Source organism: Protopterus annectens, chromosome 5.part0 (assembly GCF_019279795.1).
Source record: "Protopterus annectens isolate FY-2018-M chromosome 5.part0, PAN1.0, whole genome shotgun sequence".
In the NCBI taxonomy this organism is placed as follows: Eukaryota; Metazoa; Chordata; order Ceratodontiformes; family Protopteridae; genus Protopterus; species Protopterus annectens.
In genome coordinates, this window is record NC_056735.1 from 863,094,141 (window position 1) to 863,238,319 (window position 144,179).

The following is a 144,179-nucleotide window of genomic DNA, read 5'->3' on the forward strand; positions in this document are numbered from 1 at the left end:
ACTACACTAATGAGTTTACAGGCTGCTTCCAGCTTCATAAGTTAGAGGATCAGCACAGCATACCTACCACTGGTGTATTTCTTCTGACCACGCTGATACCCCTTCCACACTGAAGTCAGTGCTGAATTAAGAAAAAAAGCTTCTTTTGCACAATAGGAAAAACCCTTATAACAACAGAGTTTCCTGTAATGTGGACAAATCTGCTACCACAACAATACATGGCCTTAACCCCACACACAGTGACACCCCGTCCCGGTTCCAGCTACTGGGAGCTGTCAGAGTACCAGATTCCTTAATTATTGTGTTTTTTTATCTCTACTTTGAGGACGTGCATTGGGGGTGTGCAATACTTCACCCCAACTCTGCTACAGCTCAACCATTCCCTCACCCTATTTCTCTTTATGGACATCCCCCCTGGCAATGACATCTCCATCCTCCAGCAGGGATGGCCATCAGAGATACCCACAGGACCACCATCCCATGCAGCTACACATCCCTTCATTATCATGTTATGGTAAAAGACATCATGCATAATGAATGTCAGTTCTTTATAATTTGCAGTCTGGCATGATGACAGAGCACAGTGCAGCATGGAACTGAGAGTATATAAGGTACCTGTCTGACACGCAGCTTAATAATTGTGTGTTTATTCTTATACTGTGATACGCTTAAATGCCATAAGTTCAACACAACAACCCAGAGTGCCTGTAGCATGGGAGGGCATAGTACAAATGGTGTAGCTTACATTCCTGTGTACAATTCATAAATTCAGACATTCCTTTGTGCAATGGCATTCAGTACTATGGTCCATGTCTATGAATCATGGTACTGAATGCAAGCATACTACATAAAGTGTGCGGAATGCTTGTACACACCTGTGCATTATGCTTATGAATTCCCCATCAGTGGATGGTAAAGGAGACCCATGCAGTGATGTGGGTACCCATGTCAGTCAATGGGAAGGATTAGGGCTTAGCCAAGATGCCCTGATTTCTCACATCCAACATATGCAAGCTGCAAATGAGATGCATGGCACATAGTTCCTAGTCTTGGAGACAGATTTTTAGATGCACCGTAAGACTGATATTGAGGGAGGAGGAAGGCAGACTTACAGTGACCAGGGGAAGAAGGTGCATATCCTCTACAGCTGCAGCGAAAGATGTGGTGTGAACAGGAGGCACAAATTATCCTCATGGCTTCCTGAATGATGGCCAGTCTGGACAACTCCATGACAAAAACAGGTAGAGCCCTGATTGTCCTGAATGCACTCCAAATAACCTGTGTTCAGTCAGTGGACTGAGTATCCTGATAGGAGGAAGTAATCATGAAAGCCTAGTATGGAACAACAGTGTACTGGGTCTCAAAGATGAGACTCATGCCAAAGAAAGCATGTACTTCAGCTGAGCATTGTGGGTGGACAGAAATGGGCACTTGGAATACCTCAGTGTAATCAGGCACTGCACTGCACCTACTGGCTGGCAGGAGAAATATTTTAATAAAGTATCAAAATCTCTTAACCTCCCACAAGATGCTGGCCACTGTCTCTGTCTCTTACCTCTCCTTCCGGCATCTTCCTTTGCAAAGAGTTATGAGAAACAAATGTGAAACTGGAGAAATAGCTTGGTGGTTGTGGGGGTAGAACTAAAAAGAATGGTATATAAAAGCCTATGCAGTGGTGTGGTTTACTCTGGCCATGGAAAAGTAAATGGGCTTGACTACTCAGGCCAGAGTCTAGGCAGGTCTTGGAAAATGGGTGGAAAGCAAAGTAGTAAAAGGGCTGTGGAAAATAATAATAGGTATTAACAAAAATATAGAAAAAAGAGATGGGAAATTTGCAAATGCAAAGAAAAGGAGGAAGCACACATAATCATGGCCACATTCACTGTACCCCTGTACATCACAGCTTACTCCTCAAAGGACCACACACACATTACCCCTACCTAATAATCATTACACCTGAAAGCAGCACATCCACAAAAACCTCCAGTTATTGCAATCACGTGGACTGATTCATACAAAACAACAAAAACATATGATCAAGCATGCCTGCAAAACTCCCTGTGGGAAGCTGTCCCCCCACACTCCCTACAACCTCTATATATATTGACATTAAAAGAGGGGAAAATAAGAAAGAGAGCAGAAACTATTACTGTATCTAAGTGGAGACAGGTCAGTTTGTTTGCATGTTTGTTTGCTTGCATAAAATGTGTTATTCATAGTTTCATAGGTATGCACTAGGCTAAAGACCACTAGGGTCTTTTTAAGCCTAGCCATGCATCCCAAATGTCTGACAAGTTCTGATACCCTTGATAAGTGTAAGCAGGGGCCTGGGAGATGAATCATTTACAAGCAGGGAACTGGAAGATGAATCATTTACAGGCTGCCTGTTTCCATTAGAAACATCGGTGCCAAACCAGGAATGAATTTCCTGTTCCCCATCCAGTTATCCAACTTACACTTGAATTTTGTTAGGGGGGAACTCTGCTTCACATGGATGGGGAGCACGTAACAGAAAAGGTTAGTCTCTGGGATACATACCTGTCTGTCCAGCAGGTCCTATTTATATCACAAAGTTTAACTCTTTAGAATTGGTAATTCTGATGCTGTTTGTTTTGTGGATATGCAGGAAGTCCATCAAGGTGGGGTCTGACAATGCCTTGCATGCCAGACATAGATCTCCCCTCAACAGGGATAGGGCTTTGAGGTCTCTGCACATGACATGTTACTTATGCCCTGTATTCTTTTAGTGAGGAATATCTGTGGATTTTCCAATTGTTGTATGTGCCTGGTTAGGTACATACCAAAGGGGCCATTGTACTCAGTGATAGATCTGATAAATGCTGAATACAGTGGACCAATGACCTCTTTGTACCTAGATGTCATACCTTTGTTTGTTAGTTGCACAACCTAGAATGATTTTCTCATTATTGTAGACATGTGGTGGTACAAGGATAGATTATATCTATGTGCGTCCCCAAGTCCCTGACTACTGAGTTGACTCTTAGTGGTATGTTGCTAATATGGTAATAGGGGTGAATGACTTTCCAAATTATACTATTGTACATTTCATGGCATTTAGTTTTAGTCCATGTCTCAGACACAAGTTATTAGTCTGTGTCAGCCCTTCCTGGAGAACATTAGTGCAGGTGAGGATTCTATTATTGTTCCTAATTTGCAATCATCTGCAAATTTGGTCTGGCAGGGGCCCTTCACATTGGCCTTGACTTCACAGAAGTAAATGACAAAAAGGAGCTGTCCCAGGACTGTTCCCTGAGGAACTCCGCTTGTGACTGGCTTTTTTGTAGAGGTGGACTTCCCAGTTCTAACTTCTTGGGTCCTGTCTGTGAGCCAGCTGGCTATCCACATGCTGACATAAAGGTTTATACTTAACCTCCTGAATCTGTCAACAACGCCAGAGTGGGGTATTGTGCCAAATGCCTTAGCCGGGTCAAGGTAGGAAGTGTGAACCATTTTGCCCTCACCATTGTTTTGGTAACCTCAAAGAAATCCACCAGAATTAATAGGCATGATCTGCCCTTGATGAAACTGAATTAGGTTTGGTCCAGTATCTGGAGGTTTTCTATGTTGTTATTGATCATTTCCATTATAATTATTTCCATGGCTTTGCATATGAGACTAATGAGTCTATAGTTTCCAGGGTCTGTAGATGGCTCACCTTTGTGCAGAGGGATGACAGTTGCTGTTCCCCATTCATTAGGCATAAAGCCTGTTTGGAGGCTACTGTTAAATAACAATTCCAGAGGGCCTGCTAGGTCATGTTTCATGCTATTTAGAAGGCATCATGGGATATTGTCTGGGCCTATTGAATCATTGTTCTTGGCCTTAAAGAGAGAATTGAGAACCTATTCTCTAGTGATAGTAGGGAGAGTTTTATTTGTTGGTATTTTGTGAGGGGAGATTGAGGGGGTGAGAGGGGGGGGTCTACTTTATTTACGCAAAAGCTTAAAACAGCAAATGCGTATACATCGAACCATATGCATCGAAAGTGCGAACCGCCGAAAACTGTAAACGGAAATCTCCATAGATGGAGATTTCTGTTTACTTCAATGTAGTGTGATCTCGGAGTTGGTATATTTAAGTAGCAGGAGATGTGGAGGATGCAGGGGTGCTTTCCCCCCTGCCAACAGCTGTTACATGTCATGTTTGTTGTGTAGTTCCGTTTTTATTGTGTTTTGATGGTTTCTCGGTTCGATGCATGTGCATTCGCTGTTTTAAGCTTTCAATTAAATAAAGTAGACCCGAGAGGGGTAAAGTTGGAGCTGAATTTGTCTGCCAGGAGGTTTGCTATATTTTCTGGCTCAGTATAGTGAGCTCTGCACACAACTCTGTATTGTCTTTGAAGTTGCAAACATAGCTAAAGAATGCCTTGTGGTTGTCCTTGGCCTGGGAAGCCAAAATTTACCAGACATTTGGCTTTTGTAGTCTTAATTTTGCCTCTGATTTGTTTGTTTAGTTTGAGTGTGCTTTTATCCTGCTGGGTGCTATACCTCTTAATGTTTGCCATGCTTTTCATCATTCTGTTATAGAGCATATTAATGTTTAGATTCCACCAGGGCGGCTTGGTTTTTGTGTTGATTCTCTACTTATTTCTGTGGGTACAGCTGCCTGCATGCATTTATTGACATAATTGTATAGGGCTTCTGTGAAAAGTTCCATGTAAGCTGTAGTGTTCTCAGGGTTTATGAGGGCTTGAAATTTTTCCAGGTTATCACATAGTAGTTTGAAGTCAGCCTTAGAGTAGTTCCTGAACATTCCAGGATTAGTTGGGGTTCCAGGTTTTATTTTTATTTCAAAAGAGACAATTTTGTGATCTGACCTTGCTAGAGGGGACATTACACTAGGGGGGTGTGCAGCGCTCTCCCATTTTAGTGAGTACCAGATCAGTATCTTTGCACCCCTGCTAAGTGTATTGACAATCTAGTTCAGGGAATCTTGGTGCCTGCACGTTCGGTATCATATATGATTTCCAGTCAACAGTGGGATAATTAAAGTTGCCCATGAATATGGTATTGGGTTAGATGGGGAGTGTTTCCAGTAAGCCTAAATACATGTTATGGCTTTTCTGGGTCATAGAGGGGGGAACTATACCTTGCAGGGAAGTGGTATGGGATTTTATCTGTGGTGATTTGAACATGGAGAATCTCAAGTGCATCATTTTGTTTGACCAGCCTTGAGGTATATTTATTTTTGGTGTAAGTCTCTGTCTGTGTAATAGCTGGTCTAAATGTGTGGAAGGCATTATAGCTGGGGTGCTCTCTGTGGATTTTATGCATGTCTCAGTGACTGCACAGGCACTGGCATTCTCTAGGGTGAGGAGATCTTGTAGGGAATGGAGTTTCTCGTTTAGATGCCTAATATTTAGCAGTAACACCTTTAGATTTTCTTAGTTTGATTTGTTATGTTGGAACTTCTTTCAGTTTGGTATTGGCTAAAAAATGCACAATGAGGAGGACAAAGTTTTAACAAATATTCGAAAGCCTAAGGGAGAAGTGCAGACCACGCCTGACAAAGCACCATGGTCTGTTAACCATCTCCTTCCAAGCTGAGAAATATTGCACCCCCTTAGAATGACACTAGAAACTAAGCCAATTATTAAAGTCAGTCGTCTTCTGTTCATACTGTGGTATCATCCTTAGAGAAGGTAAAATGCTGCTCAGTGCTAGGATCATACCAGCCTGGGACACATATTCTGAGAGCTCCAAGATGTTTTTGTTCATTTAGTCTAGTGAGGCACTCAGGTAATTTACACTCACATGGAGTATGACTGAGTCATACTGGTACTTGTCCAATGACCTGAGTGCATGCATAATGTGGTGGATCCCGTCCCCTGATAACCATCTGATGGTGACTTTCACCTTACTTAGCCTGGTGAGAGAGACATCAGTATGTCTCACAATGGAGTGTCCATTACTGGAATATTGATTTGTGTGGTGGTTTGCATTGTGGGCTTAAAAGCACAGGGTCCATGAGATGTAGCTGTATACAGAGCCGAATCCAGAACTGGGCGACCTAGGCAGTCACCTAGGGCCCGCTGGCTGGGATGGGTGCCACTAGTCTGTGGGGCTGTCACATTTACTTTTTCAATTAAAATTTTTTAAAGGTGTTCTTCTTTAAGAATACCCTCTGCATCTGGTCACACACACCTGTTGTGTCTGTGCATGCATCTCTGTCGCACATACCTGTTGCTTATTTCTTACTTTCTCTATGTAGAATTTAAATATTTATTTTATTTATTTTATTTTATATTTGTTGACCGGGCTAGTCTAACTGGATACATGTCCATTTTCAGTAGAGGCCCGGGGAGAAAAGCTCCAAGCATAGGCAATAACTTATTATACAATATTAATATAAAATATAGATTGTACTTAAGATAAATGTGGACGGTGTCATTTAGTTGGATTAAGCTGTGATCAAATACAGATAATAACAATATTTGAGAGAAATAAATGTGTACAGAGTCATTTAGTGGGGATAAACTAAGATGAAATACAGGAAATAAACAACATTTGAGAGGGAAAAAAAACATACAAAGATATATATATATATATATATATATTTTGTTTATTAATTTTTATTTTGTACTAGGACAGAGATCATATTACCTCTTGGTTTGAGGTTAGCTTAATTGTTAGGACAGGTAGGCAACATAGTACAGTAGAGAAGTGGAGTAAAGGGAGAGCAAGATGGGTAAAGGGGATAATTAGTCAGGGTTTGTGCAGGGACAAAGCCAATGAGTTTTAAGATATTCTTTAAGATGTTTTTTAAAAAGGTGTGTGGAAGAGAGAGTAGAAAGTTCACTTGGAAGCTGGTTCCAGGCTTTTCCCACTGTGTTAGTGAAAAGAGAGTCCCAGGCTTTGTTGTTAGATTTAATAGTGGAAACTAGAAGCTTATTAGCTGAGCGAAGAGTTGTAAGGTTTTTGTAAGGGGTAGTCAGATCAGTGAGGATTGAGGTATTATTAGGGTGGTAAAGTATCTTTTGGGTTATAGCAAGCTGATTACAGATTAGTTGGTGCTGCAGTTCTAATCATCCCAATTGTTTGAGGTTGAACAGTGGTGGGTTCTGAAAGGGTTGCCAGAGGCGAATCTGGCTATGTTGTTATAGCTAGTAACAAGTTTGTTAAGGTTGTTTTTAGAAAGAGTGGTATAAATGGCAGAAGCATAGAACAGGGTAGAGATCAGGTGGGTCTGGGCAATAGTGGTTCTGGATGTTGGTGTAAGGAAGGGTTTGATTCTATAAAGGGAACCTAGTTTTTTGTTGACAGACTTTATGGTAGTGTTAATATGGTTGTTCATAGGTTCATAGGTTCATAGGTTAGTACTAGGCTAACTGCCCTTGCGAGCCATTTTAAGCCTAGCCAATTATCCCCTGTGAGATTCAAACCCTGTACCTTGTGTTTGTAAGGCAAACACCTTAACCATTAGGCCACCCTCCCAACCCAAAAAGGTCATAGGTTAGTACTAGTCTAACTGCCCTTGTAAGCCTAGCCAATTATCCCTTGTAAGACTCAAACCCTGCACCTTGTGTTTGTAACACAAACACCTTAACCATTAGAAAACATCTTAAAGAATGTCATAGTTAAGGTTGTTGTCTATGGTTATCCCAAGGAGACGGGTTGTAGTATCAGGGGATATGGTAGTTCCATTGTTAGAGGTTATTGTGAAGTGAATTTGTGGTGATTTTTGAGTAGGAGCAAAGAGTAATAATTTCATTTTTTGGGGGGGTTCAGGAGGAGGCAGTGTTGCATGAACCAATTTTCCACAATATTAAATACAGTTTGGGTGAGGGTCTGGAGTGAGGTTGAGGACCTGGCTGAGCATATTAAAGTTGAATCATCAGCATACTGTATGCAGGTGGCTTGAGGAATTTTAGTATTTAGTTCATTAATAAACATTGAAAAGAGAAGAGGACCTAGGACTGAGCCTTGAGGTAATCCACTGTTTACAGGGAGGGGAGTTGAAAGCTTATTATCTCAAAGGACTGCTTGTTGTTGGTTGTCTAAATAAGATTTAAACCAGAGCAATGCCTGTGTGTCCAGTGAATGGGCTTTTAGTACCTCAATAAGCAGATTATGGTTGACCATATCGAAGGCTTTTGAAAGGTTGATAAATAGTGTGGAGGAAAGAGAGTTATTGTTATAATTTTTGTTTATACAGTCAGAAAAGGATAGCAGGGCAGTTGTTGTGCTATGGAATGGTCTGAAGCCATGCTGGCAGTTAGCAAGTAAATTGTTGTGGAGGAGGTGGTCAAGTAGTTCAATACAAGAAGACATTCACTGCTTCCGCGGAATGTAGACAACATGCTCCCTGGACCTTGATTCTTATATAGTATGGATGACACAGGTAAGAGATGAGAGTTTGTGTGTGTGTGTGTGTGTGTGTGTGTGTGTGTGTGTGTGTGTGTGTGTGTGTGTGTGTGTGTGTGTGTGTGTAAGTAAATTGTCCTAGTTAGGGATGGCAGGTGGTTAGTTAATTTTCTTAGGCTCAAACCCTGTGCTTTAGTTACAGGAAACAAGAGCCTGAATCCTCTACTCCAACTACCAAGCTGTTAAAAAAAATTTGAGTTTCAAAGAACTGAGTTTCAAGTGCATTTTTCAAGGAACTGACTTTCAAGTGCATTTTCAAGAAACTGTGTGCTTCAAGGAAAGAGAAGTTTACTGCAGCTCATGCCAAGTCTGTTGACAATGTGCGACTGTTTTGTTTAGTGAATGGTATCACTGTTGTGCTACGGAATTTAAAAGCATTCTTAGCATATTTGCTTTTGACACAAAAGGTTGTGGGTTCTTCTTCCACAGAAAGTAGATGGATTTCGGATACTTTGTTGTACTTTAATGGGGGGGGGGGGGCAGCTAAAACCTGAAACCAGCTCTCATTTGAACAGGATATTTATATGTTAATGGAATGATCACTTATTAGTTCTGATGAAGTCACAGTTATATACTAATTTGTTTGATTTTTTTTTACCCTGGTGTTGGACTGGGGATCACCCCAAGGTTGTTTTTGTTTTGAGTCTTTTATGTGGGCATTTGTCTGTGTTTTTGGTTCTCTGTGCTTGTGGAATGACCAACTACCAAAAATTGCCTTTATATTGGGAGAATTCAGCTAGACCCCTCAATAAAGTGGAATAGGTATACCTCCAAAGTTTGGTATACCCAGAGATTCCTAGATTTAATAAATAAAAAGTCTTTGGAACAGATAGTTAACAAACCAACTGGAGGGGATCATGTTCTTGACCTGGCCCTAACTAAAATAGTCACTGCATGTACCACTCCTCTTGTTTCACCATCCTATTTATGAAAATGAGTTATTTCCCAAATAGACAATTACATAGGCCTGGTTTTCCCCACTAGAGTCAAATACAATGGAATGAAGTAACCACCTTGGTGGTCTACCAGCTTAAGCAAACTCTAAACAAGACAGGAAAAAAATATGTTAAATTATACAGCAGATCTAAAATTCCTTATATTAAACATTGCATCAAGAATATCAGCTCTAGAATAAAAAAAATGATATCTCATACTCAGACCCAGCAGACATAGAAAATATACTAGTAGACATATTTAGTACAAACTTTACTCAAGAAACAGCTATCTTAATTCCACAGTTTCCCAAATCCCTTACACCTCTTAATATCGCAAAAGAACAATGAGAGTGGTCGCTAAAGCCAAAAAGTTTACCTCCGTGGTATTGGATAATTTACATGAAGTGCCAAGCATGCCCTTGTGGAGCCCCCCTTTAAATTGTTTAACCTTAGCTTAGTTACATAATTTGGCCTTGAAGTATGGAGAACTGCATGGTGGTGATGTCCCTACAGAAGGGCAGCCTTACAGATTACCCAGGAAACTATAGACCCATTAGCATGAGTAGTCTGATTTGCAAAGCCATATAACACATCATATCTGACCTCATAAACCCTATAAACCCTATGCAGAACTGTCCACAGAAACCCTGTACAAGCATGTTAATAGCTGCATAGAGGCAGATGTACACACCAGGAAGAAGTACAGAAGTAACTCAAAAAACAAGCCACCCTGGTGGAATCACAAAATCAATTGGCTATATAACAGGAGGAAAAAAATCATTAAACTAAACAAATAACTCAGATGACAAATGAAGTCTAACAAAGCCAAATTTGAGATGTTTGGCTTCCCAGGCCAAGGACAACCACAAAGCATTATTTAGCTATGTCCACAACCTCAAAGGCAATACGCAATTGTCTGCAGAGCTCATTGTAAATGGAGCCACCTATACTGAGCCAGAAGATGTAGTAAACTTCCTGGCTGATAATTTCAGCTCCAACTTTACTCCTATCTCTCCCCCTCAACCTTCCCTCAGGAAATATCATCAAATATAACTCCCCCTACTATCACTAGGGAACATGTCCTTAATGCTCTCTCTAAGAACAAGAACACTGCATCAGTGGACCCAGACAATATCCCAGGATGCCTTCTAAATAGCATGAAACATGACATGTCAGGGCCTCTGGAATTACTATTTAACTGTAGCCTCCAAACAAGCTTCATGCCTTATGAATGGAGAAAGGCAACAGTCATCCCTCTGCACAAAAGAGGGCCATCTACAGACCCTGGAATCTACAGATCCATAAGTCTCACTAGGCTTATATGTAAAGCCATGGAAAGAATTATCATGGATAATCCAATTCAAGTGCAACTTGGATAATTGGATGGGAAACCGGAAATTCTTCCCTGGTTTGGCACCTATGTCTCTGATGCAAACAGGTAACTTGTAAATGGTTCATCTCCCAAGCCCCTGCTTACACTTATCAGGGGTATCAGAACTAGTCAGAGATTTGGGATGCATGGCTAGGTATAAAAGGCCCTTGTGGTCATTAGCCTAGTAAACACGTATGAACTATGATATCAAAACCCTTACCAGGCTAGACCCACATCAGTTTGCCATTGTCAAAGGAAGATCCTTCCTACACAGTTTAGTTAACCTTTTCAAGAATGATTCAGTACTATAGATAAAAACATTTGACACAGTTCCATTCTTAAATTGTAAACAAGCTAAATGACTTAAACGTAGATCCATACATTGTGAGGTGGATAGCCAGCTGACTTGAATGATATAACTCACATAGTTAAGGTGTCAGGTTCCTCCTGAGAAAGTATAAAGGCAACTAGTGGTGTGTCCTAGGGCTGGATATTGGGACCTCTCCTTTTCAGCATTTTCTCTAACACTCTACAGAGTGGGTATCAGAACTCTTGGTTAACTAACTCTGCAGATGACTGGATACTGGACATTATTGTCAAGTCTCCCACTGATATCATTCATTACAAAAGGACCTAATCCTCATAAACAAACGGTGTATAGAAATAGGGCAAAATTAAATGCAAATAAAGTGCAGTATTGTCACATTTTGTAAACAACTGTCTCCCTCAATGTGCAGTATAGCCAGTACTCCACTCCAAAATGATAATGTAGTCAGGGATCTTGGAACCTGCACTGATAATTCCCTCTACTTCGACCACTATGTTGCAGCAGTAGTCACAAAATCATTTAATAATATATATAGGCATACCATCCAGAGGAAAATAATTCATCATTCATTTTTATACAGCCCTAATTAGACCAATTACTGAGTACAATGCTCCCCTTGAGATGCACTTTTCTAGACATATTAAGCCACTAGGATGACCCCGGAGGTTCTAAACCAAGAGAATTGGTGGCCTAAAGTCTCTAAGCCACCAGGAAAGGCTTAATGCTCCATCCCTTTACTTGCTTTCTTATAAGTTCTAGCATGGTGATCTATCTGTTGCACTCCATTAAAGACCCCATCCTCTTTGATCTCCTGCATCTTTGCAAATCAAATAGCTGCACTAATACCAGAACTAGGGTCTTAAACTGCCATCAGCTTGTAGATAAATTGCACCAGGGAGACATGTATATTACCCAATGCTTAATCCACCTCTTGAACAAACTTTCCCTGCAAGTTAAACAAAGTGACACCCAAACATCCTTCAGATTAAACCTGGATGATTGGACAGGTACCCATAAATTCAATGGGGTACTGACCTGCTTTGTTCTTCTTGACAAGGATGGTATAGCATGAGGTAGGTATTGGCAAGGTGTAAATGGTCTTGTAAATCAATTGCCTTGCATTTCCTATGATCTATGATCCTATGGTAAATGTGCAGGTAGAAGGCAATGAAGCTGGGGATATGTAAAATGACATCTTCTTCAGATAAAAATGGATGCTTAGTAAGGAAAGATTATGCCGGTAAATGAAACAGTGGGTTTTGACTTACTGGAGATTCAAAATTCAGTCTATTGTTTTGGAAAATTGCTTATTGAGATATTAAGTTTGTAATCTATGACTCCCTTGATTAGTCTTTGTTAAGAACAGGAAGCATAAGTGTAAGCCATGGTCTTGGAAAAGAGCACAATGGATAAGTGCTACTCAATAAAGGAAGCTTCTAATGAAGTATGGTACGTCCCACCTTCTATAGATACACACAGCTATTACATCCCTAGGCAAACATGTAAGCATTTTCTCTGAATCTTACCTAGCTTTGCCAGACCAATAAGACAAGATAATGGACTAATGAAAGAAAAATCATTGAAAACAAAATGGAATTACCTGATGTGCTACAGATGTTACTTCTAACACGACCAGGAAATCAGTGTTTGGGTTGAAACCATGGTAGTGAATCCATGTTTAAGGCATGGGTATGCAGTCAGGTATATAGGCTACATCACCTATTATATCATGCTGAGTAACATTTTTGTTACAACTACTGTGGTATGCACACAAGAAATACAATACTATGTTACACAGATTTTTCATTATACTGTTAACAGACTGTATGGAAAAATTATTTAAGAAATTTGTAAGGCGAACAAAAGATGATATGCAACTCATCCCCCACCCCTCCCCCACCCCATCCAATTAGAGCAGATTTTAGACCCTCAGGGACAAATGAACTAGCACATCTGCTTCCCTTAAGTCACAAAGAGAAAGGCTACAGTTTTACTGCTGCCTTCATCAACCTCCTTTAGTATAGAAAGAGACCATAGTAGAGATAGGAATGGATGGCCATTGAACTTCAACATTCTTCTGGGGAAAACAGCTTTAAAGATGACCATCCTCCAGTGCAGTATTGACACTAATCCCTAACAACTCTCTACCAGGTTTTATTGGTATCCTCTTACAGTTAAATAGCTACAGATATTAAGGAAAGACCACACCAAACAAGAAGTTACTGAGTTTATCAGCTTTTCTCCTGTTACCAAGCAAAGATCTTTAACCAGGGAGCACCTACCAAAGTTTCAGAATAAATGGGCAGTCATAGAATTTCTGCATTTAATGCTACAGAAACAGATCATCACACCAATTCCACCAGAAGAAAGGGGAAGGGGGCGTACTCCTAGTTGTTTTCCCTGGCCAGGAAGACAAAGGGGCTTCAGGATGGTGCTGACCCACAGATTTATCAAATATCATCTCAAGATGGAATTTGTGAAGATAATTTCCTCACAATTACACAGCTTAGAGACAACTAATTACACCCAACAGTCACTTAAGCACTTCATTTTAAATCCAGGAGCAATACAATTCAGCTACACTTTGTAAGAAAGGAAAACATATCCCCCTGTATGTAGGCATGTAACTGACATGAACCATCATCTTTCACATAGTCTACTTTATTCCTTCAGGGTGACATTATCCTGTGTCAGCAAGGGTGAGGTTATCAAACAAGAAAAGAACAGCTTCCAGCCAAGATCATAAAACATCTTGGCACCTCTACAAATACATAAAAGATGAGAGAGGATCAGGGTGAAGCAGTGGTGCAGCAGGTGGTTTTCCGGTTCAATTCTTGACTGGCGTGCCTTCGGTGTGAAGTCTGCATGTCCTCCCTGAATTCGCATGGGTTTTCTCCAGGTATTCCGGTTTCCTCCCACATTCCAAAGACATTCCAAAGGCATGTGTCTGGCGTGTTTCTCCCCGGGCCTCTGATGAAAATGGGCGTGTCCCAGTCTGACTTTCCCGGTAAACAAATGTTAAATAAAATAAATCAAATAAAATCAGCCCTGATAACCCTTGTTGAAAAATGTCTTAGTCAGGACAAACACTCCCAATGAAAGGAATAATGGTGTCAGTATTAGACGGTACCAAAGGCAAAACAGAGGTACTTACTGACTACAGAAGCAGGTAATATATACACTGAAGCCACCATTGCATTGCAGTTACCTTGAAAGTGCTGCACTAGTAAGCTACTTCAAAATCCATCTAAAGGAGTTACCTCCCCTGGTCTAAACAAATGGAGCCCTTTATGTAGAGGTCCACCCTGAAAAGAAGGAGAACAGTTCTTATCCAGAAACTAGTAAATGGCAAATGGTCACAGTAGAAAGTATATGTATCATTCAATGGGCTAAAAATAAAGGCAGTTTCTTACGGGTTGCTACCATTTCAGCAAGACTTTACAGGAAAGCATCTCCTAAAAGAGATCAGCCATTGTATCTGATATATTGTATATTTAAAACAAAAGAGTACAAAAACAAGTTACTCTGAAAGGTACTGCAAAATGTAACCTGGAGAAGATGACTAGACAGGTGAATTGCTTAAGAAAATGATATTGCTTAGAAGAGTACATTGCACATTCAAGTATTCTAGAAGATACAGCAGAGGTGGTACATACTTAACGAAAGCCTGAAAATCTTCATGCACAATGACAAGCGACCCTAGGACTATGACCCTGTCACAGGAAGGACAAATACTCTGCTCCACAGAGTGAGAGTTCAGACCTGTAGATGTATTTGTTTTCCTGTCTAGGTACTAAGAAACCATACCATTTGTAGCACCAGTATGATCAGAGCAAGCATGAGTCACTCGTTCAGGCAGTAAATTTACACAGCCCACAGAGGCTGGCTTTATTCCACATTTCCTTTACAGGAAAACCTACTGTTGACAAGTCTGCCAGCTGTAGACCTCTTAACCCAGATCTGAAAGGATTACCCTGCTATACAAAGCATATCACACAGTACCTGTATCCACAGGTACTAGGGTAGGAAAGTTCTATGAGAATGCCATGTGCAAGTAAAAGAGTATCTTCTAGAACTGGTGTACATTAATAGGAATCAGCAAAACGCGTATTCACCTTACTGTCCTTTAGCACCATTATGGACACAGCAATGGTATCTCTTCACATCTATTTTAGGAGTACAGACATCAGCAACAGGTGTAGCAGAAGGTCCCATTACAGGACATGCATCTGGCTCACACCCTAATGCTGTAAGTTTCCTAAAGGCAATGGTTTGAATTCATCCTCATATCAGACTTCTTCAGGCCTTTTGACACCTGAATCTGGTACTAAATGCTATGAAAATATCTTACTTAAATTCAAGAAGTACAAATTATTTCACCTAGATCTCTTGGAGAGGAGGGGGTGGGGGTACAGGTTGAAGCATAGGACTGCGCTGCTAGATTCAATTTCCTCAGTGAGGAACTGAAAAGCTAAAAGCAGTCATATGAGTTTTCTCCCAGGTATTTCATAATGACAGTATAACATCAGAAACCCTGATTCTTTCTTTCACAAAATTCACTTATTCACTCTTCCTTCCTTTGGGAGTAAACTGAAGAACTGCTACTGTTTGCCTTACCAAGCTCTCTTCTTAAGCTCTGGGTATCATTCCCTGGGACAAGATAAGAATCCTTTATACATTCCAACTACATAGTTACCATGACACAAGATCTGGGAGGAACACACCTTGCACAGCAAGCAAATGTAGTTTGTTTAACTAAAAGGACAGTTATACAAAGCTGCAGATCAGTCTCCCTACTATCAGAGTGTCTGGGAAGCCTTGACCTTGGCTTTATGCACATCATGAGCAAAATTCATGGGCCTTTCAGTTAAAGACATCGTTTAAACAACAGCCACTTCAGATACCTTCCCTTCAATTATACATTTGTAAAGCTCTGCAGTCTGCATGTGTCTAATACTTGGAAATCTCACTTTACTAGATAAACATTACAAAACATCTACCAGCCTGAATACTTTCCATTAGGAAGTCTCTGTATTTCTCTGTGTGTGGGATTCTAATACTTAGATGTTGGAAAGAGTCAGAAAAAGCTAAAAAGGGTACACTTTGGATCAGTTCACTTATTCAGCAAATGAAAAGCAAACTGAAAATAAACACCTGCTATGACTGAGTATGCAAAGTAACATTAACTAATCCAATAGAAGTATTTACATAAGAATTACTGTTTAATATCTGTGGCCCTCCTTACTAGACAAAATGTAATAACTCATGTAATTACTATGAATTTTTCTGTAGTAAAACTGTGGTTAATTTTAGTGTAGTTTCATAATGTGACAAAAAGATCATTTATTAGTCTGTTGTGAGGTTCGTTATTATTTAATGCTTATATACTAGGACCGTGAGAGAGACAGAGACAGAGTGTGTTTGTGTGTGTGTGTGTGTGTGTGTGTGTGTGTGTGTGTGTGTGTGTGTGTGTGTGTGAGAGAGAGAGAGAAACTTCCCGCCATTAACATTTCTATTTTAGGAATGAACTGTAGCCTTGGAATCTAGCCCAAACTGAGAATCAGGAAGTGCAAGGCACCTCGCCAAAGAGAAGTCTGAGTAAGCAGAGCTACATGCATCTCACCAATAGGAGTGGAGTCGAGACGCAGACATCCGCAAGAGGTGGAGGCTCTGTGAGATGATGATCATGCAGTCCTCTTTGCCAGATGAGTAACGTTTCCATTACTGCTGTGTGACACATTCATTTATGCAGGCCTCTTGTGTATTCATGGCTTTGTTTAGGTGAAGCTAATATGGATTATTAGTGATTTTGTTCAGCAAAACTGTCATTGCATATTACTAATTTGTGTTTTTTCAGAAGTGTCACAATATAATTTAAACAACTGACAGCTTGCTAAATGGCCTGTTTTGCTTGAGGGACTGCACGATTACTTATTAAATTATATTTAGCTCCTTGAAGAAAATAGTTTTGAAGAGTGGCACACAATGACTGATGCTAACACAGCTGCTAGCTCATTTGCCTGGAAGTACATGCCATGATTATTTCACCTATCAAATTCTGCTTTTTAAAGCAAAGTAGCTGTATTGCTTAATAAGTTCTGGGTTTCTTACTTACCAAAAGATGTATCTGGCTGTAATACATACAACATTAATTTTACCCTTTCTAGAAACTGGAGTCAGTATATACTTTTTCACTTTTATATGACCATATTAAAATTGTTTGTAAAATGTTAATGAAACATTTATTTTTAATCTTATAAATGACTGATTCTTTTGTAAAAAAATATTACAGTATTTTAAAACTCTGAAGTCATTATTTCCCAACAACTTGCTATATAATTCATGTGACCTTAAAGTCCTATTGCTGCTGCCTCGGCCATTATATACAATTCTGACAGCAGACCGACTGATGTGGTAAAGATTAAAATACCTTGTGTTTGTATTTTTCTAGTGTTTTTTTTTTATTCTGGAAATATTACAGTAACAAAAACTGATATGTACTTCTGATCCCAGGAGAAATATTAAAAACTCATATTCAGATAACTAAGAAGCTTTGTGTTAATATAACACAGTAATGTATAATCCTAACAAACTAACACTATTTCAGAAGGAATACCATCAGGAATTTCAGTTTTCTTGTAATGCGTTGCTACTCTTTCCTCTGCAGGAAGGAAAATCAAGAAATTACTCATAATTCGCATTGCCCAGTTGTAGACAATAGACATATGAATGCTGTCGGATAATTTTGTTACATAATGCACCTATCTACCGCTATAGTGAAGAGGGGTCTATATTAGATCTTTGAACGCTTAGGCTGTCGAACACCGAAACGTTGACACCTAAACGTCGAAATCTAATAAATGTGACAGGCCAATTATGTAAATTTTTTCCCAGGGAAATAATTTGCGTGGTCAACAAAAAAACAAACAAACTCTAAAACCCTAATCAAGTGGGGGGCTGTGCCCCCCACTCCCCCCTTAACTAAATATACCAATTATGAGATTGCTCTATATTGGGGAAAAGGGCAAATCCCCGATGACGGCTGTGTAATTGGCCTGTCACATTTATTAGACTTCATTTAGGTGTAGACGTTTCGGCATTCGACAACCTAAGCGTTCGAAGATCTAATATAAACCTAGCATATATCCTGTAGGCATTCTTTATCTGGTAAAATATATTAGAAGTTTTTCTGACCTTTGCTCCAACACTATTTTCCCAAACACTATTGTATATATCTTGTAGTCATCCTTTATCTGGTAAAATATCTTAGGAATGTTTCTGAGAATCATGACAACATATCTTAGGGGTGTTGCTGATAGTCATACTCTCTTTAAGGACAATAACTATTAGTGTCCTAGCTGTTATACTTATTTATTTGGAGGTCATGTCTTTTATCTGTAATTCCCATAACCAAGTATTGTGGTGGGTAGCACAGTTATGTAGCAGTTAGTGTTGATGTAACAAAAGACTTGTCTGGCTCCTAGCTGGGTTGCCCACTGTGTGGCCTCTGTATGTTCTCCCTGGGTTTGTGTGGTGTTTTGCCTAAGTCTCTGGTTTCTTTCTATATCTCAATGACATCTTGATAGGTGAACTGGTGATCTTTGTAATGGTGTGTGTGTGTGTGTGTGTGTGTGTGTGTGTGTGTGTGTGTGTGTGTGTGTGTATAAGTTTATCCATTGATGGACTGACATCCTATCCAGGACTGGTCCTCTACCTTGCACTCATTTCTTACTGGTACAGTGTATAGCTTCCCCATAACTCAAAATGCTATAAAGTGGGTACTGGAAAATAAAATAAAATACCGAACAGAAGAACTGTGGTAACTGTGGTATGAAGAGATGCATGTTACCAAACATAACTCCTGTGGCTGTCTTGAGCCCTTCCTAGTATGACTGGAGGTTATCACAGGTCCAAAAGACATGTAAAAAGTGAATCTGTTTCTTATCATATCTCTGCCAACTTGTGGTAGTTAGGACTCTAGTAAGGTATATCTACAGACATGTATAATAGGTTGATCACATGAAGTACCCACCTGTCATCAATGGTTATTCTGCTAAGGAGATGAAATCCCATCATTACAGAAGACTGTGGCATTATCTCATTCTTCCATTCTAAGCTGCACCTTTCAGCTACCATCTACTTAGGCACCTATGCTCACAACAGGCCTTGGGATTTTCTTTGATCACACCACACAGTCAAATAATTAACTAATTATGGTTTGAATACTCTTTAAGACTTAACAGAATGGAGAAGGGGCCTTCATTACTTCTTGCCATTTTGCAGGATCACTGGCATAGACCTCTCTAGATATCTTGCTTCTACCCATTTATTTAGTGGAAGGTACGAATGTCTTAGAATGTGCTGTTAAGGAATCCTCTTCATTAAAGAGCTGAAAAAGAGAGAGTTTCGATGAGCATAGCGCTCTTGTCAATGCTGAGAGTGAAGTACCTACACCATATGAAGCAAGAGAAAAGGAGCTACTTGCGTCCTGCCCTCACTTAGATACATTTAAACACGTGGACATGCTTCACCTATTTCCATTTCCATAAAACCTTTTCATTAACTTACAGATAACTAATTTTTTTTTTTTTGCCTTGTTGCTCTGTTACCATATCCTTGGGTCAGAACTCATTAACAGCATTTCCAGTGACAACAGATTTTCTGGAATAAAGGTATCCTTATTCATCCTGCTAAAGAATGCCATTTTAAGTTAAGGAATTGAAGACATCACCATTGCTTAGGATCTGCAACATTATCTGTGACTGGTCTTAAGGCCTTCTCACCACAAAGCAGCCTGGAAAAGAATGAGGCCCAAGTGGTAATACAGACTTACTCTGACTGAAGGGCCAGTATCTAGATATTCAAAAGGTACGTTCTCTTCCAGCACTCTTTAAAGACTGTTTTGCAATTTGTATGTGATACATCAGAAATATCAGGTTTCACTAAGTTTTCTTGTTGCTTTATTTTGTGAAGAAACTGCCATACAGGTAGCACTTTATTTTACCTTTAATTACTTTTTTTCTGCCATGGGAGTTAAGATTTCACTGAAGTCCTTGCTTAGAAGTGAAACTTCCAGATTAACTACATACAGAATTAGCCAGTGTTCCCAGGAAATTCTTGAGAGTCCACCAAAAGCGCTCTCACCAGTAGATGATTTGCTGAAAGTAATTATAAGACTAGCAGGGAAGCCATCACTTGGTGAATGATAACATGTCTGGGTCCATTAGTCCACTAAGCATGGTGTAATTTTGTTTATTTTTTTCAGGTAATGTTTTCGGTGTTTGCAGCTATTACTACTTTTCCCATGTTACCTGTAAACCATTATACAATGTCATTGGCACTAAACATAGTGGTTATTCCTTTTTTTCAGTCATTTAATTCAAAATTTTAAGAACAGATTTACAGAAAACACATAAACAAGTGAAGCAGTATCACATGATCACTAAAGCGTTCATGATATATGCTAACTAATGGGTTCACAGTAGCTAATATTCCTCTGGTGTTCCTCAAAACTACTAAGAAATACTGTTATCCAGCTTACCCCATTTACTTAGCTAAAACAAGCATCACTAAACTATTTATAATCATCAAAGCTGGATGGAGTATTAGTTAGATTCAATCCAAATATCAGGATATAGTCTCATAAAAAAAAAAAACTGAACCCCCCCCCCCCCTTTGCATTCCTGGTGTCCCTGACTATCCTCCTATCTAACATTTGCTCTTTCTCCCCCCTCTCTCTACTGCTGATGGATATATCAACCATTTATTTGCTATTTTCATACATTAAACTTTTTGCCATGTCTCTATCACCTCCATCTATAATGTCCTAATGTGTACACATGCCCATGTCATTAGTAGATTATTTGTCTATTTCTCTGCAGATCTCCATCATATATCCACTGTGATGAACCCTTTTTGTTTTAGCATCACTGGAGTTTCATTCCAACTATCTGGAGGTCACCATTGACCCCATCCTTCTCATGGCCTTAAAGCTGTCCCATGCTTCACCCCATACTATGTCCTCATTCCATATCTCTGTCTCTCCCTCAAGATATGCCCCAGTTTCCCTTTGCTCTTCACATTCTCCATCTCTTCTAAATCACTGTATATCCAACCTATTTCCTATTTTCCCTTTTAATCTGTCACCTTCCAAATTATTTTACTGTTTTCTCTTTTGCCATATCCCCACGTTCCAGAAATCTTCCATTCTATAAAACATTTAATCCCTCTGTATTCTAACAATGCCTCCCATACTATAAAATTATTGCACCGCCAAGAGCCTCTTAAATACTTTCTGACTTCCTTCCTCTAGTCATCATTTTCTAGTAAATCGTACTACTGAGAAACCCCCTTCTTGGCACACCTCCTTAAAACATCCTGCATTTGTCTTCCCCCATTTCTCATCATAACAAATGCTCCATCCTCAGAAAACAGGGAAGGCTGCCAGCTTTCTGTGCATATTTCTACCTCCCCCACTGTATTTTCCCATCTCATCTTATTCATTTCCATCTGCATCCATTTCACTTTCCCATGTTCTCATCTATTAAACCGTGAGCCACATTCCAACAAAGAAGACAGTCCATCAATAAACTCTCAGAACCACAGCTCAAATAAACTGCTATATCAAATAGAAGCTTTTAGAAAGTATAGGTCCTAGTGAAAGGCTTGGGTAGCAGTACTAAAGAATTACATGGTTCAAGCAGGCTCCAGTACTAGTTTCTTCAGATCACCAGTCCAGCTAGTCTACCATTAAGCCATTATAGCAGCTGAGACCTGATCAAGTATTTGATGCCTCATCTTTCAAATATGTGTGATTTCGGGAAACATTCAAAATGTCGAATGGCTGAAATGCTAAACAGTAAACGATTGACAATGAAACATCAAAAACAGTAATTCAGTGAGAATGCCCTTTCCCTGTTGTAGAGCGATCTTGGAGTTAGTATATATAGTTAACAGTGTGAGGGAGGTGCAGGGGACATTCTCCCATACATAGAATGTGTGTCTAGTTTTTTCAATGATGTTCTTCATCTCACATTGCTGCAGTCCTTACTTATGGGTAGTCCGCGGTCCTCGGTCGGCCCGAATACCAAAGTATTAGGCTGACGTCGGTCATGGGCGCCTAGAACTGACATCAGAGCGTCAGGGTATAAAGGCGCATGACCGACGTCATATCCTCAGTCTTTTTTGCCGCATGGTCCGATGCAGAAGCAGCGTTGCAAGTGCCGTTCTGAAATTTTTCGGTTTCGGAGTTTCAGACCGATACCAAGTTGGGCTAAGTACCCCATTGGGAAATATTTTTGTTTTTTCTTGCCTCAGTTACTTACCGGATGTCAGAAAAAGTGAATAATTGTATTTATTGTGGGAAACAGATACCGCATAGGGATTACCACTCGCTTTGTATTCCTTGTTTGGGACCGGAGCACGACGTAGTCGGGTGTCGGTTTTGTGCTAGGTTTAATAAGCGCACTATAAAACGGAGGTTAGATTGCGCTAGGTTAGTCTTTGGCAAGAGGTGTAATTATAACATGCCGTCGGATGTTCCGACGCCGGCTTCTACTAAGAAGCGCAAAGGCAAATCTTTCAAGCCTAGGCAGGATGATTCGTCTGTTACGGACGCCGGATCTTTAGAAGCTACAGCTGAACAGCTGGATCCGGCTGAAGTTTCTGTTGAGTCCCAGGGGGAAACTTTGATTTTACAAGATGTGGCCTCTCAGGAGGCAGGTCAGGCTGAAGGGGCCTCTCAGGTTACTATTCTCCCTTCTATGCCTAAGGTGGTTAGGCCTTCTGTTACTGTTCCTAAGGCTCCTTCTAAGGGCAGGTCTGTTTTGCCTTCCTCTGGTGTCAGTTCTGGTTCTTCAGGGTCTGTGCCTAAAAAGCACATGCTTAAAATGGCAGAGGATTTGATTACTTTAATTAGAGGTTCTATGCCCCCTCCTGATAAGAGGCCCAGGATGGAGCCAGAGTTGGAAAGTTTGGAGCAGGCCTCAGATGATTCTGAGTCTTCTGCTGAAGACATTCAAGATTTCCCTCCTTATTCTGATTCTGATGCAGAGGATTCCACTCCTTCTGCTTCTCCTCCGGAGGATTTTTCTTTTTCAGAAACTCTGCATTCCATGAGGGAGCATTTTAAGTGGGAAGGACAGGATTACTCTGATTCGCGGAAGAGACTCAGGGAGTTCTTGTTTTTGCCTCAGCATAGACCCTTAGCTATACCTCCAGTTTTGGATGTTGTTTCGGATGTTTTCTCGGAGGCTTCCCTTAATCCAGATTCTGTGCCTCCTGCTCCAGTTAAACCTGACAGGTATTATAGGGTGCCTGAGGCTCATAAATATCTGTATAAGAGTCCTAGGGCAGACCCAGAAACTATTAGTCAGGGTCCTAAGGGTGTTAGAGCCTCTGTTGTTAAGAATCCGGTTCCTCTGGATAAGGAAGCTAGAGCTTTGGATAGATGGGGTAAGAAAGTGTATACCTCTTCTGCTTTAGCGATGAGAGCTTTGAACTGCCAGTTTCATATGTTGAAGTATCAGAATTTCCTTCTTTCTCAGCTAAGATCTAAAGTGGATGCTTTAGCAGAGGGCATAGAGTGTAAAGAATCGCAGGATTTAGTGCATGTTTCTGAACAGGTGGGAAAGCACTCTTTGCAATGTGGTTTTGATGCTTTACAGGCTTCTTCTAGGGTGGCTGCAACTGGTTCAGTTATTCGTAGGCACGCCTGGCTTAAGGAACAGAATTTGTCTGAGCATGTTAAGTCTAGAATTCTGGATGCCCCTTTACAGTCTGAAGTTTTGTTTGGTCCTCCTGTGGAGTCAGTCTTAAAGAAAATGGAAGACAAGGCTAAGTCTATGCAGACTGTTAAAGATTTTTTGCAGGTACAACCTCCAAAGTTTAGTAGAAATTGGCCTACTAAGGGGTGGACGTACCCTTCTCTGATTCTCAGTCTAGGGGTAGATCTAGGCGTGGTAGGGGCAGAGCTCAGAGTACCTTCAGGCCGAGACAATGGAGTTCGCCTGCTCAATCTGCTGGTGAAGGCAGGGGCCAGTCCTTTTGTAAACAGGCCCAATGACCTGCGTTTTCAGCTGCCAGATTCTTCCTGCCTGGCAGCTCCTTTGGGAGGAAAGTTGGCTCTTTTCAAACAAAATTGGTATTTAGTTACCCAGGACAAATGGGTATTGGACATTATAAACCGAGGTTACAAGTTCTATTTCCATACCATGCCTCCTTTCAAGGGCATGCCAGACGTCCCTCCTCGGCAAAGGATAGAGGCTCACAAACAAATTTCTTTACTTCTTCAAATGGGAGCTATACAGTCAGTTCCTCTGTCAGAAGTGGGCCTAGGATTTTATTCTCGCCTGTTTCTAGTTCCAAAGAAAGGGAACACGTGGAGACCAATTTTGGATTTATCTATCCTCAACACTTATCTGGACATTCCAAAGTTCAAGATGCTGACTTTACAACAGCTTTTACCTCTGTTGGGAAAAGATCACTGGATGGTTACTCTGGATCTCAAAGAGGCTTACCTTCATGTTCCTATCAGGCCCAGTTGCAGGAGGTACCTGCGTTTTCGGGCTGGAAATTTACATTATCAGTTCTCTGCATTGCCCTTTGGCTTATCTACTGCGCCCAGAATGTTCACAAAGGTTCTGGCTCCAGTGATAGCCTTTTTCAGACTAAGAGGAATTCAAATTTATCCTTATTTGGATGATTGCCTGATTATTGCACAGGAAAAGGACGAACTTCTTCAACATCTACAGTATGTGATGGCAGTGTTAAGATGCCTAGGGTATTCTGTGAACGAAACAAAGTCCAGTCTAGTACCCTCTCAGGACATGTGCTTTCTGGGTGTGAGACTGAATACAGCTTCCCAGATGGCCTTTTTGACCCCGGACAAACAAAGAAGCCTTTCTCTTTATTTTCATCAAATGTCTCTACGGTCCAGGCTGACTGCAAGGACAGTCCTTCAAGCCTTGGGGTTCATGGCATCTTGTATTCTGGTGCTTCCCAATGCCAAATTGCATATGAGGAAGCTTCAATGGTATCTCAAAAATGTATGGACACAGCACTGCCAAGATCTAGACACTGTCATTCAGATAATACCTTGCATTCAGAAGGAGTTTTTGTGGTGGGCTCAGGAATGTCACCTAAACAAGGGACTCTCTGTGACCCGGCCAGAGGCGAGTCAGATTCTAACGACAGATGCCTCGGACAAGGCTTGGGGAACACACCTCAATGGAAAATGGGTGCAAGACACGTGGCCTGTCAAACTCCAACATTTGCATATCAACTTGAAGGAAATGTTAGCAGTCCAGTTTGCATTGATGGCTTTCAAAGACTTACTTCACCCAGGGCAGGTGTTGATTCAAACAGACAACACTACTGTCATGTGGTACATCAACAAGAAAGGGGGAACCCATTCTTACCCTCTTTGCAGACAAGCGATGATTTTGTGGGAAACTGCTCTCAATCTACACCTCAATCTTCAAGCAAGGTTTCTACCAGGAGCACAGAACTCCTTAGCAGATGTGTTGAGCAGACAAATAGTGGATCCTCACGAATGGAAATTGGATCCTCATGTATTTCAAAAATTGACAGTGTTATGGGGAACTCCAGACATAGATCTGTTCGCTTCTCCACTAAATTACCAGTTGCCAAAGTTTTGCACAAAAATGTTTCATCACACAGCTTGGAAGGTGGACGCTCTATCATTCAGTTGGAACACTCTGCATGTATATGCCTTTCCACCTCTGCCTCTTCTTCCCAAGGTACTTTTGAAGGCCAGACAAGACAAGCCAACCATGATTTTGATAGCACCGGATTGGCCTCGACAACACTGGTACCCACTACTGAGGAGTCTAGTACGAGAACCTCCATGGCCTCTGCCTTTGATTCCGCACCTTTTGTCACAAGAGGGCAATCACTTCCTCAATGTCAAGATTCAGTCTCTGCATCTAACAGCCTGGCATATTCTGTTTTAGACTCTGGAGGGTCTCAGCTTCCACAACAAGTTTTGAATGTTATTTTGGAGGCCAGGAGGCCTAGTACCAGGAAAGTTTACGCTGATAAATGGAGGAGATTTTTTATTTGGAGCAAAGGAAAGGACTTTGATGTCTCCAAACCTGATTTGAGTGTTGCTCTTCAATATCTTACTGAGTTATTGGTCAAGGGTGTGTCTTTCTCCTCGATAAAGGTCCATGCTGCAGCCATTTCTGCTCACTATGATTGTGACCCTCCTTTATTCTCTCACCCTTTGTTTAAGCAATTTCTTAGAGGGGCAAAGAATATAAGACCCCACGAGAGCTCCTACTCCTGCTTGGGATCTCAATTTTGTGTTGGAAAAGCTTACTCTACAACCTTTTGAGCCTGCAGCTTCGGCCGAGTTAAAGTATTTGTCATGGAAAACTGCTTTTTTGTTGGCCATTACCTCTGCAAGAAGGGTTTCTGAATTACAGGCCCTCATGGCAGTGGAGCCTTTCCTGATTTTTCATAAGGATAGGGTATCTTTGCATACTAATCCTTCCTTTATGCCTAAAGTGGTTTCTAGTGTGGCCTTAAACCAAACTATTCATTTGCCTACTTTTTATGCAAACCCCCAAAATAAAGGGGAGAAAATTTTGCATACTTTGGATATTCACAGGCAGTTGCGTTATTATTTGAGCAGAACCAAGGAGTTCAGACAGTCTCAGCAGTTGTTTGTTTCTTTTGCCTTGGGTTCACAGGGTAAACCTGTTTCAAAACAAACTATTTCTAAATGGATTGGGTTTTGTATTTCTTTCTGTTATTCCCATCATGGTAAGGAGATTCCGGCTGGAATCAGGCCTCATTCCACTAGGGCTACTGCTACTTCCACGGCCTTTCTAAGGGGGGTAGCTACAAAAGACATTTTGGAGGCAGCTACTTGGAGTTCAGTGCACACTTTTTCTAAACATTACCACCTTCCTCTCTATTCTAAGTCTAGGGCTGGATTTGCCACTGCAATTTTACAGGGCATTTTAGCAGCCCCTAATGCTTTATGATTTTACCAACCTCCCTTTCCCGTTGCTTTGGGATTCTACCCATAAGTAAGGACTGCAGCAATGTGAGATGAAGAACATAGTACAGTTTTGTACCTACCATAAATGTAGATATTCGAAGATCCACATTGCTGCAGTCCAATTTACCCTCCCTCCTTCCCCACTGTAGTTTAACAGGGTGCTATGCTTTAGGTGATGGTTGTTGTTGGGCATGTTTTTGGGAGGTATTCTGTTTTTGGCTGTGGCCTTTCTTGTTTGGCCTTCTGACATCTGGGGCAAGAAAAGACTGAGGATATGACGTCGGTCATGCGCCTTTATACCCTGACGCTCTGATGTCAGTTCTAGGCACCCATGACCGACGTCAGCCTAATACTTTGGTATTCGGGCCGACCGAGGACCGCGGACTACCCATAAGTAAGGACTGCAGCAATGTGGATCTTCGAACATCTACATTTATGGTAGGTACAAAACTGTACTTTTTGTATTTTGACATTTCATGCTTGATCTTTTGCTGTTCTGTATTTTAGCCATTCAGCATTTTGAATGTATTCCATGATTTCATAACAAAAGTTACAATTTTAAATATAGCACAGCTTTTACCTTCTGGTCCAGGTCACTGTCTTCAAACCCATTATGTCATTTTAAGTTTATTTTAAAGTTCACAGAAACAATTGGATGAGAACAATGCATTTCTTATTCAGGAAGTTCACACCATTAGAGGAGAGCTGAAGATCAACAGTATAGAAAAAGGCTGGAGTATTGTTACGGTATTGTGACTCTCACAGCACATAGCATACTGAATTCCTTGATTCAAACTCCATGGTCTTAAACAATAATAAAAAGCAGTATTTTTCCATTAGTAAGGCATCATACTTTGTCATGGTAGTATTTCACAGAGGAAATATATATACCTAAAGCAACAACAAGAAACAGCAAAATAGTCTTAAAAAAGACTAAAAAGTCACAAAAACAACATGGATTCCACGCTGAAAAATTTAATGAAAAATTCAAACTGTCTTAGCGCCTCGGCCACCATAGCCTTCAATGAGTACAAGAATAATAGTAAAAAAAAATTCCCTTTTATACACACAATCAATTAAATAGACTCCATCCCCCATCCAATTAGTAAACTAATTAACAAGTTCATAATACTGAATTAAAAATGAACAAAAATTATATAAATAATACTAAATTAGTTTCCTCGTATCCGTTGGTTCCTTCACATTGGAGCAGGGGTGCCTTCAAAGTCATGAGGAGAGTTATACCTCCCAAGACATCCTCAACTTCAGGTCTGACTTCTTCATCCCCTAAAGTGCTTGTTTCTGCTTCTGCTTTACAGATCCTAGCTAAGCACAGAGATCCAGAGCCTCAGGAAGCTCCATTGGGTGGCCCATGCTCTTCCGAGACCTCACCAGAAGCTCCCACTGATGAGGTTCCCAGGAAGAGATTGTGTAAGAGGAAACATTTAGACTCCCCTCAGGAGTCTCTTACATCTGATACTGACTTGGATGGATCAGAAGGGTCTCCACGGTCCCTCACTGAGGCTATCTCATTTGCAGAGATACTTCAAATCCTTAGGCAGAGGGGTGACTAGCAGTCCACCAACCCTACTGAAGACGAGTCAGTTCTCCTGAAGGCTTTCAGGTCTCAGCTCTCCACCTCTTGGGTGTTTCTGCCCTTCTATGAGCTTATGCAGCTGGTCACACAAAGGGCGTGGGAGTCTCTGGGCACCATGGAGCCTGTCCCTAGGAGGCCTAATAAGTTCATATCTGCCCCCAAAGATAAATCCTTCTTGACCAAAGGTGTGCCAGTTGATGCCATTGTAGTGGCAGCAGCCAGTAAAAAGGAAATGTCTGAAACTTCCTCATCTATCCATCCTCCTAACAGAGACTTCAGGATCATGGATAGATATGGGAAGCGCATGTTTAGTTCAGCGACTTTTGCACTGTGTTCGCTTAACTATTTAGCCCACTTTACAAGACTACAAAGAGATCTCCTTAAAGAGCTGGGAGATACTCTTCAGGGTACAGTAGCTGCAGGAGCTACAGACAAATTTGCCTCCTAGCTTGCTATCCTCAACTCCATAGTGAACTCATCCATGCACCTCATTTCATATGCAGCTGATGGAACGAGTAGGGTAGCAGGTACAGGAGATGCTCTTAGGAGACACTCCTTGATGCACTTGTATTCCTTTATGTCATTCTTTATGAATACCCCCTTTGATGGCTCATCCCTTTTCGGGCCCAAAATTAAGGAAACTTTAACCAGGTGTGAGCAGGAGGGAAAGACTCTGTCTGCTGTCGGAGTCCATTTTTCCACCCCTACCAGACCCTACCCCAAGGGTCAAAAGGGAGGGAAATGTGGTTCCGAAAATCCCAAGGAGTCTTTCAGGACACACATGGTGAACCCCCCTCCAGGGGCAGAGGAGGGGGCAATAATGGAAGATGCCACCCTCGCGGCAGAGGGGGTTCTGCAAAACCAGGGCAAAAGAGATCACTTCTTTGGGAAGCCCTATCAGTGCTCCTGAAAAGAGGCCCAACTGTCCTGCTCTGGAGGCAGTCAGGGGTCGCTTATCTTTGTTCCCAGATGCCTGGCTCAAAATAACAAATGACAACTGGGTACAAAGTATCATTTCCAGAGGATACTTCATTCCATTTGCCACACCCCCTCCACCGACAAGAAAAATCCCGGACGTTCCACCCAGTTACAGGGAACAAGCAACAGTAGAGGTCCAGGTGTTGCTAAGAAAAAGAGTCATCCAACCAGTCCCAGCAGACCAGACAGGATCCGGAACTTACTCAAGATTTTTTTAGTTCCAAAAAAGACAGGGGACTGGAGACCTATATTGGACCTCAGCAGATTAAACAAATCTGTAAAAAAAGAGAAGTTTCGGATGGTCATGCTTCACTCAATACTTCGCTTCTTAGGGAAAGACAATTGGATGTGCTCGATAGATCTCCAGGATGCGTACTACCACATAAAAATGGCCAGGCCATCCAGGGATCATCTGTGCTTCCAGATGGGAGCCAATTATTACCAATTTTGAGCCCTGCCCTTTGGTCTCACTACAGCCCCCCAGAGTGTTCACCAAATGCATGGCAGTGGTCACGGCTCACCTGAGACATTTAGGATTCCAGGTGTTTCTGTACCTAGACGATTGGCTCCAAACCACCACCACCAGGCATCAACTTATTCAAGCAAGGGAATCCACTCTGCCACTCTGCAACCAGCTGGGCATTACAATAAACTTAGAAAAATCTGCTTTGTCGCCATCGCAGCATATCGTCTTTATCATAGCAGAATTGGACACCACCACCACCACCATGCTAAGACTTACAGTAGAAAGAGTCTTACTTCTCCATCAGCATCTCTGCATTCTAATATCCAAAAACAAGGCACCAGCATCAGAAGTTCTGAAATTGTTAGGAATGATGGCAGCAGCAATTCTGGCCATACCACTGGGTCGTATGTACATGCGGATACTGCAATGGCTGTTGTTCACTCAATGGTCTTACCAAGAGCTCTCGATGTCTCACATGATAATGATCACAAATTCCTGCAAAAAGGATCTTCAGTGGTGGTTGACCTCACTTCATATTACGATAGAATGTCCATTTGTGTTACTCCCACCAGCAGCCACAGTGACCACGGATGCTTCCCTGATAGGGTGGGGGGGCATTTTCAGGGAAGAACAGCCCAAGGTATATGGACCGATCAAGAGACACATCTGCATATCAATGTCCTAGAGATGAGAGCAGTACTTTTGGCACTGCAGTACTTCCAGGACTCTCTTCCTCTGGCTAAGTTTGTGATTCAGATGGACAACATGTCAGTGGTCTGGTACTTGAACAAACAAGGAGGAACCAGGTTATACCCCCTTTGTCACAGAGCGCTAAGAGTATGGCAGTGGGCTATTTCCACCAAGCGCTTTCTGTTAGCAACACACATCTTGGGGAAATCCAAAGTGATAGCAGACAAGCTGAGCAGAACTATTTTGTTGCCGCATGAGTAGTCCCTCAAGATGGAAATTGCGGACAGGATATTCTGCAGGTGGGGCCAGCCTTGGTGCAACCTTTTTGCCAGTCACATGAGCAAGAAATGCAGAAGCTACTTTGCTCTGATTCCTCCTCCTCCGGGAGAAGCCCCAAGGGACGCACTCGTTCACGATTGGCCCCGGTCTCCTTTATGCATTCCCACCAATTCCATTGATACCCAAGGTATTACAGAAAGCAAAAGCCCTGGGAGGGACCATTATTCTAATAGCTCCTCATTGGCCTCATCAGATTTGGTTCCCCTTCCTTCGACTTCATCTTTTGGAGGACACCTTGGATTCTGGACCCAGTTCCAGACTTTCTGACGCACTCGTCAGGGGAACTTCATCCCTCTCTGCAGTCCTTGAAGCTGGCAGCTTGGCTGCTCCAATTCCCATCATAGCCAGGTTCCATAACCTTTCCAATGAGATGAAGCAAATTCTCCTATCCTCTCATAAATCTTCTACGAGGAAGCCATACCTCAGCAAATGGAAAACATTTTCTATATGGGCCTCTAAAAACAATATTGATCCTTACCAAGCCCCTATGGCCTCTATTCTAGAATTCTTAACCATGATATTCAGTAAAGGAGCTGCAGCAGTAACAGTCCATGTTCAACTTGCTGCCATTTCTAACTTTCATCTGGGATTTGAAGGATTTAATGTTATGTCACACAAATTATTCAAAGCTTTTCTCAAAGGGACCTTTCATATTAGACCACCTGTGAAATCTCCCTATTCTCCATGGAATCTAAGTTTTATGCTTTCCCATATAATTCTTCGGCTATTTGAACCAGCTTCCTCATGTGACCTTAAGTTTTTGACATGGAAAACCATCTTTTTATTGGCTATTACTTCTGCCCACAGAGTGTCAGAGCTTCAAGCCTTGTCCATCAAGCCTCCTTATTTGATTTTCCATGCTGACAGTCTCACTTCGAACAAACCCCTCTTTCTTGACCAAAGTTTGCACTGAAACTAATCTCAACCAAATTATTGATTTGCCAGTTTTCTTCCACAACCACTCCAACAATCTAGAGTACATGCTACACAAACTTGATGTTCACAGACAACTCAGATTTTATTTGGATAGAATAAAAGATTTCAGGAAATCAGAGCAGCTTTTTGTTTCATTTTCAGATTCCAGAAAAGGTATGCCAGTGGCTAAAACAACTCTGTCTAAATGGTTATCTGATTGTATCACCTTTGCTTATTCAGCTGCCAATATACCCTTACAGCACAAAATTAAAGCTCATTCAACCAGAGCAGTTTCTACATCCTCTGCTTTTTCTGCCAGACTTCCTATTGATAACATTTGTGCAGCAGCCACTTGGTCAAAACCTCATACCTTTATCACTCATTACAAAGTTGACAGGACTTCCAGGGACAGGGCATCCTTTGGATCCACGGTCCTGAAAAATATACTCCTGTGAGCCACCCGAGGTAGATGGTGCTTGGGACGCTACCCATCAGTAAGAATGAACGGCGAGATAGAACAACTTCACATAAAGAAGTTATGTACTTACCATAACATTCCATGTGAGTTGTTCATCTCGCCTTTATTCTTACTTCCCTCCCTCCTTCCCCCTCCTGGGCTCTCAAAAGACCGAGATGCTAGATCCTTCCTGGTCACTCAACCCTTCTATACTTCCTCTCTTATGGAGTTATAGAATGACATATGGTATTATTATACGCAGCAAACAAGATCTGAGGTAACTCAGGGTGCGTCATGGGATAGGGACTTGGCCTCGAGCTACTTGAAATCCTCGAGCTTTGTAGTAGGTGCCAACTCAGAGCCGAGGGATCGGCTCCGAACCCATCAGTAAGAATGAAGGCGAGATGAACAACTCACATGGAACGTTATGGTAAGTATATAACTTCTTTTTTTCAACAAATAAAACTGAATGGAAATGATACATTTCCATCATTCTATCCAACCAATCAGTACATCCACAGCTACAGCTGACTGAAACATCTGGAAAGAATGAATAACTAAATAAATAAATATCAAAGTTCAATCATTTTTAAATTGCACCTACCTGGCAAATTCAGCATCCATACAAAAACCAAGTTCTACAGAGTAATTCAGGATCCATCTTGTTGCTTAATTACTTATAAGAACCATGAATGACTCTGCCACAAAAACCTGTCTGCTTCCTCAAACACTATAATATGGCCACAGGACCTAAAACATGACAATTCATATTACAAACACTAAACTTTAATGATTCCACCGCACAACCTGTTCCATAAAAAACACTGAATTTCAATGCAACAATAAAACAAAAACATTTAAAAAAAATCTCCCAAAATAATAATTATAAAACACTATAATAATAATAAACTACCATAAATATAGCAACTCAATTGAACTCATGCTTTATTAATTCAGTGCTATCACTTGTAAAAACGGAATTTGTCTCTCCACTGTCCATACCTACATACTCAATAGGCAACCTAAACCCCTTTACAATAAAACCAATCCACACTAATACCATAAAAACCTGTCCAAACTAAAGCCATCATTACTTGCAGCTGACCAGCTCCCCAATGAATTCCTTAAACTAGCGTTAGTCATCTCCTACCCCATATCCATCCTAATAAATCGATCAATGAGCAGTATATCCCCAAACAGTGGAAAGTCTCTTACATCATTCTGCTGCACAAGGGCAGAGCATCCACAGATTTCACAAACTACCATCCAGTAGCTATTTATTTTATTTATTTATTTAACATTTTGTTTACTGGGAAAGTCTGACTTGGAATGAAGCCAATTTTCAGTGGAGGCCTGGGGAAAAACACTCCAGATGTATGTCTTTGTAATGTGGGAGGAAACCAGAGCACCCGGAGGAAATCCACATGAACAACATGCAGACTCCACACAGAAGGCACCCCAGCTGAGAATTGAACCAGAGACCCTCTTGCTGTGAGGCGACAACGCTACCGCTGCACCACTGTGCTGTCCAAACACATCCCTGCCAAGTCTCAAACCAAGGACCTGTGCACTCCAGTCAGAACAACTACCACTAGACCAAATGGCTACAAGGGCTATACTTCCCCCTTTAACAAAAATCCTTGAAAAATGTGTCCACTTGCAACTACTCGATTACCTAACTAAAAATAACCTTCTAGCCACATCCCAGCACAGTTTTAGATCCAAACACAGCACCACTACCGCACATGCTAGCTTTACTAACTCAATCAATCAAATCTGAAATTCTGGACAACTTGCATCTGCCATCTTTCTCGATATGTCTAAAGCGTTTGATATTGTTGCCCCTCAGAAACTGCTTAATGAGTTAGAACTCTTGCCTCTACTGCCTGTCTCTATCGGTGTACCACAAGTATCCATACTTGGACCAGTTCTGTTCATTATTTTAACCAATAAACTCCAATCAGCTTCCAAACATGCAAACATAGTCCAATATGCAGACGACTCCTCACTTATATGCTCAGCTCAATCTTTCCCAGAACTCCTACAAACTACCCAAAAAGCTTTCCTTGAAATTGAAAAATTCCTCCCCAACTGCCAACTTATCCTCAACCCGATCAAAACTAAACTCATGCTCTTCACTGACAAAAAAACACACTGTCTACATCCAAACTTCATCATCCGCTCCACTAATAACACTAAAATAGAACCTGTTGAATACACCAAACTCCTTGGTGTTACTATCGACAGCAATCTTAGATTTTATAAGCATCTAGCTGCTGCCATCAAAAAGGTACACATCAAACTAGGCTCACTGTATAGAGTCAAACCTTTCCTCACTAATACCACCAGAAAAGCCATAGCCAATGCATACTTACTCTCCTCCCTTCTTTATGCCTCATCTATCTTCACTCACAGCACCAAAATAAAATGGTTGGAACTACGAAACCTACTAACTTTCAACCAAATAAGTTTTACACAGAATGTCTTTCAGCATCCTAGCGAATGTCCAACCCAAAAAGACCTTATTCATCCTTATAATAGCAAAAAATCCCTAAGCACAACCAACAAATTTCTTTTAGAAGTAACCAAACCCAACAATTTCCACAGAGACTCCCTTATATCAAACAAGATATCCAAAATCTAGAACACCATACCCAAACAAACACTCTAAATTTAAAACACTGCTTAAAGAACACATCACCAACAATTGGCTCTGCTCCTGTACCAACCCTGGTTGATCTATCCCTCTTCTCTTATCTCCTTTTTTCACCCTCTTTCTCACACACTAGCCCTTATTCATTTCTCGAATAGGTTTTCACCCTCTCTGTCCTCTCACTATCCTACCCTCTGTTCCATTACTATACCCCACTCCCCTCTCACCATCTCCATTTTCCAACAAGCTTCTGCAGTTTTACTACACCTGTTCTACAGTACTTTTTTGTTTATCACTAGATTACACTACTGTATTTCTCTAAGCTCACAGGGTGCTGGCGGAAATTGGGCTACTGTTGGCCGAAGAAGAAGAGGAGGGGGAAGGCATGCCCGAAGGCAGGCAGAGAGGAGGAAGGTTAGGAGTATAGTACTGAGGGTAGGAACTTTGAATGTATAGGGAGAGAGCTAGCTGATATGATGGAAAGAAGGAAGGTTGATATATTGTGTGTGCAAGAGACCAGATGGAAGGGAAGTAAGGCCAAGTGTATAGGAGGTGGGTTCAAATTGTTCTATCATGGTGTGGATGGGAGAAGAAATGGGATAGGGGTTATCCTAACGGAACAGTATGCCAGGAGTGTTTTGGAGGTGAAGAGAGTGTCTGATAGAGTGATGTTTATGAAGCTTGAAATTGATAATGTAATGATGAATGTTGTTAGTGCATATGCTCCACAAGTTGGGTGTGCGATGGATGAGAAAGAAAAATTTTGGAGTGAGTTGGATGAAGTGGTGGTGAGTGTACCCAAGGGTGAGAGACTAGTGATTGGAGTGGACTTCAATGGGCATGTTGGTGAAGTGAACAGAGGGGATGAGGAAGTGATGGGTAGGTATGGTGTAAGGAGAGGAATGCAGAAGGTCAGATGATTGTGGATTTTGCGAAAAGGATGGACATGGCTGTGGTGAATACGTATTTTAGAAAGAGGGAGGAGCATAGGGCGATGTACAAGAGTGGAGGAAGATGCACACAGGTGGATTATATCCTATGTAGGAGGGCCAGTCTGAAGGAGATTGGAGACTGTAAAGTGGTGACTGGGGAAAGTGTAGGTAAGCAGCATAGAATGGTGGTCTGTAGGATGACGTTGGTGATCAAGAAGAGGAGGAGGAGTGTGAAAGCAGTGCCAAGGATTAAATGGTTGAAGTTAAAAAAGGGTGATTGTGAGGTGGAGTTCAGGGAAGAGTTAAGACAGGCACTGGGAGGCAGTGAAGAGTTACCGAATAGCTGGGTAACTACAGCAGAGCTAGTAAGGGAGACTGCTAGGAAGGTGTTTGGTGTGACATCTGGACAGAGGAAGGCGGAAAAGGAGACATGGTGGTGGAATGAGGAAGTACAGGAGAGTATACAGAGGAAGAGGCTGGTGAAGAAGAAGTGGGATTGTCAAAGAGATGAAGAAAGTAGACATGAGTATAAGGAGATGAGGCGCATGGCAAAGAGAGAGGTGGCGAAGGATAAGGCATATGGAGAGTTGTATGGGAGATTGGACACTAAAGAGGGAGAAAAGGACCTGTACTGATTGGCTAGACAGAGGGACAGAGCTGGGAAAGATGTGCAGCAGAACACCAAATCCAGTAACGAAGGAGATCAAGCAATGGGATGAAAAAGAATTTCTATTTAATAACACGTCCTGGTACCTCGGCAATTCGCCTTCAGTGGAACAATTAATCATACAGAAACATCCTATTTTTATATCCACATCTATTAAATCATTAAACCATTAGCCCTTAATTGGCCATTTGAAATTGAAATACAAACAATTAAAGTGAATGCAGTTTTTTACTAATACACTCAAGATCAAGTTATGATAAATACAAAATGTAAAATACTAAATGCTGAAATACTTAAGAGCATAAATATATGGCTTGAACTTTGTGTTTTTCGTTAAAGATGTGCAGCAGGTAAGGGTGATAAAGGACAGTGAGGGAAACGTACTCACAAGTGAGGAGAGTGTTTTGCGTAGATGGAAAGAGTATTTTGAAGGGCTGATGAATGAAGAGAATAAGAGAGAGAGAAGGTTGGATGATGTGGGGATAGTGAATCATGAAGTGAAGCAGATTAGTATGGAGGAAGTAAGGACGGCTGTGAAGAGGATGAAGAATGGAAAGGCTGTTGGCCCAGATGACATACCAGTGGAAGCATGGAGGTGCTTAGGAGAAATGGCAGTGGAATTTTTAGCCAGATTGTTTAATGAAATTTTGGAAAGTCAGAGGATGCCTGAGGAGTGGAGAAAAAGTGTTTTAGTACCTATCTTTAAGAATAAGGGTGATGTGCAGAGCTGCAGTAACTACAGAGGGATAAACCTGATCAGTCACAGCTTGAAGTTATGGGAAAGAGTAGTGGGAGCTAGGTTAAGAAGGGAGGTGATAATTAGTGATCAGCAGTATGGGAATGGTTTTGTGCCAGGAAAGAGCACTACAGATGCAATATTTGCTCTGACAGTGTTGTTGGAGAAATACAGAGAAGGTCAGAAGGAGTTGCATTGTGTCTTTATGGACTTAGAGAAAGCATATGACAGGGTGCGTAGAGAGGAGTTGTGGTATTGTATGAGGAAGTCGGGAGTGGCAGAGAAGTATGTAAGAGTGGTACAGGATATGTACAAGGGTAGTGTGACACTGGTGAGGACTGCGGTGGGAGTGACAGATACATTTAAGGTGGAGGTGGGATTACATCAAGGATCAGCGCTGAGCCCTTTCTTATTTGCAGTGGTGATGGACAGGTTGACAGATGAGATTAGACAGGAGGCCCCGTGGACTATGATGTTTGCAGATGACATTGTGATATGTAGTGAGAGTAGGGACCAGGTTGAGGAGACCCTGGAGAGGTGGAGATATGCTTTAGAGAGGAGAGGAATGAAGGTCAGCAGGACTAAAACAGAACATATGTGTGCAAATGAGAGGGAGGGTAGAGGAATGATGAGGATGCAGGGAGTAGAGTTGGTAAAGGTGAATGAGTTTAAGTACTTGGGATCAACAGTTCAGAGTAATGGTGAATGTGGAAGAGAGGTGAAGAAGAGAGTGCAGGCAGGGTGGAGTGGGTGAAGAAGAGTGTCAGGAGTGATTTGTGACAGATGGGTACCAGTAAGAGTGAAAGGGAAGGTCTACAAGAGGGTAGTGAGACCAGCTATGTTATATGGGTTGGAGACGGTAGCATTGACGAAAAGGCAGGAGTCAGAGCTGGATATGGCAGAGTTAAAGATGTTAAGATTTGCACTGGGTGTGACTAGGATGGACAGGATTAGGAATCAGTATATTAGAGGGTCAGCTCAGGTTGGACAGTTTGGAGACAAAGCAAGAGAGGCAAGATTGCGTTGGTTTGGACATGTGCTGAGGAGGGATGTTGGGTATATTGTGAAAAGGATGCTAAGGATGGAGCTGCCGGGTAAGAGGAAAAGAGGAAGGCCTAAGATGAGGTTTATGGATGTGGTGAGAGAGGACATGAAGGCGGTTGGTGTGAAAGAGCATGATGCAGAGGACAGGAAGAAATGGAAACAGATGATCCACTGTGGCGACCCCTAACGGGAACAGCTGAAAGAAGATGATGATTACTCTAAGCTCTCTATTTGCTAGTAATGCCTGGATAGTTTCACTACACCTGCTCTACAGCTCTACTTCTACTCTATCAATAAGACTCCACTGCTGTAAAACTCTAAGCTTATAATGTCTTACACTTAGTCTCACCCTACCATTTTTTCTTCCCTATCAGTTCATATTGCACACCTCCTCATACCTCTCAAGTGTACCTCATTACGAAGAACATACCTCATTTGGGGTCTTAAAAAGTTCATGTTCCTCGAAGTTACTCAAAGTTCAACATTGAAAGACATTGTCACACATTCAGTGTTAGGAATTTTTTAAGTGAAATCCATTGTAAATAGAAATTAATCATATTAATTAATTAATTAATTAAAAGATCTTCTTTATAAGTAAAACCAGCATATTTTAACCATCCTATGACCTTCCTAGTTGAAGCTGTTAGTAAACCATTAGTATGTGTTCCTCATTTTGACATGGAAGGTTGAGAGCTATGACCTCCTCTACTTTCTGTATTACTAATACTGTTTACTAGCTTTTACCTTGCCACCTATTTGCTAGACTCAAATGGAAGGGAAATGCTTCACTCCCTGTCTGGTGGAACCTTTTTTTAACCTACTCACCAACATTCTAAATATGCTTATTTAAGATATAAATTCTTCCACAAATTGTACATTGAAATGTTTGTTACTGACATACTACCAATGCAGTATCTACTTGTTACATTCCTGATTTAATGTTTTTGGGTATATGCAGCATGCCTCCATAAGTTGTAAATATACTTGACTCTCTTACTAGAACATTTATGTGTATATACATGTGTACCTATACTTTTTTATTGTAACTTTATTGTTTGTTCTTCTTAATGTGGAGCTTTTCTCCCTGGACCTCCACTGAAAAGGGGCTTTTATTAGCCCAGTGGACCATCCTGGTAAACAAATGTAAAATACAAATAAATAAAATAAGTAATAAAACAGTACTTTCTGCATTATAAAATATTCGAGCCTTACCTTTCCCCATCTTCAGTCACCAGCTGTAAGAACCAAATGAAAGTAAAACCAGAAAAAAGAAAAACACTTCTTCTCCCTAAAGCCATCACCAAAAAAGTCTTAAAATCTGAAAAAAAATAGTAAAAACAAAAAGAAAATAGTAACAGAAATGCAGTGATGCAGTGTTTTACCCTAAACAAGCCCAAAACCACAAGTCATAAAAAGCAATGGAACAATATACCCAAAGTACTATGTGAGTAGTTTAAAATGGATACAAATATATACCTGCCTGATTTTAGATGTGTTTAATGTTGAGTACTATTTTATGATTGCAAGACATACATACATACATATACATGTTTTACATCTCTCTCTCCCTCTCCCTCTCTCTCTCTATATATATATATATATAAATAAATATTTATATATCCTCTCTTTATATATATATATATATATGTGTGTGTGTGTGTGTGTGTATATATATATATATATATATATATATATATATATATATATATATACACACGTGTGTCTGTGTGTGTGTGTATGTGCATTCCATTCAAGCAGACTCTCACATATTCCATATGTCAATTTTTCTCTGCATTTTTTAGTTTAGATTACTGCTTCCCGTTCATTTCACTGGGATGAGGTAATCGAAAAGTCCTCTACTCAGTGGAACTTTACATAACTTTTATATTTTTTTTTATGAATCTGTTGCCTCGTGTGTGCTTTTATTTAGTTTTAAGGGTAATCAGAAGTGGACCTTGCATGTTTATAGGAAGGAAAGCTGTGCAACTGCAGTCATTCATATTGCTTTTGTATTTAACTTGTGTATAACTTGTGCTATTACTGATTCTGCTATACTGAACTTTAAAACTTTATACAGAATTACAAAAGTGTGATGCATAATATGCGTAGCTCTGCGCTAAGCAAAAAATGGTCACTAGATCTTTCCCATTAACAAATGCATTAACATGAATAAAAAGGAGCCTACCAGCTATTGAGTAATAGACAATAAAATTATTAAATAAAGCACAAGTTGTAGTACATCCTTAAAACAAATGAGGCAGAAAGGAGAGTTGAGAAGAATTGTTAGTTTAGATACAGAGTGCCTGAATGTTTGGGAGTAGAGAAATTTACAGCACCGTACATCTTGAGCAAGCAGAAAGATCAGATGAACAGGAGCACTGAAATCCACTGATTGGGATTTTTAATAGGACAATTTATAGAACAAGTTATATAGCAACCCTGCTGTTTTTAAGCTGTGCAAAACTAAAATGGAAGTGGAGCAGCAGACTGGGAACTTCTGCAATGTGAGAGCAAATGACTAAGGGCTGTATTTTTCTGTTTGCATGTTTACCAGCAGCAGCACCTGTTTGAGAAAAATGCCAAAGCAAAGCAAATGACAAATGTGTTTCTCATGCAAGGTTATTCAAAGCCTCTTCTATGTGTAGCTTATGACTACTTCCTCTATAAGTGTTGTCATGCAGAACAACTGCAGTGCCCTGCACAAATATGTTTGAGTACAACCATCTGATTGAAAAGAGCTTTCAAAACTTTCATTTACTTTGATGGGTCATTGATTTCAAATTGCTTATGCAAGGGAAGACCAACTGCAACCCCCTCTTTTTTATAACTAACTCTAAGGCTGCTAGAGTTCAGTGTTAATTGAAATTCATACAGTTGGTCCCAGTTAGACAGTCTTTGACCAATTTGCCATTGCTCAAATGACCACTTGCCTACATATATCCATTCTTTACATGAAATATAATTCTGGGTTATTCTTTACATTTTAGGGTCACACATTCCCTCCAGCACAGCTCTTTTGAGTGCGTACCTTTTCCTCCCAGTGGGTGTGGCTTGAGCCTTTAAAATGATGAAGTTATCACCTCACAGTTCTAACAAATACTCATTGACAGATGTCAAATATCAATACAATTATGTTTGCTATCATGTATGCTTCAAGATAAAATATTCTGATACCTTGCATGTAACATAGTTTTGGAATTACTAATGCAAATATGAACAAGCAACATTTGACACCTGGAGGCACAGTAGGAGGTAACTGCAGAAACACCTGGATGCACACTCGGCTGTAATGATTTATAATAAGCTGATATGACAGGCTTAATTTTTATTCTTTTTTCAGGGTGTTGATATTACTTCGGAGGGGTGTTTCTTGAAAGTAGGTATCTGTTAGGTCCAAGCTACACATCATCTCCAAATGATGTAATAAGTACAGGCTCTGTTTGGTGAAGCCCATAGGGTTAAACTGTGCACAAAATCAAATGTTTCAGGAAGCTTGGTTTCATTTCTTTCTGGCCCTGGGAAACATGATGAGTAATTTACTAATAAATCATCTTTAGATATTCAGAAATATAAGATGTAATTGAGTTGCTTCCGAATGACAGCACTTCTTCAACCATACTGTGTGTTTATTTCAAGCTTAAGCATCATAAATTATTGTTTAAATCCTATCTGTAGTCAGTATTTCTGACATAAGGGTCCTAGCTGTTTCTGTCTCTTTCTTTCTTTCTCCCCCTGATCTTCAAAGAGAAGTAGAAAACTTAATAATTACACACACACAATTACAGTGCTGAGTTGAATAGATGACTTCTGGTCTAGTTAGACATTGTATGCGGCACTTTCTTATATGATACAGTATTTGGACAAAGGCCATCTAAGATGACAGCCTATTTTGCATATTAATGTACACTATCATCAGCGGACAGGTAATCCGCTGTGGCAACCCCTAACCGGGAAAAGCCAAAAGAAGAAGAAGTGTACACTATCTAATCATTTACCTGATAATTATTGTGATACTTAACTGATATGGCACCAGGAAAATGTAGAATAGAGGATGAAGGGGAAGGCATAGCGTTCCCTAAACCCCTGGATAATATGCAGGGAATAGTAGCAAGACAGAGTTTGATGTATGTGCATGCTGAGACTGGGAAGTAGCTGTGACACTTCCAACAAGATTTAGAAAGCTAAGACTTTACTGTACTGAACCATTTCAACAACAGTATATTGGAAGGCATTCACTGCTTCATCCATCCTTGTGAAAGTTTTTTACACAGGCAATCTTTTATTTTATTTATCCATTACTGACTGGGTTTGTCCCATTAGGCTAGTAACCTGTTTTCAGTGGAGACCCAAGATGGTATAATACTACTATGGGGAAATTTGGCCAGGGCACTGGGGGAATTTCCCCTACTCTTTTTGATAAGTGCCGTTGGATCTTTTACATACATCTGAGTATGTGTGTGTACATGGGTTTATGGGTCTGTGTTGTCTCACTGAATTCACACTTGTGCAAATTGTACATTGCGGACTCCACTTCAGCAAAATGGCTTTAAACTGAAAGCAGAGACTACGGAAATTCTTTTCCAGAGAAATAAACCACTTGGCCACTATTGAAAACAACTCAACAGAAAGAAACTAAACCCACTCAAGTGGGGGACTTTGCCCATTAACTAAATATATGAACTCCAAATAACACTACATTGGGGAAATTGGCAAAGTTCATCCTGGTGGCCAAGTGGTTCATTATATATATATATATATATATATATATATATATATATATATATATATTGTAAGATTATGCTCAACAGGGTTTTAAAGTTGAAAGTAATTTTGTTACAAACATGTAACATAAATAAGGTATAAAATAAAGCTTGCTTAAATGCAGAAACAGAGTTTAGTAATATGTGATCAGCATCCATACTAAATGACCATGACTTGGAAAATAAGGAATCTGCTGAATGGACATTTTTCCCTTACAGACTTAAAAACAGGATGTATGCAAGTGCAAAAATGCGAAATCTGCTTTTAAAGAACACTGTGAAAAAAAATGGACAACAGGACATGTTTATGATACTGTTATCAGCATTGGCACAAGAACAAATGTTCTTATATAAAGATCCAAATAGAATACAGGATGTTCACACTGTCAGAAAAGCTGGCCTCATAAATTCAGCAAAAATGTGACAAGACATTGTTAAACAAGGAAGCTGAAAAATACTATCATTAAGTCAGCAGCTTGCATCAGCATCTGCAACAATTAGTATTGTTTCTACAGGATGAGCAATTCTCCAAAACAGAATACCAAGAGGAAATGTATATGCATGTGCATGACTAAAATTGTATATAAAGAGCTGTATGAATCCAGTTATGTTAGGGGTATTGGTAGAGACACATTTGTCTCGAGGAAAATGTTATATCTCTCACATCATCTGTACTATATGAGAAGTAAAGTGGAACAGTACTTTAAGCTGCAATGTTAGTCCATTTGGTTTATTATAAAACGTTATTTGTTACTGCTGTAAGTTGATGCTACAAAGTATATTCTCTCATCAGTGTATATTTTGCAAGTTTCTGTATGCAACAGACTGTGGTTGCAAATATAACCAGACTTTGATTTTAGCAGAATCCAGCCAGCAAGACTGAGTGTCTTGAGAAGACTTCAAATCCATCACAGTAAGCAGCTCCATATAATTTTTCAATGGCAGGCTAGCCTGCATTTGAACCTAAAATCTGCATTCAAACACAGGGGGAGTGATGGTAAGCCCTGCAGAGGGTCACTTCAGTCAAATTGCAGTAACTAACATTTGTACGTATGTGTAAATTCTAAACAGAAGTATTCCAGCTTATGCAGCTTGCAGTAGTAAAGTTTTTTAGACGTCTAAAATCCGGAGTGAGACTAGTTCAAGAAAGTCGCAGTGTCATTAATTCTTCAAGAAAAGGTGGATATCCACTTGTACAGCAGTCCGCTGCCTGTTGTACTTCACCAGCTTCTCAAGTGACTCTGAAAAATTCCAGCCATCAGCAACAAGAGCCTGATCACCTGTTTTCTTGCTAACTGGTAAGACTTTTTTTCTGGGTCATATTTTAGTGTGGATGCTATTAGACAGTTTGTATATTATTAGACAGTTTGGATGTTATTAGACAGTATGGATATTATTTATAATTCATGCAGGAGTAAACCAAACTTTACTAAATTGCAATGTTGGTGTACACAGCACATTAGTAAATGTAAAACCTTATTAGGGCAGGTTGATAGTAAGGCATTATGCAAATGTATTACAATATTTGACTGGTATCTCAAAGAAAACCATGTGGAATATGACAAATGTTTATTGTGTGCTTCAACAAAAACTGCATTTTGTGTATTATGCCATAAAAAAGTATTGCATCATATTGCTAAAAAAATAGATTGTAAAGACAGATATGTTCATGATAAAGAATTAACTAAGGGTAAAGTGTTTCTATTACGTTCAGATGTTGAACAGTTATGTCCTGTCACCACATGAGTCAAATCAGCTACTGATAGAACCTCTAGTACATTTTGTTAAAAAAGAATGTAATAAACTTCTAAAAGATAGACACAATGAGTTCAGGAAGCTTAGACAAGTTATACATACATTTTTTCAAAAGTGCTTAGGAATTTCAGATTCAACAGAACAGGCTCCTGAGACATATCAGGCAGACTATAAGGAAATTCTTCAACAGCAGTTGCAGGATAAAGGAAATTAATTAGCTGAACTGACAGAGACTGGGAACTTCCCGCATACACAGCTAATCTGTGCAAAAGAAATATATTTTATAATATGTTTATGTTTTGAAAATGGTTAAATATACGTGGTAAGATGGTAGGGACAAATCATTCTCAAATGTTTAAAACTTCCATTCAGTTAAAGCAAGAAATGTATCAGTACTACAGTAAAGTAGAGCATATGACTGCCATTCATAGCATAGTCAAAAGGTAGACAACAGTTTTAGCGTATAAAAATTACATAAAAATAGTTACACAAAACAGTTCTAGTGCATAAAATTAAATAAAAATAGTTAATAAGAGTAGTCACAGGACTGACATGCTTGTATAAAGATATACAGATACAAGACAGACATGTATGTATGTTCTTTTCATCCAGAGTAGATTTGTTTACAATGCACAAAAGCAAAAGGCAGATAACAGCAAATATAAATAATGTAAATATAAACATGTTAGTTAAGCTAATATCTATTTTGTTTTTTTACAATTTGTTTATAATTGTATAGTAACACCAAACAGTTAAAGTTCTGAATTTTAAAAAGAAAATCACAGATGGTATTAGTCAAACAGTTTGTGTAAAATTAATGGCAGGACAGTTAAATAGATAAATAAATAAAAAAAATACTGAAATCCATGTAAGCTAATTGTAATCTAGTATAAATGCATAGTTACGCAAATCAGAATCAAATTAAAGGAAAAATATAGTTTGTGAGCTCAGACCTTCCTAGACTGAATGAATGCTTACAGGAAATGTTGGAAAGATAAGATACGTATGCCTTTGGTGCCAGTTCCACTAGATATTTCTAAAGAGACAAACATTTTCCAAGATTTTGCTTAATATTAATATCATTAAATTTGTAAGATTAGACTAATTATACTTTATAGTCTTTGTATGTACAAATACAGAAGAATTCAGTACAAATGATAGTCTTTGTATGTACAAATGCAGAAGAATTCAGTACAAATAAAATTAATGTCTAGTAATGAATATGTGTGAAAAAACATATTTAAAGAAAAAAATGGGTCCAGGGTACCTACTAGATTGAAATGCATGAATAGCAAACAGTCTGTGTAAATACATACTGTACAGGATACATTGTAATAAGTTCAAAAGTAATTTGTCAAGTTGTAATATCACTGGCTTTACCCCAGTTAGAGGAAAATTGTATTACAATATTGTACTCATACAGCTAATGGACTAATATGTACATAACATTCTTTAGTGTAAATATACTAAAGTAATTGCTTTCAAATATTTATTATCTAAGCCCAATTCAGTATTTTACCAAGGTGTTAATGGGCAGTTCAGAGACATAAACACAATGTTATGGTTAAAATGACATTGAAACTGTATATTTCCAGCAGTGTATAAATGCTTGCAGTAGCAAATGGTTCTTGTCTCTTATAGTTAATTCAACAGTTGCAAAGAGTTAATGGAACAGTTCTAAGTCATAAATTAAATTCTGTATTTCCAAAAGAATAAATTAATCAAGTTAAACTAAAGCATACACAGCTCATAATTGATAAAATATTTTCACAGAATGGTCTGCAAAAGAAAAAGTTTTAAATACATTCAGGTTTGGTAGTAATACTTGATATCACTGTAAAATTGCATTTTGACTTGTATCAAAAGAACTCTAAAGGTTTTGTTTCTTAATGCTTTTTCTATATAATATAATCAAAATACATATCAGTATAAAGTGTTTTGAGTACATTAAAATAAAAAGAAGGAATTGTAAGATTATGCTCAGCATGGTTTTAAGGTTGAAAGAAAAAATGTTACAAATATGTAAAATAAATAAGGTATAAAATAAAGCTTGCTTAAATGCAGAAACAGAGTTTAGTAATATGTGATCAGCATCCATACTAAATGACCATGGCTTGGAAAATAAGGAATCTGCTGAATGGACATTTTTCCCTTACAGACTTAAAAACAGGATGTATGCAAGTGCAAAAATGCAAAATCTGATTTTAAAGAACACTGTGAAAAAGAATGGACAACAAGACATGTTTATGACACTGTTATCAGCATTGGCACAAGAACAGATGTTCTTATGCAAAGATCCAAATAGAATGCAGGATGTTGACACTGTCAGAAAAGCTGACCTCTTATAAATTCAGCAAAAATGTGACAAGACATTGTTAAACAAGGAAGCTGAAAAATAATATCATTAAGTCAGCAGTTTGCATCAGCATCTGCAACAATTAGTATTGTTTCTACAGGATGAGCAATTCTCCAAAATAGAATACCAAGAGGAAATGTATATGTATGTGCATGACTAAAATTGTATATAAAGAGCTGTATGAATCCAGTTATGTTAGGGGTATTGGTAGAGACACATTTGTCTCGAGGTAAATGTTAGATTTCTCACATCTGTACTATATGAGAAGTAAAGTGGAACAGTACTTTAAGGTGCAACATTAGACCGTTTGGTTTATTATAAAAAGTTATTTGTTACGGCTGTAAGTTGATGCTGCAAGTATATTCTCTCATCGGTGTATATTTTGTAAGTTTCTGTATGCAACAGACTGTGAATGCAAATATAACCAGACTTTGATTTTAGCAGAATCCAGCCAGCAAGACTGAGTGTCTTGAGAAGACTTCAAATCCATCATAGTAAGCAGCTCCATATAATTTTTCAATGGCAGGCTAGCCTGCATTTGAACCTAAAATCTGCATTCAAACACAGGGGGAGTGATGGTAAGCCCTGCAGATGGTCACTTCAGTCAAATTGCAGTAACTAACATTTGTACGTATGTGTAAATTCTAAACAGAAGTATTCCAGTTTATGCAGCTTGCAGTAGTAAAGTTTTTTAGATGTCTAAAATCCAGAGTGAGACTAGTTCAAGAAAGTCGCAGTGTCATTAATTCTTCAAGAAAAGGTGGATATCCACTTGTACAGCAGTCCGCTGCCTGTTGTACTTCACCAGCTTCTCAAGTGACTCTGAAAAATTTCCAGCCATTAGCAACAAGAGCCTGATCACCTGTTTTCTTGCTAACTGGTAAGACTTTTTTTCTGGGCCACATTTTAGTGTGCATGCTATTAGACAGTTTGTATATTATTAGACAGTTTGGATGTTATTAGACAGTGTGAATATTATTTATAATTCATGCAGGAGTAAACCAAACTTTAGTAAATTGCAATGTTGGTGTACACAGCACATTAGTAAATGTAAAACCTTATTAGGGCAGGTTGATAGTAAGGCATTATGCAAATGTATTACAATATTTGACTGGTATCTCAAAGAAAACCATGTGGAATATGACAAATGTTTATTATGTGCTTCAACAAAAACTGCATTTTGTGTATTATGCCATAAAAAAGTATTGCATCATATTGCTAAAAAAATAGACTATAAAGACAGATCTGTTCATGATAAAGAATTAACTAAGGGTAAAGTGTTTCTATTACATTCAGATGTTGAACAGTTATGTCCTGTCACCACATGTGAGTCAAATCAGTTACTGATAGAACCTCTAGTACATTTTGTTACAAAAGAATGTAATAAACTTCTAAAAGACAGACACAATGAGTTCAGGAAGCTTAGACAAGTTATACATACATTTTTTCAAAAGTGCTTAGGAGTTTCAGATTCAAAAGAAAAGGCTCCTGAGACATATCAGACAGACTATAAGGAAATTCTTCAACAGCAGTTGCAGGATAAAGGAAATAAATTAGCTGAACTGACAGAGACTGGGAACTTCCTGCATACACAGCTAATCTGTGAAAAATAAATATATTTTATAATATGTTTATGTTTTGAAAATGGTTAAATATACATGGTAAGATGGTAGGGACAAATCATTCTCAAATGTTTAAAACTTCCATTCAGTTAAAGCAAGAAATTTATCAGTACCACAGTAAAGTAGAGCATATGACTGCCATTCATAGCATAGTCAAAAGGTAGACAACAGTTTTAGCGTATAAAAATAGTTACACAAAACAGTTCTAGTGCATAAAATTAAATAAAAATAGTCAATAAGAGTAGTCACAAGACTGACATGCTTGTATAAAGATATACAGACACAAGTTTGTTTTTTTACAATTTTTTTATAATTGTATAGTAACACCAAACAGTTAAAGTTCTGAATTTTAAAAAGACAATCACATTTGGTATTAGTCAAACAGTTTTTGTAAAATTAATGGCAGGTCAGTTAAATAGTTAAATAGATAAATAAATAAAAAAATACTGAAATCCATGTAAGCTAATTGTAATGTAGTATAAATGCATAGTTATGCAAATCAGAATCAAATTAAAGGAAAAATGTCAAAAGAATTAACTATAGTTTATAGAGTATAGTTTGTGAGCTCAGTCCTTCCTACACTGAATGAATACTTACAGGAAATGTTGGAACGATAAGATACATATGCCTTTGGTGCCAGTTCCACTAGATATTTCTAGAGAGACAAACATTTTCCAAGATTTTGCTTAATATTAATATCATTAAATTTGTAAGATTAGACTAAATGTACTTTATAGTCTTTGTATGTACAAATACAGAAGAATTCAGTACAAATGATAGTCTTTGTATGTACAAATGCAGAAGAATTCAGTACAAGTTAAATTAATGTCTAGTAATGAATATGTGTGAAAAAAACATATTTAAAGAAAAAAATGGGTCCAGGGTACCTACTAGATTGATATGCATGAATAGCAAACAGTCTGTGTAAATACATACTGTACAGGAAACATTGTAATAAGTTCAAAAGTAATTTCTCAAGTTGTAATATCACTGACTTTACCCCAGTTAGAGGAAAATTGTATTACAATATTGTACTCATACAGCTAATGGACTAATATGTACATAACATTCTTTAGTGTAAATATACTAAAGTAATTGCTTTCAAATATTTATTATCTAAGCCCAATTCAGTATTTTACCAAGGTGTTAATGGGCAGTTCAGAGACATAAATACAATGTTATGGTTAAAATGACATTGAAACTGTATATTTTCAGCAGTGTATAAATGCTTGCAGTAGCACATGGTTCATGTCTCTTATAGTTAATTCAACAGTTGCAAAGAGTTAATGGAACAGTTCTAAGTCATAAATTAAATTCTGTAATTGCAAAAGAATTGGCTTAAGTATTGGTGTCATTCAAAGGGGATCCAATGCCTGTCAGCCTGGGATGACATGCTCGACAAGCCACGATGCTTCGCTAGGGATGGCTTGCACCTATCACCCCTGGGCTTTCGGATATTGGCAAAGGCTCTAGCTACCCCCATAGTGCCTTTTTTAGGCAAGGCTCAAAAGACAAACCCACCTCCATAGGTATCACAAAGGATAAGAAACTAAGAGTAGTGCTACTCAATGCCAGAAGTCTAAACCTCAAGATGCACGCACTCAAAACTCTCCTTAGCATGGAGAATATCGATATCTGTGCAGTAACAGAAACCTGGTTCAAGGCTCCCGAGAGCACCCCAGCACTACCAAGTTATACCTCATACCATGCTTTTCGGCCCCAAAACTTGGACCGAACCACAAAAGGAGGGGGAGTATCAACATTCGTCAAAGATACCCACACCTCCAGGTTGGTGGCACAGCACGAAGCATCAGAGACTATCCATGTGCAACTAACAGTGGGTAAAACTGCCTTCCAGTTTATAGCCTGCTACAGACCACCCTCCCAAACCCAGGAACCCCACTCGGCCTTCCTGAGAACACTGGAAAATATGAAGGTCTCTCCAAACACCATTATATTGGGTGACTTCAACTACCCAAACATAGACTGGGAGCATTACTCTAGCTCCAACACCCTAGCCCAAGGGTTCCTAAAATTTATAAACTCAAATGCTATGGAACAACTTGTTACCACTCCCACAAGAGGGGAAAACATACTGGACCTGATCATCACCAACATAGGGACTCTATGCTCCAGACCAGAAGTGTAACCTTCACTGGTAAGATCAGACCATAAACTAATCTCACTGGATATTCACATCCCGACCCCACTCCCTGCCCAGAAAACCACAGTGAAAAACTTCTCTAAAGCAAATTTCACACTCCTCAAAACCAAGGTGGAATCCTTCGAAGCCCCCGGGCCTGTGGAAAATATGGCCCAGACCGCATAATCCTTTATAAATGCATTCTATGAACACCTTCAGGAATGCATGGATCATGCAATCCCAAATAAAACCAGACCCAATCCTCCAAAGGCAGACGTCCTGTCTGGTGGACCCCAGCCATAAACAAACTATACAATAGAAGGAGAAAGCTACTACAAGATAGAGCAAAATCCCAAAAAGGGAAGGCATCTCTGATCAGTATTAGCAAAAACCTACGGGCACTCATAAAATCGTCTAAGGCCAGCTTCGAGAGAAAAATTGCACAGGACACTAAGGATAATCACAAGGCTTTATTTAGTTATGTTAGGAACCTGGGTGGGAATTCCCAGATATGCTCAGAGTTAGTCCAAATGACAAAAAATACACCGAACCCACAGACATTGCCAACTTCCTAGCTGACAGGTTCAGCGCAAACTTCTCCCCCCCCTCCCCACCAAAAGGGCAAATATCTATCCCAGCAGAGTGCTGCCCCCCTGACATCTCAGATGCTCAGGTAAGAGCCGCCCTCTCCAAAGCGAAAAACACAGCATCAATGGGACCAGACGGTGTCCCAGGCTGCATCCTACATGAACTCCAAGAAGAGCTATACCCAAACATAAAACTACTGTTCAATCTCAGCCTTACTACAGGTTATGTACCCAAAGAGTGGCGTACAGCAACAGTGGTCCCTCTCCACAAAGGTGGTGCCTCAACTGATCCTGGAAACTATCGCCCCATAAGCCTGACTAGCTTGGTCTGCAAAGCTATGGAAAGGATCATCATGGACCTCATAAATAAAGATATTGGGGACCTACAGACACTGGATCCTACCCAGTTCGGCTTTGTTAAGGGCAGATCCTGCCTCTTAAACCTGGTCGATTTCTTTGAAACAATGACCAAGGACATTGATGAGGGGAAGGTGGTCCACACAGCCTACCTGGACCTCGCAAAAGCCTTCGATACAATACCCCACTCGGGCATTATAGATAAGCTCACCAGCTTAAATATAAACCCCTATGTCACAAGATGGGTTGCAAACTGGCTCAAGGACAGAACCCACATGGTTAGAATTGCTGGAACAATGTCAGACTCCAAACCAGTTACAAGTGGTGTCCCACAAGGCTCAGTCCTGGGACCTCTCTTGTTCAGTATATATTTCTCGGAGGTACAGGCCAACAGGGAAGGACTGTGGCTGACCAAGTTTGCAGATGACTGCAAACTAGGCGCCATAATCGACTCTCCAGCCAACACAAGCATCCTCCAAAAGGGCCTCATAGAAACAGACAACTGGTGCCAGAGCCATGGCCTTAAGCTAAATGCCAAAAAGTGTATAGTCATCCCCTTTGGCAAAAACAAAGTGCCCACAAATTACCACATAGGTGGTAATCCATTAAGTATGGAAGAAGTAATTAGGGACCTGGGTACCCAAGTTGATAGCAATCTCTCATTTGACAACCACGTGGCCAAAGTGGTTAGAAAAACATTTTATATAGCCCACCTAATCATGAAGGGATTCACATCTAGATCAGGGGAGGTCATCATGCCTCTTTACTCATCCCTCATTAGGCCCATAATTGAGTACAATGCCCCTTTTGGGATGTACCTTACCAGACACCTGCAGCAACTGGAAAGACCCCAAAAGTACCTCACCAAGAGGATCAAAGGGCTCAAATAGATGCCATATGCTGCCCGGTTAAAGAAACTCCAGCTCTACTCAGTGGCATACCGCCTGCTCAGAGGCGATCTGTGCCTGACGTATAAAGCCATGTCCAACCCGGAATTAATGGACATGCTGCACCTCAGAAAATCCAAATCCCATTGAGCTACGTACTCAAAAGACGTGAGCCTCAGCACTGACATAAATAGGACATGCTGGAGGGACAGATTTATAACCCAGAGGCTCCCTTCACTCTGGAATAAAATCCCAGTCCAGGTTAGGCAGAGTCCCTCATTGACCCTCTTCAAGAGGAATCTTGATGAGTGGATGGGAGATCATAGGTTTACCCCAGGTATCACTTCTGTGTCACTGTTAGACAGAGGCACAGTATACTAACCTCGAAAAAGGGCATAGCAAAATTAATTTAAAATGGGTGGCGAAAGCCAAACACACTCTGGCTAGGCTTATAAATGCCCTAGGGCAGATAGCCTAGTATGAACCTATGAATCTATAAAACCAGACACGATTCACAGAAACTAAGTTGTAATGAGGTCTCATGAAAATACATAGTATAACTCCACTGTAAAATACAATAGAAATTATAGATATTTGCCATTTTTATCCATAGTGGTGAGTAGCAGGAAAAAGTCATATAACACAGCATACCCACTTGTTATATACAATTATTTATTGGTTGGAATTGCATTATTTCTTATCTGCAAAACCATTTTCATAAATTACTCTCTCTAGATCTGTCTGTTTTGCACTGTATAGTAAATCACAGCTCTGCACAGCAGATTAACCTCTGTTAAGGGACTGTATCACTAGTAAAAATAACAGAACAGTACATTTGTATTAAGAGTTACTGTATACAGCATAATGGGGATTTGTTACAGATGTATATCACTTTGTCCCCACAGTTCATTTTACTGCACGTTTGTATAAGATTTGCACTGTTGCCTGCTTTCTGTTTTATTTATTTATTTATTTTTTAATTGTTCATAGTTGCAGTTAGTACATTGTGTAACAAACTGCTGCTCTTGTTTGCTTTGTAGCTTGCACATAGAGTAGAATGGAATGCAGGCACACCTACACATCCAGATTAGTAGCATCTGCTCTGAGAAGTTGGAAAAGGCACACCTACCTCTTAAATTGTTGGCAGCATTGTGGAGTGGCAGCATGTGTATTATTGCAGAACAGAATAAACAAATGTATGCAGCTGCTTGTGGGAGTGGCAACAGACTTACTTATCCTGTATGGCGTAATGTATTAGAACAGCCTTGGAGTATTTACTCATACCACTACATTACAAGTAGCACTGTAACACATTTAGCTATTCAAATAGATGGAAATAAGCTTGCATACATTGTACAGAGTATAAGTATAGTATTAGGAACATTTTTGAGGGAAGGAATAAACATCTTTTAGGGAGCACAGTACAGTTTGTGCAACTGCTACAGAGGTGGGAGTGGGGGAAGGAAGAGGCTCACATCTCTTGTCTGGGATAATGCACTGTAGAAGAAACAACTTTGTGAGGGCATAGCATTTTGTAGCTCATAAAGCTGTGTGAAGAAAGTTATGCTATGTATATTCATGAGACCTTGTTACAGCTCACTTTATAAGAATCATGTCTACGTTTAAGGGCTTGCTACAGTTTTGAATGTGTTAGTCAGGGCACCTAAGTCAAAAGCATTATGGGAACATAACATAGTCATGAGACGTCTCTTAGCAACAGCATCCATACTTTTAGAGAAAATGTACTATGTCAGACACCCTTTGTACTTAAGAAAGCTAGTGATGCAAGTAATTTACTATGTGCATTGAGTAACATTTATTAATGTCAGCATTAGGTTGCATGGGACACATGATAAATTGCCCTCAGAGGGGACTACCTTTCTCCTGCAGGCTATTGGTCATGTCCACAAAGTGTGTAGCAAAGTTCTGCCTTACAGCTCCAGGGTTCTGGCTTCAGTCCTATGACGAATCTGTCTTGTCATTTACATGCTCTCTTTGTATCCACTTGGGTTTTCTCCTTGTATTCTAGTTTCTTCCCAGATAGTAAAATCAATCAGCATGTTTTGTACTAAATCAGTGCTTCACTTCAGTCTTTTTGAAGGAAGGTATAGGGAGAGTGCAAATTGACTAATACATGGATAAATGGTAGGACTTGGAGGGCTTTGGTGAAAAGAACGATAGAAAGAAAAAAAAGTGTCCAGTGGTGTACCACAGGGGATCAGTCCTGTGTCATGTACTCTGCACTATCTTCATTTCAGGCAAATATGAAGTAAGAGAGGACATGACTGGTTTCCTTACTAATGACACAAATTTAGGGGCAACAGTAGAAGATGGGAAGAGTTTAAGTAAGGATTTGAAAAGGCTGACAAAGTTGTCTGAAAGATGACAGTTGAGGTTCAATGTAGAAAAATGCAAAGTACTGTATCTGGGCCATAGCAGACCAGGTCTGAAGTACCTGCTGGGGAATGGAACTGTTGGCAAAAGAGCAGGAAAAGAATCTGAGCATGCTGCTCACATCAGGACTGGACCACCAGGTGCAGAGTGGGAGGACACAGCAACAGCCAACAGAATGCTGGAGCATAAAACCTTAGTGGAATGCACTCTGGAAAAATAGATAACATGTGCACTGTACTGAGCCTTAAGAATGCCAGACCATAAATATTTTGTGTAGCTCTGGAGGCTGTACAGAGATATGGGTATCAGGCTGATGGCAGGAATCCCGAGGAAAACAACCAAAAAGGTTCAAGGGATGAAGGGGAAATATATGACTAGCAACTTGAAGAACTAAAGCGCTTCTCACTTAACACCAAAAATGGTGGGTGAGCAAGGTCATTGTCCTGAGCATGAAGACCAGTACATGGAAAAGGACTAGCTACTCTCTGGATCTATAAGAACAGAGCATTTCTTCTCTGAAAGTTGTCATAGACTGAAGGAATGAACAACCATAACAGGTAATGGAGAAGGAATCCACAGAGGCATTAAAGAGAGTATGGGGCAGAAGGAGAGGAGATGAGGGAAAGACAGGAAAAGAGGGTATGTAAAGTGTTAAATGTAGTTAAAAGGCAGACTGTGTAAGATGATATCCTTTATCTGTTGTTAAGCAAATGTAATCCAAAATATGGAAAGGAAAGATCAGTATGTTCTTTAATGCATCTGCTGTAGAAAATGCTATGATATATAGAGAATTAAATATAGAATACTGGGCACCCTTCTTCAGATAGCAATTCTGTAAGGTCATTGATAGAGTGGAACTTTGTAGAAAGGGCAACAAAAATGGCACAGGGTACACTCAAGGCCAGTTTTAGACTAGGTAGGTCTCAGGGCAGAAACTGATGATGGACCCTCCTCCTGAGTCCAGAAAAAAGACCTGTCATACAGCCAGAAATATGGGGACCGGTGGGGTCCCAAAAGCTCTGATGGTCGAGATGTATTGTAATGCATTTTATGTTTTATTTTTGAAAGAAGATTACTTGTTAATTATTTTCCTTTTTTCTACTGCTAGCCAAAAATATTATGTTTGTACCCCAATTATTGCTACCTAGAAGATTTATGTACATGCTTCTATGTGTGTGTCCATAGATAAAATCATTAATTATTTTTCACACACTTATACCAAAGTACTGTCACTTCCCCTGAAAAGACGGGTCTTTCATTCGCATGCACAAACACACACACACACACACACACACACACACACACACACACACACACAGGCAAACATACACTCACTCACATGCCACATGCTTTCCTAAAGCCAAACTGCAGAAATGACAAATCATCTACATCAAGTCTTTGTGAGTGTTGAAGGAAACTAGTGCACATGGAAAAAAAACACATAGGCACAAAAAAGCCTGTACAAAAATTCAAAACATGGATTTTGTCTTCATTATTTCTGCAAAAATTCCCAGACATTAGTCATGCTCATTGTACCCAGAATCTATTAGAGCTAGATATGCTCATTCTGATGATGATAGGAAATGGTCACAAACAAAAGCCATGATGGTAGATTATTCCCACAAATCTAATATCCACCCCCTGCATGTAGGCACATATACACATAAACAAGCAAATGACACTACCAACACCAAGACAGATCATGGTTGTTTAATTGTGATCAAACAAAATCAGGGATCAGACACTTTTATCCACAGATTGCCTTCTTATCCATAAATTAAATACACTGTGTACAACTCAGATATTGGATTGCAATAAAAAAAATGTCCACAACAATGTATTCCAACTTGATTTATACAAAATTACACTAATTCTGAAAAGCCATATTAATGACTTTTAATTTTATTAAATGACAGGAGGGGTCAGGCACTTTCATCTGCAGACTGCCTCTATACCTGCTACCAGTTATAACTGCTTTATTGACTATGTATACCTCAGATGTCTGATTACGATCAAGTAAAAAAAATGGTCACCACAATAATGTCTTTCAACTTGTTTCACAAAAATGCACAATAGCCTTACTAAGCCTAGTACTATCAAAAAGCAGACAAACAATATGATTGCAGTTTCATGTTACAAAATATTTTATATTGCATTGTTTTATATAAAATATTTTGTAACATGAAACTGCAATCATATTGTTTGTCTGCTTTTTGATAGTACTAAAATGCTCCTTTCCTGAATATTTCTGCATTATACTACTTGCATGAATACATTCCATAAAATATAAGAAATCATTCCAAATCAGAATGACAAATTTCCTACAATTTTAAATGAAAAATGTTGTTTTTTTTCTCTGACAGACTGATAATACTGTGTTCTTTAAACTGTGGGTCAGCGAAGTGTATTTTTTTCATTTTTTTCTCCAGCTATCCACTTAATCCACTTTATCCTGTGCAGTATCACACAAGAACCAAAGATTATCTCAGTAGTTGACAGATGCAAATAGATTAGAAACGTTCGGAAAAAAATAGCAAAAATCATTACTCAAACTTTCTTCTTAGGAAGCACTTGTTTTTTAAAAAATAAATGCAAGCTCATACAGCCAGAAAATAAAAAAAGATGATTTAGTGTAATTGTCATTTTTTTTTACAATCATGCTTCATTATGAAGCAAGATTTGTGCCCACTATTATTTTTTCATTATCTAGTTACCAAGTCCTTCCCTCAGTGCTGGCTGTGGCTTCACCCAAAGACATATATACATCTTAATATGTAATTCCTGGAAGAAAGGTAGGTGATATAAATCATTATGGGTCCATTGTGTAATTTCAAAATTCCACAACTTCGAAGCTTTAAATACCGAAACTCAAACATCGAAGTTGTAGAATCTCAAAACCTGTCAATGGAAATTGCTGTACAGTATGGAACGGGAACTTTACTGTTCTCTTCACTGTAGTACAATCTTGGAGTTGGTATATTTAAGTTACAGGGGGTGTGGGGATGCAGCCCTCCATATAGGGGGTGCAGGGAGGCTTGCCCCCTGCAAAAATGTGATTTGTGATGTTTTATTGTTTTACATTTTTTTTTCATTTTGAGATTCCACAACTTCATTGTTTTGATCTTCAGTATTTAGAGCGTCAAAGTTGTGGAATTTCGAGATTACAAAGTAGACCCATCATTATATATCTACTTGAATTAAAAGCCAACAGAATATTCAAGGACAAATGGTACAAGTTGGAGACAGAAGGAGGTCAGCCTCAAAGGGCTTTTTTGAAATTCTTAATCACAAAGAGGGATTGTGGATGCTTAAAATACCCCTTGTGAGGGTCTTGCCAAATCAAGTATTATGAATTAATTCAGTACCATATGGGACATAGATAAAGCTATTGTTAGATGTTGGAAGAAGTAGTTGCTATTAGTTAACAGTGAATCAGTTTTTTTCTTTAGGCTGGGAAATTGGAAGACTAGATGGTTAAAAGACATCTTTATTTGCTGATAGTTTTCATGTTTTCCTGTCAACAAAACTGTCATGTGCATGCAGTGCATAGAATCTACCCCCATAACCTCTGCTTAGGACCTAGTCCCTCCATGCAGTGAATATTATGTGTCTTAATTGAAATTCAGGTAAATAATATTAGCACTCAATCTACTTCCAGTTTTACATTTTCCATGTCATACCTTTGAACTAGTTTTGTAAGGCATGACCTCCTTGCAATAAATCAAGGCTGATTTACATATATATATATATATATATTAGGTCAATTGTTTTAGAAAATCCAGTAATATCAAAATTCTCTGTATTATTTTTCCTTCTTTGTGTATAGGAAGCATATTAGCCACCTCTCAATCTTATGGTCCCCATCCAGATTGAAAAGGCACTAAGCATCTTAAAATACTAACTGTCTTGCCTTTTTTGAGTAGGATTAGTTTCATTAGGTTTTCATATTTTTTGTTGTTTCAGTTTGTTTTGTCTCTTCCTTGCTGTAGTGCAGCTATTTACTGCCGTACACTCTTTTATTTTTTGTTGCTGTTTTAGCCACTGACTTCACACAGACCCTTTACCTTTTTTTCTATGGGGCTTCCCCACCCTTTGTGATTATAATATCCACCATGTGTTTAGAGTCTGGTGGCAACAGTGAGCCACTCCATATATTTTCTTCATGGGGTAACTATCCAGTAGTGGTTAGTATAGCTCTACGTAGTCTTGGAAGACTAAACTTACTACTGTCCCCACTGTGCTCTTAATGTAGTTTGCTACTGCAAAAATGTGGAATAAGCAGCAAAATTTCATTCAGAATCTATGAAATGGACCAATGCATGCTGGCCAGTAGTGGGGTCAGCAAATTTCAAGGATAACAATATGCAGGTAGGGACTAGAGGTAGATGACATTACATAAGAGAGTGAAATAGCAGCATTTTATGTGTGCAGAAGACCAAACATTTTATTAGTATTTAACAGTTCAGAAAGGAAGTATGAGGAGAATGTATGATAGGTCTAATGGGAATTGACTTCCAGTTTAAAGTTCAGTTATTAGTGTTTAATGTGGGTAGAAGTGAAAGATTTAAGTAAGGATTATGGCCTTGTTACTGGATATAGCGGTGAATTCAGTGGAATACCACTGGATATCTGGCTTGTAGATACTGATTTAATACGTATTGTGAAGGTGGAGGAGGGAAAGGAGCAGGCCAGATCCAGCAGTAGGCAGCCTAGGCAGCTGTCTTGGGGCCAGTGCTGGCTGGGGGGAGGGGGTGCGCCTAGCCACAATTTTGATTTAAAAAACAATTCCTACTTTGTTCAACATCCATGTACTGTTCCTTTAAGATTTCCTATTTGGCATGCTTTCAGTCTATGAGAAAAGAGCAAACAGGCATGCAGACCAAACAAATCAGAGCTGAGAGATTTAAATTTGCAGCAAAAGGGGCAGGCAATCCAGGCATTAACAATGGGCGCAACAAACCTTCTTTTTATATTTGACAAATCTATGGAACATTTTTTTAGGAACACAAACAGGCATTCTTAGGAATGTTATGAACAAGCACAGATGAAATTTGTGTGTGTGTGTGCACATGCGAGCGCATCTAAAATGCTTTAGTTAGAGATGGCAGTTTAGTTACTTACTCAGGCTCAATTACCTTGGTCACATGAGGCAAGAGCCTTCATCCTCTACAACAACTATTTGTTGGACATCTTTGATTTTGCCTCATTTAAGCTCTTCCCTTCTGTAAGTCATTTAATCAGACAGTACCTTGGGGAAACTGGAAATTTGGGTTAGGCTCCTCAATGGTCTCCTAGACTGCAAGTCTAGTAAATAGTACTTATGAACTACAGTAGTTATAGTGTAAAGGAAGAAAACTGGTTGTAGTAAACATGAGCAACATTATATTACCCATGTCCTTTGGATGTGATCCTTGGTTTCCTTAATGTTGACAGTATGTTTATTATTTAGCTACAAATAAATTGTATGACTTCAATTAGTTTGAAATTAATATTTTAACTATGAGTACATTTTAATTTACCTTGTTTTTTTTGCAGGCACAAAGGTGTGAAATGCACTATGTTTGGGCTACAACAGTTTGTCCAGCACTTAGTGCAGATGAGTAGGGTTATAAGCTATTAAAGACCTGCTTCCTGTAGTTCATGGTTTGATTCCTCAGCCTTCCTTTGTCTTCTTTGACTCTACCAAGTTACTTCACCAGACTGTAATCCTAGTCTGCATCTGAAAAGGGACTCATGTCCAGTGGGCTGTCCCACGTTGCTAACAAATGTGTTATGCATTTGTCTTTTGAATTCCTATACCCTTCACATAGATATTAATTTCTACTTCACTGTATGCTATGTGAGTATGACTCCCACTATGTCTCTTGTAGTTTAATGGGTTGACAAATGCCCTATCACTAAATGTCAGTTTCACTGGAAAAATAAGCTTACTGTTTCTCATGCTAAGTATGTTTTTGATGTGAGAGTGTTTTGTTAAGAAACTGTCAATTGTTTATTTATTTATTTGCTGAAAAATTGGAAATTACAGCTAGGGTTGCCACCACTCCTTTTTATTCAGGACTATCCGAAAACCAAACTGATTCTCCGGTAGTCTGGAAAACACTGTACAAACTCCGGTATTCTGTTTCATAAAGGAAACAGACTATCGGAGTTTGTAAATCAGTTAATTTACTATGCTTTTTTTACAAAAAACATAGTAAATCAGCCGAAAGCTGGCAGCAGGAACGAAGAAAAGGGCATTCCCTGCCGAGTGATGTAATCGCAATGTCACAAAATGGGTGGAATGTGGGCGGGTGGGGTGGGTGGGGTTAGTGGTGACTGGAGGGTTATGGCTTTACTCCGGTTTTAGCCATAAGGTAGGTGACAACTCTTATTACAGCTTTAAGTTAAATCCAAGTCTCTACAGAAATTGAAAAAGTAAAGAAGAAAATAGTATGTAAACTGACAGGTTTGAACACTGTTTATGACAACTGGGGAGAGACAGCCAAATACTGAGATACTGGTATGGCTAGCAGGGACTGATTCATTACCCTGCAAAGGGCCCCATTTGTCCAAGATCTGTCTCTGTTGATTGTGGGGGTGCATGCTGCAACAATAAAGCATTATTAGCTACTCAAGTAGATCAGATTGGTACTGAGCAATGCCACAAGGGATAGCTATTCTTGATGACAGAAAAGACATAGGAAGGTCAAAAATGAGATGTAGGTGTACTGCAAGCATACAAGACACCCCCCAAAAAGTATTCTATCTGCAGTCATTTTTCATCTTTGTATGGCTTGTAGGTTGTTGAATAAAAGCTTCCACAGCAGCATTTATAGTGTCTGTAAATGTTTGCACTAAATAATTAATTAATTCATTAACACGTCTGGATTGTGTAATACAGTTTAACTGTGTTGCATTTTAGTAATATATTTTTGAGTACCTTCTTTACAGCATCCAGCATATGCAAATGGGTTAACTTTTGTCACAGTCTGCATTATTTCTAGTGATGCTCAGAACAGTCTAATCTTCAGCATCCATTATGATTATCCATCATAGTCATGATCATTATTATCCATTATCATTGTTGCACATTACTGTGATCCAGTCTTTTCGACAAGACTGGATTGTAAATGATTTCTGCATTTAATTAAAAACTATTACTCTGGCAGTTAATGCTAGGACTAAAGCACCAACATGTTAATGACCTACTTCCTGTGGCAAGAGTGCAGGGTTTGAATTTTTCCACTTTTCATTTACAAGACTGGATTGTAAAGGATTTCTGTATTTAGTTAAAAAACTGTTACTCTGACAGTAAGAGCAGAGGACTAAAACCCAACTTGTTAATGTACTGCTTCCAGTGACAAGGGTACAGGATTTGAATCTTTACATCTTTGTTTACCTACTGTGTGATATGGAGCAAGTCACTTAACCAGACAATGCTTTGGGGCAATTTGGAGTTTGGGCTAGGCTCTTTAATGGTCTCCTGGACTGCATGCCTGCAAACTATGAACCTATTTTGCTGTTTGCCATCCATCCCCTATTGCATAGCTCTGAAATGCTAAGTTATTTGCTAGCAGCAACTTCTGCATTAGCAATAGTTCTCTTTAATGTAGAGTTATTCAGATGACTTTTACTTCTGCTGAGATTGTGCATATTGATTTAGTGTATGCTATCTGTTAACTAATATTTGTTATGCTGTCATAAATACTCTTCTATTTAAAGTGTGCTACGAGTGACTGGATCTTATGATATGATAAGATGCTAGTGATCTTTATATACAGTTTACTGTAGTTCATCCAAAGCTACCAGTAAAGTGCATGTAATTTATTTCATCATAACAATAAAGGATCTACACTGTCAACAAAGTGGTAGGGGTGGTGCAAGGCCTCTCTGTGGATGAAAGTTCCTTATGCTTTTATCTGTTCATTTTTAAATTCTTTGATCTGGCTTTGTAGGACTAGTGTGTGTGTGTGTGTGCATGTGTGTGCGTGAATTAAGTAGGAATACTCTGGCTACTATTTGTGTGAAACAAATTTTACATATGTAGCTTTGGTTATTATTATTATTATTATTATTATTAATAGTTTTCCATAGATATCTGAGAAGGATGCGCTAGCTATAATTGCTGGGTTTGAGGGATGTGTGTAAGGTTAAAATGACTGACCCTATTGAGCTAATAAAGGTAAAAAAATCATTAGTCTCTATTTGCAGGTCTAGTTTCCATTTGTGTACAGCAAATTGGAATACTTTACTGTGGCCATTTTTATCACAATCAGATGTGAGGCATACTCAGTCAATTTAGTGGGATTTGTTGAATACAGACATTGGTGGATTATAATGACAGCAGTTTGAGTGGCCTTTTATGGTTGAAATGTTCTGAAATTGGTACTTTTGTCATTATTGGTTCATACATTTTGCTTACCGCAAAAAATGTTCAAAACTACAAATTTAAAATGTACTCTAACAAATATTGCTGTGTTAAATAGGATATATAATTTAAAACAATCAGAAAGGTGACTCAAAGAACACATGCATTTATGTGTGGTCCTAAAATGTATGTGGGGTGTTCATGGTTTAAAAACAGCCTAGAGAATCAGGTTACACTTACTCTGCCAATGGCCAGATGCATTTTCCATGAATGCGAGTTTCAATGCATTTTCAGTAAATGTGAGCTTTAAGGGAAAAAAAGTTTATTGTTGGTCATGCTACGTCTGATTTCAAGAGAAGTTTACTAGTTTACTGTTGCTCATGCTAAATCTGCTTTCACTGTACAACTGTTTTGTTTAGCAAATGCACATCAGTGTTTGTGCTATAAAATTTGAAATAAAAGTTACAAAAATTAAATTCACATTGCTGTAATCATTGCAAAAGTAAAAAAAAAATTGTATGCATGCTGACAGTTTTGAACAGCTTTTAGGGTAATTGGGGGGCAGGAAATGGGACACGGGGATGGCTGCAAGGAGGTGGTCCTGGTCCATTACCCTGTCTAGGGCCCCATTTTTCCATGACCTGGCACTGATTTGGATGGGTGAAAGAGTGAATTAGGAGGGGAATAAGGATTTGAGGCCAGGTAGGAGTAGAGAATATAAGGTAGGGATTTTATAGTAGAGAGAGTTGTATGGCACCTAGATTAGCATAGCAGTGCAAGCTTCTGGATTCCAAGGGGATGGCCTGCAGTGATCAAAATTTACTGTGGCTGGTGGGGAGTGTTTTATTATGCTGAGAGAGCATATCCAAGGACCCACTGCCTTTAGCACTGAAGGAGTAGCAGGTAGGTCTGCAGAACTAGTAAGGATGGGGTAAGAGTTGCATCTTGAAATGTGGAGAGAATTAATAGTTCAAGCAAGAGGGGGAGAGTTTTGGCTAAGTTGTGTGTGAAAGATTGGACACAGCTCTCTTGCAGGAGCTTTCATGAAGAAAGACAGGATGAGGTCTGCAGAAGAGTGGATATCAATGTTCAGTAATACACTTCCTTTGTTCCTTTCTAGTATAATGTATTCCACTTTTTTCCTTAGTTTCACCAAACTCTTTGCTTTTTGCATTACTTTAACTGTAAACTAGCTTTCTTTAATAATTCCTCCACTCGTACCACCACTTCACTTGTCCATATCTAATTTTTGCCACAATGACTAAATTATTCATCTCCCATTTTGGCTCTTTCTTTTCACACATGCATGTTTGAATTATTGTATTCATTACCAGTAAAGACACATACTTAATGGGCATCCTTGTTTACTCCTCGCATAATTTTTATCTTTCCTCCCATTATTCCATTTACCAAAACTTTCATATGTATTTCATAGCATATTTTCATGACATTCAATTTTTTTTTCTCCTATCCCATATGTCTTCAGAATCTTCCACATCACTTCATGACTATCCTTATCAAAAGCCTTTGCCACATCACATCACTAATCTGACTTCCTTATTTTCTTCCAAAGTTATATTTCTAACTTCTTTTACTACTATTAACATTTCCTTTACCTCTGTCTACTTGATTCCAAAAACTCCTCCTATAACTTCATCCCAAACCTTCAGCATTGTTTTTTATATTCTTTTCATAAAGATTTTATAATCTGTTTTTCCCAATGTCCATCACCACTTTTTATATTGTTTCTTTTGTTCCATTAACTACTACAGCATAAATCCCTTCATCTATTATTCATTTCTCTGTCCATTAATTTAATATTTTAGAGAATATTTATTTCTCATTTTCATTCATCTTTTTATTATTTTTATAATCTAATTCATTTATTCCTGGGGCCGATTCTCCCCTTCCTTCTGGTATTGTTTCTGCCATTTCTCTCATAGTCATCTCCTTTTTTTTAAATTTTCAGATTTTTTTTTTTTTACAATCCATACTTATTCTTCTACAGGAATGTTGGTGAAGGGAACAGAGGAGATGAAGAAGTGACGGGTAGGTATGGTGTTAAACAAAGGAATACAGAAGGTCAGATGGTAGTGGATTTTGCGAAAAGGATGGATATGGCTGTGGTGAATACATATTTTAACAATAGGGAGGAGCATAGGATGACATACAAGAGTGGAGGAAGATGCACACAGGTGGATTATATCTTATATAGGAGGGCCAGTTTGAAGGAGATTCGAAACTGTAAAGTGGTGACCGGGGAAAGTGTACTTAGGCAGCATAGGATGGTGGTTTGTAAGATGACGTTGGTGATCAAGAAGAGGAGGAGGAGTGTGAGGGCAGCTCCAAGGATCAAATGGTGGAAATTGAAAAAGGGTAATTGTGAGGTGGAGTTCAGGGATGAGTTAAGACAGGCACTGGGTGGCAGCGAAGAGTTACCAAATAGCTGGGTAGCTACAGCAGAGCTAGTAAGGGAGACAGCTAGAAAGGTGCTTGGTATGACATCTGGACAGAGGAAGGACGACAAGAAGACCTGGTGGTGGAATGAGGATGTACAGGACAGCATGCAGAGAAAGAAGTTGGCAAAGAAGAGATGGGATTGTCAGAGAGATGAAGAAAGTAGACAGGAGTATAAGGAGATGAGGTGCATGGCAAAGAGAGAGGTGGCGAAGGCTAAGGATAAGGCATATGAAGAGTTGTATGAAAGGTTGGACACTAAGGAGGGAGAAAAGGACCTGTACCGATTGGCTAGACAGAGGGAATGAGTTAGTAAAGACGTGTAGCAGGTAAAGGTGATAAAGGAAAATGAGAGAAACATACTTACAAGTGAGAAGAGTGTGTTGAGCAGATGGAAATAGTACTTTGAGGGGTTGATGAATGAAGAGAATGAGAGGAAGAGAAGGTTGGATGATGTGGGGATAGTGAAATTATGAAGTGCAGTGGATTAGCAAGGAGGAAGTAAGGATAGCTATGAAGAGGATGAAGAATGGAAAGGCTGTTGGTCCAGATGACATACCTGTGGAAGCATGGAGGTGTTTAGGTGAAATGGCAGTGGAGTTTTTAACCAGATTGTTTAATGAAATTTTGGAAAGTGAGAGGATGCCTGAGGAATGGAGAAAAAGTGTTTTGGTACCGATTTTTAAGAATAAGGATGATGTGCAGAGCTGTAGTAACTACAGAGGGATTAAACTGATCAGTCACAGCATGAAGTTATGGGAAAGAGTAGTGAAAGCTAGGTTAAGAAGGGACGTGATGAATAGTGATCAGCAGTATGGCTTCATGCTGGGAAAGAGCACTACAAATGCATTGTTTGCTCTGAGAGTGTTGATGGAGAAGTACAGAGAAGGTCAAAAGGAGTTGCATTGTGTTTTTGTAGACTTAGAGAAAGTATATGACAGGGTGCCTAGAGAGGAGTTGTGGTATTGTATGAGGAAGTCAGGAGTGTCAGAGAAGTATGTAAGAGTGGTACAGGATATTTACGAGGGTAGTATGATAGTGGTGAGGTCTGCGCTGGAAGTGACAGATGTGTTTAAGGTGGTTGTGGGATTACATCGATGATCAGCTCTGAGCCCTTTCTTATTTGCAATGGTGATGAACAGGCTGACAGATGAGATCAGACAGGAGTCCCCGTGGACTATGATGTTTGCAGATGACATTGTGATCTGCAGTGAGAGTAGGGAACAGGTGGAGGAGACCCTGCAGAGATGGAGATATGCTCTAGAGAGAAGAGGAATGAAGGTCAGCAGGACTAAGACAGAATATATGTGTGTAAATGAGAGGGAGGATAGAGGAATGGTGAGGATGCAAGGAGTAGAGGTGGCAGAGGTGGATGAGTTTAAATACTTGGGATCAATAGTTCATAGTAATGGTGAGTGTGAAAGAGAGGTGAAGAAGAGAGTACAGACAGGGTGGAGAAGAGTGTCAGGAGTGATTTGTGACAGGTGAGTACCTGTAAGAGTGAAAGGAAAGGCCTACAAGAGGGTAGTGAGACCAGCTATGTTATATGGGTTGGAGACAGTGGCATTGACAAAAAGGCAGGAGTTAGAGCTGGATGTGGCAGAGTTAAAGATGTTAAGATTTGTGGGTGTGACGAGGGTGGACAGGATTAGTAATAAGTATATTAGATGGACAGCCCAGGTTGGAAGGTTTGGAGACAAAGCCAGAGAGGCAAGATTACGTTGGTTTGGATATGTGCTGAGGAGGGGATGCTGAGTATATTGGGAAAAAGATGCCAAGGATGAAGCTACCAGGTAACAGGAAAAGAGGATGGCCCAAGATAAGGTTTATGGATGCGGTGAGAGAGGACATACAGGTGGTTGGTGTGACACAGCAAGATGCAGAGGACAGGAAGAAATGGAAACAGATGATCCCGCTGTGGCGACCCCTAATGGGAACAGCCGAAAGAAGATGATGACGTATTCTTCTACTACCTCCTTTTCATGCATCCTACCCATAAACTCTTCCATAATTTCCATTCTTTCCCTCTGCATATACCTAATACTTTCTTTTTCATCAAACATTGCATCCATTCTTCCTTCTCTTATTTTTACATCTTTTCCCATAAATGGTAAAATTTCCTATTTTTTCCTTGAAGATTTTTGTCTAAACAACGTATTTTTTAATATTTTCTGTACTTTTCATACAGCACTTTTTCCATTTCTCTTCTATCACCACATTGTTTTCTCTTGTTTTCATGTCTTTTTATGATATCATTATACACTTTCATATTCCTTTGCTTCAGTCTTTTTTTCTATGATCAAAAATATTTTCTTGTATTTTTCTTCGTAAACCATATACCAATCAGTCCAGTTATCATAATAAATTGTCATTGACATATGTTGTTAAGCTCCTCAAACATCTTTCTACTCTCATCATATTGATGTATGCTTAAACTATAGTTATCTTTACACATTTTCCGTTTTCCTTATCACACATACCACTAATCTTCCAGGCACTATTAATTCACATCCATTATCTTTATGTCTTAACTTAAAAAAATTCCTGTTCCTGAACACATACCACTCCCCACTGACATTGTAATCTTTTTACCTCACATTGCCTCACGTCTTTTCCTTTTTTTTTTATTTATACGTATACATTTTACATCTAAGAACATATAACCATTTGTTAACCAAGTGGGCTCACAGGAAACACAGTCCTTTTCAGGAGTGACCTGGGAGCAATGCCTGGTTAAGTGACTTGTGCAAGATCACACAGCTGACAAATGAAGGCTGAGGAAATAAAACAATCTAACACAGGAAGTACACCTCACAGCGTAAAACCTCTGTGCCACCTGCCAGATCTATTTTTCACACCATTCAGTCATTACCACAACTCTAACATCATTTTGAATGTTATTTACATTTAGAGCTAATATTGTTAAGTCAGCCCTTTCCATGTTTGTGTCATTCTTATTTCCTGTTTTTATTACTTTTTTTGTTTTCCTTCTCTGTACCTGGCTCCTAGGTTATGTATCATCATTGTTCTCCTCTTGTCTCAAATTCTTCTTTTTCCCCCTTCTTCACTTCCTAATGCTGTATATGTTTTAACCTTGCACTGTAATACATTATCTTTGTAAAACATTTCCTACCTCATTCTCATTAGCCTTCTCCATAGCAATTACTCTTTCTTCTTTTATCTCACCTATAATACTTTCTTCACCAATAGGATCAGTTATATTATCATCAGATTGTCTTTCTTCTGAAATATTCTTCTTTTCTTCTAACATTTCCTCTTCCAGCATAGGACGGTCAAAATAAAAATTTCCAGATTCACTGTATTTTCTACCTGTAGGTCTACAATTTTTTTTCTGGTATTATTAACAGTCTTGCACCACATGCTTCTCAGCCCCACAAAAAAACAGGCTTTACGCTGACATCAATACTTCATTGTTCCCTGTTTCACGTACACAGTTATAGCATTTGAAATATGCTGCATTTTTCCTCATTCACATAAAGTGTTACCCATGCAAACATTTCTTTTATTTCACATTTTAACTTCATGCAGAAGAGTAATTGAATTGCTCAGTATCAGACATTCTGAATTGTACATTTATTTTCTTCCTTACTGATGTCCCGTGTTTTGCAAAACATAATCATTACAAGATGCCAATCAGCTCTATTTCTCTACTTCATTCCTAATTTTTTCAGGTAAAGTAAAAGTTTCAAAAGTAACCTCACAAACGTCATTTTTTCTTAAGTGTATTCATGTTCTTATGTCCTGTACTTTAATCCCCAAAGGTAAAATAATACTGTCCATAGTTTCATACCTATTAATAATGTCACTGTTCTTTGTTTTTTTTTTTTTTTTCTTACCACCAGTCTTCACTTCTGGTTTTGTTGTCCTTGTATCAGTCCTTGTCTTCTTTCAGCTTCAGGCATGTCATCGTTCTTGCCTTCCTTTACCATTTCTGCATATACGTTTCCTTACAATGAAACCCTCTTGTAGCTGCTGTCAGTGTCTTCCTATAACACAGCTCCTCTTCATTTGGCAACACCTTCTCTGTTACTTCTTCTAGTATGCGATCTACTATAGTACTTCAACTTACATCTTTATCAGCATTTGTCTCACCTCACTCCATCATCTCCATCAATGCAGGAATTTCTAGACCTCCTTTCTCAAACTCTGTAACAACAATCTCATCTTTTACATAATCTGTTTGCGATATTTCAGTATTCTGCATCACTCCGCTCTCAGCCTGGTCTCTCTTTTCCTCCTTCATCTTGGAAAACTCTGACTTCAGTGGCAGCACTCTTGCACTATTTAATGGTCAAAAACAGCGGAGGAAGTTCTCTGATGCCTTAGCAAAATTTCTGTTTGTCAGTATGAATGCCACATTGATTCTCTCCTGAAAAGAGGCCATTGGCCTTGTGGGATTAACCTGGTCAATGAAATGTAAATAAATCAATAAATAAAAATCCTACAAAATCATATTATCACATTCAAACAATACAATTGTTTACAAAATATTTGGAAATGCATCATTAAGAATTACTTAACTGTAAAAATAACTGCCACAACTTTGGAACAGCATTGGGATCTAAATCTATAAATCACTCTCCATTACTTGAAGACAACTCAGACTGGAAATAGAAATAGATTGAGGACCTTTGGAAGGAAAACTTTGAGACAAGCTATTATTACAAACATGAGAACTTTAAAAGTCAATAGACAAAAACAGAGTCAACTGGACCAGAAACAGTCACTCTCAATTGTTTTGGTTGGACAGCACATTGTCTGTTAATGTGAATAGTCCAACTTGAATTTGTACCCTTATCTTGAACATTTAGTTGTGGAAGCTCTTTTATCAGTACAGGAACAGATTTGTTAAGACAATGATTTGGTTTCAAACCTGTTCAATTGTTTTTTTGTTTCTTCTCTTTGAAACACTGCATTCAGGTTGGCACTCATGCAGAACCTCATCAAACTATAGTACCAACTTTAGTTTTAGTTTGCAATATATGGAAACGGGTCTATATTATATCTTCGAACACTTAAAAAAGTGAACGCTGATTGATCAAACTTATTTTTGCGAAACTGCAAAATATCGAAGCAGCAGAAACTCAAATTTTTTCCTAGGGAAATAATTTGGTTGTCCGTTTCTGTTGCTTCGGTATTTTCAGTGTTATGGTGGAAAGTTACCGGTCGGATTCAGGTAAGTGTGCGATTGTGTGGATGTAAGTGTTAGGGTGATTTAGGTGAGTTAGGGCTTGGGTTAGGTGTGTGTGCAATTGAGTGGACATGAGAGTTAGGGTGGATTTAAGTGAGTTAGGGTTAGGGAGCGAGTGAGGTGAGTGTGCGATAGTGACGGACCTTAGGGTTAGGGTTTGGGTTAAGGTAAGTGGGTAGTTAGTGGTGTGTGCATAGTTTAGTGTAGGGTTAGGTATCAGATTTTAGGTGTATGTGTGTGGATTTCTGTTTGTTTGGTGTGCTTGTGTTGTGTGTATGTGTTTTGGATCAGCGATTTTTTTTCCCTGGGAAAAAAAATCGCTGATCTGACAGTTTGAGATTGAAAGCTTTCACTTAAATTAGGTCGATCAATCAGCGTTCGCTTTTTTAAGCATTCGATGATATAATATAGACTCGTGGAAACATGGTTCAGTAGTTTTCTGCACTGCAGCTTCTGTTATGTCCCACTTTCTCTACCCCTCGAACTTTACATGGACAGCTTAATCTGTTTGAAAGACAGACAGATAATGAATCTGGTGGATGAGACTGGTTGCAAAATGTTTTGTATGAAGCTTTAACTTTTTGGTTATTTTGTTTGACAGCATTATAAGGAATAACTCTTTGTTCAAGTCTGGGCACAGTCCTTCTCCAGCAGAACTGTGTGGAGTAGTTCAAAATCCCCTGAGAGGTCTGTGATGATCTGATTGTCTTAACGTCTTTTTGGCAGTTTGTACTGCTCTCTCAGCTTCACAATTTGATTCAAATAGTGATGACCTGAAATAGTACTGGTGAAACCATACTCACAGCAAACTATTGAAAGTCACTGTACATAAACTGTGTACTATTGCCTGCAACTATTATTTTTGTATGAGTTGTAACCTGATGAAGCGCATATTAATGCGTGAAAGCGCTTGTTTCGTTTTAAAATAAAATCATTTTCCTTTTTATCGTGGTGGTTCCTGGCAGTATTTTCTTCAGTACTCCTTTTTACCTGGTGCACGGAACCTTTGGATGATCGGCTTTTTTCTCCTGCTGCTGGTACTCTTCTTGATTTACTTAGCCGTTCCTCACACGATGGATGTGCCTAATATAGAATTGGATTATAACCCAACAGGTGTTGTACGAACCGATGGTTGGAATTCTTTATTTTATCAAAGAGACAACCCACTTTTGCGGCTAGATCCTAGCCAAGAGATTTTAGATGACATCTCAACGAACAGTGAGAATTTGAATGATTTCTTTGGACATATGAGAACCTTGGAAAATGATATGTATCGACTGCACAGGTTTGTCTGGCAAAGAAGACATCTCCAGGCATGCCTACATTTCAAAGTTATTCCCCGAGGTATGCGTGTTCTATGCATGCCAAGTTACGGGGATAGTCATCCCGAATTGCTTCGCAGGTGGCAGCAGTTAAACATTGACTTTGGGAATCAGTATATACAGCTTCTGTTGGAGTACTTTACACCCATCGAAAAGGAACTATTGGCTAAGGTAGAGGAACAATATGATTATTTAACTGCTAATTTTAAGACTGAATTTTGTACTTCCAAAATACAATCTATGAATAGACAATTGATGCTGTATAGTAACAAGTTAGAGCAAATAAAAATAAAAATTAAGAAGCTAAAGCGGGACTGTGAAGATTTTCAGCTTGGGCGCATCTTTATATGGCCCAGAGCCAGTACACAATCTAATGCTCATGCTCATGTTACTCAACCTTTGTCAACTACGAACACAGCTAATGAAGGCACAGTCATTACATTAGCGGAACCACCAAGTAACAGATCAGTTGTTCCTACCCAAGTGGATGATACCAATGAACGTGAGCACATTGATTCTAACACACCTAGTTTGTCCCTACCCTGTAATCAACTTGGTTTGAATGTTTCAGTAAATTCAGGTGCAAAACCCAAAACTTTCAATAAGAATAACACCCTCACCGTATCTATGCCTTTAAACTTCCCACTCCCTTACAAGGACACAACACGCACACGGTCTGGGAGCAGAGGAAGAGGGAAAAGAAAACTTTCGGAAGAAACACCGGAGCGAAGAAGAAGAATGAAGAACTGAATTCTTTATTTTTTAATCTGACGAATAGACCTTTTTCAATAGAAGAACAATTATTAATTAATAGAGGGCTATCTTTTATACCCTCCTGTCATAGTGTCTTATCTGACACCCTTATAGGCTTGCGTTTGTTTGCAAGAAAATTATCTCTCAAAATGCTTTTTAAAGATGATTTGTTAGATAGCTGCACTTCACTCTATAATGCAACAGCATATAAAAGGAGAAGTTCGTTTATACCTCCACTAACACCAACCGTAGAGTGCTTTATGCGAACATGTGAGCAGGACTTTTACAGTTATTATGAATGTGATAAACATAGTAATATCTATATAAATTTAAACCACACACAAAAACATTCTTTAGATGCTTTGACTAATAATAAGGATATCATGTTTAAACCAGCTGACAAGGGAGGGGGGGTTGTCGCCCTTGATAAGAGCTTTTATGACCAATTGATGAATGTGATGCTTAAGGATGATAAAGCATATAAAATTATTGACAAATCTAAGGTTAAATCAATAATTAATTATGTACATGATACATTATATGATATGCTTATGACAAGATCAATAGATAAGGTATTATATGATTTTTTGAAAGTAGAATCACCTCTCATACCGGTCATAAAGGGCTTGCCAAAATTGCACAAGGGCGAGTACCCTCCACCATTACGACCTATAGTATCGGGTGACCATTGGGGCACCGAGAATGCATCCTTATATATACAATCTAAACTGGGTTTGTTGACCAAAGAAATACCCACTATCCTTAAAAACTCTTATGATTTATTAGAAGACTTAAAATTAAATCTGGTAACTGATAAACTTAATGCTAATACACTACTTGTCACAATGGACATAAAGAGTCTTTTCACCAGCATCCCCAATGATTATGGGTTGGATGCCATTAGGTTTCATCTGGTTGAACAAAGAACCATGGATAGCAATGAAATCATGAACATTTGCTGTCTTTTAGATCTGGTTCTAAACAACAATGTTTTTTTGTTCAATGACATGACATATGCGCAAACATGGGGAGTAGCCATGGGCACTCCCTGTGCGAACGCATATGCCAACCTGGTTGTCCATAGATGGGAGAAGGAGAACGTTTTTAGTGACCCTAGATTTGACAAAGTTGTCATCTACAGGCGCTTTGTAGATGACGTTATTATATTATGGAATGGTAGTGTGGTAGAACTGGAAGATTTTGTGAACTATATGAATAGTACAACATCTTTTCTCACTTTCACTTATGAATATTCTTTAGATAAGGCCAATTTCTTAGATATTTCTATAATAAAAAATGGCAGTAATTGCCTTGCTACCACCTTATATCGCAAGCCTTGTTGGAGAAACAGTATTCTTCACTATGACAGTATGCATCCACGGCATATTTTCCGTAACATCGTAAAAGGACAGATTAGCAGAATACTAAGAATATGCACAGATAGAAATGATGCCTTATGCCTGATTGAGCAACAGAAGGATTTTTTCATAGATAGAGGATACCCTATGAGTCTGATTAATGAAGTAATAGACTCTGCTTTAAATAGTACTACCTCTGGTAATTTAAGAGGGAAAGTGAAACATGATTTTGAGAGAAATGGCAAAATTAAATATGACATCAAATACACTAATGATGTTGAACAACTCACTAAAATTATAAAAGGGAATTGGAAGATTTTATTATCTGAGCCATATCTTCATACTTTGTTAGGCAACAAGCCTAGTTTTAGATTTAGCAATTGTATGAACCTAAAGAGGCTCTTATGTAAAGACAAATATGAGGTGAGACAAATTGATATTAGATCTCAGATAAAAACGGGCACATATGCATGTGGCAGGTGTTCGTTATGTGCATTTATAAATAAGGAACAGGTCCTTAGGGTCCCGGGCACCAATATAAACTTTAGAGCAAATTTCTATGCAACTTGCAATACTCAGAATGTCATCTATTATGCAAAATGTGACCAATGTGACAGCTACTATGTAGGCATGACTTCCAGAAGGCTCAGAGATCGAGTCTATAATCATGTCTACAATATTAGAAAGGCCAATTCAACCAGTGCACTAGCCATACATTGCAATGAGAACCCTGGACATAGGTTTAGCTTTCAGGTATTACAGGTTATTAATCAGAACAGGAGAGAGGGAGATCACATTGGCACCATTGAAATGTTTGAGCTTAAATGGATCTTAAGGCTAAAAGCACATGTACCACCAGGGCTTAACAGTACTATTAACATACGTCCTGCTTTATTAGGGTCGTCTTGAGGTCTTATAACATCTCAATGACCCTACAATAGACATAACATCACCTTTTTACTCATAGTACATCTGGATTTGCAGTGACATTTTAGTTTGTAGCGTAGCTGTATATATAATTACACCTTGGCTACGCTAACATCGCAATAAATGTCCTTTGATATTGCATAATTAATCATGCTTATTTAATTGGTTTTTCATTTTATTTCATTTATTGTATATAAATGACACTGGAGCTAAGCTAGAATTACAGTGTAGGTTCAATACAATGTATTTTATTTACATATTTATATGCACATGGTTCATGGATTATTTTGTGCTTACCTAATGTCCAATTTTTGCTTAATTGCTGTGCACTGATGTTATGACCTACCCTAGGCTGATGATCTTTATTCTGACTATGGTGAACCCAATATCTTGGCTGCCTAAAGTTAATGGCTCTATGCTCTGACAAAACTTAGCATGCTGTCATATTGCTTTATTGAATGTGATCGAGCAGTGGTGAAACATTCTCTCCTTTTTGATATTTATACGGATTTATTAAGGTTTTCTAATATATCTCATCTGTATTGGCCACCATAACATTTATGATAGATATTTGACTTATATCGGGAAGCTGAACTATCAGCCCCCGTATGTGTCCTATGGGGAGGGAACTCCTTCGTTAAACGAAGCAACCATTGAAGGTCTATATTTGGTTATATGCTTCATAAGATATGCTTAGTTTTGTATTAGAATGAAATTATGTACATACCTAAATGAATGTCATATGATTAATATTTAGTAATTATATCCAATATGTATATTCCCACCATTAGGGCTATACTTGGAATTTAGACAAGTATACCTTTTTGTCTCTTTTATAAGCATGAGCCTTATTGAACAAAGTTGAAAATATAAGTCAAAATGGACTATTATGTATATATACACAGTCCTGGAGATCCGCTTATGATTGTTTTCGTCCTTAATATATATTTGAACTATTAAGTTAGAGTTATAATGACTCCATTTTTGCCTGGAGATATAATATATAATTTTAATACTATTATGAGTGGTTCTCACCTAATTGGATGACATATATTTTACTTTTTTCCACTATGTACCATTTAAGATTATAGTTGGACACTGGTAATGTTCCATTGGTTATAGAATATTTTTTCACGATGCACAGTATTAGACAAATATTATGAGATTTGTATCATACCAATAGCGTTAATGTTATTACGCTTCTGATACATTATGGAATATATTTTTCACGATGCATAGTATTAGACAATTATTTATGAGATTTGTATCACACCAACAACGTTAGTGTCATCATGCTTTTGGCACATTACGTTTTTGATTTTAACTAGATACGTATTGTCCCTGTATTCTTTGAACATGCGGAATGCCGTTTTTAATTTTCAGCTTTGCTATTTTGCTATTACATAGAAACAGTACCTATTGGTACTAACGTTAGTTAGAAGAATTCATAGGTTATTTATAACCATTATTTTATATAAATATATTATGTTTTTGATGGTCTCCATGATAAGCGCTACATTAGGAGACAACGAAGATATAAATAAAATAATCTCTATATGCTACATTCGCATTGGTGCCCCTAATGTTATTTGTTCCTGATGGATTTTATTAAGCACATGAGGAACAATTGCAATAATAATCATTATTTGCTTTGTTTTGTCTTGACTATCACCTAACGATAGGGTTAGGCTTTTTTCATATATCTGAAATAGTACTGATATATTTTTGATTTATTTTGATAAACAAGTTAGGCTGTTTTATCCAAACCTTCATGACTGGTCTTAGCATTTTTATAGTAAGCACTACACTAAGAGGTGACTGAAACATGAATATTATAGCTCATGATTTACTACAGTCACATTGGTGGTTTCAAAACACTTTTAATAATTATATAAAACAAAGTTGAGACACCTGTCAGTTACTCTGATTCTTTTTGAAAATATGCTCAGATCATTTTACTTGGAGCAGCGCAATGTGCATCACCCAGAGGATATAATTCCATCTATCTTTGATAGTAAATTTAGGCTGCCTTATTTATTGATTTAAAACAACATAGTATGTATTGGTCAGTTTATGCAACTTCATGTAATGTACATCTGATACGCCACTTTTATGACTGCAGTGATAGATGTCATCGGCGTTATAAATTATGCAGCTTTACTATTGTGCATTTAGAATTGTTCTCAGAAATGTGAAAAATGTTTCCTATACCTGTAACTTAATGCTTAACTTGCTTACTGAGAGAGTATAGAAAATAGGCGTTTCTGCTTTAGCAATTATGATTTAATTAATTGAGAAATTGATTAATTGGTTTTTTTAATTGATGTTAGCTTTACTATATAAAGGGATTTATTTTTGTATGAGTTGTAACCTGATGAAGCGCATATTAATGCGTGAAAGCGCTTGTTTCGTTTTAAAATAAAATCATTTTCCTTTTTATCGTGGTGGTTCCTGGCAGTATTTTCTTCAGTATTGCCTGCAACTAGTTCAACAGATGGATACTACCTTAAGAATATAGTTTTGAAGTTGGCTATGACATGTTGGCTAGTTGTGGTTGGCACACAAATTGTTTCTATGACATGGGAGAAGTAGTCTTCAACAATAAGGACTGTAGCTCTTCTATCTCTCAGTGTCATTTCCCAGTCTTGAGCAAAAAAAGTATGTTCCTCAATCTGGTGCTCATCACCTCAGAGCAAACCAGTTGCGTTTCTGTGCCTTCAACCCTAAGACTCTAAATTGAGGAGTTAAGAAAATAAATAAAAGAAGCCTGCTACTTCATAAATATAATTCTGTTTACGAACCGTAGCAAAGTTATATGCCAGTATGGAATGAGTGCTGATACTGTACTACCAATCAGTTGGCATCTGCTGATCACAACCCTTAACACCCTCGGCCTGGGGTAGTTGCCCCCTTCATTCCACCGCAGATGAACCTCTGGATGTAGTTTTTGTTTCAGACTCATACAGGTCAGCAAGTGTCAAGTGTCATCATGAACCTTCTGGTAATAGTGTTAGCATTAATGGTTCTTGCCTCTGATGTTTCATACATAATTCACAGCATAACATTTACAATGTTTTGGTTGATGTTGCCACAAACAACAGTTTGTGATCATTCAGGAGATGGAAATTCTCAAGCTCGCAAAAAGGCAAAACATGAAAGTGCCACACAATAAACCATGAAGAAAACATGTTTTATTCAATTCCTTAAGATACTTACAAACAAATGCCTGATGAAGCTTAATGTGAAAACACTTTTGCGCATAACTTAAGGAACTGAATTAAGCATTTTTAATTTAAAAAATTTTTCTGCATGGCATATTATGCTGTACATTTGCTTTTTTTTTTGCTTTTTGAGGATTTATAGATACAGTACACTATTCTATTCTGTGAGTTCTTCCTTTGGTTAACCTTCAAGCCCTATTAAGTATATGGAGGATTTCTTACATGTCTGCACACTTCCAAGGTGCTCTTTTTTTGATCTATGAATATCTGTATTCAGTATCACCATTCTGGAGCAACAGACAGTAGAACATAACACTTGTTCATCCATCAGGAGTAATGCTGCACCTATGTCATATCGGGTCTATAATATATACTCAAAGTTTTAAAACTTTGAAGCGCATATATTCGACCCTATATGAGTGAATTTTTAAAACTTTGAATATGTAATAAAAAGTTTAAAAAAAAAACTACCTGAATGCTCATGTGGGGGGCTGCACCCCCCACACTACTTAAATATACCAACTGTGAGATAATTCTTTTAATTACTAGAACTGTAAGAGGACACCATTTAGTTGGTACACATACACCTTCAGTTATGCTAAGGCTTTGCATCCATTTAAGTTAGGGCTGTGCTATGCACATAATAGGAAATGGAACCTCCTGGGTGCAGTCAAGGCACATGCAGCATTTATTTTTAGATTAATTTAACAGGTTCACAATTAAGCAGGCCAGCTTCACCAAACGTGCTTATACTGACTTAATTTATTCCAGCAATTAAGCCCATTTCACATGTCATATCACTGCTGAACAGATTATTTATGTACAGAACATCCAGTACATAAACTCAAAACTCCAAGTCATGCCCCTTCCACTCAGACAAGACTAAAAATCTACCAATGCATTTGAGTTGGCCTACAGGGCTATGAATTTCAATGTCTGCTTCATGCAACTGTGGATACTTCAAGAAATGTATTGAGGTAACAAGTGACATCACAGTAACACTGGCCACTGTATCAGTCTCAAATCAGTCTCAAATGTTTGGAATTTTGAAGAATGTCTGTGATTTCCCTTGTAAAATGCTTCATGACTCAGTCATAGTTCCTTGTAAAGAATAAATGGCAAGTGCTTTCTTTAATCAGAATAATTCCTGATATTTTCTCTTATTGTTGTCACCAGTCTTTCTTCTATCTCTGAAAGCTAAAAAGCTAAAAGTAGTAAATATCTTCAGTGCTGTTCTCCCTGCAATATGCAGACGTAGCACACTAACCTTTCAGATTTTACTGGTTAACTCACTTGCAATTCCTGTTGTTTTGTTAACTTTTTATGTATTGTAAGGTTATCTGTCTTTCATATGCTCACAATTTTGCAGAACAGCTCTGAGTTTGCCTGATACTTTTGCCCTGTCCCTTGTGAAATTGTTAATTTTCTGGTAAATTAGTGAGGACTGCAGTCAGTCAGTAATAGCGGTCATTAGAGTTTCATTGTTCTTATTGTTCAGAAAATGCTTGAGGATACAACATCTACTGTTCTGTTAACTTTTTTAAAGTGAATCAGTGTTGTTTGTCACTTTGTGCACATAATTAAGGCACTGAACTGTTAACTAACTGCTTCCTGTAGTCAACAGTGTAGGCTTCGATTCCCTCTATTTCCATTCGTCTACTGTGCGGCTTTAAGAAAGTCAGTTAACCAGACAGTACTCCTGGATTGCCCTGAAAAGGAACAGTTTGCCTAGTGGATTCTTAAAAGGAACTGCAGCAGGCTAGCCACCCAGTGGTATGAATGTTGGTTGTAGATGATGGTCACTGTTGACGTGACACCCTGACCCCATGTTCAAAAATGAAAAAAGGGATTGTGGTTGTACAGATTTAAAAATTGACATTTTTGGGCCTTTGCCCCTCGATTATTTGTGGCTTTATCCAGAATTCTTGAACAAAGCTCAAGCTGAGAGATAATTTGAGCTGTTCCTTGTAAAAAGTATTGCTTTCTGTTACATTATTGTGGATTACAGTCACTAAATAATTAAAGGCATGTGAGTTTCCAAATTTATATCATTCAGAGAATGTCTGATAATGTAAAATTTATTTGAGCAACTTTCTAAGTATGTAAGCAAAATATTTAAAATCTGCTCCTGATTTTGCATCTTTATTTCTGATTATTGAGATAAGAAGTTGAGCGGGAAACAGGGATTTGCAGTGGGTTATTCTATATGGTTCTGACAGCAGTAAGCTAGGATACATTTTAGGGTCATTTTATATACAGTATTTATTCATTCTGTCAAGCATGCATAAACCTTCATATAAACTCTGGTGCTCTGTAAAAGTTAAGCTAGAAAAAATGGCCTACAAAAAAGCTACACTTTCGTGGGAATTTGCTCTATTACATATTTCCCCGAATGAATTAGCTAAAAAAGATATTCATATACTAATCACACTGTTCTTATTGGTTAAACTTTTTATTACCCAGAATTGGATGGATAGATCTAAAATTAATTGGGATGGTTTCAAACAAACGTCTATCAAGTATATACTAATCCATAAATTGTTTATCCCCAATCCTTCTAAAGGCACCCATTACACTAATTACCAGTAGAAGTTGTTTTAATGTATTCTAATAATATAATTCACAGGTATAAATTTTCCAAAAGTTGTCTGTTTTTTGATTGAACAAGTTTTCCAGGGCTTTATTCCAGTGTTATATAATTAATGGTTGTACATTAATTTCATTCTTGAAAATAATTAAGCTATATAGTTATTATATTAAATATTTTATAATTCTGTTTTTTTCCTAAAGTTAATTAGATTGCAAGCTGATTTATTAGACTTATGGCATTTTATTGTACATAGTGTATAGATGGTAAACATTTTACTTTGTTTATAGTTTTAAATAGTTTTAATAAATTATTGCCTGTGCTACATGTATTGTTTTCATTCTTATGTTTAGCCACTAAATTTTTAGGCAAATGTTTTGGATGTATCTGAGGTTCTCCGGTTCGATTCTTGGCTGGGGTGCCTTCTGTGCGGAGTCTGCATGTCCTCCCTGTGGTCGCGTGGGTTTCCTCCAGGTGCTCTGGTTTCCTCCCACATCACAAAGACATGCAGTAGGTAGATTGGACACTCTAAATTGTCCCTAGGTATGAGTGTGTGCATGTGTGTGCCTTCTGTGGAAGGTTGGGCACCAGGCAGGCAACTCGACATCATAAAACTCCACTGCCAATCATGAGCAGACAGGTGATCTGCTGTGGCAACCTCTAACCAGGAAAAGCCGAAAGAAGAAGTAGTTTTGGATGTATCTGTTAAAAATTTAATAGCATAAAAAAATAACGATTTTTGAAAAAAAAAAAAAAAAAAAAAAAGAGTACATGCATAAAAGTGTCTATAACTGATGGTAACAGTGTGTGTGTGTGCGTATGCACATGCAGAAGACATAGTTCTCAACTGTTCCTGATTTAGGCTTATATTTGTGTATATGTGATCAATTCCACATAAATGTGTGTTTTTTTGATAAAATGTAGATTGCAGTCACTAAATAATGACAAATGAGTGAGCTTCAGACTTCATATCCTTCAGAAAATGCTTAATAATGTAAAACATGTTATACTAGCAACTTTCTAAACATATAAGAGCAGTATTTAAAAATCTGTTCCAGATTTTGGGATTTTCTCTCTGATTCATGGAGGGGGGCTGCAATGGTCTGCACTGTATGGTTCTCACAGCAATGAAATGAAATACATTTCTGCATGATTATTTATCTTTTTGTTCATTCATTTGATTAGAAGCAAACATTAGCAGTGTGTACAGTCTTACAAGGGGCTGTAAATGATGGCCACATTTGTGTGTGTGTGTGTGTGTGTGTGTACACGTGTTTCTGAGTATGTGTGTCTGTCTGTGTATGTGTGTTTATACATGGTTCCTGCATCCCAAAGTGCTTATGCTGTAAAGGAAGAGGGGTATCATCATATGAACTTTGTTCTTTGGGTATGATCCTTACTGTTTAATGTCAACAAAGCAAAAACCTGTGTTTATTTTGGTTGTGAATAAACTGGATAGCATGAAGTCTATAAGTTTAATATTACAATATTAATTCTGAATACATTTTTAATTTAGTTTGTTTTTGCAGGCATATGGGTATGAAGTGGACTGCTTTGGGCTACAAGAGTGTTTGTCTGACACTTAGTGCAGACAAGTAAGGCTATGAGGTGTTAAAGAGCTGTTTTCTGCCCTACACGGTTCAACTTTCTCAACCTTTGTTTGCCTACTGTGTGGCTGGGACCAAGTCACTTTACCAAGCAGTGTTCCTGGTCTGCCCCTAAAAAATAGGCATTTTCCTCCAGTGGGCTGTCCCAGGCTGTTATCAAATGCGTTGCACATTGTCTTTGAATCCCTGCATCCTTCACATAGCCAGTGATTAGTGCTTCATTATATGCTGTTTGATTATGAATTACACCACATCTATTGTAGATTAATGGCTTACTGCATACACATTCAATCAATGCAAGGTTCAAGGGAAGAGAATTTTTACTGCTGCCCACGTTAAAGCTGTTTTCAGTGTCAGAGTTCTTTTTTTTTTTTTTTTTTTTTGCTTTGTTTAGTAAACGCCTGTCAATGTTTTTTTTAGAAAATTTAGAAAACAGTTTAAACTAAATCAAGATCTTTGTGAAAATAGTATGCACACTGACAGGTTTGAACAGTTGTTTATAGTAATTAGGGAAAGAGTCTAATAATGGGATATTGGTATGACTGAGGGCCCTGGTTCATTACCCTGCCTTGGGCCCTGTTTGACCATGATCTGGTCCTGGCCAGTCCAAGCATACCTCTCTCTTATTTGTTCATCCTTTATGCCACTAAACTCATACTTTTCAGACCATCCATACAGTCAGCTCACAACAGTTGTGGGTTGAAGAAGAGAATTAATATGAGTATACTTCAGCTAAGATGTTTCACTGACAGCTATAACTCACATAACTTTCCAAGTAACTGAAAGTCATGGATAAATCACTGACTTTCTGGCCCTTTGCAAAAAAAACAAGGAACTGTATATGGCCTCTACTTCATGATCTATATCATATAGGGGATATTTATCTAGATTTCATCTCTTTCTGTAGTTTGGTTGCCACATAATGTCATTCGAATATCTCTCTCTCTCAGGGTTATGAGAAGTTAAATGGCTCTAATAGTTCTGGTGTGTTAAATTTCATCATTGTTTAAGTAATTCATTTTCTGGGTTGAAAGGGGTGAAAGATTTAAATTCAGTAAAAGGTATACTTTGTGAGGTAAAACAGCTTTTATTAATAAAAATAATTGACTCTGAGCTTGTGGATTCAATCAAAATAGTGTGGTTTCATAAAGATTAATGCACATTTTTCACTACTCTTTCGACAAGAAGATCATAGAACTAACACCACATCAGACTGATCATTAATGGTTACTCATATTAAAGATGGTAGGATACACCATCAGTTTAGTCAAGCATGTAGCTTTTATTCTGAAAAACACAGCAGAATGGCTACAGCTTAGAAATTACAATGATTTATGGGGTATATACAGTCTAGGACAACACCATAAATTAGCCTTAAAAATGGAAATGGCTATGATACCCGTACCCAGTATATACAAACACTCTAGTAGCTTTATTCCACTAAATATTACACTTTTGAAGTTCTCTGTCATAGTAGGACATGACAGTTTAAATGCCTGAAAACTGATAATTTGTTTATTTATTTATTTTATATTTTTTTATTTACATTTATTGCTTTGGAAATTCTGACAGTGCATCATTCAGTTTGGAGGCCCTAGGGAGAAAAGTTCCAGTGCAAAATAATACACAATATATTGAGCATACAGAAAATATAAGCTATAAATACAATAAGCACATAGATCATTTCAGAACAAGAATACAGTATTAACAATCAAAACAATATATGCATTTTTTGTTACAGGCTATAAATTATCTGCTAAATTTTTGTAAATCAAAAAAAAAGAATGGAATTTTAAATATTTTCAACAGCAGCACTGCACACGTATAATGTATTATGTGTGCACTAAAGACTGGTGTCAGAACCATGGCCTTAAGCTCAATGCCAAAAAATGTGTTGCCATCCCCTTTGGAAAAACCCGGTTCCCATGAATTACCACATCGATTGCCACTGTGGTCAGAAAGTCCTTCTATGTGGCACATCTCATTACTAAAGGTTTTACATCCAGGAAGAAAGAGGTCATTGTCTCCCTCTACTCTTCCCTCAGGTCAGTCATTGAGTACAATGCCCCATTTGGCATGTACCTCACTAAACCCCTGGAACAACTGGAGATGCCGTAAAAGTACCTCAAAAAGAGGATCCTAGGCCTTAAACATTTGTCCTATATGGACAGACTAAAAAAACTCCAACTATTCTCTGTCTCATATTGGCTACTTAGAGGTGATCTCTGCTTGGCTTACAAAGCCATGTCTGACCCAGCTCTGTTAGTCCCTCCGCACTACACACTCCAGAGACCTCAACCTCATTACCACAATCAACAGAACATGCTGGAGGGACAGGTTCATAACCCAGAGACTCCCATGCTATGGAATAGACTTCCCATACATGTCAAACTGAACACCTCACTAGCCCTCTTCAAGAGAAATCTTGAGGAGTGGATGGGAAATAGAAAATTCACCCTAGGGATCACTCCAGTGGCTTTACTTGACAGAGGCACTGGGAACTATTGTCAGGTGGCACGATGACAAGGTAATCCTATGGGTTAGGCTTGTAAAGGCTCCAGGGCCATTAGCCTAGTGCACACCTATGAACCTATTAGATAACTGTTAAAATATAGGCACAGAATCTGGTAAATGATGGATTGTGAATCGAAGAAGAAAAGTAATGTGAATATACCTCAGCTAAGATGCCTCACTGATAAGTTTCCAAGTAGTTGAAAGTCATGCATAAATCAGCTGTGTGATATATACTATAACCTGACTGATAGATTTGTAATTATCTCTAAGCCCAGAATGGGATAAGAAAAAATAGGCAGGTAAACAAGGCAAAATATGTATCTAGTAACAGCAGAACACATTTTTAGGTAGACATATCTACATACAATAAGTATGACATTGTTAAGGTTTATTTGCACTTTTGGCTAAGCCAATTAAAAAAAAAAAAAAGACATACAGAATAGGTATGCAGCATCTATACATGAAGAAATGTAATATGAATTATTTATATGTTACCAGCAAGTGATACATTCATCACTGACCTTTTTCAGATAACACAAAAAGCACAAATATAATATGCATGGCCAATTTAGAGTAGTAAATCAATCCCCATGTTTTTGGAAGGTGCAGATACAAGAAAAATATACAACCTCCAGTAAGGCATTATCTGGGGCTTAGGACTGAACCTTGAGAGTATTAGGTAGAATCGTATCCACTAATACACCACACTGCAACTTGTAGTTGTACATCAAACTGTAAGGTACGTAACTTGAGGGGGATAACAACTAGCTAATTAGATTACTGTGCATTCTTTCCTGAGTTATAGTTTAAAGAATCTGTAATTTTCATTTAATTTATTTTATTTATACTTACTCCTGATAGGTAGTAGCATTATTGAATTGCAAAACACACACAAAAAGCTGTCACAATCAAAAAAGAGATACTACAAAATGAAATGAATGTTAACACAGATTGAAGAGTAATTACAGAAAAATAGCCCAAGGGCACTGACTGAGTAATAGAACATATGCCTGAATGGAGCAATCTCGCTTCATAAAACTGTAGAATTAAGGGGGCTCAGGAACTTTTAATGGATGGTGTAAAATCTAAAATATATAACCATCTGTTTTAATAAGAGTATATAGTGGTGTGGTGAAGTCACAGCAAGTTCTCTGGTTCAGTTCTAGACTGGGGTACCTTCTACACAGAGTCTGCATGTCCCCTTTGTTTCTGCATGGGTTTTCTCTAGATATTCTGGCTTCCTCCCACATCCCAAACACATGCATTGTGCATGTGATATGGAAGAAAGGCCTGGCATTCTATTTCCATTCCCTGCTCACTTAGTAAACTGTGTGGACAGTGGTGGTTATCCATGGGGTTGCTATAGGAGTCAGTTGCAAACAGATGGACTAAAGCTGGTGTTATAGTCTATAGAACACTATGTGAAATGCAGGTAATACTGTACCTTCTGTAGAACCAATTAAGAACAGGCAATCTGATAATATTTGATGATTTCAACATGGCCAGTATAAACATTAAATTATATTGAGTGTACCAAATCAGTTCTAGTGATGTCTTGAAGAGGACAGTTTGCAAATATCATTGTATACAGTGAACACTATACACATACCTGCATTTACAAAATGAACACTTTTTTTTTTTTTGGAGGGGGCACATAGTCAGCTACATTACAGTTACACTGTGTAGCCTACTTCCCTATACAGCCTGTAAATATAACAGTGACAACAATGACACTAAACAGTGAGATATTACTGGCAGAGCAATTCTATTCTTTCTTTCCAGTCTCAATATTGTACATAGTTACAGAAAAAGAAGAGGTTCTACATCATGTGGAAATTTGGTTCATATTGCAGAGACAACTGATATTCAGGTTCAAATCCCACCCAAGCAAATCTAGTGCACAACTAACTCTCTCCTAACCCACTCATATTTATTTATGTGGGCAAGCATGCACGCACACACACACACACACACACACACACACAAGTGCGTCTGTAAGCATGCATGCAGACATTAAGAATGTATGCAGATGATGTCGTAAGAAAAAAACAAAAGAAAAAAAGTAATGTTTTTCACCAATCAATATACACATGCTGCTTTGGTTAGACACTGTGATATGGTCATGATATGAGAAACAGTAATGGTCACTGACCATAATATTAACAGTGCTGACTCACTCTTCTCTGCTGAGAATTCACCATAGTCAAGAGCTTCATTCCATCTGTTTGCAACAGTAAAAGAAAATATGTGCTTCAGAATACCACAAATGCGACACTGCCAAATGTCTACAGCAAAACAACAGAAAAGAACAGCTAAAAATGATTAGTCATAAATGGCTTTTTAATGTTGTGGTTTGTCTTTCGGCTTTTTCCCGGTAAGGGGTTGCCACAGCAGAACTCCGGTCCGCTAATGATTGGCAGTAGATTTTTACAACAAAAAAATGTGTATATTTGGATCCGTGAGTTTCATCACATAGTGCTGGTCCTAGTCTGATATACAGGCTACTGAAACACAGAATGAAATCTCTAATGTGGATGAGCTACCCAGCTGGAAGCTGTTTGCTTACTTTTCTACATGTACTCCTCCTTCAGACAAATTACTTCAGTTCATGCTGGAACTTGTAAAGGAAAAACAAGACTGTAAAATGTGGTCATGTAACCTAACCTCCCATGAAGCTTTAGTAGACACTCCACTTTTCTTAAAAACTATTATACACACCCAATCTGTCATAACAAAACAACCAAGTATTAGCATGTATTGTGAGATGTAAACTTGTACCGCTGAATATACCTTTGCAAAAATGTTGTTATAAAGGCACTGACAAGAATGTTTTTGATCATATACCCTATCAAGTGTATTTCCAGTGGAGACAGACTTGCATTAAGTTAATTGGAATAATTTAATTTACTTCATATAAGAACTGCCATGGTATACTTCAAATGCAGCATGGATTAAGTCATTTGAAACTGTTTTTTTTCCAGTTCCATTTTCATATGAATTACCATGGCAATTATTTAGTTCATGTTTAGACTTATGCTGATAAGTTATTAAATGTCAAAATACATTCATTCTGACTTGCATTTAACTCCACACCCATCTCAGTGAATAAAGCAGCTAATATTTTTAATGCCTCTGTAAATTATAACGGTAATAAGCAAATCACTTTCTAAACAGCAACCCTTTTTTAGACTGACTGATAAATTGTTTTAAGTACTGAGGTTCCACGGCTGGTATTCATTGCCACTGCGCTTATGCACAGCGAGAATTTCTGCAGGCAGCAGCTATGTGCAGCTTTGGCATGATTTATAAAAGCAAGTTGTGCTTAGGCACAGCTAGATTACTTAGCCTAAAAAAGCTTATGCACATAAAACACTAATGAGATTTATTATTCATTTATTTATTTTTATTGCATTTGTTTATTGGGATAGTCTTACTGGGCAGAAAGCTACCCCTTTTCAGCAGAGGCTCGAGACAGATGTAAAGTATGCCTTAAATTTTCGCAGAAAACTTATGTTAATGAGGTCTTTTCCTTGCTTATTTGAGATTCATAGATGATTTTGTATGCACATTTGCTCTGTGCACACATACTGTATAAAAGGGGGAGTCTCTCCTTTTTTATCTACTGAAGAAAAAAAAACAGCAAACGTGTTTGCTGTAGGTGCCAGCCTGGCTATTTCTCTTTATGAACTGCTTGAATAAGCCACTCCGAAATCCTGGGCACTCAGTGGAGAAGGTGCAGGTGTAGGCAAAGATTGACTCATAACTTTGCTGATTAAGAAATCCTTTAGTGAGTTTGCACTGCCCACTGTCAAGGACGGGGTGATGCAAAGTCTTCTTATACCTGTGGCCACCAGGGTATTTATAGCCCTCACTATACTTGCCACTGGGACCCTCTAGAGACAAACTGGGGACACATTGAGCATTTCTAGGCTTCTTCCTCAAGAATACTTCAGCCATTCCTACACATACACTTGGCAAATGTGGATCAGTGTATTTACCCGCCAATGTCACCCAGGGATGGAGTACAGCTGAAAAAAGCCCTAGGTAGGGTAATGGACTGGGCCCCCCCCCCAGCCATTCCAATATCCCATTACTAGGCTGTCTTTCCCCAGTTACCATAAACACTGTTCAAACCTGTCAGTTTATGTACTATTTTCTTTATTTTTACAATGAGCACAAAGATTTTGATTGAGTTTAAAACTTTTCGTTCAAATTTTACAGCAAAAACATTGCCAGCCATTTGCTAAATAAAGCAAAAAAAAAAAGACCTCTGACATTGAAAACAGATTTAACATGAGCAGCAGTAAAATGTATCTTCCCTTGAAGATCACATGTATCGAATTTGCATGTAGGAATCCATTAATCAAAAACAGACATGGTGGGATTCATAATCAAACAGCATATAAAGAAGCCCTAATTAGTGGCTATGTTAAAGATGCAGGGGTTCAAATACAGTGTGCAATACATTTGCTAACAGCTTGGGACAGCCCACTGGATGCAGGTTTCCTTTATCAGGGGTAGATTAGGAGCACTGAGCATGCTGTAATTGAAATATACCATGGTGGTTCGTATTTGAAGTGACTTGGCCAAAGTCACACAGCAGATAAACAAAGGCTGAGGGAATCGTGCAGGAAGCAGCTCTTTAAAATCTCACAGCCTTACTCATCTGCATTAAGTGTCAGAAAACCACTATTGTACCTCAAAACAGTGCACCTCACGCCCACATGCCTGCAGAGACAAACTAAATTAAAAATATATTAAGAATTAAAATATTAACATTTAACTCATAGACTTCATGCTGTCTAGTTTATTCGCAATCAAATAAGCACACAGTCAGTTATCAACAAAGCAAGAAAACTAATGACTATACCCAAAAAACTTTGATATAATGATACCCTCTTTGCTACAACTGATTCCTACCTTCCTTTACACCAAAAGTACTTTGGGATGTTGGAACTAAGTATAAACACACAGAAACCCGACCTTCAATTACAGAAAATTGTAAGGCTATGTACACTGTTAATGTTTGCTTCTGATCAAATGAATGAACAAATACGTAAATGACCCAGAAATGTATTTCAGCTCATTGCTGTGAGAACCATCCAGTGCAGCCCATTGCACCCCTGTGAATCAGAAACAACGTCCCAAAAGTGGGAACAGATTTCTAAATATTGCCTTTATATTTTTATAAGTTGCCAGTATAGCAATTTTTGTATTAGCAAGTATTTTCTGAAAGATATGAAGTCTCAAACTCACTCAACTGTCATTATTTAATGACTGCAATCTACAACACTTTACCAGAAAGCCACAAATTTTATGGGGAACAGACCACAAATATAAGCCAAAATGAGGGACTGTTGAGAACTACACCTTCTGCATACACACACAGCCGTGACGATCAGTTACAGCCACTTTTATGAATGTACACTTACAGTATGCTTGAGAACAAGTGAATGAATAAATATATAAAAAGGCCCTGAAATGTATCCCAGCTTGCTGCTGTCAGAATCATATAGCATAATCTATTGCAAGTCTCTGTTTCCCTCTCGAATTCTTAGCTCAAGAATCAGAAACAAAGATGCAAAATCTGGAACAAATTTTTAATACCATACCATACCATACCACAAACACACACACAAACCCTTTTCAGGGGCAACCCAAGAGCACTGTCTGGTTAACTGACTTAGTGTCACACAGTAGGAAATTCGAAGTGGAATGACTACAGCAAGCAGTTAGTTAACAGTTCAGTGCCTTAATTCTGTGCACAAAGTGACAAACAACACTAACTCACTTTAAAAAAGTTAGAACAGCAGATGTTGTATCCTCAAGCATTTTCTGAACAATAAGAACAATGAAACTCTAATGACTGCTATTACTGACTGACTGCGGATCTCACTGATTTACCAGAAAATTAACAATTTCACAAGGGACAGGTCAAAAGTATCAGATAAAATCGCAACTCTTTTGCAAAACTGTGGACATATGAGAGACATACAGCCTTAATTAACTTAAAACGTTAACACAACAACAGGAATTGTAAGTGAATTAACCAATAAATCTTAAAGGTTAGTGCACCACATTTCTGCATATCACAGGGAGAAAAACACTGAAGATATTTACTACTTTTAGCTTTTAGACAGAGAAGGAAGACAAATCTCCTCTCCGGTCCATGGTGAATCTGGGAATCTTGAGGCAATGTTACAACTGCCTCATGTACACAGACAACCCTCTCCTCCTCCCAACAAATTCCAACACATGTGCGAGATGCAACCATATAGCTAAACTGGAGGCTAAGCTCTCTCAACTCAGTAATGGCGTAACCAGTCAGGAGGAAAAGGAAACCACACTCACTACAATTCCAGTCTCACATAGACCTACCACGACAGCAAACCAAACACAAACACACAAAAACATACTCGGAAGCTCTAAATAATAATCTGCCTAAGCAGCAGAGACCTCCAAAGCAGACACCCAAACAACCGCACAACCAAAACAAAATACGTGCAACACATAGCTCACAAAGCCAGTGTGCCGAACAGTCACAACCCTTAAGGCTAAACAACACACCTGATACAATTGTAATAGGTGACTATCATCAGGCACACTGACGTCCCACTCACCAGGCTGAACAAGGAGAAGGTCACAGTGAGCTGCCTGTCGGGCGCTAGGATCGGCCACATAACACAAGCACTCAGGTCACTCCAAGGCAAGTACAAATATGACTCAGTCATTGTCCATGCTGGTGTGAATGACCTGAGACGTACCTCCCTGGACTACATGAAAAGAGACATAGAGGAGCTCTCTGAGCATGTAGCCCAGGCTGGTATGACCCTGACCTTGAGTAGCATCTTACCCTCACCAAGAATAATGTCACAATATGAAGACAAGATGATCAATTTCAACAATTGGCTTAAGTATTGGTGTCATTCAAAGGGGATCCAATGCCTGTCAGCCTGGGATGACGTGCTCGACAAGCCACGATGCTTCGTTAGGGACGGCTTGCACCTATCACCCCTGGGCTTTTGGATATTGGCAAAGGCTCTTGCTACCCCCATAGTGCCTTTTTTAGGCAAGGCTCAAAAGACAAACCCACCTCCATAGGTATCACAAGGGATAAGAAACTAAGAGTAGTGCTACTCAATGCCAGAAGTCTAAACCTCAAGATGCATGCACTCGAAACTCTCCTTAGCATGGAGAACATCGATATCTGTGCAGTAACAGAAACCTGGTTCAAGGCTCCCGAGAGCACCCCAGCACTACCAGGTTATACCTCATACCATGCTTTTCGGCCCCAAAACTTGGACCGAACCACAAAAGGAGGAGTATCAATATTCGTCAAAGATACCCACACCTCCAGGTTGGTGGCACAGCACGAAGCATCAGAGACTATCCATGTGCAACTAACAGTGGGTAAAACTGCCTTCCAGTTTATAGCCTGCTACAGACCACCCTCCCAAACCCAGGAACTCCACTCGGCCTTCCTGAGAACACTGGAAAATATGAAGGTCTCTCCAAACACCATTATATTGGGCGACTTCAACTACCCAAACATAGACTGGGAGCATTACTCTAGCTCCAACACCCTAGCCCAAAGGTTCCTAGAATTTATAAACTCAAATGCTATGGAACAACTTGTTACCACTCCCACAAGAGGGGAAAACATACTGGACCTGATCATCACCAACATGGGGCCTCTATGCTCCAGACCAGAAGTGGATCCCTCACTGGTAAGATCAGACCATAAACTAATCTCACTGGATATTCACATCCCGACCCCACACCCTGCCCAGAAAACCACAGTGAAAAACTTCTCTAAAGCAAATTTCACACTCCTCAAAACCGAGGTGGAATCCTGCAAAGCCCCCGGGCCTGTGGAAAATACGGCCCAGATTGCAGAATCCTTTATAAACACATTCTATGAACACCTTCAGGAATGCATGGATCATGCAATCCCAAATAAAACCAAGACCCAATCCTCCAAAGGCAGACGTCCTGTCTGGTGGACCCCAGCCATAAACAAACTATACAATAGAAGGAGGAAGCTACTACATGATAGAGTAGAATCCCAAAAAGGGAAGGCATCCCTGATCAGTATTAGCAAAAAACTACGGGCACTCATAAAATCGTCTAAGGCCAGCTTTGAGAGAAAAATTGCACAGGACACCAAGTATAATCACAAGGTTTTCTTTAGTTATGCTAGGAACCTGGGTGGGAATTCCCACATATGCTCAGAATTAGTCCAAAATGACAAAAAACACATCAAACCCACAGGCATTGCCAACATCCTAGCTGACAGGTTCAGCGCAAACTTCTCCCCCCCTCCCCACCAAAAGGGCAAATATCTATCCCAGCAGAGTGCTGCCCCCCTGACATCTCAGATGCTCAGGTAAGAGCCGCCCTCTCCAAAGCAAAAAACACAGCATCAATGGGACCAGACAGTGTCCCAGGCTGTGTCCCGGGCTGCGTCCTACATGAACTCCAAGAAGAGCTAAACCCAAACATAAAACTACTGTTCAATCTCAGCCTTACTACAGGATATGTACCCAAAGAGTGGCGTACAGCAACGGTGGTCCCTCTCCACAAAGGTGGTGCCTCAACGGATCCTGGAAACTATCGCCCCATAAGCCTGACTAGCTTGGTCTGCAAAGCTACGGAAAGGATCATCATGGACCTTATAAATAAAGATATTGGGGACCTACAGACACTGGATCCTACCCAGTTTGGCTTTGTTAAGGGCAGATCCTGCCTCTTAAACCTGGTTGATTTCTTTGAAACAGTCACCAAGGCCATTGACGAGGGGAAGGTGGTCCACACAGCCTACCTGGACCTCGCAAAAGCCTTCGATACAATACCTCACTCAGGCATTATAGATAAGCTCACCAGCTTAAATATAAACCCCTATGTCACTAGATGGGTTGCAAACTGGCTCAAGGACAGAACCCGCATGGTTAGAATTGCTGGAGCCATGTCAGACTCCAAACCAGTTACAAGTGGCATCCCACAAGGCTCAGTCCTGGGACCTCTCTTGTTCGGTATATATTTCTCAGAGGTACAGGCCAACATGGAAGGACTGTGGCTGACCAAGTTCGCAGATGACTGCAAACTGGGTGCCATCATCGACTCTCCAGCCGACACAAGCATCCTCCAAAAGGCCCTCATAGAAACAGACAACTGGTGCCAGAGCCATGGCCTCAAGCTAAACGCCAAAAAGTGTATAGTCATCCCCTTTGGCAAAAACAAAGTGCCCACAAATTACCACATAAGTGGTAATCCATTGAGTATGGAAGAAGTAATTAGGGACCTGGGGACCCAAGTTGATAGCGATCTCTCATTTGACAACCACGTGGCCAAAGTGGTTAGAAAAACATTTTATATAGCCCACCTAATCATGAAGGGATTCACATCTATATCAGGGGAGGTCATCGTGCCTCTTTACTCATCCCTAATCAGGCCCATAATGGAGTACAATGCCCCTTTTGGGATGTACCTTACCAGACACCTGCAGCAACTGTAAAGACCCCAAAAGTATCTCACTAAGAGGATCAAAGGGCTCAAACAGATGCCATATGCTGCCCGGTTAAAGAAACTCCAGCTCTACTCAGTGGCATACCGCCTGCTCAGAGGCGATCTGTGCCTGAAGTGTAAAGCCATGTCCAACCCAGAATTAATGGACATGCTGCACCTCAGAAAATCCAAATCCCATCGAGCTACGTGATCGAGAAACTTGAACCTCAGCACTGAAATAAATAGGACATGCTGGAGGGACAGATTCATAACCCAGAGGCTCCCTTCACTCTGGAATAAAATCCCAGTCCAGGTTAGGCAGTGTCCCCCATTGACTCTCTTCAAGAAGAATCATGATGAGTGGATGGGGGATCATAGGTTTACCCCGGGTATCACTTCTGTGTCACTGTTAGACAGAGGCACAGTATACTAACCTCGAAAAAGGGCATAGCAAAATTAATTTAAAATGGGTGGCGAAAGCCAAACACACTCTGGCTAGGCTTATAAATGCCCTAGGGCAGATGGCCTAGTATGAACCTATGAAATGAGAGCAATAAGGGATAACATCAGGAGGGGAGTTCCAAGATGGCTGCACACTGAGTAACTGCTTGTTTCTAGCTCTCCCAGTGTGAAAACAGAAACTTATCAGAGAAGGCCAGTAGACTTGTATTTATGGGTAAATTTCATTGACTGACTGACTGGTGCACTGTCTGGATGCCAGGAATAAAAAATACAGAAGACCTGGAAAAATCAGCTACAAAAAGTGAGGAAGAAACACGGACTAGAGAGTTCTGCAGCTGTAGAGCAAAAAGTAAGGCAACTTTCAGACATGACTTCCAGTAACCTACAGGATGATATAAGAACTGCATACAGACCTGATTAAAATAAACAAAACACTGATGGCATATATCAACACAAACAACAAAAGGCTGGAACAATGGAAGAATATTCCGATGAGATGATACAGCTACAAAAATCAGAGGTTGAAATGAGGAAAAGGCTGGCTGAATATGCTCAGGAAAAGATGTTTAAAAAATATTAGAATTAGAGGACAGAGCACGTAGGGAAAACTTGAGATTTTCAGCAATACCAGAGAAGCTGGAAGGAACAGACTGCATTAATTTTATGGAAACACAAATAAGCAACTGGACTGGTATTCCACAGCAGGATTTATTAGTTGAACGGACACATCATGTGTATGCTCCAAATCTAGCTATAAGAAAGCAACCTAGACCTTTAATAGTAAGGATGCAATCCTACCAGCAGAAAGAGTTGATTTTGAGAAAACTGTGGCAGAAGGACCAAATAATATAAGTAGGAGACAGCAGAGTGTTTGTGGAGAACGATTACTAATTGTACACCAGGTAGAACAGGAGCAAATTCATTCCTCTATTCAGAGAATGTCGCGATGCAGGTGTGAGATTCAAACTGCTGTATCCAGCTGTCTCTTCTCTGGAAGGACAAAATCATTTTTTGATGATTCTGCTAAGGAGGAAATACAAAAGTTTGTCCAACAAAAAATGAGCTGTGAAACAGAAGGAGACTCGGCTTCTTGTTCCTCTGGTAATAAAGATTTACTCTTTCTGCAAAATCAGTGAGAGTTGAGACGCAGTGCCTTGCTCTCTGCCTGAACACACACACACGCATATGCACACACATGCACACGGACTCAAATTTATAATTAACTGCTGTTATAATAAAATCATTTGTTCAAAGCTGACATCTTTCACAGTCCCCACACACACACACACATACACACCAGAGCTTATACTCCAGAAGAAGAAAAAAACATCACAAACTACATTATTTTTTTTGGCCAGCAGCAGTAGTAGAAAAAGGATCTGTAATAGCACTAAGAACAACTCTCTTAAAAGTTACCACATTACAGCAGTATAACACTCCTGAAGATTTTCTTGTTTTTTTATTTAAAGTGGCAGACATATAAAATGAAACTTGTGCAGCTTTACGTCTCTGTCATTTACTGTGAAAAAATCTGTAATGGGATGAAGAACAAAAAGTGTAAAAATACTTTTTCAAAGCAACCTCGTTAGAAAGAAGAAAAATAACTTGCTCTGCCCATTTAAGCAAACCTTATTCAGTTTATCTGCAGCTTAAGATCACTGGAATAATGGCAATATCAGCCAGATACTGACAACAGTTGTGCACTGGAAATTATTTTAAACAGGTGGAAAATCATGGACAGATGGGCCCCCCACCAAGAGAGCTGGGACCTAAGCTGCTGCTTAGGCTGCCTTGAGCTGGATCTGGCCCTGGTGTCACCTCAGGACTGAGCCAGAACCATGAGTGTTAGTTATGACATTGTATGTTTTCCAGAGGTGTGTGGTGCAATAGATTGTAACCATGTTGCCATTAGGGCCTTATCTGGACCACAGAGGGAATGGTACTGGAACAGGAAGGGCTATCATTTGATCAACTGCCATGTAATGTTTGATGCATGGGGTGCATCACCAATGTGTAGGTCTAGTGGACTGACTGTGCCCATGATTCTCACATCTGGCATGCAAGCTCACTCTAGTGCTTTTGCCTGAATGGTAGGATACCCCATAGTCACCTTGTTCGTAACTGCACCCTTTTCCAGTCATACTAATTTTTGTGGGTATAATTTGGTAAATGTTTTGCTTAGTGGTTAACCCCCCCTTCTTTATGTCTCCACCCCTTTTTATTTTGCAGGTGATACAGGCTGTGATGACCCCACTTAAACCCAGGGCAGTAACTAAGGAGCCTCAGTCCTCACCACTGTCTCCAGTAAGGGAGTGCCACCAAAAGCAGAGATAGAAATACACAGTTTCCCCTAAGAGTACACCAGGAACAGGCTCCAAACCTGGACTAGACTATATGCTTCACTCCAGGTCCCCAAATGAGTCTTCACACCAACTACTGCAGAGCACTGTGTCCCAGCTCTAGGTATTTAACACACTCACTCTTAAATATTTGATATTCACACATACAAACACTCTTGGGAAAGACTGGCACGGATTTTCCTACTATGTCCACTTTCTCACCTTACAAAATAACTGCTGCCACTAGTCAAATATCACAATACCCTTCAAAAGGGCTGTTCAATTATATTGGGAAAAATAAATATTGATATCAATGGTAGCACGTAATCCAAGCAGTAAAACTTTTATTTATTTATTTCCAGTTTGGTTACCGGGGAAGTCCACTGGGTCAACATGACCCGTTTTCAGTGGAGGCCTGGGGAGAAAAGCTCCAAGAAAGCATTGTACAAGTTCAAATTGCAATAATATTTTTGGAGTGGCTCTGGTATTACCACAATAACTATAAACACTCTTAGGTTACTAAAAGTACTTTCTAAATAACCAGCCACAATAAAAGGTAGCAAAATATTTAATAATAAATGAAATTATTTAAAACATGTATAAACTGAATAACTGATTCTAATAAACCACATAGATTCACAGAGGAATTATGAAAATAACACTCTAGGATAGATTTCACACTAATTGTAGAAAAACTCTAACTATAGTTACCTAACTATCTAAAGATTAACTGTTCCTGTCTAATCTAATTAACTCAGCAAGGCAAGATGATACTCTTACTTTTGCCAGGCAAGATAATAATTTATGCCCACTCTTCAGGCTGCGGTCTGGTCCTCAGCATCTGGAATAACTCTTTCTATTATTGCTGAACAGCTCTGGAAAAAGAGTCTGAGTGATAACCACTGATCTGGAAAGCAAGAACTGACTACTGAAAAACAACTGAACTACAACTACTCAACTTTAACTGACTCAGAACCTGCTTTTATAACAGAATTTTTTAAAAGTGGCAGAAAGCTATTATGAGAATTATACTCTCTGATATCAGCAACTAGTAAAATAATAAAAAACTCACGAACCAACAGTAATCCAAGTTCCGAACTCAGCACGGAAACTCGACCAGAACGAGAACCAGAACGTGAATATAATTCAAAGTGGCACAACTATCCAAACACAGAATGTCCAATGTCCAATGTTGTATTTAAAAAATGACGAATTTTATTCCAAAAAACACATCCACATATAATACGATCCACAAAACACGATACACTGACTTCCACAAAATAAAATAAAATAAAATAATTCCAACAATGAGAGTTAAGCGCTTTCATCTGTTCCTCTCCAGACTTCCTCAGAACCATCATTTCACTTCCCCAACTCATATAAATACTCTCCTTTGGCGCCAAAATTAATTGATTCATAAAAACCTTTATAACAAAATATAAAATATATGCTATATGGGAACTATGTGTACATTTGTAATATAGATTTAAACCAATTTAAATATTAAATATAATAATTTAATATAAAATAATTTAATATAAAACGTTTTTTGTATAAAAAATATATATCTATATGTTCTGTGTAGCTACAAGCAATGCAATGGATTATAAGTGCTATATATACTGTCTCAATACATATGACTATAATCTAATAATTATACTACTAAAAACTTAATGACTACTATAATGTTGACTAATGTAAAATAAGTACTATCTGCATCTATTAGAGTCAGATATAAAAAAATTCATAAACTATGCAAGACTGTGATAAACAACAATATACAAGTCAATACAATAAAGTGCAACTGTTATACAGCTAGGTACTTTATATAATACAAAATAGGGATTCATACTGTAAATATGCCTAATACAATAAATATATATCACTACTCTTCATCTCTGATGTATCTAATACTTATGGGATATAAACTCCTTACGTAGGACTCATGTAATAAAAATATATAAGAAGAATATTAATATAAAAATATAAATTTATATATATATATATATATATATATATATATATATATATATATATATATGAAGATACATAAATAATATATAAATATAAAAGATATATATAAACAAATACTTAAATAAGTAGATACTGTCAGGACTAGTTAAATGTGTATTAAAATAAAACAACTTACTAAAAAATATATTGTGTTAATTATATTGTTAAGATGATCCTAGTATAAGAAAAGGTTTTAAACTGATATATTCATTAAGTCCTGGATATGTGGTAGCATCAAGACATATCTGCCACCTACTCTCTAGGGAACCGAGTCTTGCCTTCCAATTCCCACTACCAACTGTTCTATCTACCTGATCTATTATGAAAAATTTGAACAAATGGTCTTTGCCTTTTTCTAATGCGTGTTTGCTCATTGCATTTTTTGTATCTCCTTTCTTCATCTTGTAAACATGTTCATATATCCTAGTTCTTAACTTCCTTTCAGTTTTTCCTACGTAATAAGCCGTACATTTTACACAAGATGCTAAGTATACCACTCCTTGACTATTACAATTCCCTGGTCTAGATTTGCATATACTTTTCAAAATATTGTCAATTTTGATGCTATGTTCAGTATTAATATGTTGGCACTGTTTACACGTCCCACATCTTTTTGTACCCTTGGTCTTGTGGTGTCCTATATTATACGTATTTGCACCTCTTTCTAGTAATCTTTTTATATTGTGTCCTGTTTTTAATACTATATTAGGAGTAATACCTATAATTTCTCTTACTTCTTCAATATTGGTGAAAATAGTCCAATGTCTACGTAAAATTTCCTTTACGATATTCGTATGTGGACTATATGTAGTTACACACACACGCCTACTCATCACTTGTTTATTCTTTACATGGATATCTTCTTTCCCTAATAGTGGACAAAATGTATTCCCCCATTGGGATTTGACGTATTCGACTACATCTGTAAGCATATTTGATGGATAGCCTCTTTCCTTAAATAATTTATATATCAAGTCTAACTCATTCAACATAATTTCTCTTGTCGAGGACATCCTTGCTGCTCTCACACATTGACCTTTCACTATATTCTTGAAAGTGTGTGGAGTGTGGCAGCTTCCATATTGGATGTAGTCATTGGAATATGTCGGTTTCCTGTATAATCTAGACACATAACCTTCGCCATTACTACTGCCATAAGTGCCCAGATAAGCTATACCACTTTTCTCCACTGTATATGTAAAACTCAAGAATTTCGTTGTGTTGTTAATATAATCAATGAAGATGGGGATGCTTTTTGTTTCACCTTTCCATATAATGAATATATCATCTAAAAATCGTGTGTATAACAGCATGTGTTTATAATATTCACTGTGGGAAATGAACTGGTCCTCCCATTCCAACATCACTAAATTAGAAAATATAGGTGCACACGATGCACCCATAGCTACACCTGTAGTTTGTTTAAATTTTTCTCCTTGGTGTTCGATGTAATTATGGTCCAAAATGAGTTCCATCATGTTCATTAATAGTTGTATTTTATGCCATGTGAGTGCTGATAACTTCCTCATACTATTACAGAAATAATCTAAGCCTATATCCTTAGGTATGCAGGAAAATAAATCTTTAACATCCACTGTTATAAAGGTAATATCCTCATCCCACACTTCCTTGCTTAGTTTACTTAAAAAATGCCAGGAGTCCTTAACTAAATGGGATACATTATTATATACATGTTTGGTCAAATGGTCCACCATAACTCCCATATTATAAGTCTTATATTTTGATCCGGATATTATAGGTCTATATGGGGGGTCTATAAGATTTTTGTGTATTTTAGGGATACCTATTATATGTGCCATAATCGGATGTTCATTCCTTAAAAAATTATAATGTTCTTCAGTGATTCTATTATCAAGAAGAAATTCTTCTATAGCAAGGTCAATACGCTTATATCCAATATTCACCTGATTAAGCGATACTTCCTCATAATTACCTGATTTGAATAATAATTCATGTATCTTATTCAGGTAATCACATTGATAACTTATAACAATCCCCCCCCCCCCTTATCCGGTTTCATAATCCTGATGTCTTTATTAGAAATAATTTCCTGTAACATTTTTCTTTCATCTGTTGTTAAATTATCTATATTGGTTTCATAAGATACAGCACTATACTTTATTTTTTTATATGTAGTATATAATTCTCTACATACTGCTTTTTCATATAAAGCTGCATGTGGATTTTGAGGTGGTATACAAGTACTTTTCCTAACCAATTTCCTTTCATTTTCCAAACAACCATCCTTATGATCCTTAAAAAATATAGCCAAATTCAGTCTGCGGCAATATAATTTTACCTCCTTAATAATATCAAATAAGTTAAAACTGACTGTAGGGATAAATTCCATTCCTTTACTAAAGAGTGTTAAAAATTCATGTGTAATTTCAACATTTGTAAAGTTATATACCTTAAATCTGTTGCAATTTGTAATCTTGAGACAACCTGGATTTTTATGTTCCTTTTCTTTATCATTAATAATATTTTTTAAATTATTGCTATCATTACTCATAGCATAGCCCGAAACTTTGGTGGGGTCTCCAGTATTGTTAACATTCAATATCGTTTTTGACTTTGCTTTGGGGCAGGATAGTATCTGCCCCCTTGAAAATTTGTATTGTCGTCCTGTCTATTATGTCTAAATTTCCCTACACTTTGTTCAGAATGTATTATATTCATGCGTTCTCGACGTTGTGGCCATATGTAAACCCTGCCAATTTGATATTGCTCTACATCTCTCTCTGTTTTATGTACCTTCCTGTTATATACACTCTTAACCCTATTACTGGCAGTCTGTAACTGTTTTAAATACAACTCTTTCCATGCTTCAAATTCATGGTCATTAATGATTTCATCATTTAAAACTTCCAACTCATTAACTAATTTAGCTATCTTTTCATCGTTGTATTTCATCAGTAATTTCATATACTTGTTTCCAAACATATCAAATAATTGGTTAAAATCTTGTATAACAGTATGGTTATAATCAATCCCTAACGGTAACTTAAAAAAACGTAACCCTTTAGGCACAATATGTTTGTTCATACACTTTTCCAAATACATGTTGTCAAGCTTTGCACATTTTAAATGTATCAACTTTTTACCCATAAGGTTAATTTTTGTTTTTATACTGTCAGGAGGTACATTAAAAACATGTCTATCATCTCTATATTTAAAATCACCATCCAGTTTTAACTCAAAATCATCAGTTAAAAACTCATTCATTAAATTGTCCATAGTTCCCCTATTTTCCCCATCTTTTAAACATGTTTTTGTTGCATACTTTTTGCTTTGTATGATTCCAGGTTTAGGGCTGGAAATAAAGTCATTAAATAAAGTACCTGTTTTGGATTTGTTATTCGCTCCTTTACTAGTAATATTTGAATAAGTTTTAGTTTTTTCACGTTGCTTTGGGCGAGCCCCTTGTCTCAATGTCTCCTCCCTTTGATGAAATAAACTAAAGTCAAATGTAAATTCAGCTTCAGGTACAACATTATCCTCAGTTTCTTTAATATCAATAGTTGTAACATGCGTCGGAGTATTCCGCCCATCCTTCTGTCCATTAGGGATATCTCCCTGACTGTTAAGCTCAATCCGTTCAGCTAAAAACGGTGGTGTATCTGTTGTTTTCTCATTGTTGTGGGGTGAGTTCATACTAGTACCCGCTTGTATCGCAGATGTTAATTTCCCCACTAGCTCGAGTAATTTGTTTACGTCAGCCTGTAACATTGAGACGTCCGCCCTCAACGTCAAAAGTTCCGTTCTGCCCAATGAAGCATCCAACGGTGCTGTCTCGGCCATATCGCAACTAGTAAAATAATAAAAAACTCACGAACCAACAGTAATCCAAGTTCCGAACTCAGCACGGAAGCTCGACCAGAACGAGAACCAGAACGTGAATATAATTCAAAGTGGCACAACTATCCAAACACAGAATGTCCAATGTCCAATGTTGTATTTAAAAAATGATGAATTTTATTCCAAAAAACACATCCACATATAATACGATCCACAAAACACGATACACTGACTTCCACAAAATAAAATAAAATAAAATAATTCCAACAATGAGGGTTAAGCGCTTTCATCTGTTCCTCTCCAGACTTCCTCAGAACCATCATTTCACTTCCGCAACTCATATAAATACTCTCCTATGGCGCCAAAATAAATTGATTCATAAAAACCTTTATAACAAAATATAAAATATAAAATATATGCTATATGGGAACTATGTGTACATTTGTAATATAGATTTAAACCAATTTAAATATTAAATATAATAATTTAATATAAAATAATTTGATATAAAAAGTTTTTTATATAAAAAATATATATCTATATGTTCTGTGTAGCTACAAGCAATGCAATGGATTATAAGTGCTATATATACTGTCTCAATACATATGACTATAATCTAATAATTATACTACTAAAAACTTAATGACTTCTATAATGTTGACTAATGTAAAATAAGTACTATCTGCATCTATTAGAGTCAGATATAAAATTCATAAACTATACAAGACTGTGATAAACAACAATATACAAGTCAATACAATAAAGTGCAACTGTTATACAGCTAGGTACTTTATATAATACAAAATAGGGATTCATATTGTAAATATGCCTAATATAATAAATATATATCACTACTCTTCATATCAGACTTTAAAAAGTAAACAAAAAAAAAAGCTGCTGTGGAGATTCCATTCCTTTCAGCACTGGGACATAACATCACATCTAGGTCAGCTGACTGGCATAACCTACATTCACAATTCTTTTTTTTTTATGTACATTTGGTCAGCCAGAAGAACACAGTTTGATTCAAACATCTTACATAAATCAAAGTAATAATAAAAAAAAATAAAATAAAATTATTTACAATTATTAAATTATTTATTATTTATTTGGGTTGGGAGGGTGGCCTAATGGTTAAGGTGTTTGCCTTACAAACACAAGGTACAGGGTTTGAATCTCACAGGGGATAATTGGCTAGGCTTAAAATGGCTCACAAGGGCAGTTAGCCTAGTACTAATCTATGAACCTATGAACAAAATTATAGCTAGTTATGCTGTCATATATAACATAGGGTAATTTACAATTATTTATAAGTATTTACAAAATTTCAGCCAGTCACGCTAGCTCAGATAACAATATCTAATATCCTCACACAGGCTACCCACTTGAACCCTGGCTGATGACACTAGTTTGTAATCCTAAGGAAGCTGCTTAGGGAATGCTTCAACACAGCCCTGTCCCAGACATAGACTGTCACTGAGCAAATGTTTATCCTGCTGAAAGCCCATTTTCATTGTCTGGATAAGTCTGGAGATGCCCTTCAGTATGACCCTGTCACTGCATGCAGGATGTTTACCATGTGCTGCACTCTGCACAACATGATTATCTGCCAGTCCGGTACTCACTTTTTCTATGATGGCAGTGCAGCTTCCACTATTGTTCCTTGTACCAGTGATGATATTGATGGTGGCTAGCTGATGGCAATATCAAGGGACCCCATGTAGCAGGCTAGTGCATGGTACATAGCTATGGAGGCAAAGAGGCAGCATCTAGTGCACCAGTATGGACCATGACATTAAGGTAGTGGCACCTTTACTTTAATATCACATAAATAACAAATTAAACTTGATGCATGCAGAGTTAGCTGTAGGCTATGGTGTGTGATGCATACCCTGCTATTACTGTATATCAGACAATTTCATTACTCTTTAAACAAATGTTTTTTATGCACAATTAATTGACCGTTGCATGTGTTTTGTGAGATCTCCTGTCTGATGCCTAACTGTCAACTGTGATCTGCACAGATAAACGTATAAGGAAAAGTGTAATGACTTCTTCAAGTGTATTGTTCATGTACTGTTTCCTGTAGAATTATCTGTCACTTTTTCAGGCTGCATTGCAATTATTAACATAAAGGAATGCATATTACATTATATATAGGAGAAATTGTCATGTTTAGTGTTGGCTCTTGCTGTATTGTGTTTGCCCAGGTGAGACTGAAAATCAGATTAGTTAGTTCTTTCATCGACACCAATCCCGTGTGTCATCACAACTATTAAATAGTTATCATTTGTGCAGTCCTAATTTTGAAGTGACAACAATGCTAGTTTCACAAGCGGGGTTTTTCACAGTTGCAAATGCATGGTTCTTCTTGAATATCCCCAATTGCAGTACCCACATATTACTATAGTGAAGATATAGTCTGCATAACCAAATGAATCCCCCTCAATATTTTTCCTTCTGTATACTGTCTTCACAATGTTAAATATGTTATAAGCACTTGCGTATTCATATCAGTCCCCGAGTTTTACCCATGAGGTCTGCAATGCAATTGAATTTACCTGATAACATCAAAATCACAGATCATCAGATCACACTTCCGACACTCACAATATCGAACCCATAATTCATTGAATAATGAAACTACGAAGACTTTCCCACTGTAAGTAACCAGGTAGTCAAAAAATAAAAAAAATAAATAAATCACAACATTCCTAACCCACCCAGCTGGTTGGCTGTGCCCCCCACACACCCCAAAATGGGGAGGGCTGCACCCCACACACACACACACTCTAACAAAATATACCAACTCCGAGATCACACTACAGCTGAGAAAAGGGCAAAAGGGGCGAAGTTCACCATCTCGCACAACCAGTTACTTACTGTGGGAAAAGTCTTCCTAGTTCCAGTGGTTCAATGAAGTGCTGTTCAATATTTTGAATGTCGACAAATTGCAATTTGATGATGTGGCATTTCGATGAACTCAGGTAGACCCATGCAATTATATATATAAGCTGTCATACACAATCTCCCCAAATGATAGTATAAGTGATGATACTAGTTATCATGAGCAACTGATTGCTAAAGAGTTTAAAGGCAAGTTACTGCAATGCCATGATCTGCTGGATTCAGGGGAACATCTAGATACTGATATGACAGTGCTGTGGGACTAAAACCTCAGTTGTGAGGTTCTGCCACATGTTGTGGAAGGTTGATGAGTCCTGTCTGACTTCTTTTGTATTATATCACCTGTAGTTATTGAAGCATTACCTTGAGAATCACATGATGTGAAGCCTACTTGACCCCCATGTGTGCAGACACTCCCAGCTGCACATCTAACTATGCTTCCTATGTGAGTCTAGTAAGTCTTTAGTGGTGTCTGCATGGAAGTGGACATGAATACTGTGTGTGCCATCATACTGTACACAAAAATTATGTGTTCCTGGTTTCACCATTCCTATGAACTGATGAAGCTTTTCATGTATACCCTGCAGAACTTTAACCATCTCTGTGGCAGTACCTTGAAACTGAATTATGTCAAGATGCAGCCAAGCCCTTGTGAGTCTCTGGAGCTAGCTGTGACATATGCAGTCACCTGGCACCCCTTTGCACAGGCATCACAGTGGGTGCTGGTAGCTCTGAAATGTTAGCATCTTCCTGAATGTTGCATTGCAATTATTAACATAAATGAATGCATATTACATTATATATATAGGAGAAATTGTCATGTTTAGTGTTGGCTCTTGCTGTATTGTGTTTGCCCAGGTGAGACTGAAAATCAGATTAGTTAGTTCTTTCATCGACACCAATCCCGTGTGTCATCACAACTATTAAATAGTTATCATTTGTGCAGTCCTAATTTTGAAGTGACAACCATGCTAGTTTCACAAGCGGGGTTTTTCACAGTTGCAAATGTACAGTTCTTCTTGAATATCCCCATTTGCAGTACCCACAGATTACTATAGTGAAGATCTAGTCTGCATAACCAAATTAATCCCCCTCAATATCTTTCCTTCTGTATACTATCTTCACAATGTTAAATATGTTATAAGCACTTGCGTATTTATATCAGTCCCTGAGTTTTACCCATGAGGTCTGCAATGCAATTGTATCTACCTGATAACATCAAAATCACAGAACATCAGATCACACTTCAGACACTCACAATATCGAACCCATAATTAATTGAATAATGAAACTACGAAGACTTTCCCACTGTAAGTAACCAGGTAGTCAAAAAATTAAAAAAAACTAAATCACAACATTCCTAACCCACCCAGGTGGTTGGCTGTGCCCCCCACACACCCCAAAATGGAGGGGGGGCTGCACCCCACACACACACACTCTAACAAAATATACCAACTCTCCAAGATCACACTACAGCTGAGAAAAGGGTGAAGTTCACCATCTCGCGCAACCAGTTACTTACTGTGGGAAAAGTCTTCCTAGTTCCAGTGGTTCAATGAAGTGCCGTTCTATATTTTGAGTGTCGACAAAGTGCAATTTGATGATGTGGCATTTCAATGAACTCAGGTAGACCCATGCAATTATATATATATATTATATATATATATATATATATATATATATATATATATAAGCTGTCATACACAATCTCCCCAAATGATAGTGTAAGTGATGATACTAGTTATCATGAGCAACTGATTGCTAAAGAGTTTAAAGGTAAGTTACTACAATGCCATGATCTGCTTGATTCAGGGGAACATCTAAATACTGATATGACAGTGCTGTGGGACTAAAACCTCAGTTGTGAGGTTCTGCCACATGTTGTGGAAGGTTGATGAGTCCTGTCTGACTTCTTTTGTATATCACCTGTAGTTGTTGAAGCACTACCTTGAAATCACATGATGTGAAGCCTACTTTGCCCCCATGTGTGCAGACACTCCCAGCTGCACATCTAACTATGTTTCCTATGAGTCTAGTAAGTCTTTAGTGGTGTCTGCATGGACGTGGACATGAATGCTATGTGTCCCATCATACTGTACACAAAAATTATGTGCTCCTGGTTTCACCATTCCTATGAACTGATGAAGCTTTTCATGCATACTCTGCAGAACTTTAACCATCTCTGTGGCAGTACCTTGAAACTGAACTATGTCAAGATGCAGCTAAGCCCTTGTGCATCTCTGGAGCTAGCTGTGACATATTCCATCACCTGGCACCCCTTTGCACAGGGATCACAGTGGGTACTGGTAGCTCTGAAATGTTAGCATCTTCCTGAATGTGCTCACAAGAGACTGGCATTGAGCTACATTGTATTCCCCCCACTTCAGTTTGTAATGTTATGCCATGATTGTGTTGATTGTGTGAGGTCATATTACTGTTTACTGAGTTTTGTACCTGCTGGTATACTTTGCAGTGGTGTGCCACTATCCTCATGCTGTGTCATGAATATGAGAGTTATAGTGTCATTGTTGAAAGCCATTGTGCTCTCAAGTTCAGGTTGTTGCACTGGCACAGTGGAAGTGTTTGGTTCTCATACTGAGCCTGTGAAGGAATAATTGATGACAAGTTTAGACCTCTGACAAACAAAAAATATGTATAACCAGAGGATACAGACAGCATGCAAACAATGCAAACTTTCTTGCATGCCTGACGTAGATGGGGCACCTGTTGATGGAAAATGTAATGGGTTATGTATACACACAGCTATCTTGGACAGTAAATGCCAGCATGAACTATTGCAATCATCTATGCACTAACCTTCTTGTGTGCCAAACTGTATGAAATGCATAACTTGTTTAAAGTATGAAGACATGGTGAATGAATACTGAATTAATTTCTGTTGGCTGGTACTTGACAGAAATAAGGCCTTACCATTTTATTGATATACAAACAGTATGTTTTTTTTTCAAAATTGTGGAACTTACAGAATAATTACTGCACATACAAAATGGCTGACCAAAATTAGCAACCTCACTTAATGTAGAGTGGAGGTGGAGGACAAAGCAGCAAGTGTATGATCTGCCTACCACATTTTGTATGCCATACTGCTTAATTCATTTTACCACTAACATGGAATCGTATGCCTTACAAGAAGTTGAAAATATATTAATGCAGGAAAACACAGGTAAGCAATGCACATCTTAATGCAGATTAGAGTGGTCAGGTAAGTATATTTTCTTACTAAAGTTACCATACTTTAAGGAAATGTAACTTTGTCATTAAGACCACTGCAGCAAAGCTACCCCATCAACCCTCCTAAGACACCCTGGTGCATCTCAGTGTAGCAAATCAAAGAAAGAGTATATTCTGTTACACTTTCTTATACCAAAACTAAAGAAGTTAGAAAATTAAAGAAAATATCAGGGAATAAGCAGGACATTCATTACTGCTCGTCAGTGTGCATTAATACAGCAAGGCTTAAGATTCCATTGTATTACATTCAGTAGAAGAAAAGTCTGTTAGAAAAAATATGTATTCAACAGCTATACGCACAGGTAAACACATATGCATTCCTTTACTTCTTGTTTCTGTAGCTGATGAGGAGAAGTAGTATTATGATAAGGATCAGGCCCACAGGAGGCTTAAAAGCTTGATAGAAGTGTAAAAATAGAGTCACGCATTATCTGTTCCAGTCCAAAACCAAAAAGGAAGGAATATTTTAGCAGTTTTGCTTAACTGATTCAAATACCAGTAGTAATAAGAAAATAACTGCAAAAATAATTAAATAACTGTAAGTAAACCTTTCACCAAATAGCAACACCATTTGGCAATGTGCATGTGTGTGCCTTCCGTGGAAGTTTAGGGCGCCGGGCTGACAACTCGACACCGTAAAACTCCACTACCAATCATGAGCGGACAGGTGAGCCCCAACTGGGAAAAGCTGAAAGAAGAAGATTCAACCATGCAATGTATAGCAGAAATTTATGCAGTACACCTGCCTAGTGAATGTTTAATATGCATTGTCAATAAAATACTGCAACAGTAACTTATGAGTTCTTCTTGTTTCCATTTTGTGTGTGTGTGTGTGTGTGTGCGCGTCTGTATCTCTCTCTCTCATTTATTTATTTTTGCTTCATTTTACGTTCCCTTTTGCACAGGTCCAGAGATGCCAGGATCAACCCAGCTTTGCACTTCCCAGGTCAGGGACTGCTCATCATCTTCTTCTGCCCACCTGGGGATGTCTTCTCAGGGTCGGGGTGGTGGCTCAAGTTCTGTGGGCAACTTAGAACAGTGAAATCTGGAAAACTGCAAACAACATGTGCTTCAGAACATGGTAGAGAATGAGGGTGAGCAGGCAGTGCAGAGACACCTTCAACTTATGCAAGAAATCCTCCAAAGTGTTACAGACTCACTGAACTGATCAGCTGCACCCATCAAGCCACCAGACACCTCTTCCTCCATATCAAGAGGATTCTCCACAGCAGGTGCATTACACAGTGGGAATATTTGAGGTCCTCCAGACAAGTATGAGATCTAATCTGAGACCTGCTCACACTACCCATTTTCTGTCTGCCTGTCTGACATCTGTAGGTCTTCTGTCCCTGTCTTTTAATTAAATATATTCCTTAACTCTCCTGTAAGCCTGACTCCTATACCCTCTTCCCTTACTCCTTCTCGAACTTCCCTCTTACATAAAAAAAAAAAATTGAAAAACAGGTCTGTCACCTGCCAAATACCTAGTGCTCTTCCCCTCGCACCTCCTTCAGCATAGTCCTCTTGATGTCTTGCCTTCTGTCTCCTTCATTTCTGACAGTCCTATCTTCCCCCTATCCTACCTTATAAAAATCCTGTCAGGTTGTCCACATAGAGACACCCATGTATTCAGTATATAAGACCGTAATCTTTTTTTAACTTCACTTCTACATAGCTGCACTGAGTGCCACTTTCCTTAATTGAGTACCAGTAATATATGTGGGTTTGCACAAGCCCAGGTTTACCTCCTAATTCCAAAAAGAGCTAAAATGAATCATCACTTTACATTCAAACAGTTAGATTTGCATATAACCACATTAGTTTTTATGCATTTAATGAACTTACAAACAGCACAAAAGCTTGTAGGTATCTCTGCACAGCCCTCCACTTTTGCGCAGGTAGCACTGTTAAATGGTACTGAGCATATTTGCATAAAGTTGTGGCAGTGCTCTTCCTCATTTGTCCTTGCACACATATGATCCCTAGGACTATGAATATCACCCCCATAACTCACTGCCTGTTATATACATCTGTGCATCATTAATTTTAATAATATTTGCTGGTCAAATGAGTCATGCAAAGTCCACGTTTGAACCTCAGGTATTTATTAATGTTTTTATTAGTGTTGGAACATGACAAAAATAATCTAAAAGCTTCATATTAATGGTATCGCTGCTGGCCATCACAAACTCAGACAAACTCATCTGAACCACAATTCATCTTACTCTCGCACCAACATACTTGTTTACAGACAGTACCAGTTATAAAGGTAAATACTAACATACAAGAAACAACAGCGTTACAAAGTACAGCAAATGGTATATACCTCACTACAGTAGCTGTTCATGTGATGTAGCATTTCCAGTCTTATAATTTGCTCAGAAAGGAAGACTGACATTTGTTGGAGAGCAAAACTTGGATCTACATTGTATGTAGCTAAAATCATAAACATTCACTCCCTCAAGTCAGAGCTTATGTTTCAGTCATTTAACCCTCGGTAGTTTCAGTATCATTATGTATGCAATACCAGGCCATCCATATTAGGCGCTGAATAAATCTTGAAATGGAAAGCACTCTGATGATGCAAAAATACAAGATGAAAGCAGTAACTCTACAAAAATTTAGAAAAACAAATATATATTTAATTTGGAGACATAATAGTTCCTTAACTAAACTACTTCAGAGCAGTCCTTATGTGGCCTATAATAACCAGTACACCGCTACAGTACTTATATAAATGTACAGTAAAAGGCATAGAAGTGCATAGAGCACTGCAGTAATGTACCAAAAACAGGCAAAGAGATAAACCTGTATATCAGCTTTCTGACATTAGAAAGGTGGTTAACATCATTTGCTAAACACTTTTCAATGCTGTTTTGCTCAATTCGTGTGCTAGAACACAAACAGCAGCCACCACAGAACATTGTCAGGAAGATGAAACAGCTTTAAATGCTGTAATGCACTTCACAGACATTTAATAATATTTGTTACTCAAAAAAGCTATGTGAAAACTACTTTTTTGTGTGTAGTAGTACAAAGAACAGCCTTTAGACTATTAGAGGATCAAAGATACTGTTCCTTTCTGGCTGCTGTCTATGAAGCAATGCTACGTGTATCACTGTATTCAAAGGTGTAAAATGCTTCACACATATACAACTTCTTTCTTTTTTCATTTTTTTCTCTGTACCTTATAGTGCACTGAAGCAGCTAAAGCATTATGTACTACAAAGAACTGTCTGACCTCACTAAGCTTTCAAAGTTGTAAAATACTTAGCACTCCTACATGTTTTCCTCTTTCTCTCTGTCTTTACCTGTCTGTGTAACTGGTAGTACATGGAACAGGTAAATTTCTATGTACTATAATGACCTGTGATTCTTCACTCTGCTCTCACCATTGTTTTTTTAACATCCAGACCCTCCAGAAGGGTCTCACTGAGATGGATACCTGGTGTCAAAATCATGGCCTCAAGCTAAATGCCAAAAGGTGCATAGTCATCCCTTTTGGAAAAAAACAAAGTATCCGAGAACTACCACATACGTGGTAGTTCCCTAAATACAGAAAATGTAATAAGGGATCTGGGGACCCAAGTAGATAGTAATCTCTCCTTTGATAATCAAATTGCCAAGGTGGTTAGAAAATCCTTCTATGTGGCCCACCTAATCACAAAAGGGTTCGCATCTAGAACAAAAAAGGTTATTGTGCCCCTCTACTCATCACTCATCAGACCCATCATAGAGCACAATGCCCCATTTTGGATGTACCTTACAAGACACCTGCAACAGCTGGAAAGACTACAGAAGTACCTCACCAAGAGGATTACTGGCCTCAAACATATGCCCTGTACAGCCAGAATGAAGAATCTCCAGCTGTACTCAGTTGCATACCGCTTACTCAGAGGTGATCTCTGCCTGACATACAAGACCATGTCCAACCCAGAATTGATGGACATGCTCCACCTAAAAAAAAAACAAATCCCCGAGAGCCGCATGCTCTAGGGATCTAAACCTCATCACAACGATAAATAGGACGTGCCGGAGGGATAGATTCCTGTCACAGAGACTCCCCATGCTTTGGAACAGGATTCCAATCTACATTAGGCAGAACCCCTCACTAACACTCTTCAAGAGAAACCTTGACTAGTGGATGGCAAACAGAAAATTTACCCCGGGGATCACTGCAGTGGCTCTTGCTGGACAGTGGCACAGTAAACTAATGGCTCTGCTGGACCGAGGCAGAGGGAACTAATCTAAGGGGCGGCGAAAGCCAACACATTCTGGCTAGGCTTATAGACACCTTCAGGCAGATAGCCTAGTAAATAACCTATGAACCTATTTATTGAACTTATAATAATTTTGCTATATCAGACACTCAACCATAATCCCCCATCGCATAGTCAAGATGAACAAGTAAAGAGAAATTAAAACAATTCAGCAAGAACCTTTAATGAACGGCCCAAGGAAGAAGGTCACATGACACACTGATCTCTGAACCCGTTACTCTTTTTAAAATCATACATACATGAAATTCTACATACTCATGCATATAGCTACACGTGCCAGTAACCACTTTTCACACTAACAGGTGAAGCCATATTAAATGTTCCATTTTTAACTGCATTATATTTGTAGTCTGGTTCAACTCTGGCTCCTTACTGGACGGGTGGCAAACTCTGAAGATTTGAGCAAGGCATATGTTTAAATGTGCTAGCACAGAGGGGTCTTGTAGCATAGTGGTGGATGGTCCCTTTAAGGATTTTAATTCAGAAACAGGAAAAGAGGTGAAATATTAAGAGGAACAGTAGCACACAGGAATATTTGAAGTCCAATGCCCTAATGTACAACAGATTTGTGACCACTGGGTCTAAAGTCCTGTACTAAACAATACCCTCTCTCTATCGATCTTAACAGGATTATATCTGATCATCTCGGGCAATTTTGAACTTAGACAATGTCCAGATAAAACATGACCTCCAACTATTAACAATCTGCACTCAAAGTATCAGAGTTTCAGCATAGCCTTAGCTAACTTAAGTAGCATTAATAACAGAGTGACTGCTGGAAACTTGGGTAACCCAACACAACCCAGCTATACTGGCAATTACTGAATTTTGGCTAAAATACCAATATTGTATGTCACCTTTCTTACATAAAAAATACCACTGCTTCTATAACAACAGATCAGAACATAGTATAGGAGGTGTGGTTTCTATTTCTTGTCAAGAATAACACCAAAATACATGGGACTCTATTACAGGCAAATACATCCTCTGAGAAAAATGGCCCAGTCTTGCTACTTAATTTTGGAAATGCCCTAAAGATCAATATAACTGCTATTTAAATTCATCCATCAGCCTCACTGTGTTTTTATGAACATTACTTTCACACTAACTCTTCTAAGAGATCTCAGTCTGAATTGGCTCAGAGTACAAAAATACACACCTAGCCAAACTAGCAGCTGCTCACAAAACCCATTAGAGTAGCACCTCAGATACTATTCTTGATACTCGAGTCATCAGCATAATAAACTTAACAGAAAAAAAGTCCAAAATACAATAGTATTATCAAACTCTCTCAGTGATCATAACTCCATTATATCTAACTGGTCATTCAAATCACCTAAAACCATACTGCAGATAATTTCCACAAGAACCTTAACTGGACTATTACAACAGGTAGTAAGCATAGAGTTTGAAACAATTAATTAGGATACAATATAAAATGAAAATAACCCAATTACAGCACTCAGTTCACTACTAAACATATCCACACTAATACAAAACAAATTCTTCCCAGAAATAAAAATAAGACTTAAAGGTACATCAAACCAATTGTGTACTCCAGACATCAAGAAACTCAAACTATTATGCCTATGGTGTACTCCAGACATCAATAAATCTTTAAAACAATGTGATGAAGACTAAAAACTCTGGAAAATAGACTTATCCAATAACAGAAAAGCTAGGATTTTAAAGCCTCAAACAACAAGCATGCATTACTATTAATATAGCAAAAGATGCATACATTAGGCATAGGCAATTGTCATCCAAACTCTCCCCAAAACCTTCTGGATTAGTTACAAACATACCTCTCAACCTGCAAAGACTGAAAAAAAGGAACAAAGGCCTTTAAAAAGTAGATACATCCAACCAGAAATCTGGACATCTAATTAGCGTAAAATTTGAATACCACAAAGCATATAACTATTGACTTCCAACAGGAATGTGGAGACACTACTCAAAAACATGTTTTAATACAGAGAGCGACAAAAATGGCAGAAAAAATATAACACATTATCAAGGAGACAATATAAAATCCATTGACTTTAACTTTATTGCAAAATTGTACCACACAGGTTCATTTATTTTTGCTTCAGAAAAAATAAAATGTAAGCTGTGCCTCCTCTTTCTTTACATGTAGTATGGTCTTCTGTATACCAAACAACTTCAAAAATTATGTATGATGAGGGGGATTCAAAAAATTTTGTGAAGGGGTAAATCAAACCTGAAACTGTGGATGTACCTCCAAAAACAGGGACAGCCTGTGCAGCGGTAAATCAGTCCTAAAAATGGGAATGTTCCTAGAAGATAGTAGCAGTTGAGATGTCTGATGACAAATGGTCTGCAACCACATCTCACAATCTTATAATGCAAGAAATCTGGATAAAGCCGAAAATAATGCGGGCACAAAGGTCCAAAAACAGAGACATATTTTAAACATTCTCTTGTAAACTTAGAAAGGTGCTAGAATAACAGGATTTGTGTTAGCATGTATTTTCTGAAGGATATAAAGTCTGAAACTCAAATGTATGTGATTATTTAGTGACTTCAATTCTCAGTGATGTGCCAGAAAAAAAACACAAATTTTATGAACAAATTAAAAATATGAGGCAAAAATCTGGAAATTCTGTGAAAATCTAGGCAGTTGAGGGGATATGTTTCTAACCCACCTCAAATATACATTCCATCCTTCCCACAGAGATGCACAATAATGTCAAATCATTTATATCTATCTACCGCTCCCACTTCTTACCATGCACATAACCCACAGACAACAAATACAATGAAAGCAGGCACATTATTTTCCATTTATGAAATTAAACTATTCTACTTCAAGGCTATATCCTCTAAAAATATATTAAGGGGACTTGAAAGTATTGACATAAATAAGTCAGTATAACAGTGAATACTGCATCCAAAGTTTAACCAAAAGACAGCAAAATACATTTGCAATCTACTACAAAACATGATCAACCTTACGCTTACCACAGGTATAATGCCTTACATGTAGAAGCACCCTACCATCGTATCAATTCCAAAAACAAAATTTCTTTCTGACTGCAGGTCAATCTCAATACTGCACCTCCTAACTGAGGTAGAAACATTCCTGAATATGCAACTACTGGGGCAGATCTACAAATATGACCTTTTAATTAACAGGCATCATGGCTTTCACAACAAATACAGCATGCAAAAGGCAGTATTAAATGTAGCAAAATTTATCTGGGATGTATTGGAAAAGGGCCAACTAAGAGGTGCTCTCCATCAAACTTAAGTATAGTTTTGAATCAGTCACTCATTCCCTTCTGCTTAAAACACTAGCTAGCTTTGGCATAGGTGAAAGTGCACTACAGTAGTCCAATTCATATCTAAGTAAAAGCACTTGAATTGTCACAATAGGCCCAAGTATCCAAAAATGTAACCTTTTCAGCAGGAGTATCACAGGGCTCAATCTTGAATCCCTTATCCTTTTCCATTTTTCATTAACAACCTACCATTTGGTATACCAACCCTAACCTGTATGCTTTATGCAGATGACATCATTATATAACACTCGGAAAAGTCACATCATAAATTACAAGAAAAGCTACAGCACAACTTCAGCTTACTAGAGAAAGGGCTTTCTGAAATGCAGCTTGTATTACATTACAAAAAATCAACGCTAATGCTGAGACTCAACAAAAATTAAAGTCCAGTCCAACATTAATTATTACTGACCCCCAAGGTACCCTGTTGCCTGCAGTTACTGGGCCAATATATCTATTTAACTTTTTATTGTTAACACCTTTACTGAATTATCATTTAAGACATAGGCAAACATACATTTATATAAAGGAAACTAAACCATATTAACATATCCCCAGTTGCAAACATGATACATGACATATATTCATTTGTATATTTATCATCAACTCATCATTGCATAAATTGATAATTTACTGCCTTCCCTTAAACCTTATTCCTCCTCCAAAACATTATTCTACATGTATTGTACCCACAGTTTCCATTTTTCTATGCGATTTGTTCTTACCCTTTTCTAAAAATCCCACTTCCGGTTCTTTTATTTCTGCTACAATAATCAATATTTCAAATGCACTTGGTTTAGACTTGGATTTCCATTTTCAAGTAACTGCTTTTTGTAGCCACCAGAATTAGACTTAAGTCCTTACTGTGCCTAGGCAAGTCAGATCCTGTATCCCAGCTCAAAAAAATGTTTCCTTAGTTGCACCCAATTTGCTCCTCACCCAATATTTATTTTTTTCTCAATTGTTTTTATTGAACATTTTAAAACCAAAACATTAATATAAGATAACAGAAATATTATGAAACAAACATGGACATTTAAAAGAACAATAATAAACAACTAAACTATTTACAATAGTGTCTACTATAAAACAAAGCTTTTAAAACAGAAAAAGAAATGTGATGAGTAGCTGTTAGTTAATTCTTAAAGTCTGTTTATCCAGCTGTTCTTTGAATTTCAACCGTATGTTATATGAAACGTGATTATAGATGTTCTTGTCTTGATCGTGATAAGTTCAAGATGACAAACTTCAGTTTTCAAGTGTACAAATTCCTTCCTAGTAGGAGTAGTCTGATTTTTCCAGTTCTTGGTGAGGACTTTTCTTGCTAATGCTAAGATACTCCATGAAAGATGGTATTTTATTTTTGTGACATAAATGGAAATAGGTGTGTTAAATAAAATAAGAGATTTGGTCAGCATAAATTTATCATTAAAAACAGACTGTAAGAGAGAATTCATATTATCCCAATAAGTTTTATACAATTGTAAAATATATGCTGCCAGTCAGCTTTAACATTTATTTTACATCTAGCATCCTATGCATGTTTTATACATAATTTCAGCTTTATGTGGTGTGATTAAGGTTCTATGTAAGAACTTCCAAGAGAATATCCTCCACCTTAGTGATGAAGTAGTTTATTTTGAAGACTGGAGTATTATTTTTTTATCATCATCACTTGGGGAGTTATTATTAACAAGTGTAAATTAATCCCAATAGCTTTCTCTGTGAAATACTGTTGATTTCTTAAGAACCTTATATATTTTAGATAGAAGTCTCTTTCCAATTATATTCTGATGTATTACAAAGATGAGTAAATCAATAAACGTGGGAAAATAATTTCTAACTATTGGTTGCATTAGATTAATTTTATGTTCAACTAACTGTCTACAATTTTGAATTTCTAACCACATACCTTTGCTTAAATCAAACTTATTAATGATATGGTCAACATTTTGTAACTTCGAATGATCTAGTAATTGATACCAGTATAAAAGTTTTTTGTCTTTAAATGTAATCATCATCATCATATTCTTTCGGCTGTTCCCATTAGGGGTCACCACAGGGATCATCTGTTTCCATTTCTTCCTGTCCTCTGTATCTTGCTCTACTACACCAACCACCTACATGTCCTCTCTTACCACATCCATAAACCTTATCTTAGGCCTTCCTCTTTTCCTGTTACCTAGTAGCTTCATCCTTACCATCTTTTTCCCAATATACTCAGCATCTCTCCTCAGCACATGTCCAAACCAATGTAATCTTGCCTCTCTGGCTTTGTCAACAAACCTTCCAACCTGGGCTGACCCTCTAATATACTTATTCCTAATCCTGTCCACCCTCGTCACACCCAGTTCAAATCTTAACATCTTTAACTCTGCCACATCCAGCTTAAACTCCTGCCTTTCTGTCATTGCTACTGTCTCCAACCCATATAACATAGCTGGTCTCACTACCCTCTTGTAGACCTTCCCTTTCACTCTTACTGGTACTAGTCTGTCACAAATCACTCCTGACACTCTTCTCCACCCACTCCATCCTGCCTGTACTCTCTTCTTCACCTCTCTTCCACACTCACCATTACTCTGAACTATTGATCCCAAGTATTTAAATTCATCCACCTTCGCCACCTCTACTCCTTGCATCCTCACCATTCCTCTATCCTCCCTCTCATTTACACACATATATTCTGTCTTAGTCCTGCTGACCTTCATTCCTCTTCTCTCTAGAGCATATCTCCATCCCTCCTCCACCTGTTCCCTACTCTCATTACAGATCACAATGTCATCTGCAAACATCATAGTCCACGGGGACTTCTGTCTGATCTCGTCTGTCAACCTGTCCATCACCATTGCAAATAAGAAAGAGCTCAGAGCTGATCTTTGATGTAATCCCACCTCCACCTTAAACGCATCTATCACTCCCATCGCAGACCTCACCGCTGTCACACTACCCTCGTAAATATCCTGTACCACTCTTACATACTTCTCTGACACTACCAACTTCCTCATGCAATACCACAACTCCTCTCTAGGCACCCTGTCATATGCCTTCTAAGTCTACAAAGACATAATGTAACTCCTGACCTTCTCTGTACTTCTCCATCAACACTCTCAGAGCAAACATCGCATCTGTAGTGCTCTTTCCTGGCATGAAACCATACTGCTGATCACTAATCATCACGTCCCTTCTTAACCTAGCTTCCACTACTCTTTCCCATAACTTCATGCTGTGACTGATCAATTTAATCCCTCTGTAGTTACTACAGCTCTGCACATCACCTTTATTCTTAATAATCGGTACCAAAACACTTTTTCTCCATTCCTCAGGCAACCGCGCACTTTCCAAGATTTCATTAAACAATCTGGTTAAAAACTCCACTGCCATTTCACCTAAACACCTCCATGCATCCACATGTATGTCATCCATGCATCCACATGTATGCCATCTGGACCAACAGCCTTTCCATTCTTCATCCTCTTCATAGCTATCCTTACTTCCTCCTTGCTAATCCACTGCACTTCATGATTCACTATCTTCACATCATCCAACCTTCTCTTTCTCTCATTCTCTTCATTCATCAACTCCTCAAAGTACTCTTTCCATCTCAACACACTCTCCTCGCTTGTGAGTATGTTTCCCTCATTATCCTTTATCATCTTCACCTGCTGCACATCTTTCCTAGCTCAGTCCCTCTGTCTAGCCAATTGGTATAGGTCCTTTTCTCCCTCCTTAGTGTCCAACCTTTCATACAACTCTTCATATGCCTTAACCTTAGCCTTCACCACCTCTCTCTTTGCCACACACTTCATCTCCTTATACTCGTCTACTTTCTTCATCTCTCTGACAATCCCACTTCTTCTTTGCCAACCTCTTTCTCTGTATACTCTCCTGTACTTCCTCATTCCACCACCATGTCTCCTTGTCGTCCTTCCTCTGTCCAGATGTCATACCAAGCACCTTTTTAGCCATCTCCCTTACTAGCTCTGCTGTAGTTACCGAGCTAATTGTTAACTCTTCACTGACACCCAGTGCCTGTCTTAACTCATCCCTGAACTCCACCTCGCAATTAGCCTTTTTCAATTTCCACCATTTGATCCTTGGTGCTGCCCTCACACTCCTCCTCCTCTTCTTGATCACCAACGCCATCCTACAAACCACCATCCTATGCTGCCTAACTACACTTTCCCTGGTCACCACTTTACAGTCTCCAATCTCCTTCAAACTGGGCCTCCTACATAAAATATAATCCACCTGTGTGCATCTTCCTCCACTCTTGTATGTCACTCTATGCTCCTCCCTCTTGTTAAAATACGTATTCATCACAGCCATGTCCATCCTTTTTGCAAAATCCACTACCCTCTGACCTTCTGCATTCCTTTGTTTAATACCATACTTACCCATCACTTCCTCATCCCCTCTGTTCCCTTCACCAACATGCCCATTGAAATCTGCTCCAATCACCACTCTCTCACCCTTGGGTACAGTCATCACCACTTCATCCAACTCACTCCAAAATGTAATCATTGTTGCTAAATTAAACATATTAATACTACTGTGAGTATGGGCAATTGTAAATACAAAGAAAATCCATGCTTTATATTCAGAGTTCCTGAAAATGAAATTTTAAAGGAGGTTATTATTTATTAATATGAGTTAACTGGTTTGTTTTTTAAAAAATTATTAGTAGCTATTTTAGTATGATATGATTTTGTAATTGTTGGATTTATACCAAATACCTCCCTGAATATCTTTCCATTTGGCATTATAATTGTTATTTAATCAGGAAATTATTGTCTTAACAATTGAGGATAAGGAATACAATTCTAAATCTGGAAGACCAATACGACCCAATGTCCAATCTCTAATTTAATGGTTTAAAGCCAATTTAGACTTATTAGGAAACCATAAAAATCTCAGAAACAGAGAATTATACTATTTTATATTTTTGGGTAAAAGAGGAAGGGATAAAGATTGCATTATATATAGAATTTTAGGAAGAATAATCATTTTAATTAAGGAGTCTCTCTTACATAATGAAAAAAATATTCCATTTATTAAGAGTATGTTTTATGGAATTTAAGTTATTATTATAATTAAGGGTTGTTATATCTTTACTATTATCATACAAGATTATCACTAAGTAAGTGATTTTACCATCTTTCACAATGCCTTTATGTCATTTCTTATCTATTTTTATTAATATTATAATTAACAGGTAGTATTTTAGTCTTATTCTCATTAAAACTGAGTTCTGATTTCTTCTGGAATATTTCTGTTGCTTGGAATACTGCAATAAGAGAAGAATTGCAATCAGTCAAATTTAACAGGATGTCATCTGCAAATAATTATATTTTGGGGATTAAATCATTATTTATTAGTATGTCTTTGATGTTTTTATTTGATCTTACATAATTTGCAAAAGGTTCCATAACTAGAGCAAAAAGCAGTGGGGACAATGGACAACCCTGTTTAGTATCTTTAGTAATTATGATTAGTAATCATGATTGAACTGTACAGATTTTTGCCTCATATTTTTGGTCCATGTTTCATAAAATTGTGGTTTTCTGGCAAATTAATGGCAAATCATTAAATACTGAAGTTAGAAAATAATTATATACATTTGGGTTTCAGACTTCATACCCTTCAGAAAATTCATACTAATGCAAAACCTGTTATTCTATCAATTTTCCAAGTTTGAAGGAGCAATATTTAAAATCATCATTAACCCCTTTTTCTCATTTTATACACTGGGTCGGGGTATTGTGTTAACTGTCACCATCTTTCTCGATTCAGTGCCACACTCCTAACTTCTTCAACACTCATGCCTGACTATCTTCTCTCACACAATCCATCCACCTCTTGCTAGACATCCTCGTTTCATCTTACCTTTTTCCTGTCTGTCCCAAATCTTTTTCACCAGATTGTCTTCTGATTTTCTGCACGTCCAAACCACTGTAACCTGTTCTCTTTGATCTTTTCTGTAATAGGAACAACTTTGGCTTCTGCTCTTATGTCCTCATTCCTTCATCTGTCCCATAGTGTGCATCCTACCACCCTTTCAGGCACTTCATTTCTATCACCTCTAGCTTCTTCATCTGCTCTGCCTTTACTGCCCAGGTTTCTGTACCATATAGTAGTACAGTTGCACCACTGTGTTGTACACCTTACTTTTCAGCTTCTTTGGCATTCTTCTGTCATATACTACACCTGAGACTCTATGCCAGTTGGCTGGATCCCCTCTGATTCTAGCTTTGACCTCTTCAGACTTCTCCTCAACCACCCCTCTCAGATACTTGAAGCTATTTATGACTAGTAAATAGAAAATCAAAGATAAAATCAAGAAAAAGGTTAGCATGATTAATACAGAGATTGAAACTGTGGAAGTGAAAACTGTTAGACATCAGAAACAGAACTCGATAGTAAAAATGGTCTGTAAGGGATTCTGTAATAGAAATTAAGCTGGAAGTGGACATTGACATGGAACATAGTATCTAAGATGTATATTTAATAAAGAAGACTGTAATACAAATTGTAATACAAATTGTGAAATTACTGGCCCAGTTGTTAAGATGTGTAATACAGTGAAAATAAAACAATAGGATCACAAGTTAATTCCTGGTCTCAAATTAGGTTTTAAATAGCTAATCTGTAGGTTTAACTTTTTCTAAGGAAAAATGTTAAACCTGAGATTAAGACCAACTAGAACAGTTGATTGTGATGTTTATATTTTCATGTTTAACAATGCCAAGTTACTGAACATTAAATTTAAGTACTGACTGACTGACAAGAGGCTAATTTATTAGTACTGTATAAATATATAACAATAAAATGGTTGTATCAGCAATCAGTGCTGAAACAGCAAGTGTACCATACATGAGGACTGCATAGTATGTAAATAAAAATCTGGTAATGAGTAAAGTATTTACATTACATAAAAATTGATGTGACGTGTAGATTAGCCAAAGAGAAGGAACAGATCCCAATTCAAAAACCTTTTGGAACAATTGTAATGAAATAAGCACACAGACAAATTTTGAGTGGCAATTTAGGAATGAGCAAAACAAAGGCTTTGGCTAGATTTTATTGACCTGGTATTATGAAGGACAGAGAGAACTTCTATGCAGCCTGCACGAATGTCAAAGGACAGCACCCAGCCCTGGATTCAAGAATTTCATATTAGTTTTGCTCATTGCAGATGTTCCTTTTGAATGGATTGCAAAGGACACTGTGTCCATTTGTAAAATCTAATAATGGTCATCGGTAAAACTTAGCAATTTCTTATTATGCAGAAACTATTCCTGAGACGTTACTCCTGCAAATAGTCAGTGCAAAGTTCCTAGCAAAAGACAATTACCCAAGAAAATTTAACTTTTTAAAGAGTGGTGTACAGAGAGGTGTATGAATTTTGCCAGTGTTTGAATGTGAAACAGCTATGAACATATGTCTATTACCTTCAATCAGATGGGCTAGTTGAACACTTCAACAAAATTTTAATGTCTGTGTTATTGAACGATATATATATATATATATATATATATATATATATACATACACACACACACACACACACACACACACACACACACACACACACACACACACACACATGGATTCCTATTACAAGAACTAAAGTTCACTACTTCAAACTTGTAATAGGAAGCCTCATTTCTGCAAAAGTTCACTTTAACGAAAGTGAACTTTTGCGCAAGTGCACTTCACCGAAAACACCGCAGCACAGTGGAGGACATAAAAAACAAGCTATGTTCTCCACTATGGTGCGATAGTCACAGACCTTAGGGTTAGGATATGGGTTAGGGTAAGGGGATAGATAGTAAAGTTATCCCCTTACCCTAACCCAAGCCCTAACCCTAAGGTTCATGACTATCACACCATAGGGGAGAACATTGCTATGTCCTTCACTGCACTTGTCACGGACCTTAGGGTTAGAGCACGGGTCATAGTAAGAAGATAGCCCTACGGGCTATCCCCTTACTATGACCCGTGCCCTAACCCTAAGTTCCATGAGTACTGCACGAAAGTTCAGCACAACACCCGTTCATTGTACTGAACTTCGCGTAAGTGCACTTTCAATTAAGTGCACTTTCGCTGCAGTGAGCATTCCATACACTATTTTGAATTCGTGAAAATTCGATCTAGTGTATGGAATCCATATATATATATATATATATATATATATATATATATGTGTGTGTGTGTGTGTGTGTGTGTGTGTGTATATATATATATATATATATATATGGAAAAACTGAGACAAACAGCTGCCATATATTTTCAATATTGTAAGAAAAGCTCCCCAACCTCAGTCAGAATCACACAATTTGAACTGCTGTATAGCAGACATCCTTGCTCTACATGTATATATGGATCTACTATGGTTGATTGAAAACTCACTTGATTGAAAATTAAATTACTAGGACCACTTCACTGAAAGCTCATGTCACTGAAAACTCACGTGACAAACTCATTTCGTTGAAAGTCATAAATGGCCTTTTCCCCATTGTAGTGCGACCCTGGAGTTAGTATATAAAGTAAGGGGGGTGTGGGGGGTGAAGCCCCCCACATATCTTGGTTATATATTCTCTTTTGGAAACAGTTATTTATTGCACTTGTATCACTATGTATAGTTTAAAATGTTTATAATATGTGGGGTGGCTATGCCCCCCCACACCCTCCAATGTGGGGTGCTGTGCCCCCACCCCTTTACTTTATATACTAACTCCAGGGTCGCACTACAGTGGGAAAAAGGCCATTTATGACTTTCAATGAAATTAGCTTTCAGTGAAGTGGCCCTAGTAATTTCATTTTCAGTCAAGTGAGTTTTCAATCAACCTTAGTAGACCCATACACACATACACACACACACACACAAACATGGGAGGAAGAATATTTAGTTGTGTGATACAGAATTTTTCAGGTCTGTGGGACAAGTTATGAACTGTAATTACACTGTAATAACAGTAGTAAGAGGACACATGGAATGTGCACAACAGGCACAGGAGGAGTATGTAAGAAATTCTCATCCGAGGCAGAGATAAAGCAGGAGGTAAGGTACTTGCATTAGCATCACCTGCTGACAGCAATTTTCTTTTGAACTGCAAGTAAGAGAATTGAATTATAAGGTGAGACAACTGGAAAAGGGAAAACAAATAATCTGTAACCCTGGAGGGAAATTCAAAAGTCTCTGTAGTGAGCATATTTGCAGAGGAAGTTAAGATTCTTGCAGCATGTCCTTAAGTCGAAATAGGGGAGACACTATCAGTGTCTCAAAAGTCAAAGAATTTTTATTCAGGAATGAGGATATATTCCCAAAATTGGCTGGTAAAACCAGTTTAATTCTAGACAGCATACAAAGTGTGGCCAGACAAAAAAATGCTTGAAGCCATATTGAACACAAACGTTCCAGTACCAAGCAGTTACAGATGAAATGTAAAAAATCTTTAAACTTTGGGTTTATAGATGATTATACTGTTGTACTGGTCCCCAAACCTGATGGGTTCATAAGATTTTATAATGACTTTTGGAAGCTAAACAGCATATTCTAACTTTAATTAACATCCTGTGCCTCAGGTGGGCAAACTGCTTGAACCAAACAATACTGGCAATTCCCGCTAACCCCATATACTAAAGAAACAAATACATCTTTCACACCTGATGGGCTCTTCCATTATAGAGTGTCACCTTTTGCTCTCCATGGAGGGCCTGTTATATTCCAGAAGCTTCTTCTTTTGGCTTCCCGGTTAGGGGTCACCACAGCTCATGACTGGCAGTGGAGTTTTTAAGGTGTGGAGTTGCCAGCCTGGTGCCCAACCTTCCACAGAAGGCACACACATGCAAGCACTCATGCCTAGGGCCAATTTAGAGTGCCCACTCCACTTACAGCATGTCTTTGGGATGTGGGAGGAAACTGGAGTACCCGGAGGAAATCCACATGACCACAGGGAGAACATGCAGACTCCGCACAGAAGGCACCCCAGCCGAGGATCGAACCAGAGAGCCTCTTGCTGTGAGGTGGCAACGCTAACCGCTGCACCACCATGGCCGCCCTTGTTATATTCCAGAAGCTGATGAACAAAATCCTTAGACTCCCACAACATACATGCGGTAACTTACTTGATGACATTGTAATATTCTCTGAAAAATTGTGAGAGCCATCTGCCCAAAGTTCAATCTATTTTAAAGTATCTGCATCAGGCTGATTTGATGGAGAATCCAGTTAAATGCAAGTTAAGTATGGTAGAAGCCCATTATTTGGACTATGTTATAGATCAATGCTTGTGAAATTACCCAGGCTGAAAAAGTGGCAGACATTCAAAATTTACTAAGGCTAGCTACTAAAAAGCAAGTGAAAACTTTTTTTGGGCCTAGCTAGCTATTATCAGAAATGCATTCCTGATTTTGCCAGCATTGCTTGCTCCCTTACTGACTTAACTAAAAGTAAGGCTCTGATGAAGGTAAAGTGGACAAAGCAATCGAAAAAGCCTTCACTAGGCATTTAAGCATACACTATGATTGGAGTATTATCTCATAGCTCTTGACTTTTCAAAACAATTTTGTAATACACACAGATGCTTTGGATGTATGAAGTCTTATCTCAGATTGTAATGGGGGGACACCCTATCTGATATAATAGTAGAAAGCTTAGAAATGACAGCAAAAGCTACTTGGCTACAGAAGGAGATGGCTTGTCCATTAAGTGGACCCGCATAACACTAACAGATTACCTCACTGGGAGAGAATTTCTCCAGATCACAGATCTTGTGTCCCGTCAGTGCCTGTTCTGGTACAAGGGCACCAACCCAGAGGTATTTTAGTGGGCATTGATCCTCCAGCCTTTCAACTTCAAGATCATACATCAGCCAGGCTTCAGATAACCTAAATGTAAATGGGCTGCCTCAGGCATACAACCCATTGGCTGAGAATACCTTTCAAGTGTACCTCATTACATGGAAAGTTCCCCATCTTAAGTCTTAAAAAGCCTACGTTCCTCATTGTTCCACACTGAAAAGGGTCTGTCACACAATCGGTTTTAAAAATTTCTTAGTTGATATCAATGGTAAATAATTCTAAATCATATTAATTCAGCAAACTACTTATAATGAACATAACAACACATTTTAGCCATCCTGTGAGCTTCCTAGTTGAAGTTGTTAGCAAACAGTTAGTGTTCCACATTTTGCTCATTTGTTCCATAGTATGAGTAGTAGTGTTCCTCATTTTGGAGACAGAAGGTTGATAGCTACGCTGCTGAGGCTGGACTGATGGTTCCAAGCTGGGGGGTTATATAGTTTAGTAGTAGCTCAGCCATTTAAATGTACTAGTTTAGAAAAGTCAAGTAGCACGGTGGTAGATGGTCCCTTTAATGACAACTTAGGAACAGGCAAGGAGGTTAGTGTTAATGTGGGGACAGTTTCACATGGTGACATTTAAAGCACAATAACATCATTTAAAACAGATTCCTCATCTTTGCAGCTGAAGAAAGTCCTAGTTTAGGTCCAAAATGTGTTTTATATGCCAGAAGGAAGGCAATCTGAAGAGTGCTCCCATGACAGAAGATAGCTTTAAAGGAGAAGACAACTAACTGGATGTATCCATACTTGTGTGGAAAGAAAAGATATTTTGGTTTATCCCCACTGGTGAAACTGGAAAGACAGATGCTGTACTATTGTAATGTTTCTGTAAGTGCTGTTCATTTGCCCGTTACTATGCCAGAACCCTGTTTGTGAGGAAATACTGAATATGAATGCAAAGACATATTGCCTTTGACCTGAAGAGTGAAAAGGCTGCAGACAGCCTGAGAGAAGAATTTATTTTAACAGCAAACCGAATAGTTTGGTATAAAAGACTGCAATTTATTTTCTGAACTTTATTTATTTTAAATGAACATCAGTTTCAAACTGGAAAATTGGATCTAGCAGCTACTTTTTTACATAAAAAACAAATAATAATACGTGACTCGGTGAAACCCAGCTTGATGAGACCCATGTATTCTATTTAAGGCACTTCCTTCTTGTGAAACATCTAGGAGTTAGATGAAATTCAACCATCTGAACAAAAGCTGCAATTTATGCATTTATTTTATGGGTAAGTATCACACTACACACACAAACATCTGTCTGTCGATCTAACTCTCTCTCCCTCTATCAGTCTATGTTTGTTGGTCTATATCGGTCTGTTATCTGTCTATCTATGTATCTATCTAACCATCTAAACTGCTTAAAATGCTTTAGAGATGCCGAAGGTATACTCCATAAAGCTCATCCGACAGTATATCTAAGAAACACTTTCAGTCCAAACTAAAATGATCCCTTTAATGATAGTAACAAAACATGATTAATGTAAGCTGCTTTTCTTGATGATAAAAATAATTAAACAGGAACAACTGAATGGTTACTAAAATCTTGCAATCTGTAAGGTGTCTCTGTAGTTTGAGACAATGTTTGATAATTTCAAATTTTCCACAAAGAAACTAATGGCAAGCTGTTAAAAAATCCATGATATGATCAACAACTATATAAAAAAAAAAGTAAACCAATTACAACGAATACTTTGCTATTTTAATGACTCTTTATTGTTTAGCAGATTGCATACAACAACATGTAATTTAATTTAGGAATTTATTAGCTGAACAAGTGAACTGATCCATTGCAGGCATACCTCTATCTCCAGATTTTCACAGAATGTCCAGATGTTTGCCTCCTATAATGACAGACGTTTGGGTTTAAGACTTTATACCCTTCAGAACATTCATGCTAATGCAAAACCTGTTATTCTATCAACTTTCTAAGTTTGTAAGAGCAATATTTAAAAACTGCCCCTAATTTTGGGCCTTTGTCTCACTTTTATTTATGGGTTTGACCAGATTTCTTGCTCTAAGAGGTTAAAACAACAACGCTGGATGTCTTCAGTAAAATACAGCAACAATTTTAATACAAACTAAAACATACAAACTACTTGAAATTTGACTTATAAAACATAAGCCCTTTCGTTCTGATTTTATACTACAAGGAACTTCATCAGATCTGATGAAGTTACTTGTAGTATAGCGTCAGAACGAAAGGGCTTATTGTGTTTTATAAGTCAAATTTCAAGTAGTTTGTACGTTTTAGTTTGTATTAAAATTGTTGCTGTATTTTACTGAAGACATCCACAGTTGTCATTTTCACCTGACTTGATTTTGGATTTTGTTCTAAGAGGTTGACGGATATGACTGCAGGCCACTTTTTTTTTTTTATCTACAACTCAGAGACAAGGGTAAATGCAAAAAAATATAAAGGCACACACACACACACACACACACACACCTCCACTCACACAACATATATATATTTGTTTTTTTCATTGCAATATATATATATATATATATATATATATATATATATATATATATATATATATATATATATATATATATTTAGATGTGTGTATGTGTGTGTGTGTATATATATATATATATATATATATATATATATATATATATATACACATACATACACACACATGTATATATATATATATATATATATCTATATCTATATATATCTATATATATATATATATATATATATATACACACACACACACACACACACACATATCAGTATATTGAATTTAAAAGAAACACCCAAATATCGACGTTCACAAAGTCAACGACAAAATGCTTTGCAAACATTGACACACTAAAACATGTGCCGAGAAACAATCTCAGTGCATGCAAAACTTTCATTAAAAATTATAAAACATCATTTCTGGGGAGGTAAGACACCCTGTTCCCCTCATGGGGGGCTGCACCCCACACACACCATGATAATAATATATACTAACTCTGAGATCACACAATGTCAAGGGAAAGAGCATATTTCCCTTCCCCAAAAATTGTGTGATCTCACTTATTTCTCAGATATCTATGTAGTCAACTAAATTTTGTCAACTAAACAGATGTCCACCAATGACTGAGTCAACAATGTTAAATGGACCCAGATATATATTTTGAGTTTGTGTATGAGGAACAAGTTTATCTGGTTAGTGCTTTTGTCCTAAGTACAGGATTTTGTCAAAAAAAAAAAAAAAAAAAAAAAACTTTCACACAAAGCAACCACGTTTTGGTTTCAGATTACTATCTGAACAATTTTCTGAGACAAAGGGAAGTGCATGCAGTGGTTACAAGTATTACCATATGAACAGCGCTTGTCAATCAAAAAGAAGGTTTGGGTAGAACTTTAGGTTGAATATCTTGTTGTTGTTCCGACTGGAACTTGTAAAGAAAGAGTGGACCCTGTTATGAGCTACACCAATTAGTTCAAGTAGATGATCTCTTATTTTTATAACAAACAAGCTAGTGTTAGGCCTTAAGGTAAACAGATAAGTGAGAAAAAGACTAATTTCCATGCTGGTGTAGCTTTCAACTTTTTTTCTCCAGAATCAAGAAGAATCAAAAGTAATCATGGACAAAGGTCTCATATCATAGACAGTTATATAATCTTAGTTCTACTGACTTTAAAAATTTATAAGATTAAGATAATCATTTTTTTTTAATTTTATTTATTTTTTGTTTGATAACTGGAAGATTGGACTGATGCGTGACCCTTTTCAGTCACTACTCAGTCCATGAGGCAGTCAAAAGAAAAATGCATAATGCAGAAGATTGATGTTTGAGCCATGGATGCCAAGAAAGTCACCCTTTTGTCAAGAACACATAATTAGGGCCATGACTGGTGAGACTTGGTCATAATTCTTTGTAGTGCATGGAGCTTTATCTATGTACTACCAGCTAAAGAAAAAAAAAGTATAGAAATGAGAAGTGTGTTACCAACTTTCAAACACATAGCTGGGAGACACTAGGCAGAAATAAAATGCCCTTTTAAACAACAAACGTCTTTAAGCATGGCAGAGTGAAGCACCTATCGGTTTCTAAAGCCCTTTTACCTTCTGCCACTGTTTTTTCCCAACTGGTACTGTCAGCTGTTAATCCCAATTTTGATAGTTCTTAGGACTGCATAACACAAGCTTGTTATGCACCTTTCTAATGTCAGAAATGTGCTTAACAATTCTGCTTTTTCCCCAAAATGGAAATGTAATTGAGGAACTCTACAAAATACATTAAAGTAAGAGTGTGAACAATAACAACAGAATGAACAAAACATAATCAGTTATACAATTAGACAGAAGTAAAAGAATAAGCAAGGGTTAGCAACAGTATGTGCTAACATAGTTTAACAAACTCAGTTTTGTGAGCATCAGCACATTCCTGCAGTAGGACAATATAGTGCCACAATATTTTACAATTATACATTATATCAACCAAATGGCATACCATGCTGGGGAGGTAGGTGCAGTCTGCCCCAGGTAAAGGCAGTAAGGGGGGTGCTCATGTTAGAGGGGTAATACGCAGATGCCAATGATGCTGTAGTGGAGTACCAACACTGAGAAAGGAATGCCAATACTGTATTTGCTGTCATGGCTGAAGCATAGCCACAAATGTTTCATCTTTGGTATTTTAACTGTAGCTTGTTACAGTTTCAGAGCTCAAGAGTATTTGAACTTTACTTAGGTCCTCAGCATTGAGAACAGATAGCATTTTCTATGTGATACTGGACTCTGAGATGACTTTTTTACCCTATGTATAGAGGTGCAGTGATATTCAGTTGACCCAGCAAAGTGGATACATGTTTGAATCTTATTTTCAGTTATTTGAAGTAAAGCACCAATAGGATTTGAGGGAGGACTTATTTCAAAGACTAGAATATTCTCTGCCAATTATAAGACATTGCTAGCAATGTTAATCCAAGCTTCAGTTGTAAGCAGATATGAGGCTTTGTAGGCTTCTTTAAATTGCTGTACATAACAATGAATGGCGAGGGTTTTGTCTAACATAAGTCTTATATTTTTTTGATGTTTAAAAAAAGGAAGTAAGGTCCCATATGGGTTAGAAATAGACAGTGTTCTAGTATTAGTTAGTCTTTTTGCTGTCTCATATAATATCACTGTGTATTTAGTAGTATTGATAGTTAATTTATTCTTGGTGAGCCAATTCCAAATAAAAACTAAATCAGTTTGTAACAATGTAGATATTTGTTGAGCTGACTTATGGACACCTCCTCGATATACATTGCAATGTTTAAATGAATCAAGGCCCATGGAAGACAATTTATTTAAAGACAGAAGCATGGTCTGCCACGTACGAACCCTGCAGAACAGTAGTAGAGACAGATCCTATAAAAGAAGTTCTGTTAGTTAAATAATGCCTAAACCATGTGGATACTACATCAGGAAAACTGTTGTCATCCATTTTGTGCAATAAAAGGACGTAGATAACAGTGTCAAAAGCCTTTTTTAATCAAAGAATATTGCTGCATTTGAAAGGCCTTTTTCCATATTTCAGTAAATTTTCTGAGGTTAAAGAAATGATAGCAGTTTGACTACTATAGTGAATATTTGCATGAAGATAAGTTTTTCAAAGACTTAACATTTTTGACAAATTATTGGAATTAACATGCATTTTTTTTTTTAAGTAAAAGAAGTCTGTGACTAATGATCGCCATTACTTGTTGGCTATAAACTATCAGTCTCCCAAAGCAAAATCAGAGATTTTAGGAGGGGCAGGTCAAATGTCTGAGCCAAAATCAGGATTGAACCTGAAAATCAGGGACATTTGAAAGGTATACAGCTAGTAAAAAAAATGTGGCTATGGGAAGATTGCAGTGGTGCTTAATTCTGGAAAAATGTGTATGTTTCTGTATGTTGGAGAAGGTAGTAACGAGGGAGAGGTGTGCATGTGTGGTAAAAAATATCTGTAAGAAGCTCATAGGTGATTTGGCTACAAAAAAAAACATAAAATAATGGAGTATCAAAATAATTATAAATTGTGTGAATAAAAGCTCTCAGCATTAGCCTAGCATGGGGTGTCATCCAAAAAGGCATAGTAAGAAATGTATATTATCTGTTGGTTGTAATTTGATTTCAATATCCTTATCGTAGTTTATAATCTACTTTAATATTGAAATAACCAGTAGAGAAATAGAGGCCATCTGGTTTAATCCCATAATTGTGCTCAGTATTGATTTCTACCACATAAGTGTATCACTTAGTAACAGTCTGAAGACCAAATGCAGTTTACTACTGCTTTTTAAGGGACCAGTAAGGAGAGAATCCCTTCTCCACACATAGACATATGTGCATTCATACATGTGCACTATAAAATAGCTAATTCAATATATTTCGGGAATGTGAGATTCCACTGTAAAAATCCCATACAGACATAGGAAAAACATGTAGACTTAACCCTAGAGCTTCCAGGGTATCCAGATTAAATGAGCAATGGAATTTTATACTTAAAATATAAAACCAGAATAATTCAGCATATTATGTTCACAAAGCAACAATACAGACTTGTTAAGCAACCCAAAATCGAAGGACAGAACTACCAAAACTACTCATCTCTAGAATCAAAAATCAGGCGACCATTTCTATTACTGTACAAACAGGGAGAATAGTCCTACAATAAAGTAAATAATAGTATTAGGGAAAATATTCCTAAGATAAAGAGAATAAAGTGAATAGCATTATAAATGTATTTATCTATACTTTCTTTATTTGTTGACCAGGTAGGTGGTCTGGCCCAATAATTTTTTTTCAGACTTGACCCAAGCAATATGACAAAGACAGTTAAAGAAAATATTTTGCCATAAAAGCATGCAACACAGAAGTGAACAAACTGTATCTTGAACAGTTCAAGGATACATTTGTTAGCGTCAACTAATTTTATAGTACAATAAAACAAATAACAAAAATACATTCCAAAGTAATTCAGAGGTAGCACAGCTTTAGAATAAGGTATAACATAATAATGTTTTTGGCATAATAAACATATCTTGTTTAAACATCATATATTTTTGATAATAAGCAAGCATAACTATATGTTTGAAGAAAGATAGCTGTAGCCATCTCTGTTAATATAGAAGGATAAAGCCCAGATTACAATCCAGGCAACCTGTGTTTAACTAGTAATTTGGGCAATTGCAAGAGCTGCTAGAAGGAATAATGGGATGATGATGATTTTCCTTCTCACATTTCTTCAGGAGGAGGTTCGGTGATGGCAGTGGTGGATTGCAGTTTTTTTTTTTAATCCTGGTGGAGATAGGAGGTCAGAACAGTGACCTGGCTAGATGTACTAGCAAGCTTGGGTAACATTTTGACCTAGAAAGGGTTTGAGAATGATCCCCAGCTACCCTATGATGTATGTAATAACCTATAAGGACTTTTCTAGCACTCAAGGCGTGGGGATACGACCTTCAACTAAAATTTGAGTCATGTCTGTGAGCAGATATAACAGGTCTCTGGTCTGCTCATTCCCAGCATTAATCTGTTTGCCATGTGCTGGGACTGGAAGCCCTGGCCAGCAGACTTACTATTGGACTTCAACATTTAAGCAGAGTGGCAAGGTTAGACTTATGAGGAATGTTGCATTGTCACATATCCACAGAATATAACTCAAGCCAACTCACTAGAAATTGAGAAACAAAACAAAAAGAAAAAAATAAAGCACTGTAATCTAAGCTGGTATGTATACTTTCTGTTAACTTCAGCTTTCCAAAACAGATTATGACCTGAAATAGCTTATTGAATCTATACTGAAAATGAACAGCCACATTACTCAAGTAAGGATTCAAACCATTTTGTAGAAAACCTCTTCTTTATAGATGGAATCCCTACTCCCCGATGTCTTCCTGCCTCCTAGATAAGTTAATTCTAGGACTTCATCTGATGCTGGAGTAAAGTTTGATAAACTATCTTTTCAGTAAACATTCTGTAGTAAATCATAACTTGTCCTAAATGCATTTTAACCATTCCAGAATATACCAAAATGCATCTGCAGTAACTCCCAGGCATCTGTACTTTGAGATAATTTCCTGGATTACCTCTGCATATTAGTCATATGCTTAATAATACCACCACTCCACTTGAGTGTCCATCTGCCACTAGCAACACAGTTTTGGAAATGAGCTGAGTTAACCAGAAATCCATCGGAGAGAATGATGTGGACAATGGCCACCTCAATATCCTAGGAAGCAGGGCAGGAAACATTCCTTACTTTGAATGAACTCCCATTACAGGGCAAAAAAATCCTGCCAGGGCAAATCATGGCAGTTGTCCTGGGTAAACTGACTGGTTCATGCATCTGATATCACCATACACTATGACAGCAGAGATAGTGAGTTTGGCTAGCTGCTACTAATAAAAGTTCCCACCCACACTACCTAGCTGATATCTTCTAATGATTTTCTTCTCAGTACAGTATGGGAGCAGTTGACAAGGGACTACTCGGTAAAAGTCAGGTATCCTACCTTGCATAGGGGCACAACCATGATTACCAATAAAAAGCAAATGGGGTATTTATTTGGGAAGTACTAAAACTCAGGAAGCAGTACAATAGTGGAAACCAGATGAGTGAAATGGAGCAGCATTAAAAATAACACCATTTCCACAAAATTATTTTGATTTATTATAGTTTAGTACCAGAGGATGGTTATAAAAGCAGGTAATTGTTGCAAAAAAAAAAAAGAAATATCATCAGCTCTGCATTGTAGAAGTAGAGCATTTCTGTAAAAAAAGAAACATCTATAGTATCTTCCATTGTTAGAACCTAAAAAATTAAATTGAGGTAATCGGCAAAAATAATAGCTCAGAATGATGGCATGTATGAATGAAATCAGAGATAAGAATAGTAAAAATACAAAAGCTCTGAAATGAACCTTGTTTTTTATCTTAAAGATCCCTCAAGTTAAATACAAGACACCATATTTTGCCAAGCGGATTCCTAAATACCTTATACCAACAAGAGTCTTGTGCCGGATGTAAAGCACAATATGACAGTGTTCATTCCACAGACGAGGAACTTGTAGTGAAATAATACCTCCCATTGTTTTCCACTTTATGGGGGGGGGGGTCTATATTATCTAATCAACCACTTAGCTTGTCAAACGCCTAAACGTCGAAAGCCAAGGGCCGGAAATTACAATCTCGAACAGCCAGGTAAGCAAATTCTTTCATTGGGAAAGAATTTGCTTGGCCATTATTGGAAATTTCCTCTTTCCCTAATGTAGAGCGATCTTGGAGTTGGTATATTCAGTTAGGGGGAGGTGTGGGGGCAAGCCCCCACATTGGGGGGTGTGGAGATTGAAGCCCCCCACTTTTTTACGGCTTGGAAGTTTATGTTAGTGTGGCATGGCCAAGTGAATTCTTCCCAATGAAAGAATTTGCTTACCTGGCCATTAGAGATTGTACGTTTTCGACCCTTAGCTGTCAAAGTTCAGATGTTCAACAAGTTTAGTGGTTGATTAGATAATATAGACCCTTTATGGGAGTTCAACAGTGGATTTTTGTAGATATCATACCACAAATGCCAATGAACACTACTCAGGATTCAAAGATGTAGAAGGGGATATGATGTAGAGGTCAGCCATAGTCTTAAAATACTCTGATCAGCGTAGTTGGTCTCTCTAGTACAGTAAATGCATGAAATTGAATTTGAAGGTTGGAAAACATCAGAAACAAAATTCAAGGGTGTGTCTGGCATGTAGTTGTATCAATAACATAGTTGTATGAAAGCTGAAACTCACCCTGTCGCACCCACAGCGTTAAGCAAATTGTTTTGCTTTGATTGGGCAAGTGTATGTGCCACTTATATTACATGACACTGTTAGTGCAATTCCTGTGGCATGCAAATGAAGTGTATAAGAAACTTTGTTCATAAATAGGATAGTTATATAATGTCTAATTGCCCAAATCTGTGAAAAGGAGGCATATGGACCCACATAACAGATCCATTTGTGCCTACAAACACTCAGACAAGCACAGACACAGACGCATACACACACACACGTATGCATGCATGTGCATACAAGTTACTGAGTCCCTGCATAGTTAATAGCAAAATCAAAAAATGCAAAGAGAGCTAAATGATCTGAAGAATCAATTTAAAGTTTATAATGAATTCTAAGATCAGTAGTTAAGTTCCTTTGATCTTTCAGTACAGAGACAATATTGAAGAATATTACTGAGGTAGCCCCAGCATTATCATTAAGAGTATCAAGACAAAAGAGAAAAAAAAGTTGAAAAATAATTTTGTCAAAATGCACATTCATTGAAAATACACAGAACAAATTGCACACAAACATACAGTAATTCTTGAAGCCTAATAGGTCAAGTTCTACACTGAGCATTGCAACACCCTCATACCCCCTCAGAACTTAACCCTAATCACAAATCATGAACCTAGTCTAAACAGTAATCAAAACTAAAGGTTCAGATCAGTTCCCAACTGTAAGCCTAAAGCTACTAGTTTGGAAAAGTATCAGAGGAACCACAGTCTACAAAATTGTATTAACATTCAATGTTACATTTGTATAACTTAACACTCTCATTCAGTACAACATTTTAGCACATCATATCTGAAAAAAGAACTCACACAAAGTCTTCCTGACCAGCACCAGCGGCTTGGATTCATATGTTACTACTAAACTTGTTAATACACATAGACAGTACAGCATTCCTGAGGTGGCAACCCTTTGAATGAGATGTTAAACTGAGATCCCATCTACCTGAGCTTGCAGTAGGTCAGTTAGATGGAAAAGATCTCATAGCACTTATCAAAAAGAAAAGAAAACTAAAAATAAAAAATAACAATAAACAATAAATAAATTACAGTTAGAATTACTAGCATATATCAGCTTAAAATGTTTTCAGTACTTAAATTAACAGATGAAAAATTAGACAAAAATATGTATAAAGTAATAATATCAACATGTAAAATAAGATATGATCTGTTCTCCTCTTTATCTGTCTCTACTCCCAGATATTATGATTTAAACCTTTCATTTAAACTACTTTCAATCAAATAATGTTTAGCTTACTGGTATACTTTTTGTATCCCAGCATTTTACATAACACCTCTCTGTATACCCCACTCCCTATGTGTCACATAACCAAGGTATTTAATTTTTGCACTAGGTTGGGATCTGGGTTTTCATAATACACATATAAGATATTACTTTAGCCAGACTTCTTCAGATTTAAAATAAATGCTTATATACTCCCAAACTCCTTATTATATTAACTTCTAGACATGCATGTAAAATATTTTTTTCATGTCATATCCCTTATTTAAATCCACCCTGTCATCTAAATTTTATCAAAACTTCTATATGCCACTTTCTCTTGACTGGACTCTTTCACTAAGACAGCCAGCAAGCTAAATCTCCAATGTGTGCTACATTGTTCTGCATTCTAACTTTTTTATATACTTATGCATTTGTTATCTGGGTTAGCTCACCTTTCATGAATGAGCACTACTTGTTTAAGTGACTTGCTCAAAGTCACACAGTAGGCAAAGAGAGGTTGAAGGAATCAGTTCTTGCATCCTTGACAACAGGAAGACACTCATTAATAGTTTAAGAGCCTTAAACCTCTGCACTAACTTATTAGCATCCCTTATATTTGTATCCAGTTTATCACATCCCAGGACCATATATAAAATTATTCATTATAGCCATATATCATGGTTTTCTTTTTTCTGTAATCTGACTTTTTTACACCTTCTAAAGTCCCATCCTTTTACTTTCCTTTACATATTTATTGCAGTTGTTTGAGATAAAAGAATTACACAAATCAGAATATTAGTGACAAATAATTTTCCCATAAATCCTTTCCCATTGCTTCTTAAACTGCCTGATATTAACATAAATGTGTAGCAAATATAGTGAACAAAATGATTTTAAGTTTAATCCCCTTTCACTCCTTATTGTATATCATCATCAACACCCTTTTTCTCATTTTTCTACATGGGGTTGGGGTGTTATGTTAACTATCACCATCTCTCTCTATTCATGCTGCTACATCCCTGCCTTCTTCGACAGTCATGCTCGACTGTCGCAGATCTTCTCTCACACAATCCATCCATCTCTTTGCTGGACATTCTCGTTTACTCTTATCCTCTTCCTGTCGGTCCCAAATCGTCTTCACCAGACTGTCTTCTGCTTTTCTACACATGTGCCCAAACTGCAGTAATCTGTTCTCTTTGATCTTTTCTGCAATTGGAGTTCCTTTGGCTTCTGCTCTTATGTCCTCATTTCTTCTTCTGTCCCACAGTGTGCATCCTACTACCCATCTCGTGCACTTCATTTCCATCACCTGTAGCTTCCTCATCTGCTCTGCCTTTACTGCCCAGATTTTTGCACCATACAATAGTACTGGTCGCACCACTGTTTTGTACACCTTACATTTCAGTTTCTTTGGCATTCTTCTGTCATACACTACACCCGACACTCTATGCCAGTTGGCTGCAGCCCCTCCGATTCTAGCTTTGACCTCTTCATTCAGACTTCCTTTCTACTCAACCCCCCACATACTTGAAGCTGTTAACCTATTCCACGGTCTTCCCTTCTATTTCAATGCTCAGCTTCTTCCGATTTCCCCAGTTTGCTGCCATTACCACTGTCTTATCTGTACTTAGTTTCATCCCATGTACCTTCAGTTTTGTATTCCATTCCCCTATCCCTTACTGAAGTTCTTGCTCAGAGTCTGCCTGTAATGCCACATCGTTTGCATACAGCAACTTTGTTGATTTGTCTCCTCTGACCCGTTTGCTAATGTAGTTCATCACCAGTATGAACATCAGTGAGCTCAGAGCTGAACTAGGATGCACACCTACTCCCACTGGGAACTCCTCTGTGAGACCAAACACTGTTTGCACCTGAGCCATTGGGTCCTTGTACATAGCCTGTAGTAATTCTACCAAGGTTTCTGGGACTTCAAACCACTGCAGTACTGCCCAAATCAGCTTTCTTGGGACCTTGTCATATGCTTTCTCCAGGTCTAGGAATGCCCATTTGGGTTGGTTGTGCTGCATCCTGGTCACCCTCTCCACAACTTTGTTACAGGAGTTTGATACCTCTCTAATGCCCACAGTTGTTGATGTCCCTTTTGTTCTTGTACACTGGCATGGGTATGTTTATTCTCCAGTTATCTGTGATGCACCTTTCTCTCCACACTGCTAGGAGTACTCTCAGGAGCCATTTCTCACCTATCTCACCCAGCATCTTTATCATATCTGCTGTGACCTCATCTGAGCCTGCTGCTTTCTCGGACTTCATTTTCCTTGTAGGCTGTGTCTGGGGCAGTAGCACTTTTGTGGCGTTTTCTTCATTTAATAGCTGCTGGAAGTACTTCCATCTGCCTTTGATGTCCTGTGAGTTGGTGAACAGGTTGTTGCTCGCATCCCTTATGAAGGGTGTCTGTATCTTCTTTATCTTTCTGTCTTTGCCTAACAACCCGATATAGTTTGTGTGTCACCTACTGAGTCAATTTCCAGAAGCTAGTAGAGTGCCACAGATGCCCTATTCATTGCTACCGCAACTCCTTTCTTAGCCAACCAGTATTCCTTCCTATACTGGTACGTCTTCTCTCTAACACTTTTTCCTGCACTCCTCCTTTCTTTTGATGACTTCCTGGACTTCTACATTCCACCACCAGCTTTCCTTATGTACCTTATTTCCATACCCGTGGACCTATTGTTTCACTGGCAATGACTTTGCAATCACTGATTCTACCCCAGCGCCCTTTCCTTACTAGGACCCAAGTTGCATGTTGGCCACTCTTGTATGTGATCTTGTGACCGTCTCTTTTTCTGAACCATGTGTTGGCTACTATCAAGTCATTTGACAGTCAGAATTCTAAAATGGCCTCTCCTTTATTATTGTTGCCCCACTAGAGTTATCACCTGTCCCACTTTGCAAGGGACAGTCCCTCTTTGGGCAGTTGTGTCCTGCTAAAAAATTGTAAAAATGGGAAATGTCCTGAGATTTTAGAACAAAATTATTTCCTATATTTTATGTAATAGTTGCATAAAACAGTTATTCTGTATCTGAAACACCTAAATGTTATAGGAAACAGAATAATCAACTAAAATGCTACAATAATAACCTTTTATTTAGGCAAAAAAGTGAAGTTCTGTCCTTTGTACTGGCCATAAGTATGTTTTGGCCTGCAAAATCTGATGTTTGTACCAAAAATGTCCCACTTTGGCCATTTGAAAAGGTGGCAACCCTATGCCCCACCCATGTGGACTCAGGCAGTCCTGATATACTATTCTGTCTGTCCCAATATGTGCATATAAGCCATCCATTATCAACATCAATTCATGTGGTCCTGCTTTATCTAGTAGGTCCTGCAACTGCTGTCTGAATACACTTTTCTTCATTGTCACAACCCTGCTGTGGGGCATAGGTTGAGGTTATGACTACTGCCCATCATTATACTGGAGTCCGATTGCCATGAGTTTGTCACTAATTCTAATGACATCCCTCACTACCTTCTGAAACCTGTCACTCACCACAATTCCGACATCATTTCTAGCCTGCCTCCTCCTCCTAGGTAGTAGACTCTGGATCCCAAGCCAAGTGACTTTGCTGCACTACCCTTCCATCTTGTCTCTTGGATACATACAACTTGCACACTTATGGCAATCTACTGAAATCCATGGAAATCAGTAATTCATACCTTCTAAAAAAATTGTATATTTAAAGTATGGGGGCAATAATTTAATCAAAATGAAAAAAAAATGGGTAAGTGGAGTAGACAGGAGGGTCTAGTTTGTGTTATATATGTGTGTAAAATACATGCAGTGGGAGAGAGTTTATTTTTGGCATCAAAGAAATGTGTGCAGACTCCTGGCAACTAAGTAAAAGAAAAAGTCATGGACATTCAGAATTGCCATTTAGCTGAAACACCCGATATCTTTAAAGGTAATTTGCATATATCCCATGCTGCCTCTGATACAAGAGGTTTAAGGTATCACACAGTGAAAAGTCTAGCTTGCTAGATTTTTCTTTGTGTTTTTTAACCAATTGGTTCTCCTGTGTGACCTTTTTAATCATTGTTTTAGACTCATGACAACTGGGAGTTTGACATGGAGATGCCTGGATATTGTTGTCCAGGAATGATGAAAAGGGAGAGATGGCAAGTGGGCCAACAACCAACATAAAGGAGGGCCTCAGATGTGAAGTCTGAGAAGGAAGAACTCCAACCAAAATAGGGGCATAGTACTGAAGACATTTATTTAAGCTATGGGAATGGTCCAGAGGTGTGAGGAAGAGAAAAATAAAACTGGCCTCTCTCTCTCTTCCTTTGTCTCTCTCTCTCTTGCTCTCTCTCATTGGTTTTACAATGTGGCTGCATGAGAATGTGAGAGAGATAGCCTATAATAGGCAGAAAAGAAGCAATAAGAATGCAACAAATGTGCAAGTTAAACTAAAGTTGACAGAGGTTAGCAAGGTTTTTTTTATTTTTATTATTCTTTTTTTTTTTTTTTTTTTTTTTTTAGTTAATAGCCGAAAGGAGGGAAGAACTGTTCTGGGCAGGCTGAGCTGAGCAAAGATGGGAGGGAGATTACTAATGATAGGAGAGGGTGAAAAACAGATAGTGATTTTGTAATTTTCTTTCAGTCCTCGTAAAGGAAAGCAGTAGGAGGTATCAAGCTGGGAGGGAGACTGGGCAGAATGAGCAGAACAGCCAACAGACACCAAGATAAAGTGAGAGAT